Source organism: Amblyomma maculatum, chromosome 5 (assembly GCF_055883805.1).
Source record: "Amblyomma maculatum isolate TAMU_Amacu chromosome 5, ASM5588380v1, whole genome shotgun sequence".
Classification (NCBI taxonomy): Eukaryota; Metazoa; Arthropoda; class Arachnida; order Ixodida; family Ixodidae; genus Amblyomma; species Amblyomma maculatum.
This window is the reverse complement of record NC_139348.1, coordinates 131,183,139-131,326,821: the sequence shown is the minus strand read 5'-3', so window position 1 is coordinate 131,326,821 and position 143,683 is coordinate 131,183,139. Positions and strand designations below refer to the sequence as shown.

Here is a 143,683-nt window from a genome sequence, read left to right as displayed (position 1 = left end):
CGATCACTTGGCGGCCGTCGGTTTCGTGATCCGTGATGTAGCGCGTTCCTGCAAGAGCAGATATCTTTAGGTTAGGTGCCCTAGGTGCACTGCCGCCGAACTGCTGCCACTGCCCGTCCGATCACGGCTTATAAAGCCAGCAGCTGCTGTGGTTGACACACTAGCACACTAGCACTCTACACTAGCACTGGGCGGTTCTAGTCCATCAGAGGACAGCCCTTTGATTCAGCAGATCAAAGCCTTCTTTTGAGAAAAGGTCGCCCGCTAGCTATCCCTGGTCTCTCAATTACAAGATGCTGGCCGCCTTGTTCCTGACATGGCTCCGTCTTTGGCCCCTACCGTACGGCGTGTCGTGCAAGACCACATCGCTGACGTCCTTCCACCAGCCCCGTGCTCCCGCACAGCCCTGTGCTGCCGCCCTGCTCTGTACAGATGCATGTAATGGCGCCACTAACGTACTCCCAAGTTGCGGCCAAGCCGCTAATGCCACCCGCATTTGTTTCCTACCAGACCGCCCCTTCCAACTATCCTCCGCATTTGGTTGGGTCTGCATTCCATGTCCCTTGTGCCACGAGTACGCAACACCCTACGGACTCTTGGCGTACCGCGAACAGCCAGCCAATCTGCTACTCTTGCGGGCTGCCGGGCCATGTTGCACGCCTTTGCCGCCAACGCCTTCCACATTCTCGCCCTGACCTCTAGAACTACTCGTACGATACCGACCAGCCGTAGCCGCTAACTCCGCCCGGTTATGACTTTGTATCTCGCGACAATGAAACTTATACAATTCGCCGATCAACTTCCCCTCGTCGCTGTTCACCATCCCCGCTTCTTCGACGTTCTACCGACGCGGTTGAGGTAAACTAACAGTCGCAGTTCCAGAGGCAAGAACTGCGCTTGGTTCGAACTCTTCAAGTCCTCCGCGTACTCCCGCTAATGTAATACAGGTGTTTGTCGACGGCGTCGCAATACTCGCTCTTGTCGATACGGGCGCTGCCGTATCCGTTATCAGTGAAGCTCTTTACCGTCGTCTTCGCAAGGTTACCACCGCGCTGCAGGGCCCGTGTTCTCATCGAAGACCTCTTATACAGTATCGAGTTTATGGTAGTATCTCATTGCTCACACGACATCATCCTGGGCTACGATTTCATTTCCACTCATCATGCCGTTATTGACTGCGCCCGCGCGGAAGTTGCCTTCTTATTGCGAAAGCAATACTGCTTGCAGTTTGAGCCTTCAGCGTGGAACGACGGTGACCACCATTGGCCTTTCACCTTTAGACGACTCCCGTAGACGACCCCCGTAGACGACCCCAAGCTGGCAGGAGCTGCCAACTTAGGTCTCTCGCTTCACATGGGACGGCTATTTCAGAATCAGCCTGCCAGGACCCTGGCATTCACGTTCTCCTAGAGCCAAATAAGGCACGTTCATACGGCTTGGTTAAAGAGGGGCTTTATATGTGGGCTAGCAGGAGCTGCCAACTTGGGTCTCTCGTTTTACATCATGGGACGCTTATGTTAGAATCAGCCTGCCAGGACCTTGGCATTTCGTTACCCCTCTAGGCCACTAAGACACATTCATATGGCTTAGTTAAAGCGGGGCTTTGTGTGGGCTGGGCAAGAATAAGAAGAATTTTTTGTGTGTGATAGCGTTTTGTGTGACGTTCCTAGCCAATCTGCACAACTCCTTGACGCCAATGACACCGACATTCCTCCATTTTTTGCTGCCCTCGTTCTACTCTCCTGTGAAAGCGTTGCTACTTCGACTGTCTTCATCACACCTTCCGATGCCGCTTCACGATTATTTTACGCTTAGCTTTTTGTGTCCTAAACGTACAAAAAGCAGTTTCGTATCACGTTCTCTGTACTTTTCATTAACCTTAACAGCGAGCCATTTCAGGTGTTAATTCTAGCGATTATTAGTCGAAAGGACACAAGTTAAAAGCTCTTAGCGCACACCAGCCCATGCGTTCGATCATGCAATACTGTCTTAAACACCCCAATCACCATCATAATTGCGCTGCACTCCAACCTAAAAAGGCGAACATCGTGTTTCTCGGATACGTTAATGATGAAACTGGTGCCGATACGCAGAAGTTGACATCACAAGGTCTCATTATCAGCGATATGTTCCTGGGCAAAAACAAAGGATTCCAGGCGACTATGCGCCGAGACATATGCACGACATCCGTAGGCATCGCGTGTAATACTCTAATCATAGCGAGATATAATTAGGCAGTTCAAGGCAGACATTAACGTGGTTTATTTTGTTTGCAGCATCCACCATAGTCGTCGTTGAGGTATACCATAGGGCGCCTCATATTTTATTGTATTATTGTCTAAAAGTATGACTGCTTGCGGGTAACCATTGCATTGAGTACGGGAGAGGCAACCTTTTGACCTCATCACTAACCAGAATAATGAATGCAGGAGAAGCTCTTTCCTTAGTTCTCTATTGCGCTCTAAAAAACTAGCATGTGCGCTTCAGAAAGAAAGAAGACCAAAAGACTTCAGTTTTTCAACATGAAAGGTTGTCGGAACAGTGTTAATTTAGTGCGCGTACTGTTCGCGTTTCCAAACCGTCTCAGTGAGAGGGGCAAGCATTTCTTTGTTGCGAATGATCATGTCATGATTCTTGTATTGTTCAGGTGCAAAACGTTCCAAGATGTGTCGACTTCGACTGCCCTTGACAACTAGCGCAGCCTTCTGAATAATCGGATGACAAAGCTAATTGTCTTTAATTGCCACCACCTTTATATTTTAACTCTAGCTTACTTCCAGAGTGCTCTTGTCCAAACATTATTTCATAGTTAGATTCCATCCTTTATTGAAAATGAACCACCGATACCAACAATGTCTTCTTTCAGGTCGTAGTCTGGCTATGGGCCCCGTTAATGGTTAGGAATATCTCAAGATCAATTAAAAATGGGCTTTACATCTGATCTATTTTAATAGTGCTATCGTCAACGCTGTGTCATAGGTGGTTGATATCACTGCAAATAATTTATATCAGCAATGCTTTCTTCCAGGTAGAAGTCCCGCTCTCGATTCCGTCAAAGGTGAGGAATAGTGCATGGGCAGTTCAAAAGTTGGTTTACCTCTGAATTGCGTTTGCAGTACTTCCCTAACACTGGCGCAGCTGGACGGCCTTTCCCGCCATGAATATACACAAATAACACTTTATTGTTTTCTTTCTAGGTCGCGGTTATTTGGGACTTGATTCATTCAAAGGTGAGGAATAGCGCATGTCCAGTGCAAAACTTGGTTCACCTCTGAATAGCGTTTGCAGTACTTCCCTAATGCTGGCGCAACTGGATGGCATTCTCCGCCTTGAAAATACGCAAATAATACTATTAATGCTCTCTTTCTAGGTCGTGGAGATCTGACACTTGATTCCGTTAAAGGTGAGTTATAGTGCATGTCCAGTGCAAGACTTAGTTTACCTCGGAATCGCGTTTGCAGTACATCCCTAACGCTGCATGGCGCAGTTGAGATGGCATTCCCAGCTTTAAAAATACACGACTTTTTACTATTAATGCTTTTTTTCTAGGTAATGGTGATTTCGCACTTTATTCCGTTAAAGGTAAGGAATAGTACATGTCCATGCAAAACGTGGTTTACCTCCGAATGGCCTTTTGCGTGGCTTCCCGGCCTCAATGTTGTGTCATATAGTTGATGTCGTCTCTTGAAGATAAGCATTTTATGCCGTCAATATCGTCTTTCGAAGTAAGGGTTCAGAATATTGGCCCGTTAAAGGAGATGAATAATGCATTCGGGGCGAATTTATCTCCCCTTGACGTCAACAGGCAGTCCGAAAAATGACTCAATATCCCGATGTCGTAACCTGTCTGGAGCATCAACGTTTAATACAGTAAATATCTTTCTTCTTGTCGTGTGCTATCTGATTATCAAGTTCCAGGTGAGAATGCCGTCACCAGCGCAAAACATTTGTCTTGTGCATATAAAGGGTGTATTCACTGCTACCTCGCTGCTTGACCGGAAACATTTTCCATCAGAAGAGCACTTAAGCATGTCATTTCTCTCTTATAAGCATAGTCTATAAGCATCGTTATCCATAGCAGTCCAGCCATTTCCACTGATGCAAAAGGCTTCTACTATTACCCTCAAATTGACCTTTTCGGTTGTGCTTGTTACATTTTTCATTATCTTAAACTCCACTCTATTATTTTTAGAGGCCATCGACTAATTATCGTCCACATTACGGCCTTTGCTCATGGACATGCACTTGTCTTGATTCCAGCTCTGTTTCCTTAATCGTCATTCTGTATTGCTATCTCCTCATTTTCCCCATGCCAGTTTTCTTTCTACAGCATATCCCTATATTTAGAGTTCGAATAACTGAATTTCACTCGAGCTGTGACTTCTTCTTTAATATTAGGTAAATTTACCATGTCTCATTTGACGTCACTGAAACGTTGCAACTGAGAACCAGTTCTTCAGAAATAAGACGCCTTTTATGCTCCATATCATGGATAAAGGGCGTGATTGAGGAAAGGAAAATGAATCTCACTTTCCAGATCATACACCATCTCAATCAAATGTTTTTTTTTGTTTATTTATTTACTTATTTATTTACTTATTTATTTATTTATTTATTTATTTAAGTACCTACATATCGCCCTGGTGGGCATTACAGTAGGGGGACCGAGGCAAAAAACTGGAACACTTGTCAGCGCCGAAATTCTAAAGTGAAAACAGTACAGGCCTCAAATACATCGTCCTGATGGGCATTTCACAAGTGTGGAACGATAAAAACCCATTTCAAAGCATCAGAGCAATAACAAATACAAGAAACAAACGCGGGCAATCAATAATTGCTCCAAAGTAATAAATAAACACACTGAAATGGAAGATTACCGACTGCAATCTGATGATTTTCGTGCTGGTACTTAGTGTTCACTTTTTGTTTTTTGAATCCAACGATCACAATCACAAGTGACATCGACTTAATCGATTTAACTTTATGATTTCTATCGGTTTGACAATGCAAGCCCCAGTTCTAAAGCTGTATTTCCCTAAACTCCCAGAGGTCCGCTGTTATAAACACTAGTATCGGTCCAAAAATACTCAAAATAATATGCGCAGTGAATGTTGCCTCGGGTTATGCGAGGTCATGAATCATGCTGGCTTCACAAAATATTCTTTTTGGCAGCTGGCCAACGTTGTCTCGGCCAACGCAGGTACTAATATGCCATTAGGGGATCGTTCGTGGGCTGTGTATTTTGCAGGTGTGTGGCGAAGCAAACAGCTAAACGTGTGAAAATAAGGCAACGTATTCAAAGCTGCTTTGCCAATTGAAAACATGCAACCTGTAAATGGAGGCCAATCACCTCGATGAACGCCCTTATATAAACAGCTCTCTATAGAACTGCTCACATAAAGGTCTCACAGCGTAATCACTTTCCCCGAAAAAGATCTGAATATCCGATCAGCATTTTGGTGAATTCAGTTCTTCTCTATCGCGTCTTTTTACGCGAGCTTTCGAAAGCCGTGTCAACATCTTTCCTGGTGGGTGAAGGTACCGCTGTTGAACTTGAACTCACTCGATCAATGTCTGCAAAGTCAAGCGCTGTAAGCGATTGCTGTGCGCGAGAATGCAAGGCCTTGCAAAACTGGAACCGCTGCTCCGCCGCAGCACCGTTTTGTAACTTTAGGAACCAAAACAACTGAAGGTCTCCGTTGTCTCCTCTTGCATCCCTTATGCGCTGGCTCCTTCCCATCTCTTACTAAACGACATCCTTATGAGCCACAGCCACGCGATTCTAAAAATTAGGCATCGTTAACCACTCCAGGTAGCGTCCGTAAACGTTTTTCCAGAAAGGTGTGTCGAAGATGAACTCCATGACCAAACCGTAGTGGCCCTTCGAACAGTCTTCGAATGAGCCCCGATGACCCCATGAACCATACATTCGTACTTATTTATTTAGATTTCAATAGCGATAGACCATAAAGAGCAGAATTGTGAGCCTAAAATAAAGATTTCGATATTTTCGCATGGCATACGGTTTTAAAGGATGCCTTTGAAAGAGTTGCTTTTATAAAAATGCCGTTTATGGCATTTTCAATGTTTAAATAAGCAAGATGTTCATTATACAGGTATACATTTATGTATTTTTGCTTTGGTGTTAAATATTCTTCTTTTTTCCCATCTTGTAACCTTTTCACAGAAATCTGCAGCCTTACATGACTGGTGCAACAATGAAGAAGGTCTGCGCTGTCATTTTGTTCGTCGGGCTCTTTGTCACATGTGAGTCAAACGTGCCGCGTAACTCGTAGATCCGAAGTGCTTTCTATGCCTCATGAGAGTTGCATGTCCGATGATGAAATAAATATTACTACAAAATATAGGACTCCAAGGATTAGTACTTAATCTAAATGTATCGTGTTGCCGCCTGTTAACGTAGTACTAAGAATTTGCGGCGGGGTTGCCTGATTCTATGAAGTCACATTTACAGGGACACAGTGCAAAGGTGCTAGATTGCAAATCTATAAAAAGCAGCGCACTGGAGCCGCTATCGGCACTCTTCTGATTCTCTACCAGTTCCACCATTACGTACATCATCTCGTTTGTTCAACACCATGAGCATCGCGTGCTTACATGGATCCACAAACGCTTTCAAGAAATCTTTTCTAACAGTCGCAATTCAAGAATGGAACTATCTTCCCGAACATATTGCAATCGAACATGATCATGCAAGGTTCAAAGCACGCCTGACATGTCCTTTCGCATCATAACCGCTGTTTGTATTTGAGCCTTTTACTTTTTTGTGCCTCTGTTTAGGCCATCAACAATTGTTATTTTTGTGTGTTGCCTCCCACCTTATGCAATAACCCCACCCGGAGTTCATAAAGGTATAATAAATGATAATGATAATTATGATGATGATGATGATATAGATGTCGAAAGCGGTCTAACCAAGGATACCGTTTTTTATATGTAATGTGGGAGAGATAGGCCCTGCGAAAATGCTGCTTTTAAAAAATATTGAGTCCTATATACTTAGGGTTCGTCCGTCCTTTTATTCGCGGTTCGCACTCGTCAAGGGAATCGATTTGGACTTTATTGCCCAGTATAAGATATTCGATGCCACTTTGCGCCTTTCACGAGATTAAGATGGTTAAGATGACCATCATGAAACCTCAAATTGTTGTTACCATTTTAATGTTGAAAACGTGAACTCGAGTTTATCTGAAGGCTATTCCAAAATTCGCGAAAGGAGACAACACGGCTGCCTACAATCATGACGCATCAAATAAGGTTCAGATAAACAAAACACATAGCACAGGTAGAAAGTAGGCTTAATTTATATTTTTTTCCATTTTCCAGGTAGTGGATGGGATAAAGACAACAGAGGTAAGTGCGCGAACCATTTTGCAAAGTAATATTTTACATGTCATCACAAATTTATTTAACTGATCACTCACTTCTTGCATGCACAATAAGCCAGAACATTCACAGTCAAAGCCTGAGCTACCTTCATGCTGCCTGAGCAACGAAGTTTGGGGGCATGCTTATGCGCTCGCAACTATTGCACCTGCCACGCTAGCACTACACAGAGGAGTGCAAGTTACCGAGTCTGATACAGAAGTTGCTTTGTTCGCGCGCTGAACACTACCAAACATTTAGCTTATGCCCCCCAATGCTATAATGTAGTCATAGGGAAGTATATTTTGCAGATTTTGCAGACCTCGGTCGTGCGCTAAAAAAACTGACGTGTTACTTCAGAAATAATGAAGACGAACAAAGTTGCAGTTTTTCAACATGAAAGGCTGTCGAGATAGTGTTCATTTCGCATTTCCTCACCATCTAAATGCGGTGGGCAAATGTTGTTTTCATATTTATTGTCAATTATAACGTCCTCATTTCTGTACCGCTCAGCTCCAATTAGCTTCCAAGATGACTGAACCTCGACAGCCCTTAAACACAAGTACAGCCTCCTGGATAATCGTATGACAAAGTTATGGCCTTCAATTGTCACCACATTCACAATTTACCTCAGGCTTAATTCCGCAGTGCTCTATTCCCAACAATGTTTCATGGTTAGGTGACCTGTTCTCTTGAATATAAACAACATTTACCAACAATATCTTCCTTCCAGGTCGTGCTGCGGACCTCGTTAATGGTGAGGAATATTTCAAGCTGAATTAATAATGGGATTTACCTGTCACTAAGTTTAATAGTATTTTCCTCAAAGTAGTGTCATAGCTGGATGCGACCACTATCTTTACAAAAAAAAATTTATATCATCAATACTTTTCTGCAGGTCGCACTCTGACCGTTGAGAGGAACAATTATTGTCCAGTGCAAAACGTGCTTTACCTCCGAATGGCGTTTGAACTTCTTCCATGAACACTTTCTTTTTAGGTCGCGTAGGTTTGACCATTGACTCTGTTAAAGGTGAGCTATTGGGCATGTCCAGTGCAAAACAACTTTATCTGTGAATAGCATTTGCAGTACTTCCCGAACGCTCATCACAAATTTATTTAACTGATCACTCACGTTTTGCATGCACAATAAGCCAGAACATTCTCAGTCACAGCCTGAGTTACCTTCATACTGCTTGAGCAACGAAGTTAAGGGGCATGCTTATGCTCTCGCAACTATTGCACCTGCCATGCTAGCACTACACAGAGGAGTGCAAGTTACCGAGTGTGATACAGAAGTTGCTTTGTTCGCGCGCTGAACACTACCAAACATTTGCTTATGCCCCCCAATGCTATAATGTAGTCATAGGGAAGTATATTTTGCAGATTTTGCAGAACTCGGTCGTGCGCTAAAAAAACTGACGTGTTACTTCAGGAATAATGAAGACGAACAAAGTTGCAGTTTTTCAACATGAAAGGCTGTCGAGATACTGTTCAATTCGCATTTCCTCACCATCTAAATGCGGTGAGCAAATGTTGTTCTCATATTTCTTGTCAATTATCACGTCCTCATTTCTGTACCACTCAGATCCAATTAGCTTCCAAGATGAGTGAACCTCGACAGCCCTTAAACACAAGTACAGCCTCCTGAATAATTGTATGACAAAATTATGGCCTTCAATTGTCACCACATTCACAATTTACCTGAGGCTTAAATCTGCAGTGCTCTATTCCCAACAATGTTTCATGGTGCTCTCTTGAATATAAACATCATTTACCAACAATATCTTCCTTCCAGGTCGTGCTGCGGACCTCGTTAATGGTGAGGAATATTTCAAGCTGAATTAATAATGGCATTTACCTGTCACTAAGTTTAATAGTGTTTTCCTCAAAGTAGTGTCATAGCTGGATGCGACCACTATATTTACAAAAAAACAATTTATATCATCAATACTTTTCTGCAGGTCGCACTCTGACCGTTGATTCCGTCAAAGGTAAGGAACAATTATTGTCCAGTGCAAAACGTGCTTTACCTCCAAATGGCATTTGAACTCCTTCCATGAACACTTTCTTTCTAGGTCGCCTTGGTTTGACCATTGACTCTGTTAAAGGTGAGCTATTGTGCATGTCCAGTGCAGAACAACTTTATCTGTGAATAGCATTTGCAGTACTTCCCGAACGCTGGCGCAGCAGAGTGGAACTGCTCGCTTTGAAAATACGCAAATTATACCATTAATGCTTTCTTTCTAAGTCGCGGTGGTTTCACACTTGACACCATTAAAGCTGAGGAATCAGTTCAGTTCAGTCGTTCAGACGTGTCCGACTCTTCGTGACCCTATGGACCATATCACGCCACGCTTTCCGGTCTCTCACTATCTTCCTAACATCATATAACTTCATCTGCAGCGCCTCGAAGATGCCATCTAACCATCGCGTTCGCTGCCTACCCCTTCTCCGGTGACCCTCAACCTTTCCCAACATCAAATCTTTCTCCAGCGACTCCTCTCTTCTCATCAGATGACCAAAGTAGCTGAGCTTTAACTTTAGAATTTGACCCTCCAATGAGCAGTCAGGGTTTATGGTCAACAATATTGACTGATTTGATCTTCTGGCCGTCCAAGGAACTCTCAAGATTCTCCGCCAGCACCACAATTCAAACGCGTCAATTCTTCGGCGGTCAGCCTTCTTCACAGTCCAACTCTCGCATCCATACATCACAACTGGAAATACCATAGCACGAGTTATACGGATCTTGGTTGGCAGACTAATGTCTCTGCTCTTTACTAGGCGGTCAAGGCTAGCCATGGCTTTCTTTCCCAGAAATAGGCGTCTCCTAATTTCATGGCTGCAGTCTCCTTCCGGGGTGACTGAGGAATAGTGGATTCAAATGAAAAACATGGTTTGCCTCTCAATGGCATTTGTAGTGCTACCAGGCCTCAATGCTGTGCCATAAAGCTGGTGTCGTCTTCATTCTTGATAAACATTTTATGACGTCAATATCTTCTTTCCAGGCCGTGGTCAGGAAGACGGCCCCGTTAAAGGCGAGGAATAAAGGATTCGAGGTGAACGTATCTGAGCTTGATGTGAACAGGCGGTCAGAAAAATGATTCATAGCCCGATGTCATCCATGTTTGGAATATCAACGTTTAATACGGTAAATATCTTTTTTCAGGTCGCATTCTATCTGACGACCAAGTTCAAGGTGAGACTGCCGTCAGCAGCTTTAAGCCCAAAACATTTGTCTTCCAAACAGACACGGTGTATTCACTTCTGCTTGACCTGAAAAACGTTTCATGAAAGCTCCAGAAAAGACATGCAAACTTATCATTTTTCTCTTGTCCATTAAAAGCATTGTCATCCATAGCAGCCTAGCCATGTCCGCTGATGCAAAAGGCTTTTCCTACTGGCCTCAAATTAACAATTTCGGCTCTGCCTGTTACATTTTTCTTTATCTTAGAATCCACTCTATTATGTTAAAAGACCATCGGCTATCTATCGTCCGCATTACGATGTTTGCTCATCGACATGCGCTCCTCTTAATTCCATCTCTGTTTCTATAATCGTTCAGCTCTATTGCAGCCTCCTGATTTTCCTTATGCCAATTTCCTTTCTACAGTATATCCCTATGTAGTGTTCGATTAACTGAATTTCACTCGAGCTGTGAGATTTTCTTTATAATATGCAAAAATTGCCAAGCCTCATGATTTCACTGCCACGTTGCAACTGAGAACCACCTTTGTAGAATAACGTGTCTTTTCTGCTCTCTACCATTGATAAAGGGCCTGTGTAGGAAAGGAAGAGGTATGTATATCATATTCCATACTCATGCAGAGTCTCAGTGAAGTGTTATATTATCCAAGAATCGACGAAAGTGGCAAGAAGATAAATGCTGCGCTATCGCCATGTTCGCCCTCTGGTCATATCGGTCGTGGCATCTCGATCGTAGAAGTTAAGCCCAAGAAATAGTTCCATCGGATTCAATTCTTACGTGTATCCGGCGCCAGTGATTACCTTCCGGCACACAAATGGGCTCCCGACATCAAACTGGGTTGTGATTCTGCTGGTGACTACAGGTTTGCCTCCGGCTTATGTTGTCGTGAGCATATCTGTGTAGCTACGAGGTGATCTGAGAGAAGCACAGTGCTTCGTAGTATAATGCCGGCTTCTAGTTTCCTCTATGTTCTCATTTTATCCCTTCTTGTAGTGTTTTGTTATGTCACAGTCTTGCCGACGAAACCGCTCACTATTAGGAGAGCGATATCATCGTGCTCACTGCATACAGGACTTTATTTCTTTGCGATCTTGCAGTGCTGTGAACATGGGAAGGTTGGGTTAGCCCCAGTTCACCTATAACTTATTATTTCATATTGTTTGAGGCTGCTTAAGTTTTTTGAAGATTAACGTGATCGCTGCAATATATGACGCATATGAAATACCAGCCAGGCGAAAATGGCCTAGTATAAAATTCAGCAAGGGCGCAGGTTACAATGTTTAGGTATTTTCCCTAGATTTCGCACGCACAAGGTAATGTGGTTGGTCGATTAGAAGGTAGACTTAATGAACAAACCAGTAAGAAGAACAGAAATTGGTTTATATTAAGGAGAGGTGGAGAAGTCGGCCGGCAGTGAGACCAAGGCCTGGTACTCCACACCAGGGAAGAGGAGATAAGGAAGTAAAGAAGATTTAGGGGGCGAATGGAAGGTGATGATGTCACAGTACAATAAATATATGATTCCGCGAGAAAGCTCTGCATGCAACATGATATTGCATAAGAAAAGAGCTTCCGAGAGCACTGCAGAATCTGCACTGGAGAAATGCGAAAGCCTGACCGTTGCTGCTGCTCACGGTACACCGCGTGCCTCTTGTATAGATTTTGCTAGTAAGCCCAGGGCTCATGCCGCACAGTGAAAGTTTCCTTTCCTTGTCATGCGTTCGTTGCAGTGCTCCTGCAAGTGTGGGATTGGCCGGTACACCCTCAATCCTGTCGCATGGCGTCCTTTGGCACGCGTTTGTTGCAGTATTCCTGCAAATGTGGGATTGCTGGTACGGCGTCGCTAGTCTCGCGACTCCTGCGTTGTCATGGAAACGGCAGGAACGCTGGACCAGGGGAACACACTTCGCGGAATTTCGCGGACAGATCTCGAGCATGCAAGATTTTCACCATGAGCCAAGATAGGCTTTCACCTTAATATTATACTCTAACATTTGTTTGCATCCATGTTTTTTTTACAGGCTGATACGGAAATCGACTGTACATCACAGAAGGTACAAGGAGAGTGTCATCACGACTGACGCACGGCGTAGGAAGCACGAAGCACTGGAAACGTCGGATATCGGCAAGAATCGCACAGTATCAGTAAATCACAACACCGCTTTCTGTACACCACTGAATGGGCTTATGTAGAAAGAGCATTTTTCTTGTCTCACGAGCTAATGTTTTCTACTCAACGTCTTTTTTGCTGAAGCGAGCCGCCTACCGACATCTAGGCATGCGCTGTGAGGATGGTTTTTTTGTTTGCGGATTAGATAAATGCTAGCACAATCTCACGACCATGCACATTTGCCTGAAAGAGTTGGATAACAGAATCAGATATTATTTTTATTCTCGATGAAAATTTCACAGGTCGTAATATACTGAAAGGCTATACTCAACCCTTGGAGGTTTCAACTCTTTGCGCCGAAGAACACTTAGTGCGTACCATGCAAATATTTTAACAAGAGAGATGGTGACTCTTTCGATAACAACGCAAACTCCGACTACATAGCCTGGATAACCTGTGCATGCTAGTAGAAAGAGCTAGGCTTACGGCAGCCACTGCAGTTGGCTTGGACTGCCGCCCTCGGACGAGGCGAGCTATTTGTTGATCGCTATAAATGATTTACGTTAGCAACAACCTCGCTTTTTGGTTAAAAGAAGAAAGTACGTGGGGCAGAGAAGAGTTAGCCGGTGTATCGAACGTTGTGCTTGAACAAAAATACGCAATTAAAAATATATTGCAAACGGTTAAAACAAATTTATTTCGCTTGTCCAAAGGGGTTTTTTTTTTTTTTATCCTGCAGCATGCAATAGCCAAAGCTATCGGCTCTTAATGTTCCTTTAGTTGGACGCCAGGCTTTGACTAGTGTCTCCTACATGCCGGGAGGTCGCTTCGGTTTCTCTGCAAAAACAAAACACAAAAGAAACAGTGCAGTACAACTGCTGTGCTCTATACTTCTTTTTCACTATGTGTACCTTCCGCCTAAAAGCACTTTTCGACCAACATAGCCTGACAGCAAAGCGCTCTTCTTAGAAAACCTGAATTATACACCACATGAGCGCTTTTTGACAAGACTGCACAGCGCTTGCAGGATACACAAAATACTTCCATCAGTTTCACTATCTTTTTTTTTTTTTTTCGCTTAGAAAAGCAATTCATATAAGATTTCGCGAGACTGCGAATCGACCCATGCCTACAATTTTCATGGCTCTTGTTCGAGAGATTTTTCTCTGCTGTCTGGCGGCTGTGCTCGACCACGTACCTTCAGCTTTCGCGATGCGTTCTTGTTCGCTCGCAGCTGCAAAAGAATTGAGATGTTAGTTTTCATAAACCTGCGCAAATTACTGATGCTCCACAGCAAGTTGCAGCACTCACTGAGTAAATCTGCTCCTACATGTGTGCGACCTGGAATAAAAGCAGATTCAACGTGAGTAAACAATGCTAACCGGCTAGAATTAAACTCTAAGCTCACCTATAGTCGTAAGGACGCTGGTGTTCCACTTCCTATCCAAAAGTCTCGAAAGCGTTATTGGCTCCCGCCTATACACGTCACCCATGGTGAATACTCGTACGCGTGCAGGCACTTTCGTATTCTGCTGATCATTAATACCTTTTCCTGTGCTCCTGTTATTTCAAATATACTTATACCATGCTATAGTAAGCTGACACATTATGTAAACGCTAATCGAAGATAAGTACAAAGCCCGCTTTAATCAAGCCGAGCCAAAGTGCCTGTAAGACCAAATGGTAGTTTGTGTGACTCGTTGTCCAGGGGTCCCAGAATGGTTTGGCACTCAATTCACCCACCCCCATCTAAAAAGAGGTGTCCGACTTGGCAGCTTTTACCAACTCGGCCATGTCGTTGGGTGCCGTGACGTCATACAACTCGACAATAATTGCTCGGCCGTTTCACCTACCAATTACAATCTGCCAGAGACATACCCGTAATTTTGTTGACAACAGCAACGCCAGCTCATAAAACCGATGCCGGAGTTTCTGGAGAGCAGCGCCTTTAAGTCTGTCCCGTTAAAGAGTGTAACAAGGCAACCGTGCCCACTATCCACACTCTGTGATGTAGGTACATATTCCTTGCCAATACTGACTTTCCAACGTAAAGGTTCTGCCACACGGCGACTCAACCTAATTATGAGTGAAATATATTCTTACTTTTTTCGCTGCAGGGGCCAGATGGGCGGAGCCCGGGGTGGCGCTTGTGGGGGCCTAAAAATCAAATTCAGCGTGTGAACATCAAGAGTTTCGTATTTGCTAGCCCAGAAAGTTAACACATTTTAGCTGCGACTTCACTGAACTACTCCAACTGAACTACTCCAAGCTGACAACTGTGCAGCAACAGCATGTAATTAGCACTACCGAATGTCCCACATCTTATGTCGTTAATAGCACTCTTGCAACAGACGGTAATGTTGTCACAACCGTTGAAACTTTACTAAATCCCAAACAATCGTAAAGAACAATACGGCCCTATATTCCACACTAACACAGGCGTTCAGGAATCAGTTGCCTCAAACATGGACGCAAAGGCCTGCTGCGTAAGACTAGAGCGCATCGCTGTTCTTTCCGCCGTTCTCTCTGTTCACAACTGGTTCTTTCCAGAGCCGAAAAGGAAGTCATGGTTCCGCATGAGACCAGTTCCCCTCCGGCACGCGGATTGTTCCACGCTTGCGGCTCTCGCTTTAATCACATGTCACGAGGACTGCGCACGAATAAAAGGTGCTGGCTTCCTTAGCCACGACACTAAGAAAGATTGTTGTTGACGCATGCGCTCATCTTGTGGTAGCGCAACAAGTAGGCATCGGGAAGCAGGCGGAAAGTTTCGTCAAAGTTAGATCAGGTTCTCTCTTCGGTTATTATGGCTTTCAATAACCCACGGCGCGCCGACAGCAGGTGCTAAAACCATTTCATGCTTCAAAATATAGCTGCTAATCTGCCAAAATCTATCGGTGAGGTGGCGTTCCCGCTGTAGTTTTGATGAGCACGGTACTGATCCGTTAATACGCGTCTAGCCAGCAGCCCTATAGACCATTTTATGACCCTCGGAGAAACCGGTTTGACTGGGCTGTTAAGGGGGGGGGGGGGGGGGGGGGTCGTCAACTATTTCTTGTGCTACGGGAGCAGCCCAGCGCCCCAACATGGCAGCGCCCTTCACCTTTCTGTAAAATCGTCTATAGGACAGCGATCCTGGTGCGCTTAAAGGAGTATCTAGTCCCTAGTCTGATGGCTTCCTTCTTACGAACGTGATACCCCCCAAACGTATGCAGACTTTCCTTTGAAGTCATCCTTTTAAAGCGAAAACTTTACTAGCCTCTTCGAGCTAAGGTCATCGACGCGGTAAATGTGAGGTCAGGTGTGGCGCGTGGAGCCAGAGCCGTCCTCTTCCTCGCACGTGCGGCGTGCGGTGCCGACGGCGCTCACTTTTTCTGCTGCTTCTTTTTCTTCCCACTCATGGCAGACTTTATACGTGCCGATACACATCTCCACAAATATACAGCATCCCCTTACACCGTGCCACGCAGTCTTCCTGCACCCTGCCTACCCTCTACCTCCACTCCTCCGCTGCCCACCGGGCGTGCATCCTGGGACTTCCCCTTTCAAAGTTCCCTCGGCACTTTCGTCTCGTCTATAACCAGCTGTGCTGCCCTTGAGGTTCGCAGACAGTCATGGAGGAGTTAAACCACCGAAAACCGTCTCTGATCACGCTTAATCGCTATTTCACTCTGTAAACTAGGTTCAGGTCTATATGGATCTAACCTGATTTAACAACAGAGCGTAACTAAGCCTAAAAAATTTTCCACCCACATGTTCTACAAGACTGTAAATAAAGAGGTTTTCATTAAATCAATCAATCAATCTTGCATAGCCGGGCTTAGCCGAGCTAAGCCGCGGTCATTTTTAAGCACTGCGCTAATCTGAATTCGTCGATTTTTCTCCTGCTTAGTACGAGCCCTCTCTTGACTGCTGATTGGAGCGGATCCGATGATGCGGCGTTTATCTACGGCAAAAGAACCGCACCCCACGCGCAACCACAGCTTTGAGTAGCAATGAATTCAGAACAGCCGAGGCCATGTGAGAGACTCTTGTTCAGGTTAAAATAGGGTGGGGATTCTTGGGTCTTACCCGATTCGCCCTTGCGATGGCAAGGTGGTCTGTGGTGCCTGTGGTGCCTGTGATGCCTGTGGCAGGGTCGACCTACCGTGTAAGAGGAAAGAAAACATGACTGATAAATTGGACATGAAAGCCTTGATGAAGGCGCCATTCACTCTGAGCACATCTGATTACAGCCCCTGGACTACTTAATTACTCGAGTTCAGCATCTTTCTCAGACAGACCAGGTACTCCATCTACCTTAAAGATCCCTGAAAAGTAGGGCCGTGCTGGCGGCCATGCTGAGTTAGAGTCCTTGTGCATTCTGGGCACATTTCTTGTTCCTGCTGACGAAATGGTGAGATAAATCTTGACACACGCTTCGTAGCTGGTCTCTAAACAGCTGTGATAATTTAGGATTCTGCATTTTTGCTTCCTTGTCTTGCAATTCACTACATAGACGCACTCAGAGCCACCAGCGGGGATGATGTGCTCTGTTCAAAACTTATTCACCTAGGCCCGTATTCTGTCTTTGCGTCGCTGTCGAGGTGTCGCTATCTCACGTGACCTCGAGTCATCTGATTGGTGGAAACGCCAAACCATGATAATGCCACCTCTTCCGGTTCTGTAGTGGCAACACCCGGTTCCGCCATTTCGACCAATCAGATGACTCGAGGTCACGTGAGATAGCGACACCTCCATAACGACGCAAACTCAGAATACGGGCCCTATTTCACGATTTTTACAGCGCACAGGCCTCAAAACATCACAAGCGAGCCGCTTTCTGCTAGGGCGGTTAACGCTCGTAAATGCGTTCGCAAACACTTTTATTTATATTCACTATTATTATTCACTATTATTCTGCCATTTTGTCTCTTATAAGCACGAATAAAAAAGGGTTCCCGTCATTATTTCCTTCCCTTTAACAGTTGCCTTCCTTGTACCATCTTCTTAGTTCCAAGTTAACAGTAAATTGAGGCAGCGACCACACTTCTTTTTAGAAGACTACCTACAGGAACTAAAACAGTATTTAAAAAAGCATTGAAGGTCTTTTGTGAATATTAGCGGTTCTCTGTACAATACAACAAGCAGAAATCTCTATGCAGAAATAGTGCTTACCTTTTTCACCTAAAGCGAAGCTGTAGGCTGAAAAACAAGATCAGTTCGTGGTTGAAAGACTGCCCAAACATTTATAACATATTGTTACGTGGAAGATTTACAGTCCCAAAGCTGTCCGCACAACTAACGTTGATGAGGGCACCGATTTCACAACACTCAGCGTCGTCGTCTTCTCGGAGTCTGTTTCACTTCTTCATCCTCATCACGAACAGCGAATACAGCTAAGTAACACTACCCCCTCGCGGGAAAAGCACAGTCCCGGTGCGGTCTATGTTAGCGAAATAGAACGTTGATGATAGGGCTTCAGACGGGACACATGCACTATTTGGGAGGTTGGAGCTGTGGACGTGGACTTCGGAACCACAGATTCAACTTCGTAGGTGACGTCGGTCACGGGGCGCAAAACACGGTAAGGGCCAGTGTAACGGGGCAAAAGTTTTTCACACAAGCCCACTCGACGGCACGGGAGCCACAGCGAAACGAGAGATCCAGGAGTGTAGTGGACATCACGGTGGCGGCTGTCGTACCGGATCTTTTGAGAGTCTTGGGATGCAGAGAGCCTGGCATGAGCTAACCGGCGGGCATCATGAGCACGGGTGACGGCATCACTGGTGTAAGTACTGGTGGCGTCTGCCGCGGGTAGAGAGGTGTCGAAGGGTAGTAACGGGTGTCGGCCAAATAATAAATAAAATGGGGAGTATCCAGCGGTAGAATGGACAGATGAATTGTAGGCGAATGTGACAAAGGGGAGATGAACGTCCCAATCTCGATGGTCGTCAGACACATACATGGTCAGCATGTCTGTGAGGGTACGGTTTAGACGTTCCGTGAGGCCGTTGGTCTGGGGGTGACATGCGGTTGTGAATTTGTGGCGGACGGAGCACGAACGGAGAATTTCGTCAACCACTCGCGACAGGAAACAGCGGCCACGGTCAGTTAGTAGTTCGCGAGGAGCACCATGATGAAGAATTACGTTTTCTAGAAGGAAGTCAGCGACGTCTGTGGCGCAGCTGGTCGGGATGGCTCGGGTAATAGCGTACCGAGTAGCGTAATTGGTGGCGGGAAATGTGGCCAACGCGAGAACAAGTAAAACAGATGGGGCGATTGTCGTGGGTACGCCATTCATTTGGGTTGCGGTAACGATATCGGGGCGAGAAACCGGCGTTGGTTGAGGTGGCAGCAATTACTGGAGGGGCAGGTCCTGAATCCGTGGTGTCGGTGGTGCTGGTAGAAGGGAGGCCCATATTCGCAACCTCTTGGCGAACAACAGCCTTAATAAGTGATATGGTAGCCAGGGTGTTGTCGGGTGTATGCGACAGCGAGGCCGCGGGAGCCATTGCCTCAAGCTCTTGGCGGACAATGCGTGTCAAAGTGCTGTCGTTCGCAGGCGGTCGAGGAGCCGGGATATCGATACAGGAGGAGCTAGCAGCCGTGTTCGGCAGCCGGTCGAAACGGTGATATATGCGCCTCTGTTTCGCCTGCTCGAAACGTCGGCACACCTGCAGCACAGAGTCCACGGTTGAGCAATCCCTGCACAACAGGAGGTTGAAGGCATCGTCGGCAATGCCTTTTACTATATGGCCGACTTTATCCTCCTCAGGCATGCCTTGGTCGACTTTGCGGCATAGAGACAGGACGTCTTGGATGTAAGTGAGATATGACTCCGTAGACGTTTGAGCCCGAGAGGCGAGCGCTTTTTTGGAGGCAATGTGGCGGCCAATAGGCTTTCCGAATAGGTCGTGCAGCTTTTGTTTGCAAATATCCCAAGATGTTAGCTCGTCTTCGTGGGTTTCAAACCACACCCGCGCGGTTCCAGCCAAGTAAAATATTACATTCGCGAGCATGAGTGTGGCATCCCACCTGTTGTGCTTGCTCACGCGCTCGTATAGGGCTAGCCAGTCGTCCACGTCGACGTCGTCGGTCCCGCAGAAGGTTCCGGGGTCACGGGGGTGGGCCATTACAACAGCAGGGGCGGCGGCTGTAGAGGTAGAGGCGTCGGTATAGTAATCGTGGTGGTTCCGATGTGGCGGCCGCTGCGGAGATCCAGCTTGTGACAGGGGATCGAATAGATTAACCTCCACCAAGAGATGTTACGTGGAAGATTTACAGTCCCAAAGCTGTCCGCACAACTAACGTTGATGAGGGCACCGATTTCACAACACTCAGCGTCGTCGTCTTCTCGGAGTCTGTTTCACTTCTTCATCCTCATCACGAACAGCGAATACAGCTAAGTAACAATATTATAGCTATGTTAAGAGGTGCATGAATTTTCACAAACAAAAACTCAGGGAGAAAAGAAGTGAGGCCTTCTATTCTATTGCTTCCGTCCTTTGCTCCTGCGCTGTTTTAGTAAATATTTACCTACTTTCACAGACGCCATCCTAATATCTTCAACAGCATTAATGAGCACGTTCATGAGCAGGAATAAAATAACGTAAATGTGCTTATATGAAAGTAAAGGCGGAGTATCGGCAGTATCCGTCGACAGCTGAACCGCGCTATAGCTAAGGAGGAAGGTGGGATTGAAAGAAAAGAGAGGTGCCGTAGTTGAGGTCTCCGCAGTAATTTCGACCAGCTGCACTTTAACTGCACTAATATCGCACATGTACACGAACAGCCGTCATTAACGTAAATGGTACGTGCGTGCGTGTGTGTGTGTGTGTGTGTGTGTGTGTGTGTGTGCGCGTGCGTGCGTGCGTGTGTGTGTGTGTGCGTGCGTGCGTGCGTGTGTGTGTGTGTGCGTGTGTGCGTGCGTGTGTGTGTGTGTGTGTGTGTGTGCGTGCGTGCGTGCGTGCGTGTGTGTGTGTGTGTGTGTGTGTGTGTGTGTGTGTGTGTGTGTGTGTGTGTGTGTGTGTGTGTGTGTGTGTGTGTGTGTGTGTGTGTGTGTGTGTGTGTGTGTGTGTGTGTGTGTGTGTGTGTGTGTGTGTGTGTGTGTGTGTGTGTGTGTGTGTGTGTGTGTGTGTGTGTGTGTGTGTGTGTGTGTGTGTGTGTGTGTGTGTGTGTGTGTGTGTGTGTGTGTGTGTGTGTGTGTGTGTGTGTGTGTGTGTGTGTGTGTGTGTGTGTGTGTGTTCTGCCTAAGTAAGCACCAAATCATTTCTATGTCGTGTTATTATCCCCAAAGTCTCTCAACGACTATAACTTTCAATCGAGCTCTATAAGCAAATGTATTACGCCTGCTGCATGCTATAACCGCCCTGACCGCCCTGAAACGTTGGCCACTTTGGTCAATTGCCTCTTAAAATACCCCACGGTTATTTAGCCTTACTATGACTTCTCTCCTCTCTCCTTTAGGGAGTGAATGACTCCTCAAACGAACACGTAAATAGCAAGAACAACACCCCCTACTCCAAGATTCTATTTAACCCCTCAGAAAGGTTGGCATAATCCTACGGAATTTCATATGATCTGCATTAAAATTACGAAGGAAGCAACATGGAATCGTCAGAGGAAAGTAACTTACCTATGCCGATAAGCGCTGCCAGGAAAAGGAAGATGAGCAGCCTCATCTTCCTTTTCCTGGCAGCGCTTATCGTCATAGGCAACCTCATCTTAGGAGCACTTAGTTGCCTTGATATCTGTGAAACAAATGCGAGGTTCTCACATAAAAACAATATGACTGAAGAAAAGCTGGTTTATCGGGACTTTTTGAGGATAACCACGGAAGTCACACTATATGTTCTGTACTCTATGTTTAATTTTGGACATTCCTGATGCAATTCGCAGCAACTTTTTCGTAGCCGCTACAAGCAAATAAAATGCCGTGGATTAATAATAGTAATAATAACAGTAATTGTTTCACAGGAAAGGAAAGCCGCAATATCTGACAAACCTGTTCTGTGGACACCTTAACCGCGCCGTAAATAAATAGGCATTTCTTTAGAAACGTTATTTTCTATCAGATCATTGCTAAATATTAATCACAGTAAGACTGTTTATTTATTTATTTATTTATTTATTTATTTATTTATTTATTTATTTATTTATTTATTTATTTATTTATTTATTTATTTATTTATTTATTTATTTATTTATTTATTTATTTATTTATTTATTTATTTATTTATTTATCCAGTCTTCGGTTTTCGTTAAATGGCACAGTTAAGAGATGAACATATATACATATTCCTCATGGGCAGGAAAACTGTACTTAAAAATAGGCGCATGCTAAAAGATCAAAATTGGTTACAATTAAAATTTTGAGATCAAAGCACGCGACCAGCATAGGCAAGCCCAACTTTCCAATGCAGTCAACATCGCGTAAATGACAAAGTTGTAGAGCTGACAGTTATTCTATTAATAGGTATCAGGGAAGGCTCTTGCATCGCTATCAAGCATCCATTATGTCCTCTACTTCTTAAAAGCATGAAGGTGCGGATTCTGTGCTATGAATGCGATGATCTAAGCGATTCCATTCACTGGCAGCGAGAGGATAGGAACATTAATTTAACGCATCACCATGACAGATGTACTGGGCTAGCGTGTACAAGTGTTTCTATTGTGATGGTCGCGACTTTTGGAAGGTTATGCATGTTTTGCATAGCTATTTTACAGTGGTTATGCAGTAATCAGAACAAAGCCTTGAGATACGCTTATTTTGCTCTCGATGGTAACGTAGCAAGGCTACATGAAGCTGCAAGAAAAAACCGGAAATCAATACGTTTTTATCTGTTGTAAATTACTGGTAACGTCTTACCCTGAATATTACGAATGAGTAATAAATAATTAGTAATTAATTAGTAATTAAATTTATAATTAATAAATAAATAATCATTAATTTAATTGTGAATTGGAATGAATTGTAACAGTCTGCTGGCCTTGTCAATCGGGTGGGAGCCTCGTCAAGCAACTGCGTTTGTAGCTTTTTACTCCTACCCTAGCATTTCTTTTTTGTTCCTCAGGACAAAAATGCTGAATAAAGTTGATTTGAAGTTGCTGATTACTAAGTTACGTAATTAGTCATCAATTAGTAATTCATTATTCATTATTTAATCATAATTAGTAACTGATCATTGACTGGCATATGGGCATATAAGGCAGGTATTCGCGCATACTGTGGTGGTGCTCTGTGATTGGTCGAGACCTCTATGACGTTATCCCGCCTCGGCCAATCAGAGCCGCCGCAAAAGCGGAACACATTTTGTCCCCGACAGCATGAGCCATTAAAGGCTTTCGCCTTAAAACGATACCATTAAAGCCCCGTTCAGCAGAAAATCCGTAGTCTGCTTTTTGAGCGAGAAATCAAGGGCTCGCCTGTGAAAAACATGTTGACATAGCCGCGGGCACTAATTGAACAGCGGCTTGAGTGACATCACACGACCACGTGACATGGCCGAAGTGAAAGGGGCTGCCAGCACGGGTTTCTTCTTTTGATATAGGACAGCGGGGTGGAAACGGTTCTCTCCGGGAGCCTCGAATCGATAGCCGGACACGCTAGCCACAGGCCACAAATAGGCGTTCAAATAGGCGTTTCCTGTAATGTGGTAGATTGTACGACCGTGTGCGAAAGGAGAATGTCTGGGGTAGCAAACGCACGTGTTAGCAAATCAGTGATTAAGTGAACAGCAAAGTGTCATTACGCGAACTAGGATACGTAAGGGGAGCCGAAGACGGAAGCCATTATCGAGTCGCATCGTACCCTCAAAAGCGGATCTTAAGTTTCCCTCAATTTTTTCTCGGAGTGAAATGTAACACTATTGTGGGACGGCTGAGAACAGCTCTTTCAGCTCACGGTGGAACGGCTACTTTGGCATTTACGCATTTTGAGTGGCGGTCAGTGCCGCTTTATCTATTCGCCAAGAAGCCTTTATCTCGGTGATACAGTTACTTGTCAACGGTTCTAAAAAAACATACAAAAAAGTGCGTGGAGTGATTATCCTTGTCAGAAAGACCTGCACATCACTTAACGTTCACCCATGCGCAGTCGCAAAGTAGAAACCTGCCAGGCGATCTTACCAAGTCTTGGCTGTGTAGGGTTCAGAATGGTGGGCTCTTCGCTCTTCAAATCGCACCAGCGGTTGCTGTAAAATGGTGGTGGGAGCGATTATTTTTATACACCTCTGGCACTCAATCGAGGCCGTCAAACTTTAGGGTCAGGTCGTGAATCGAACCAGGAAGGCAACTTTTGGTGTTAATGTTCGCGATTCGTGTTAGTTTCAGTGACACAATTGCGCAACGCTAGAGCTTGTTGGACATTGCTTTTCAGCAGCAGTGATTTGACATCGTTTGAGCGTTCGATGAGCAGGGTGAACGAACTCGTTGATTCCTACCGGCACGGGAGGTAGAATCAAACTGTGCGACTCGCTCTGGTACGCACATGCCAGGCACACGTGGCTATATAGGACATCACCTCCAAATTTCCTCATCTGTCAAACCGGAAAACCACAGCGGTTGATTTAGATGACAAATTGTGGGAATTCTTGAGACACAGTTCGGAGTGACTTCAAGCGTCAAGCTCGGAGGAGGATTCTGACGCTAACTTGGGAAGAATTTTGTGGCATGTAACGATAAACACACTTCAATCCTATGAATTTGACTTGAGGGGAAACTAATATTATTTTGTCTTGGCTATACACGCATAAGAGGCGAAGACACAGCGGCCAACAAAGCGCCATGAAAATATATTGAACACAGCATAGCGAGCTTCGAAAAGAAAAATAAGGCGTTTAAAATTCACAGAAAAAAACAAAGCAAAGTGTTTTGAGGAACAGTCTCAAGTTCATCATCATCATCATCATCATCAGTCTGACCATACCCAAGGCAGGTACAAGGCCTCTCCCATATTTCTCCACTTAACCCGGTTCTGTGCTAGCTGCATCCTCTTGACCTCTGCGGACTCGTTAACCTCATCCGCCCACCTAACTTTCTGCCGCCCCCTCCTACGCTTTCCTTCCCTTGGAGTCCAGTTTGTTACCCTAAGCGACCATCGGTTATCCTCTCTTCGCACTACAGTCTCAAGTTATACACTTTTTGATATCATGAGATAAAAAAACTAGGCGTGAGCCGCAGGAGAAGCAATGCAAATAGCAAATGAAAGCAATTGGACTACAAAAACGAGCAAATGAAACCAGGGCAGTGGAGAAATAAGATGGGGGGACGACGTTATAAACTTCCCTAACGCTGTCCAGTGGTGTGGCAGCGTTCACAATTCTTACGCGAGGCCACCGAGAGTGGGTAGGATTAGAGAACGCTGCAGTGATGCCGAAACTTGGAATCACTGAATAAAAAGCAGTCTTCGGCTCTCGTCGACTGAGAGTTTGTACTAATCTATACTCTATTACCCGCTGCAGCAAAAGGCAATTTCTGCGTGCGTACGATATGAAAATCATACAATTAATATACTCCCACCATCATGCGTGTCGTAAGAAAAGATCGATATGTTGCATCTTTTGACAGGTGCACCTATAAATAACAGCACATACCGCAGCGACGTCACTAGCAATTTGCGGTGTCTCTCGAGCCTGCTCATTGCGCGAGTACCCGCGCAGGTGCCTAACATTCGCAAAACTAATATTCGCATTTGATAAATATTTAATTCGACTGCCAGCTACACTAGTCAATTATTTCGATAGAGGCGAAAAGCAAGGCGTCCGTGTGCAGTGCGATATCAGTGCACGTTAAAGAACCCCAGGAGGTCGAAATTACCGGTGTCCTCCCCAACGGCGTCTCTCATAGCCTGAGTCGCTTTGGGACGTTAAACCCCATAAACCACAACCACTATCCAATTCGATTTTGGAAAAGTGCTATTCGCACACCCCTACTCACTACAGTTTCGCGCGCTGATTGCGGGTTCTGAAATCAGTCTTTTGTCGGCATTAATTGCGGCAATCGACAAATATTGTGAGATACTGTCATCAGTATAATAAGGGGATTGGTTGCATCCACCTATACGCGGCAAAGTCTTGCTTTTAAAGAAAGCTTTACACTGCGCCTCAACCGCGACTGGTTAAGTATCACCTAGAAAACCAATAGGGCGCGTTTTTGATAATAAGTGCGAGCCGACTAAAAAATGTTATAAGGCAGTGCTTTGAACATAATGACACGGTGCAAACGTTGTCTTCGCTCTACGCTGGTCGCGGGCGCGTGTTTCCGCTAGGAAGTAAATCAAAGTTCTGACGTTGAGGCCCGGGCCTCAGTTCGCAGCCGCTCTATAGTCGTCGGTGATTTTCTTCAAGACTTTACTCCGTGAAAATGTTTATGCGAATGATCCAGCATTGCTATCCTTAGCAAAACTTTCCTTAAAATTTTGCCCTACGCTCCCACCGGTTAGTCAAGGATGCCACTGAAAATCAATGGGGTGCATTCTTGACAATAGGTATAGTAGAAATCTGTATACACGTTTCGAGGAGGGAACTGCGGATATAGAAATAGTTATGCTGCAATCTTACGGTACTTGAAAAAAAAAACACGTAAATAAAGAACTTACCGCTGAAAATATTCCCCTGTGCAGAATTTGTGGACACGTGCATCGTGGAATTGTGACACGTATGGCTGCAGCGATTAAGAACCTGAGATAACTGCCGCCTTTATGCCACTGTATTCGAATCAGTACCGTTATAAAATATGAGCTCTAGAGAATGGATTCCACTAAAACTGCGGAGTGGGTGTGTGGAGTGCCGATTTATCAGATTACAAGTTTCAGTATCAGGTTCGATCCCTAGCGCGACCGGGTATCCACCGGTTTTCAGTGGGTATAATATTTTCCCCGGTCTGGTGCTCGGCCCTTCTGGAGGTAAATGCTTGGGAAAAGTGTCATCGACCAGAAATTTGCGTTGATAGGTCAGTGATTCATTCCGCTATCAAACCATAAGTCCGCCTCATGCGGCAGAAGACCATATGTGGACCGAAGTGATGGCATTGTGGTAGCGCATCCGCCTCGCCTTCGAGAAGTACAAGGGCCTATATTCAAAGTTCACGCGGTTATCGAAAGTGTCGCTATCTCTCCAAACTCGAGTCATCCTATTGGTGGAAACATCGGAACCGGATGTCACTACCACTTCCTGTTCCCGCGTTTCCACCAATCAGATGACTAGAGGTCTGGGAGATGGTACATTTTCAATAACAACGCAAACTCGGAATACAGACTGCACGTTCGAACTCTGGTGCCGCCGGGTACCCCCCGCTTTTTCAATTGGTGCAACATTTCTCCCGCCCTAGTGCTCGGCTCTTCTGGGGTGAAATCCTTGGGAAAGGGGTCATAGAGAAAACATATTTGTAGAGTATACGTTCGTCACGTCCACGGAGGAACGAAAACAACTGCCCTTAGTTAATTCAGCTGGCATTGCAGAGAGCATGACAGATGTCAGATGCATTTTTCGCAAAGGAGCACTGGCGGCTTTCCCTGCGCTAATCAAGCTTTTTCGGTGGACATTGTAAGCCTCTATCATTCTGTGCTTTATGACAAACTTTTTGGTGTAGTGCGTGATTAACTGAAACAGCAGGGACAATTCTGTTTCAGGATAAGTGCCACATCACTGTGGAGTCTTTCCTTGAACTTCTGAAGGCGTATTTGAATTCAACAATTGTACTACATGATGATGAATTTGTGGTACGAAAACGCAGTATTTAAATCAGCTCCTGTGTGGCCCGTGTTCTGTGTAACAAATCTCAATTTGATTGATTGATTGATTGATTGATTGATTGATTGATTGATTGATTGATTGATTGATTGATTGATTGATTGATTGATTGATTGATTGATTGATTGATTGATCGATCGATCGATCGATCGATCAATTGATTGATTGATTGATTGATTGATTGATTGATTGATTGATTGATTGATTGATTGATTGATTGATTGATTGATTGATTGATTGATTGATTGATTGATTGATTGATATAAAAGCACTTGGTGGTGGTGAAAACATTTATTATACTACAGAGAGGTATATACACTAGGTGGAATGTCTAGACAGGCATTCCATTGGCGTTTGCCGCAGCCCGGGCGCGCTGCGTTAAGACCTTTTGGGCCTCTAGGGTGCAGCAGCCGGACAGGGTCGCCTCCCAGTTGTCTCGGGTGGGGTTGGGGATAGGGGGCAAAGATGGGTTTTTCTGGCAGGCCCACACCATGTGGTAGGTGTCAGACACCTCCCCACAGTGCGAGCACAGCCCGTCGAATTGTGGATCAAAATGTTCCGCTCGATGGAAGCGCACTAGGTGCGGCCTGCTACGTCGCCCGAAACCGGCGGGAGGCGCCTACTTCCCGTCGCCACCGCCGCGGCGCCACCGTTCGGGGACAGCCGCGCGCGGTGAGCTGCGCCTGGCTGCGCTTTCAGGGAGGCGTCGGCGCGGTAGAAGCCTTTTATTTTAAGGATATAAGAGCTCCGCTTCACACAATTTGGCAACACGAATTAGTATATACTGTCATGTCTAGTGTGACCATGTCGGCACTTAGCGCTTGCTCGGCAACGATGTATACGGTGGGTCAAGGCCACTGGATTGGAGAGCTCGCATTACCGTGATGTTGCATTCGGATCAAGTTGTTTTTCACATGAAAATCTCACCCTACTGTGAACAACTCCAAGCTGTTCAGCTGCCATGGTAGCCTAATGCATAACCACTTAACTATGTCGCGAATTCCGTGTGTCATTTTCATACCATTTACTCATTCCTGCATACAACTTTTATACACAAATTGATGTCAACCTGTTCTAAGCTGACAGCGCTATCCAATAAAAATATATTGTCCTACTGTGAACAACCTTTGTGAAAATGCGACATGTAACCAACCTATCTCATTCTGACAAATGTTACGTTGGAAATAAGATGTTTATTAGGTTAAATCTACATGATAACATGGCATCTTCGACTCAGTTGGAGACCTTAAACTTTTTACGCCAGAAGGCTATCCGTCATGGCTTCCCGCATTTTGCATGACCGAACTAAGCGCGCTTCATAGAGCCGGTCTGTCTCAAGCTTGCTACGTATATGCGCCGAAAGTTTTTATTACTATTTTTATTGGCTTCTCGCAAACCCGTACAATTTTTGCTGGTTTGTAATTTTCAATGGAAGAACGCGCATCGAGTGTTCCTGTTGTAAAACTCTTAGCAGCGATCTCAACAATGTTCACGCTTCAGAGCGCAACTGCAGCCGAGACTCAGCGAGCAGCCGAGTACGCTTATTAAGTGGCCACACAAAAAAAGAAGAAAATTACAAATCGCAGATGGAAAAACCTTTCATGAGAGCGGTTTATGCCATAGCCATAAATGTCGCTCTTCTGTTGAGTTGACATTTCCAGCTCAGCTCGCTATCAGTGGGTGCCGCAACTTAACAATATCTTGTATAGCGCCTCAGCATGGGCATGATCATTGTTTTCATAGATTAGCTGCGGGTACTGTGCACAGTGAGAAAACAATGATGAAATCAAAAGTTTACACAGCTTCCTACTTCACCGGACCTCTTAAGACTTCATCATCCTGTTAATGAAGGTGCTCGTAAGCTGACAAAGCTTGATTACTTCCTTTGCGGGGTACATCAAGCCTCCATTGTCCTTGGTTTTCATCAACCTGTAACTGGTCCAGTTGACTCATATTTCCTGCAACAGACGTGTAGCCTCAAAACATTTACCTAATATCGCATAAATTAAGCAACAACCTGGTAGTGATAAACAAAACTTGGGGTTCCTAAATCTCTTTGCAGAGCCTCGTTAGAGTACCCGCTCTTTGCTACCAGCTTATTCACCGTATCCCGTAATTGCTGCCTCTGTCGCATATCATTAGAATGCAGCCTTAAGCCACCGCATTATATGAAATAGCACCCTACACATATTTATATAAAACCCCTCTTTACTGAAGCCGTACGAACGTGCCCTAAAGGAGTATAGTGTGCCTGACTTGGGATCTAAGGATACCATTTTCAATAATTCCCATTTCACCCTTACATCTTATTGACTCTCTCTGATTTGGCAGCTCCTGCTACATTGAACATGTCGTGTTCTCATTGCGCCAAAGGTGTCTGGCCATATCACCAACGAACGTGCCTCTTACCAGAGAGGTATTTTTCCGACTTTCCGCCGACAGAGCGGGCGCCGGATTTTCTGTGGAACGTGGCTTTTCAGTTTATCGCGTCGACTCAAACAGTCTCAAGAGCACAAACAAATGTTGTATGCACAGGCTCCTTTGCTTGCAAGGCCTCTCAGACTAGCGCGCAGCAAAATTTAGAACAAATTGTATGCTTATATTAAAAAAAAAAAACGCTTCGTACAGTTTTCTGATATGTCCTCGCAACATAATCTGCGAGAAAAGCGTCTGGTGCTAGTTCATCGTGTTCATCTGCTTCACAACACATCGTTAAAAATACTAGTTCACTGGCCAGCTCCCTGGTAACCAAATAGTTTAAACAACGTGACGGGAACACAGGAAAAGAGGACGACACAACTAGCGCGGTTGTGCCGTCCTCTTCTCCTGTGTTCCCGTCACGTTGTTTGCACTGTTAACCTATAATTAATCACCAACAAGTCCAATCTGCTGTCTCTTCTAGGAAATTCAATGGCGGCTGATAGGGTATTATGCTTCAGCATCTGGACTTTTTAACCTCAACGCCACTTTCATTTCAGAGGAAGCGAGTGCATTTCCACTCCTCGCTACTGCCTTTGTCTGATGCGAGCTCAGCAGATAAAATTTGAGGGTCTCTTAGATGTCTCTTAAGCGGAGGACGGCGAAAGCCTACCCTTGTCCTATCATTTGCCTCTCATCGTTTGTCACAGTTCGTCATTTCAAGTCGTCTTTTGATATATTGGTCGTTTCCCAGTCATGATGAGTCCGCCTGCGTAGTCATTGTAGCCCTTACCACTCATAACTAAGCAGGTTACTCATTTAGAATCAGCAGTGGCCATTACATGTCATCCTTTTACATATTGGTCATTTCGCAGTCATTAGCAGTAATGATGAGTCATGCCTAGTTATTATAGTCATTACCACAAATCGCTAAGCACTTGTACTCATAATGATGAGTCATGCCTAGTTATTATAGTCATTACCACAAATCGCTAAGCACTTGTACTCATTTCTAATCAATTGCGGTCATTACAAATCATTTTAGTCATTATTAACCATTATTAGTCATTAGCATTAGTCATTACCTCTATCAATGTCTATTTATAACTTTTATTGATTACCTATCACCATCAATCATTTTCATTCGTAGTCTCCCTCCTTGCACGTCCGCTTTTGCGACTGACACACCAGTTTACAGATGCGACGCACAGATTACAGCCACAGCTTCTGCGCACAGATTTTCGCTCCGTGAGCCTAGAGCGGCTTTCGCCTTAAAAAACAAACGCATCCCGTCTCAACGTTAACGTGCTTGCACACACGCACACTAAAAAGTTTGCGTTTACCACGCAGACACGAGGCGAACGCGTCCAGAAAGGAAGCAAACCGCGCGCTCAGAGCCGGCGACCCCGGCGGCGACGTGTCCCCGAACAGTGGCGCCCTCAGCAGAAATAGCGGGCGCAACTGTAAACTCCCCAAGGACGCGCTTGCCCATGACGGCGGCGCGACGCAGCAGGCCGCACCCAGTGCGCTTCAATCGAGCGGCCGTGGTATTGGTAAGCAGGCGCAGGAGCACCCGCTCGTTAGCCTTCCCCAGTCCTTTTTACGGGTTGGGAAGAGTTTGGTGCGTGGATTTGTAATATTCGCATATTTTTAAAAATTTATAAGCTGGGCTGAAATCACAATCCTGGTCCGAGTCGGGTCCCGTGGGAAATGCCCGGAGATAGAGCGCGCGGGCGGCGGCGTCGGCTGCCCCATTCCCTTGGAGACATTGGTGACCTGGAGCCCAAACGAGATATCGGTACGCGGGATCCAAATCTCGACTACAGTTTTGGTAGATGCGGTAAGCTTGGCGAGCAGTCCACCCTTGCTGGACGTTCCGACAAGCCCCTCGCGAGTCGGTTATTATGTATTTAGAGGAGGAGTCAGAGGCTGCGAGGGCGATGGCAACTTCTGAGGAAGCGCCGAACAACTTTGGGTTCAGGCGCGGGAAGCAACCTAGCCTTGCACGTCAAGTATTCTCATTGTCTCCATTGGTTTCACCATGCCAGTATTATCGGTACAAAAAAATCAAAACCTCAGCATGAGCGGCAGGAAGCGGTTTTAATTAAAAACAATAAACAAGCGCGCGTATGTAATCGATCAGTTGTTGTCACCAAAAAAAGTTCCAATTTTTTGTGTTTTTTTGTCATAAATGCCTTCTTTCGGTTTAGTCGGAGCACGTTCCTGCATATGACAATACGTCTTTGTTATTTCTTTTGTTTCTACTTTTTAATAGGTAAGCCTTGTCCTACGTCTGTCTTCGCTGGTTCCCTACTAAGTAAACTAAGTTCCCAATCTTGTTGGTAGGCCAGTAAATGCGACAATCGACGTACCACGCTGGCAAAGGACGTCATTAACCTCCGAGGAAAGTCGCTCATATAGCCACACCGACCTGTCTTGACTAGCTCGCAAAAATACAAACCGTTTGCTTTTTGCAACACTCGAAAAACTATGTGCAGCTAGCTCTGATGTTGTTTTTTTTAGGTCTATACTTGCACGAACTCACCGCGGGGAGTCGGGCTGAGAACCGAGGCTGCCACGTATTGAAGCTCAAAATACGTTTTGTAGTAAAGTGATCGAAAGCAGCAGAGTGACAATGTAATTCGTAACTTCATTTCTATGAGGCGAGATGAGTAACTCAACGAGCGAACGATTGACGTGTAGGAAGCAGAAATATTTGAATTTGATCCGACCATGTGCCTAAGAATAAAGAATGCATGAAATCATTGCTGAGCTTTCATCTTCGTCCGTTCGCTGAACCGCATCCGTGGCGGTGAAGGGGAAAACGCTGTCAGTTCGTCGGCAGAAGAAGAAGACGAAATGGCGGAGACACCGGTCCAGGGCGGCACAGCTGACCAGAAGCTACTAACAGCCTCCGCGGTTAACCAAGGGCACACCAGTGAAGAAGGTGTCACCAGCGTCGTTGAGAGTTCCAGAGCACGCCACAGCAAGAAGCGCAAAGGCCGCAAACTGGGACCCGACAGAGTGCGCAAGGACCACAAGGAACGCCACAAGCGAGACATTGTAGCGCCCATGGAAGGCCATGAGTGAGTGCTCAACGTCGCGTAACTATATTAGAGTTAAGTTCAGTTCAGTCGTTCAGTCGTGTCCGACTCTTCGTGACCCTAAGGACCATAGCACGCCGCGCTTTCCGGTCTCTCACTATCTTCCTAACATCACATAACTTCATCTGCAGCGCCTCGAGGATGCCATCTAACCATCGCGTTCGCTGCCTACCCTTTCTCCGGTGACCCTCAACCTTTCCCAACATCAAATCTTTCTCCAGCGACTCCTCTCTTCTCATCAGATGACCAAAGTAGCTGAGCTTTAACTTTGGAATTTGACCCTCAATGAGCAATCAGGGTTTATGGTTGACAATATTAGAGCGTATAGGAATTATTCACATGACGTCATTGTGGCTCTGATGGCCGCCATGTCGCCGGGGGCGCCCAATGTCAAGGCGGCGAAAGATGCTCCAGACGGGCATCGGGCTATCAGGGGTGCACTGTGGGTGTGTGCGAAGATTTAACCGCTGTAGACCATTGGAAGCATCTTTCAATACGTGAGAGATGAGTGAGAGAGACTAAAACTAGACAACGCGCACGTGCCTTGGATATCCCCGTCAATCCTCTCCTCATCACAGATTTTTTAAGCTAACATCAATAGCCCCGAACTAATCGGTTGTTGTAAACGCTGCTTGACCTCTCCCCTCTCAGCTCAGCACACGCCGGCGCTAAGAAATAATGAAGAAAACAAGCAGTGACTTGGGAGCGTCCAATGAGTCGACGCACCTAGCAAGCCCAGATGACGTCATCGGGGAAGAAACGCACAGGGAGGTGTCGCCCTAGTCGGTTCCTAGCGGTCACCAGAAGCACTTCTCATTTTTTATTTAATTATAGACTCCATGCAAATCCTTTCAATTTCCAAAATAGTACCTTGGTGGTCTAGTTGGTGCATTGAAGTAGTATAACGAAAACAGCACAAAAACTATGACTCGACAACTCAAAACAAGCGCTGATGGACGCCTACCCTCTCTTGTCATGTACTTTTTCGCGCTTTTTTCGTTACATTCTTTTTACAACTGATTCGAATACTCACAAAGACCATCTCTATGGATTTCTTGCTTTAGGATATGACGCAAGTTCCGTGTCAGGTGGCATTTAATAAGCACTGATATCAACCAGGAAATGGGTTCTTTCCATTTCGTTTAAATCGAAACTCGATCGCCAGAGCCAACGTTGAATCTGGGTTATTCCGGGATTGAGAATTCCCTTTTGCGGAAAACTTCTCTTTTCTGTCAATTTCGTTGTATTGTCATGTTTTCAAGGGAGGAGCTGTCTCCACCTGTGTCGCCAGCGTCACCCAAAGCCAGCACAGGGCGGTCCACATCAACGGTAACTGCGGCTGCTCCTCATCAAAGCGAAACTCGGCGGAGGGCATTCAAGTCACACGTCAAAGAAGATCCCAAAGATTCGTCGGGTCCGGTCAATAATAGTGATGCCAAAAGTACAGGCAGTGCGTCGCCACCAACTCAGAAGAGAGCCGAAAACCATGGTTCGCGCCAACAAACCGAAAACGAGACACAAGAGGCCGGGGAAAAAGAGACGGAGCTACGCAAAGAGCAAAGCGGGGAGCAGCAGCGGACAGAAGGTCTGCCAGATGCACTCGTTGTGGAGGCGCCTTCTACTAAACAAGAAGCAGAATCATGGGAACCACACCCAACCGCAGTCAAGGATGGTAAGAAACATATTGACCGCTGCCATTTCTCGGCTTTAAGCACTGCTGGTATCATTTCAGGCAAATTTGCTGTCCTGTCATTTTGCTTGGGATGCAGACACGTAATAAAGGCAATTATTCTTAGCACGACAGTTTAGTGTAAAAATTTGCTTTGAAAGTAAGCAGTTTTTTAGCCCGGGATGGAACGCCTAAGCTGGCACAGGACCCAGTTAAAAGTAGAGGCATGGGAGAGCTAGGCTTTTGCTCTTCAGTGGTGTAGTCAGGCTGGTAATGATGATCAAAATGGCGAGACACCTAATAAATGCAATGATTTACTCAACGTGAAAGTAAGAAGGACATTTTAAGCGTCCGATGCGTTAATGATTTCTCTAATTTCCAAAGAAACTTGTGCCTGTCTTCCAGGGCAACATCTAATGAAGCAGGGATGGGAGCCCAGGAGATTTGTCTGGGTGAAATCTGAACGTTGGCTAGCCGCTTTGATGCTCCCCTCCCGTTCCTTGCTCATTTGACCTGGTCAAGGTTCCTATATTCTTGTTTTTGTTTTTCATCATGGTTATCTTGCAGGAGACGCAAGCACTGATTTGACGATAAAGAGTCCTCAACTGTCCGAATCAGGCAAGTGCCATGAATGCCTGCAATCGAAACCTAAGCTCTGTTGGAAAACGCTATAGTGAGGGCGCTATCGGTTAGAGATTATTCAGGGTTGAATATTTCCGTAATTATTTCAGTCGCCTCTTGTTCTTATCGATGATGGAACAACGTAATTTTTCCCGTTTCCTCCCCCTAACCAACTTACTAGCTTCTCGTACTCTTATTAGAGATATATTTTTATCGATTTCTTCGTTTCGCCTCATTCCGCAGCAAAGTATCCCGCTAAATTTCATGGGGATTATTTACAGCTAAGCAAGCAGACAGCGAAGTGGCACGGTCTGCATCGACGAAAGAAAGCCCAGGGACAATGGAAGCGTAAGTGAGCTACCGGCCTGTCCTCCAGAACTGATGCTTATTAGTATTTCCTATTTAACAGTATATTTATGGGTTCCTCTTAAAACACACTGCTCCTGCAAGAAAAGCTCCACAAAGTCTCCATGAATTTCTTGCCACATATATGCTTCGTTAAATCGGGAACCTCTTCTGAGACAGAAAAAGGTACTAATACCATGAGCTCTTGTGGAAGGTAACGCAGTCTGTCCAAACGGCAACCGAATACGACTGCAATGTATATTAAATTTTACTGAAGAAATGAGGGAGATGTGGCGCGTTATGCGTGACTCTATTCAGAGGGGGTGAAAAATTTCGAGAGCACTGTGCAATCTCACTGCAGAAATGCGAAAGCCTAAGCGTTGCTGGTGCGCACGGTGCATGACGATTGCTCTCATTATCGTTATCGACTGAATGCACCGTCATTATAATTGCTAATGCCATCATTGTCATTATCACTAACTGCAGCTTCATTGTCATCGCTACTATCATCCTCAAGGTATACCAGGAGAATTATGACTTGCGTTTCACGATCCCAGGCGTGGCGCAGTTGGTTAAAGCGCTCGGCAGGGGATCCGAAGGATGGAGGTTTGATTCCCGGTGGAGGCAGGATTCATTTTTAAGTGTACTCATGGTAGGCAAGGAGAATTATGATGTGCGTTTCGGTTGATGACTTCATTTGATTGACAGCTATAGTGGGACAGGACGCAGGACGCTAAACCCCACAAACCAAAACAAACCACGAAACGAAACCTATTTATCATCTCGGCTTGGTTTTCACTCTGCGATATACTTTAAAAATAATAAAACTGACTTACAACTGTGGCCAGGATACACTTGACGTACGTTGACGCAAAGCCACTTTTCTCCTTAGTTGAGATTAAATGGCTACCTGTTAATGACAGAAACTGTCACCTTAGGCGAATTGCGACTCCACAGCAAGCATGTATGCATTTTACTTAAATTGATTTAACGTGGTTATATCCATAATGGCTAAAAACAGCGTGCAGGTGTAAATGTGTAATAACATATTGAAGGTGTCTACAGCTCTGTCGACACTTTACGGAGGGAAGTTACGGGCGCTGCCTCTTTGCTTATAGCTCCTTATCGCGCTACCCTTGAATGTCCCTGGGTCACAAAATGTCTGCTGCTTTTATTTTCAAAACAGAGGTTTAGTTTCAACAAATATATGTGAAACACCCACACTTGGTCGCAGTTTTTTCTTATGGCCAAAACAAAAAAAATCAGAAATTGGAGTGTTTGGAACAGCATAGTAAAATGGATTTATTTCCTAGAGTCGCTAATAAAGAGGCAGCAAGACGAGGTATAAGCATATGTGCACAGTTTTTCTAAACGTTGTCACTGTTAAACACTAAACTAAATTTCGATTTGACCTGTACGCGTACTCTATGACCCGACTTACTGCTCATGGGTTACTACCCACGCCGCTACGTAAGAAGTGTACAGCTGCTGACGAAAGTCGATGGAGCATATTATTGACTTCATATATTTTTCGCGGGCTGTCTTGTTGAGATTACCAGCAATGGTTATGTCCATTGTAACATTGGACCCAAATTAAGTTTTTCATTTTTTTCGCGGACTTATCATTTATGTCCACTATCGGCAAGACTTACAGAACGGAAGAGAACGGAAAGTTTACTTATGTGCATCTGTACGAACGCTGATCAAAGGTCGCGCTCTGAAGTGTGCGACAATTATATGCCCTGAAGGAAAGTATGACTGAATATTTTCAAGTAATGATAGGCGGAACATGATATAAAGACGCGTGTCACACAGTGCAGCAACATTTTTCGACGCATTTACACCGTTCCTAAGGCATCGATTGTTCGACGTACTTGCACTAGTGACCTCACCAAACACTCGTAAATCTTTCGGATGACACTGCGCCACAAACTGGAATATATTACTGTTCTGGAGGTTACCAGCTCATTACATCGCTTAGTCACCACCGTGTTTTTCCCTCCGCACAAACGTTGCAGGCGGCTGCCCACGAGGCGGAAAATGGTGGCGCTTCTAGTGGCGCCACCCGGTGGGCACAATGTGAACTGCCATCTGTAAAATTCCTATATAAACAGAACATATGTGTAAGATAAGCAACTCTCCAAGCAGCACATAATCGCTCCAATCCTTTTTTTTTTCAGTTTCAAGCACCAAAAATCAATGTCCGTAGCTCACAGCGTGGTCATCAGCTCTGCTGTGATTTTCCTGTGCTGTGCAGGTGTGGCCATTCTCGTCTGGCTACAGGTACTGTCTTCATTAAGCACACGCATATATACTCAGGTCACTCGATGTAAAGTGTGCAGCAGTAGTTATTATCGCGATGTGTGATCATAGACTCACTTCTGCATAAAAGTGGCCAGCTTAGATTTTATGAATATTGACTAAATTCAAGAATTTTTCTTGCTGCTTTCCTTCACTTCTGATCGTTTAGTACGCCTACTTTTAAATTTGTCTTTGAGTAACAATTTGTTGTCTGGCTGCGGCCTGGGTCCGTATTCCGAGTTTACGTCGTTTCCAGAAGTGTTGTTTTCGCCCTGACCTCGAGCCATCCGATTGGCGGAAACACCGAATCTGGATATCAGTTCCGTCGCCACCACTTCCAGCTCCGGCGTTTCCACCAATCAGGTAAGGCGAAAATGCCGAAAACGACACTTGTGAAATCGACGCAATGTCAGAATTCGGGACCCGGCTTTCATTTGGCCCCCAATGCTGAGCCTCGTACTTTCGGCTTATAATGGAAAACACGATGCTTTTCTCTCCATGAGCCGTATACAATTTTAATGCGCCTTATGTATTTCCCTGAACCAGGTGGACTATGTGGAGGTGCGTCTCAAAAGCGGACGCTCCGTGCGTGGATACCGGGCTGTAGTCAATGGCCGCTGGGTGTACACCTTCCTCGGAATTCAGTACGCTCAGCCACCTGTCCACGACCTGCGCTTCAGGTAACATTCCCCAAGTGGCACTAGTCGCACGCCTGCTAGCGTATTTTATATCCGTGTATACGCAAGAGCAGCGTTCTTTGGGACTAGTCCTTCGGCTGTGGTCTTTGAAAAGAGGTGACCACGTTCTTCAACCTTACAACTCGTGTTCACAATTTTTCTCCCCCAATATGTTTTCACTGACGGCGCTTCCGTATGGATTTTCACGGATCATATACACGTGTACTGGAACGACCTGTTTCTTGCATTGGTATTGGTGAGTGGCGAATGGCCGACTTTCCCGCTACATGAAATTGGTTCCAGTTCAACTTGCGCGCCGCGGGCTTTTCGCTGAAAACTCAGCCGCAGAGGCAACTGTCGCCTGTTCTTAGCGCCGAATAATGTAGTGTTAACGTAGTACCTCGCATGACTGACTGTAGCTGACCATCTTCCATGATACCCCGCCGGGGTGGTGCAGTGGTTATGGCGCTCGACTACTGTTCCCAAGGATGCGGGATCGAATCCCGGCCTCGGCCGGCTGCTTTTCTATGGAGGTGAAAAGGAAGGCGCTCGTGTGCTGTGCGATGTCAGTGCACGTTAAAGAACCCCAGGTGGTCGAAATTTCCGGAGCCCTCCTCTACGGCGTCTCTCATAGCCTGAGTCGCTTTGGGATGTTAAACCCCACAAACCAACCATCTTCCATGATGCATCCCTTCTCTTGCCGAAAGCGTTGACACCACTCTTTTCATCCAGTGTGCAGGCCTCAAAACCGACATCGTTTCTGTTCACATATGATGACATAAAATTTGGAGGACGCTTAAGCTTCGCCTTCAAGAGTGGAACGCGATAGCGTTATTGCACCTCGTCGAGAAAACTTACTAAACGCAAGGGTATTGGGGCATCCTCGCACCGGTACCCGCGCGGCCCGAAGGGGAGAAGCGGGTGAGCGAAGATATAGTGATCTAAAGAAAGGAAAGACGCTTGATTCTACAACCTGTGAGGGTGCACGGCGAAACGTCAGGGGCGAGTGGCGCGCCACGTGTCGGGGCAGCGCCGCACATTGCGAGGAGGGGTTCTTCTGTGTTTGCCGCAAGATGGCTCTGCATGTGCGCAGAGCGCAGAAGAAATGTAGCGGAAACGTACTTCGCTACTCGTGTAACTGCGACTTCTGTAACATGCTCATAATTACCGATATACACTGCAGTATAACGTTCTACGGCATGTTTCTAAGGCAACACCGCATTCACTAGAAGCGCTTTTGTACCGCTTTCAAGCATCGAACTCGTGGCTGAGTGAGTGAAAAAAAAAATACTCGTGGCTGAGTGGTAGCGCCTCCGTCTCACACTCCGGAGACCCTGGTTCGATTCCCACCTAGCCCATCTTGGAACTTGCTTTTTATTTATGAAGTGCATGCCGGGATTTATCGCTCACTGGACGCCGACGACACCGGCTTTTCTGCGACACGAGCTCCTTAACGCTACCGCGTTAAAAGCGCATGTAAGGTGTGCAATCCAGTTGACTAACCTTCAGCAGATTTCAGGCCGCCGCCACTTAGGACAAATATTTTCTTTTAGCAGGCAATTGAAATGAGGAAGACGTTCCAATATGGAAGACAAATTCAAGTTTTTTTTCTGCACGTGTGTGAGAACCTGTACTGTTTGATGGGGGCTGGACAGTCTACCTTGTCCTCTTGTCTTAATTCTGTCATCAGGATCAGAATACGTACAATTCACTTAACCACAGACATTATTGAGAACGCCGACTACACATTCAGGATATGGATTGTGACTCCAGCTCCACCAGAGAGAAGTTTTCGTTACCAGGGCGACGCACTAATCATAGGTTATCGCATAGTACGGCGGCGACGTCTTTTACTTCGGTCAAAAAAAAAAAAACGTCGCTTATTATCGCAAAACATTTCCATGGACATAAGAGCCTATTATGGTCTTATCGCCATTTTCGCAATGCAGTATACATCTACATGTGATAGCAAATGCTTTAGCGAACCATTTAAGTAAACAAAGCAACCGATGGACTGACATATATTCCAGGGCTGCCAGATTCAAACAGCTGTTACCGTATACCTCTCACAGCTTTAGACTATATCTGCAGCCACTACCTGTCTACTTAGGACAGGTAGTGTCCGCAGGGCCGGACCACGAAAGGGAAATAACTAGGAGGATAAGACTGGGATGGAGCGCATTTGGAAGGTACTTAAACATTACGACTAGCAGCTTAAGAGGAAAGTGTATAACAGTTGCATCCTACCGGTAGTGACATATGGGGCTGAAACATGGAGGTTAACGAAAAGGGTTCTAATTAAGTTGAGGAAGGACCATGGAGCGAAAAATGGTAGTTATAACGTTAAGAGATAGGAAGCGTGCACAGTGGGTCAGAGAAATAACACAAGTTACCGATATTATAGTGGAAATTAAGAAGAAGAAATGGGCATGGGCAGGACATGTAGTGCGAAGAGAGGATATCCGATGGTCGCTTAGGGTAAAAAACTGAATTCCAAGGAAGGTAAGCGTAGCAGGGGGCAGCTGAAAGTTAGGCGGGTGGATTAAATTAAGAAATTCTCAGGGGTCAAGCGGATGCACCTAGCACAGGACCGGGTTGAAAGTTAGGCGGGTGGATTAAATTAAGAAATTCTCAGGGGTCAAGCGGATGCACCTAGCACAGGACCGGGTTAATTGAAAAAAATGGAAGAGTTCTTCCTTCGCCCCGAGTTGGCATAGCCCGGCTGATGATAATGATGATGATGACACTCAAGGTGCATCCTCATTTCTACTACTCGATGAACTCATTTGTAGTCATCTTGCTCTGGACTGGTTTCTTTGGAATTCGTGACAACCTCGCCTTGAATTTGCTTTTCCTCGCACTACTTAATTTTTCGTATTTTGTGTTAACGCGCAATACTTTGCGAAAGTCATCGTCTACGAATACATAAATAACTATAAAAGGTATTCATGCATTAAAGACACAGAACCACTTAATTACGGTCAGCACACATCCACGAATCATAATATTAAACGAAAGTTTGATATAGGTATACGAACAGCAATCAATAAATTTTGTTCTCAACTAGACGTTTAGGTACAAACTCGGTCCGTTCCTCAGGAGTGACTCTGCCACCACTGAGGGACCAAACGTTTGTACCGACACGTCAGGTTGAGCATAAAGTTTTTGGTTTACTTTAGTGTTTCTCAAACTTTATTTCAAAAAAGCCAACCAAGCGTATTTCTCGTTCAGATGACAAACCCCACAACATTGACACCACACCGATCAGTGACATCCACCAAATCCTCTTCCTCTTTTCGTTCCCAGGCAATCAGTGCCGGTGGCTGAGAACTATTCGCTGGTAACTGCGACTACCGAGGGCCCGCTTTGCCCGCAGCGAAACTGGTTACCGGCCAGAGAAAGCAAAGAGAAGGGCTGGCAGGGTGCCGAGGATTGTTTGCACCTCAACCTGTGGACACCCTGCATGCCTGACAAGGAGCTGACCGATTCGTGCAGTAAGCCGGTGCTGATATTTTTGTTCGCCGAGGGCTTCTACACGGGCAGCAACACGCGCTTCGATGGCAGCCTCCTGGCAGCCACGGGCGACGTAGTCGTGGTGGCGCCAAACTTCCGCCTGGGAGTCCTGAGTTTCTTCCACAAAGGTGAGCCTCCGTACCAGGGACATCGAGACCATCCCTCCACGCGTGGCGCATTGGTAAAGCTTTTATGCCAAGCATGTATGGTCGATTGGTCGAAAAGCGTTATACTCTAGTTTCGGCTCGGGTGTTGTCGGTAGTTGTGGTAAGTGTTCGGAACGTGGTAGGAAAAATGTATGCCTGAAGTGGATCGAAAAGTGCTAGGTAATTGATGAGAAGTGTAACACCAGGTAGGCATGTTTAGTTTCATCTGGCCGGATGGCGATGCCATCCAAAGCTGCACGCGTCCCGAGACATCGCGTTAGAGACTGTTGCTCTCTAAAAAACCCTGTTCCTGCAAGCAAACATACCTTTTAGTTTAACCATTTGCAAACACTTTCATCACCACGCGCAACATCTGGGCCCTATACACTTCGTATGTTTATGCGATACCAATGTCATCATAAATCGTTTCAATGTGCTTTACATTTAATGCATATCTTCACCAGTGATAAAGAAGGCGGCAGCGAATTGCAGGCTAGCTGTGGAACCTTTTCTAAGCTAAAGGTAATTATGTTAATACTGCTTTACACGTTGCGTTAATTCAAGCGATCAAGTGCAGGCAAACATTTTATAAGCAACAAGTGTAATTTTGGCCGAAGTGATGCCTACTTCCTTGAACCTATATATTTGTTTATGTAAAACGTGACACAGAGAAATGAATCAAGGAAGCGGGTCCACCTTCGTAACAGTGGCCAAATAACAGGAGCATATTCGGTGAAACAGATTGAAGGCGTTGGATTTGAAATGCCTTCTGATGTCACTATGTTAGTGACATTGGGTTCCAAAAAAAAAAACCTGATTTAAAAATTCTTAGCGTTGAATTATTTACGGCATGTTGTTTTATTAGTTACAGCCTCGCCGGGTTTGGTAATAATTTTGCTAAGAATGTCTTAAATAGAGCTAACAGAGTCAGGCAGTACTCACAGAAATCAAAGGAGCAGCGTTAACCGCTGTTTTTTAGAACAAAGATTGCATTTCTTACAAAATGAAAGCAGCAGCCCTTTTGTTCTGGTTTGCAAGTAGCCAAAGCTTTTCAAGGTTAGTTGAAATTTTTATGCTCGGGTTATAGCTTACTGTTACGGTTACTGTTACGGTTATAGCTTAGGAGGTCCCCCGGACAGTTTATGCTTCGGGACCTCCTTCTGTAATACTGATAATCCATGCACATGTACCTCACAGTGAAAATAAAGATGAAAGATGTATTGACGAATTATTCACCAAAAGCTGTAACAGGACAATTCTCGTTGAGAAAAAAAAACATGGGTCGGTATGGGCAGTAATCTGAGTTATTCTGCTGCGATGAAATTATTTTAGCAATCCATTTTTCCGTTCGATGATTGACACTCTTCAGTAAAGAAAAAAAAAAACTAAATTTCGACCAGTTATAAGGAAATCAGACTCCCCTTTGGGGAAGCTTTGTTTGAAAAGATTCTCGCGGGAAAAAAACGGAACTTAATTTATTCTCAAAGCTAAGAGCACTAATTCTGTAATTATCAGGAATTATAAATTCGGGCTAAAATTTTATCACTTTTAGTAGTAACGGCTACTGTAACAAATATTTTTCAAACATTGTGAGATTCTAAAGCAGTATGCAAATCTTCGCCTATCTGTCTCAAACACGCGGTCCCCGGATTACATGCCATGGCCATGCCTAGTGCGCTATCTCTTACCTTTTTACAGTACCGGTCGCTCCCAGTGCCTTACTTGCTGTTCGACGACTAGGCAGTTTCTGAGCAGAATGGAAGTTAGCCCCTTCCAACCAATCCTGCTTTAAGTCGCCTTTGACCTTCTCGGTTCAAGGCCGAAGAAAAAATTGGGTGTGATTTAGCTCTGGTTAAACCTGGTAGAGTAACGAGAGCTAGATACCCCTGGCTACGCTTAGGTTTCGCTTGAAAGTAAAACACGTGGGTAACGGCTTGAACTTTATTGTTTATACCAATGAAGGCGCTCCAGGGATCAGCAAAATAGTAAGACAGTTCGCACTTTGTCGATATCATGGTTAAAAACAGCAGAGTTTTGCTGAAGCGTTAAGTCTAGACTACTTCCCCATTTCGTGATGGTAGTCGGTTGTAGCTTGCTCAAATTCTTCGGCGCTGCGTGCTCTGACGTCACTCCGCGCATGCGCACAACTGACGAGGAGGGCGGCGTCTGCTCCGCCATCAGCGCAGCGGCGAGGCGCGCACACCAGCTGCGAGCTCTGACGTCACTCCGCGCATGCGTGCTACTGACTAGGCGGGCGGCGTCTGCTCTGCTGTCTGCGCAGCGGCGAGGCGCGCGGCACGCACACAAGCTGCGGGCTATGACGTCACTCTGCGCATGCGCACAGCTGGCGGAGCAGTGCTCCCACGGCTCAGCGCGCAAGCACGCTGACCTCGCGAAGCAGCTGGCGTAGTGAAGCTCTCGCTACAAAATAACAGGGACATATAAATGGCATGAGTGATGGCCTGCCCTCATCCTTTTCCCATTTCATCCTTTCCAGATGTCGGGGTTTGTTTGCCGACACTACCCGCATGGCGATTAGTTAGGGAGACCCTGACCTTTCTATCGGACGAGGTATAGATGTCGAACCTTCTCCTCTTTGGACTGCTTCAAAACCGTTTTCGTTGCGGTTACACAAAGCAGCCAATTACACAAAGCCTCCCAAAGAAAATCATGGTGACGACCAGCGCTCATTGAAACGACGCATACAGTCTAAATCCGGTTTAGTATTTCTGATTTCAGCCGTATTAGAACATTGCGCTTGACTTTCGCAAAGACATATTATGGTGAGGCAGCTCTAAAGTAATAGAAAATATGCATCTGTGTGTAAGCGACACGTTGTGGCGCCCCGCGTGTGCAGACGGCTTAGAGATGCCGGGCAACCTTCTGCTGTACGACCAGCAAGTGGCGCTGAAGTGGGTGCAACGTCATGTGGAACATTTTGGCGGCGACTGGCACAACACGGTGCTGATGGGCGCAGCCACGGGCGCCTGGGCGCTGGGCGCCCACCTGCTTTCTTACAACCCCTACTGGCGCTCTCGGCCCCTCCGCATGCTGCTGCACAGCGAGTCGCCGTTCCGCAGGTACCTCCACCGGGAAACATAATAAACTACCCATCTTTCGTATCTGCTGCATAGCGGAGAGAACACCGCTTCTTCGTTTACGCGAATTGTTTCTTTCCCTTTAAAGAATTTTAAAAGTAAATTTTGTTGGAATGCGATTTTTGGGAATATAAAGAAAAATTTACAAATATAATCCTCTTTTTTTTTTTCCAAGGTGTCGTACACCCTGAGGAATGCGCGGAAAACCTTCTACTACCCACGTAACTGCTTGAAAACAAATTCACCTACAGGTGACGCGGGCGCGATCCGGTTTAACGAAACGCCAGCTGCGACGCTGCATATAATGTGTCAATTGTGCAGGTTTGACAGCTGCTTTGCCACGTGTTGCTTAATGCGTCCGTCTCTAACTTGAAATGCGCACGTACAGTAGAGGCTGGTGAGTTGTGACGCAGCGTTTACGCTGCTACAGGGAAAACGCACTGATATGGGCCCCAAATTCAAAAGTCGTATTATGCGACCACTGCCATTTTTGTGAGAATGCTGTCGGACGAATATACGAACTTGACTAAAGGTGCGTGCGGCAGGAACTACGAGCTATGAATGAATGAACTTTTATTTGTAGAGGAAGGACTTGGACCGTTGTTGGAAAACGAGGAAGAAGAACAGGTCGGTGAAAGAAAATAATGGCAAGGGCTATGTCTGCTAAACTAATTATAGTCTTAAAGCAAGGCTTTTGCTTCATCTTACTTGTCTTAACTCGATGTGATTGCTTTTGCAAAAACTTTCTGTGGCTATGGGCTTAATGCGCTACATTTTCAGGTCGCATTCTGTGACCTGCCGCGTTAAATGGCGGAGGTTTAGCTACAGCATATCAGCTACGGTGCAGCAGGGCGCTTGATCGCGGAGGCCACCAGTGCAACCCTGCGTGTGGCGCCATCTGGGAGCTGCCGCGTCGAATGGCGGATGTCTAATCCTACTTAATCCTGCTTATAACCAGCGAAACCAACCGTCCTGATGGATCAGTAGCCGTGTTTACATGAATGCGACAGTTAGCGCATCGCATCGCAACCAGTTCCTAGCGCATCGCATTCATGTAAACAGGGGTAATGCGCTAGAAAGCGCATCGCATTAATGCGCCAAGCAGGGCTGGATTTAGAGGGGCAAGTCGACTTACCCCTCTCAATCTCAATAGGCGACATCGCGTTCTGCCACCGCCACGTTAGAGATGATGCGCTACATGTAAACGCTGTCGCATCCATTACCGTGAGGCGCTACTAAATGAGATGCGATACGATGCGCTACTGTCGCCTTCATGTAAACACGGCTAGTCAAGGCACAAAGCTACTGAACGCGAGTACCCAGGTGCGAACGCGACCGGTTTGAATCCGCTCCAATGGTTTTTCGTTTAGTGCAAAGCCCCACAACAGCCCACGGCCAATCAGCTGTCAGAATATATAGTCTCCATCACTTTCTCTGTTGGCCGAAAAACTTGAAAGACCCGTTTGGAAGACTCGTACATTGAAGCCGCTGTACCAGACTTGGTCTAAATTACCTGCGCGAGGCCACGTGTTGTAACCTAGCGAAAAAGCTTAGCCAATCAGAGCGACGACAGAAAGAGATAAATATGATTGGACAAAATTTTTTGTCGGTGATGGTGAGTGTGTATTGCTTACGGACTGGTAGTTAAAATTTGGAGGTGATAAGTCGAAGACAACGTCGAAGTAACCAACCAAGTATGATGTTAAGCCCACCTAACACTGCCAGTACAAGACCACTTCGTGCACCACAGTCAGCAAGGTTTTAAGTGATGTGGAGGCCGAAAAGAAGTTGATTGTGGGTGTGCGACGTTTGCTAGCCAAGTCGGTTCTACCTCGATCGAAAAAGGAATAGTGCCATATTATATCAAATATGTCTGTGAAGTTCATGAGACCATCCAATCACGGAACATTAAAAAAAATTACAAGGGTTCAACGCTGCTGAACCAAATATTGACCGAAAGCATTAGCTGCGGGTGGCCGAGCGTTCTTCTTTTTTTCTTCTTCCTCAGCCCACATATAAAGCCCCGCTTTAACCAAGCGGGCTAACCAACTCGCCCGTTTGACTATAGTGTTTAACCAAGCCGTATGAACGTGCCTTAGTGGCCTACAGGAGTACCGTGAATGCCAGGGTCCTAGCAGGCTGATTCTGACATAACCGTCCCATGTGAAGCGAGAGACCCAAATCGGCAGCTCCTGCCGACCGCTTGAGTTGGTAGCCCAACTCTCACCCTAGTGTAACGTAGGGTGTGACGTCACAGCGTCACATGGGTAAGATGTGGCTACCGGAAGCACTACGCTGAAGTCTCGAAACCTAGAGCAGTATTGCTTTCGCAATAAAACAGTGACGCAGATGAGTTGCAGCTCCACCCAACAGAATTCTATATTCTTCAACATGATACACGCACCCTTCATCATAATACCTCACATCTAAAAAATATCAACGAAGGTTATTCTATCCATTTTCCGAGCAGATTGCGAATACTCACAATAATATAAATAGCAAATATAGCTTTAGTGTCTAAAGGCGTAGATAAGAGCACCTTATCGAACTAATCGACAAGAATCAATATACCCAATCCTTTTTCTTTAAACCTAGAAAAAATAGTCCTCGAGGCCATAGTAAATTTAACCAAACAACAGAGCATAATAATAGATTACGGATAACGTTTAATGAAAGCCAAATAAACAAAGTTCCCTTTACTAACTCAGACAAAACATTTTGTAGTCTATTCAAAATAAATGGTTTACATTTGGCATCTCTGCTGACTTGCAGAAAGCCTCCGATTGTTATAATTATAATATTATGCACTGAAAAGTAGAACGTTCAAGCCTCCATAGTAGTATCCTAAACCATTGAAAATATACTGAAATTGCCGCCAGCAAAAACTACTAATTCACTTTTCCTTTTGTCTAATAGCATCCATATATTCGACTGTACCGCACGGAAACCTCGAACCTATTCTTCATTGCCTACATCGGCGATATCGTTAGCATAGGTGACGGCTCTAAATACATAACTTGCGCAGATGACGTAACTTTATTGTTCATGGCTCTAACACTCACGGTGCTAACCATAATCAGAACTATCAGCAAATTCTGTGCAAGAAGCTAACTAAATCACTAAATATGAAGACCATGAAAATTAAAGGAGCTTTATTTAAACTAAACAACAAGCACCCTGAATTTCTGTCTACACTCGTGCTTGGTAGCCCTAATACAGGAATACTTCAAAAAAATGTATTTGTACTGTATTAAATTTGAATAGCGTTTAAATTAAAACCACTTGTGCACTGGCTTCGTCATGCTTTAGTAGCTTGTAGGTTTCCTCTTGCCTGCGAAGGTTAAGGATGTAACATGTAACTCCAATTCAGTAACTCCCTTTCAGACTTCGAACTGATGGTTTGCCAATCTATTCAGAGAATCGCAACCTTTAAAAATATATCAAAACTATAAAATGGCAGAAAACGGCCTTCCGCATAATCGCAAGTACTTTTTTTTTTTTTTTTGAAAGTCACACATCCCCGGATTCAATCAACTGGGTGCAGTACTAGCAACTGATCTATATAATGCTACACTAAAACGCCGCAAAGAAAATAGCTCTTCTGTGCTGAAAGCGCAAAAGGCCACGCATCAGGCCCTGTTGTACGCTTAGGCAAACTCTGGCACCCCTTCCGAACTAATCTTGCAATCAGTTGCGTGACTTTAGGATTTCCCCCCTGCTAATAACTTGCGGATGTAGTTGGACTAATCGGCACTTGTAAATCCAAACCGACTTAGGTTATGAGGGACGCCGTAGAGGACATCGAAAATGTCGACCACATGGTCGACCGTGCACTGACATCGCACTGCACACGGGCGCCTTGCTTTTCTCTTCTATTGAAAAGCGGCCGCCGTGGCCGGGATTCGACCCCGCGCTCTTGGGTTCGCAGCCTAGCCCCTTACATATTATTACACATTATATTACATATTATTTTACATAGTCCTTTATATTTTGCATAAACAAAGTTATTAAAAAGTTTAGGTTTGGTTTGGTTTACGGGGTTTAACGTCCCAAAACGACTCAGGCTATGCGAAACGCTGCACGTTCTTTAACGTGCACTGGCATCGCACATCACACAGGCGCCTTGCTTTTCGCTTCCATCGAAAAGCGGTCGCCGTGGCTGGGATTCGGCCCCGCACCCTTGGGTTCCGCAGTCGACCGTCTTAACCGCTGAGCCACCACAGCAGGGCGAAAGAGAAAGGAATAAACCAGCACTGTTTTTGGGGCCTATTTCAATGATTTTGTATAACAGCATGAAACATTTCTGCGGGGAATGTGTGGCAGTGTAGTATATATGCACCAACGAGCCCGTGTCTTAGAGAACATCCTGCGTCACTGAGTCCGAGCATGCAGAGTCATCCCGACCGCGGTATCAACAGGCGTTGGAAATTAATTTCAAGTTGTTTACAGTGGTGCTTTTCTTGCTGTTTTCCCTTTTTTCACTCTCGGCTTCATACCTTTCATAGTGCAGTCGAGGTGTCCGCGCAGTCAGACAGCTGAATTGTGCCCTTCTTTTACTCACAACCAGTTATTGCTATCATATCTACCGCACAATATGTCTTCCTTCGAGAACAGGATTGTCAGTAATTGTCAATGGCAGGACAACGCACAGTCCCCTGGCTCGCCATCATATCAGATGGCACAAGAGCGAGCGCATCTTATCGAAACGCAACTCAGCTTGCATGACGAATTTCGCTCAGTGCACCTTTCGACATATCACTATGTAAAGTACACTATGAAGCCAAGGCCACCTGCATCAATCTCAAATTAACCCACAGTACTAGAGCAGCCACGGGTATCTTGTTCCAGGAAACTTGTAGAATCTAATTTGCCTACTTGCACGACGTTTTTTCTTCCTTGTGATTATGATCAGTGTAACCATGCAAGTCCAGTGCAGGAGAAAGAACTCTTTCTGTGAGCTCCGAGTAAACATAGCCTCTTGTTACGGCTTCTCTCCTGACACAAGCCACCAGTTATTTCAAAGCTTCATGTGATCCCAAAACGCCGACACAGCGCGATTGCCTACCTCGGCGGCATGTCCATCTTATCTGCTCGAGCCTCTCTCTTGGCCCGATTGCCTCCGGACATGTGCAGGGTCTTCTCGGCCAATCCGTACACATTCTCTGAAGCTGTGGGCTGCCGCAAAAACCAGAGCAGTGCGAAGTGCCTCACCGAGGTGCCCCTAGAGAGGCTGCTTGAGGCGGGGCGGACTTTCACCTTCGGCCCAAACTACGAGTCGCGGGAGCTGCCCCAGCCGCCCTGGCAGATGGCGCGCCGCATTCAAAACATCGACAACAAAGAGGCGAGTGCATCCACTCCTGACATTTTTTTTTTCCTTTTTACAGCTATACCTGCTACGTGGCGTACTCCCACTGGGACAAACGGTGTCATATCTCGTAAGCGAAAACCTGATGTCCTGATTTGAGGGATTAGAACGCTAGAGCGGTAGACTCGATGATGGTTCCGAGCCCCATTGTTCCGGACTATCTTCTTCGATTTCATTTGGGTTGAATAATGGGAATAGGTGACGCAGGGACGTGTAGAAGGTAGATTATATTTTAGTGGGCTAGCTTGTACAATGGGCAGCAGGCTGAGCAGCGAAGCTAACGAGATCGATTCCATTCTGATAAACAAGCTTTAAACATGGTACACAGGAGGGGTGGAGAATCTGGGAAGATCTATATCATTTGGCCGGTCTACCTGAGAGTATTTGCCTGACTATGCCAGTTCTACGCACCTTTGTAATCGGCGCCGGTGTCAGCAAAACTCTTACTCCGTGGACCGATATGGCATGCATGCATGTGTGCCGCAGTGAAGCACCAATGGAACAATTGATCACACTGTCAATTATCATGTGTTACAGTATGCTATTAACAAAATCGGTTAGCCTGGTAGAAAAAATTGGTAAGACACTTAAACTTAGTTTTTAATAGAATGGGGTGGCAGCGTTGAGGGCTTCCGTCTCGGGCTTTTGCTGCAGACCATCGTTCGCATACATGCACTTTGCGGCTCGCCTACTCAATATATTTCTTAATGTGCGCATCCATTATCTCAAACGTGCATTGCCACACAGTTGTAAGCAACGACAATGTGTCAAAGATAACCTGATATAACTATAAACTTCCCGTTAACCAAGCCATGCGAACGTGCCTTTGTGGCCTATAGGAAAAGCTTGTCCGACTCCTAGTTCAAGCGTCTAGGTGTCCCCTTCTCACCTCACGCTTCCATTCTAAGGGGTAGCCCTACTAGGCACTGTCGTCTTGGATCGTGACGTCACACAACCCGACGACCAATCGTGGCAATATGTCACCTGCCAGACAAATATCCGTGATTTTTCGCTCGCTAAGCCTACACCTACGCCAAAGTTTCTGGGGAACGTGGTCTTTAACGTCGTCGCGCTGAAACACTATAGAAGGCCGGAGCGGAAAAATAAGCAAGTCCGAGACAAGGAGCAAATCCCTCAAATGCTCACTGCACTTTAGAGTCGAGGATTACAAAAAGCAGAGAAAGCTAGATATCCTACTTCAGCGCTTCCTCCTGTGTTTGTGAACTATCCGCATTACATGCGACATGACAGCGAACAAAGAAAGCAGGGTCTACGAACTGACCGCTCTGCTGACTGCACGGCTCGAAAAACGCCAACTAAATTTGAAGTACGGCTCTTCAGAGAGCCCAAATGTCCGTTATGGACACCTGAGGTGTATAAAAATGAAAGTAGTTGCATGTCCTACGCAAACAATTGCAAACACGTTTGTTAAGCACAAATTGTCTACGGGTCAGATGAAGCAGCAATTAAGGTATATAGGACGTTAATTTTATCACTTCTAGCTTAATTCATCCAATGTTCAAAGATGATTTGTGAAAGACTAGACCGCGATGGCCCCGTTTCGACAGAGGCATGCAAGACGACACCCGTGGACTGCACGGTGTTAGTGCGCGGTAACAACCTCATGTGGTCGAGATGATCCGCAGCCCTTCCCTACTACATCCTTCGTAGCCTGAGTCACCTTGAGCCATATGCAAGCCCAGTCGCTTTCGGTCTCTATGTAGAAAGGCAACAAGTTCGGCCATGTATTCAACCCATGAAATTGTGTTCAGTCAAACATTTCATTCTACTATACCTACGAGGACGCTTTAATGTTATGACATCGGCAGCCATAAGAAATGTCGAGGGAAGGCGAAGTAGTTTATTACATGTGGATGCAGTCCTATTCATTCGCCTCCTGGAACTTCCGAGCTCTTCTATATCGGGGTTCACGAACTTTGTCTCAAGGGACCCCAAAAACCACCAATATGGGCCAAGGAACCGCATCCCCTCCACTATCAGGTGGTTTTGCTTGTGCTTGAACCTGTCCTGATTTTTATCCAGTTTAGTACTTTTATAAAAAAATTTTTCCACGCTCACGGCGCAAAACGGAGGAACGAGCTGCTACTCGAAAATCTAAAAGTCCTACGTTTCGACGAGCCAGGCACTGTACTGTCTGCACGGGTAGCAGGTGGGGTGTGAATCGTGGAATCCAGTGGGACCTCGCGGAACCCAAGAGAGCAGCCCGCGGAACCTAGCTTCAAAACCCTCGATCTGTTTTCTCTTCGCACATGTATGATCTGAGCTGTCTGCATGCGTAGCAGGTGAGGTGTGGAGCGTGGAGTCCAGTGAGACCTCGCGGAACCCAAGAGAGCAGCCCGCGGAACCTAGCTTTAAAACCCTCGATCTGTATTTTTCTTCGCACCTGTATGATCGCAATCCAGAATGTCGACCGGGCGTAATCGCCTCATCACTTCCTTTTGCGCTAAAAAGTCAAATTTCTTCAGACGTTACAGCGATTTCAGTTTCTGTGTCGGCCAGTTCTTTCTATGTGTGGTAGGAGTCCACTTGATAACAGCCAACAATTTACCTCATGCATTACTTAAGCATGGGCCCGGGCCAGGACCGGGCTTCACCGCGAGCTTTGCTGGCCTGCCCGGCTCAGTAGGGCGATAAATAAACGGGCCCAGGCCGGGCTTGAAACCATGGGGTTGGGCGGGCCTCAGGCATAGGGTCTCGGGCCCGGGCCGGGCCTCGTATTCCGGCCCATGCAGTGCTACAAGTTGAATTACATACCCGCACTTATACCTCTGTCACACGGTCACTCTCGATCCTCGTTGAACCCGATCTGCATTGAGGTTTTCAAGAAGGATTAAAGCACCCCATGCTAAACGGGCGTTTTCAATGAGCATTGAGAAATTTTCCTCATGTGCGCTACGAGGGTGTCGACGACCGCTTTCGAGTGTGCTTGAAATATCGAGATCGATGGAGGTAGCACTTGAAGTCAAGCAGGCTCGAGCTCGATTGCACTTTAAAGTTGCCGTGTGACAACCTCGTTCTGCATTGAGTTGAATGCAGATCGAGTTCAATGAGGATCGAAACTGTCCGTGTGACAGGGGTATAACAATACTTAATCCACAAGACCAAAAGCACCGTCTCGCGACGACTGCGAATCCGCTATTTCCAACGCCATGCATCGTACACAAAATATTGATCCAACCCTCTACCAACCACACTGTATCGGATGTCAATCATACCACACTTATTTATTTCCCTATCTACGGTCGTGTCCACATCCCATGGAAGTGCTAACCGTCCTCTCACCCGCATCTCCTGGGAAGACGCTCTGCGGCTAACTCGACCGGATGACCGGCTAACTATTGATGTCGGCTTGACTCGAGGCGACAACCAGGGGACTCCTGGACCGAGGAGCTCTCCCAAGAACTCGCGGTCAACTTCTGCTTTATATTACAATACAGTTTACTCCTCGTCCTCCAAACCGCATACTTCTGTTAAGAGCCGACGGCTACAACAATGCGGTTGAAGGGGTTGGATTCACATGGTCACGGTTGATAGCGAAACAGGACAATATTTGGCAGACGTGTTAGCCAGATCGCCGTTCGCGCGTCCTGAGAACTAAAGAGTACCTAATACAATAGTACCGTTGCTTGTAATGTCATTACCACCATTCCCGAGAAGAAGGGGCTCGTCTCTTACGTACGTTACCATTATTATAAAGATTTAGCTTACCGTGATCCGCTACATTGATCCGCCACCGCGCGTTCCACTGCGCATGCCCAGATCCCCTTGACGCCGATAGATGGCGCCATATACTTGATGTCGGCACATAGACCTGCCGCGTCGGGACGAATCAGCTGGTGCGCCCCGCCCACGCGCGGTAGAGGGTCACGGTGGCGGATCGCGGATCACGGTAAGCTAAATCTCTCTATTGTTACAGACCGCGTCACCTGCTATGCGTGCTTTCTTGATACTGGTGACGTATCAAAAGATATCCACCTATTTTTTAGCGGCACCCGTGACCATCACATATGCATGTGAAAGAAGCCAACCGCCATGTGACTGCTGCTGTATTTTTCAATCGTCCTTAATTTCCGTTTAAATCGTTGCCCCTATCTCTGCAGGTACTGCTGGGAACGGTGTTCAACGAAGGCTCGCCTCTCTTCGAGATCCTGGCGCAGGAGGGCGATGATAGCGACTCGTACATGCGGATCGCTCTGCGGGAGCTGCTCACTGCGTACGGCGTCAACAATGCGACAAACCTAGTGGACTTGTACGCGAACGGGTCACTGGGCCACGGCTCAGACCTGTCCTGGGCGCATCAGCTGCTTGGCGACGTCCTGTTCGAATGTCCGCTGCTCAGCTTGGCTGACTACCTCAGCTCCCGGAAGAACCGCGTCTACGTCTACCGTTTTGACCACAAGGTGGCAGTAATTTTATGAAGTTGTTCGTTCTCGTGATGGCCGCAATGACCATGCGAAAGGCTCCGATGATTCGACGTAGAAGGAATGATGACAATGCCAGAGAATCTTGAGGAGTTCGATAAAAGATGTATTTACAAATTACATACAGGAAGAAACTGAAGTTACAAGTGTGGAGTCACAAAGAGCATCCGCCACCCCAGCAACAGCACATGCATCTCACACAGTCAAAGAAACCTCATACAGACAACCGCTTAACGTGCGCAGGTTAAAGCTTACATGCTGCACACAGAGTCGTAGTTGTGATCGACAGGACTGAGCTGCCTATATCATGGTTTGAAGGGCGCTTTTAAAGCAAGAGATAAACAAAGACCGTAAGGCGTTCATTCCCTTGATACACTCCAAAAATTACAGCAGTCAGCACCTTTCGTTAAGAAACCACAACCCAGAGGGCTGGGAATAACCTCGGACCCATGGTCTTTTAACCGTTCAAAATGGGAATGCAAATTCGCGCATGTTCTTCCCGTTAGCGGGTTTTAAACTATCTCTCTCGGCGTCAGTCCTCCTTTCTTCTCCACAGCTGCCTTGTACGCTTGTAACGGAAAAGAGCAGCGGGGAGGGAGGCGGGGACACTCGCTTGCTTGTTAACCATGGGCACCTTTCGGAGCATGGTGTTTCGGAGCGATCCCGGTGCAAACCTTGTTCGGCTTCCGTAAACAACTTGATATGTTGGCTACGCCCCTGCACTCGTTTGTCTGCAGCGCAGCAGGAGCGGGGCGGCCACATTTCCTGTTTACAGACCCGAGGAAAGAGCAGCGGCCGCCAAGTCTTCCAGACGCTAGGAGAGCGGAAAAAAATATCGTAACGCCACATTTTGAAGACCACGGCCGGCGCACCGCGGGTTGTGCGTTCAAGAGAAATGAACAGCGAAGAAAAAAAAAACAGGACGCTCTTGATCTAGTCTTTACTGTGGCATCGCACGGACTGTCGCTTTCGTGCCGATAATAGGGATAATTTCACATCATTTCTCGTATTCAAACCTCAAGTAGAAAATGCTATTTAAAATCATACGCATCCTCCAAAGTTAGATACAGCGTAGGCTATACATATATGTATGATGTATATTTACAAGAGAACCTGCTCTGGTAATGAGTAATCTTCAAAACAGAAAACTGTTATTCATAAAGCACGCAAAAGACAGAAACAAAACAAGCACAACGCTAGCTTTTTGTCGACAACACCAGCGCTTACATGTCGCGCTGGTTCTCCCCATCTTCTCCGCGCTGTATAAATATCAGCAACCTATGTCTGTGCCCGCGGCTATGGAGGAAATCAACTCTTAGGAGAGCTTACTACGCACTCAGGAGACGGGCCTCTGGCTGCACATCCCGTTCGAAGCGACTCTCTTACAACAAATTCCGCCTCGCCCGTGAGGGCCGCTACACGCCACGTGCTGCCACCAGAGGCCACCTTTCTTGCCTTTCTGTGATTAGACTTCAAAGCTGTCATGACAACCAATTTTCCCATCTCCATCGTTTTTTCTTGTTCATGTCCGTAACTTTTCTAGCATGATTTTGATTTGTGGTTACGTCATTTCATGGTTACGCCGATCGCGATATGTTTGCGATGTGTCAGGCGAGAGTAGCTGCAAAAAACTTCGTAAAAGCTCTCAGATGTCCAGCCCTCTCTTGAAACAAAGCAGTAACAGCTGTATACACAATTATTGTGACATTCGTGTGAAACAATATACCAGGCTGGTTTGTGCTATACGAGTATGGTAAAGATAGGTGCTGTTTCTGGTGTGTGTGTGTGTGTGTGTGTGTGTGTGTGTGTGTGTGTGTGTGTGTGTGTGTGTGTGTGTGTGTGTGTGTGTGTGTGTGTGTGTGTGTGTGTGTGTGTGTGTGTGTGTGTGTGTGTGTGTGTGTGTGTGTGTGTGTGTGTGTGTGTGTGTGTGTGTGTGTGTGTGTGTGTGTGTGTGTGTCCAACGGATTGTAGAGATTTAGTATAGCGTGATTCGCAATCAGTCACCATGGCCCTCTACCGCGATAGATCCCGACATGGCGCGTGTATGTGCCGACTTCCAGCATATAGCACCATCTATCGGCGTGAAGAGGATCTGGGCATGCGCAGTGAAACGCACGGCGACGGATTACGGTACACTAAACCTCTCTAATATCTGGCCACGGCGTTCACTGAAGCGCATTTTAGATGATGTCCAAAAAGCTCGTAGCTTTTAATGTTCTCAAGTCTTAGAGCGCAGCTCTTCGGCGCCCATTCCTGTGTTTTACGTCGGCGTCGGCCTCGTAACCAGCTCCGCCCCATTTCAGCCCCCCAGCTCAGCCTCCCTCTTCCTGCGTGGCGCCGACCGCACGTGTTATCTGATTGCTGAGCGCACTCCCCCGTTCGCCGCTGGACACGAGACCACCACCTGTGCGACCCTGGACTTGAAGCTCCACCAAAGGGTTCAGCTAACTGTATTTACGCGGAAAAAATTAATGCATCTACAGCAATCATAATTTGCGGAAATCCACCCGACACCAAATAAAGCCGGATGTTGTTAACCATTTTTTCAGCTGAAAAGGGAAACGGTTGTATGTTTTACACGACGGAATTTAATAACAATATTATGACACTTATTTGTCGTTTCAGTGAGAAGAGCTTGATACAAATCACTGAGTAAACCGTTCGTACAATGTCTTATGTCTCAATTCGGAAAAAAAAATTGAATGCTAAAAGGCCCCCAAAATGCTACTTTTACGGTAATATATTCTAATGGAAGGAATCCATAGAGGTGGTCCTCATATGAGTATTCGAGTCAAAAGTAAAAGCTTTGTCTGGAGCGTATAATTTACAAATTATTTTACAAGTGCTCCTGAAGACCGCTCGCGACCGATTGGGGCGACACATCCCGCGCGCAAATCTCTCATGTGACGTCACATGGACTTCCGGCGCGCCCGCCCATGGACGCTCCAAAGTCACGTGGGGTGCCATGCCGACTTGTTTATGTCTGTTTCCTTGCCCGCCGACGTTAGCCGAGCTGAGGAGCGGGGAAGGGGGGCATAGAAGGAGGGGGGGGGGGGAGAAGAAGCATCATTTTCGATCGCCCACATCTTTAGTGCTAATAAAGGTAGCTTAAGAACTTTTACATTGTGGTGACGACTAATAGGGTATCTATTGCTCGTGCGCGTTTTCTAGCTTTCGGAAATAGTTTATGGGCCCTTTAACAGTAATTACAGTGATATGCCAGCTTATTTAGCAGTTTATTCAGCAGCTAGCTTGAGGTTGTTTTCAATGTGACTGGGAGCTAAATTCTTTATTCAGTGGTCAGAATTTAAGTAAACCATGCAGTCGGCGTACGCAAACACATCAAATAACAAATAAAGAAATTTCAGGTAACTCAATTTTGTTTGCATAGGGAAATAGCAATGGAAGCATGTTACAGTCGATACAACTGGCACTGGTAACCAATTTTTGTCGTCTTTCAGCCGACGTTTTCCAGGTTCTCCAAACAACCCGGAGCCAGTCGCCTCGAGGACATCGATTTTATCTTTGGAACTCCAGTCACGCAAGGCCGAGGTTACCCGCGGGAGAAGGCGCTGAGCCAGCGCACAATGGAAATGGTGTCGATGTTCATCAAGAGCGGGTAATTTTTTCCCTTATTCATCAATTGAATGCTAACTACAGGATAGGAATCAACAGTTGTCCATTCAAATCGGCACATATTGAGTAGGATGAACATAGTGTCATGGAACGAATTTTTTACCAGATAGAAAATAGTCACCTAAAGCAAACAAGGTTTTCAGCCAGAAGGTATAGTGAACTGCGATCGCAACTCTGCAGTCTTAATAAATTCATCTACGTCATTTTTACAGTTTCCAGAACACTGCTTTCCCTTTCCTTCCTGTTTTGAGCTTATAATAGAGCGTAAAGGGACGGAAAAAGAAAAGGCGGTGACGCCACACGTCGCCACCCACGATCCATCTCGCACTCCGCTGACACCCTCCACCTGCCAAAACTGCCACACCACTAACCTGCCACCCCTTCCATACGTCCTCCACGCACTATGGTAGGATACAGCTTATAAAAACAGCAGTTGCAAACTATGGGCTGTGGTCTGCGGCATGTGTATTACTCCGCTGAACAGTAAGCGGGATCAGTTTTTAATATTTGACTGAAGGAAGCATGCAGCCCGGAGGCAAAACATTCTTGAGCTTTTAATTTGGTCTGAACGTTGGCTTTTATTTAGGTAACCAAAAAAACCTTAACAGTAGACTACTTTCTGCCACGGAGGAATTGTGTGTGGCGGTTAATGCAGACTTAGGTTATATCCGACTGTTGATGCATACGCGGAAGAGGAGAGAACACGTATATAATCATCAGTGGGGGCTGACAGGTTCAGATTGGGTGAGCGGATGACGTGATCCAGTCGCTATATGAAAGGCCGCCACCCGCTGCACTCTCCCGATCCAGTCCAACAATCGTAGTGGGACATGACATAGCCCTTCACTCAAAAATGAATTCAGATTTGCAGTATGAAAGTCGGCTGCCCTCAATTAGACCACCGCAGCTACTTCCCCGCATCCTTAGCCCCGAGCTTGCCAATCCATGCCATCACACTCGTTCCGCCTCACCCTCCAGCAGGGTCACCTGCCCACCCATATTCACCAACTAGAATTCTTGCAGGTGAAAATCCTCAGTTTTGAGTCAAAATGGGAAATTAATCATCGAGGGTAAACTGCACATATCACTTCTCTTGATCAGATTCCATATCATGCGGTCAAATTTTTCTACGTGATTTGCAAAGCTCCCGATGTGCCCAGTTATCGAAGTCCGGCACTTGATTGGTCCATGGCTCCCGAGTGAGTGCTGCTAGAAAATTTCAGCCATCGTCTACCGCTTCGAACGAAATTTGCAGCCTCTATGGTACAGTGTACGCTATACAAAAGCATACACTCGCCTACACTATACACCCGCCTACAAAAGCATGTGCTTGCGTGGCACTATCTTTTGTAGGCGAGGCATTGCGCAGGAGCATCGTGCAGCAAGGACTGAAGGCGGTTAAGTCAGAAGAACCGTACCTTTTTCTCACGGAGAAAGAAAATATGTCCCTATATTAGACTTTAGAACTATATTTGTCGTGGTGTCTCAGTGCAAACAGCAGTGCCGATCGAGTCTCGCCTGAGGCGAAACGAAAAATACATCTCTGTGCTGTGCAGTGTCAGTAATGAACTTCGAGGTTGAGACTAATCCATACCCGGATCCTGGCCCTATTGGGGCTGGGACAGATAGGTCACCGCTGCTTGCGGCGGGGGCTAGCCTGCCACCGAATTTTATCTGTTGTAGGCCGTCATTGCACCCGTCACTGCTTCGGTGGTGGACGACGGCTGTTGTTGCGGCGCGCGTCTTTCTATCCCTCTTCTTTTTCTTTCTTCTCTATTTTCTCTTCTGTCCGCATGAGGCAGCGGAGGTGGCTCAGATAGAGAGCCAGTAGCAGGCTCGTGCATTTTCTTTTCCTTCTTCCCGCACCCACCACAACAACAATCCACCGCGCTATTGGCTTTCGCCTCATCGCACTTCTGAGTTCAGATGATTTGTGTGTTGAAATGAGTGAGTCCATGATGAGTTCAGTTCAGATGAGTCGTGAGTCGAAGTGAGCGAGTACAGATGAGTCACGAGTCAAAAATGAGTGAGTTCAAACGAGTCATGAGTTGAAATGAGTGAGTGAGCCCAGATTAATTATGAGTTTGAGTGAGCCCGAGTCAGTCACCAGCTTGCGTGAGTTTGAGTTCATGAGTCTGAGTGAGTCCGGGCCTTGTGAGTCTGAGAGTGAGCCCACGGATGGACCAAATTTTTCTGAGTGAGCCTGAGTGAGCACAAGTGGTTTTGCCGACCTGTCTAAACTGGGTTTGGGTATGCATGTCTGTAGCCTACTCCATGCTATTGTTTTGCCTAACGTGGGATGGCGGTAGGACCCTCGTAGTTATAGTGTGTGTAAGAATGGGGGGTTTATTCAGTAGATCAACAGGACTTGATCAGCAGGACTGAGCAGATCAGCGGCGAACACAGCGGCAGCGAACACAGTCAGATCCAGCACGCGCAGCGATCACGATGCCACTGACTGGCATGTTCTTTGTGCACTTCTTCCTCTTCACATGCGTTATTTCGCTATAGTTAGTCAGGTGCTCTTGTATGTCTTTCTTCGGTGGCACTCCTGCCCGGTGTGCGAGATCTCGGGCTAGTTTTTGTAGTCTCCTTTCGAGCACGTCTGCATGGGCTGGCGTCCAAACAAGTGTGACGTGTTTCTATTGGCTTTTGAATGAAGATTCTACCCACGGTCGTCGCTATGACTTCAGCGATGTAGCTCCTGATTGTGCTTTTGCTGTCACTATGTATATTGCCTCGGTTTGAGCAAGAACCAGTGTTATTGCAGCCTCTTCCGCTGTCTGTATCTATCTTGTTCTTATGGAGATTGCTGTTACAAATTTCTCGCTTGCCACTGAATGCGACTGCATTCATATTTCCTTTGCCGCAGTATGCCGCAGTCTTCACTTATCATATTCTGGGTGCATGTTCTTTGGTATTGGGAGATATGGATCCGTTTCTGGTCCTCCCCTCATTTCCTCTGTCTTGCCCCAGTATTCCTTCGGTTGCATACCTATTTCTCTGAGTATGTTCCTTCCACCATTAGTTTTCTCTAGCCTTCTTTGTTGTGTAGATAGTGTTGCCTCAATTATTTCATCCAATGTGTTGTGTATTTCCAGCATCGTTAGCCTCTCCGTGGAGGTATTTGCCGGGAAGTGTAGTGCTCTTTTAATACTGATCGTGCTATCGATTCTATCTTTGTCTGCCTCCTTCAGGTCTAAGTATGGCCTGAAATAGCCGACCCTACTTATTATGAAAGCTTGTACGAGCCTTAATAGGTTACTTAAGGCCTCCTTTTTTATTGGCTATTCTCCTTATAAGGTTTGTCATTTGTATGACCTGTACTTCCAGTTTCTTTATCGTTTCTCCGTTGTATGTTTGTTAGGAGGACCATTCCTAGCATCCTGTTTTGCTAGACTTTTGGGATCGTTTGTCCCTCCACTTCTATATTTACATCCACTTGTTCTGTTTCGGATTGTACATAAACTCCGATTTTTCTGGAGAGCATTTCATATCCCAGTCTTTTGCATATTATAATGTTGTTTGCCGAATCTTGCAGTTTTTGCTCAATTTCAGCATCGCAACCTTTGTTCAAATGGTTACGTCATCCGCATGTAGACCGAATTTTATGTCTTCTATTATCTTTACCTGAAAGTATTCCATTTTTGAGAAGGCACGAATTGTACAAAAAATTGACCTCAATTTAAGTTCCCTTCTTGGAGCCCCCAGCTTCCTCTAGCTTTCTTAAAGAACTCTACATACAAACCATCTTCTAATGCTAGCATCTTCCTATGCGACACCAAGCTTCAACTTAACAATGGCAAGAGGGTGCCCAAGCCGGTGCCCTCGGACCAGTCGGTGTATGCGCACATATCTCCTCGCGTCCAACGATTGCTAGCGTTACCAACTGCCATCTTTCAAAAGTTCTAGCTTCGTAAGTGAAGTTGTTAGACAGGTTCAATTTAAAGCATCAACTATTTCTGCAGGAAACCACCTCAAGTGGATGGCAAAGAATGGCCACTCTACAATGTGAGCTCAAGACAACGAGTCGCCATCAAGCTAGATGGAGAGCGTATCCTTTCCGAAGACTCGGTCAGAAAATGTCACCAACTCGGCGAGTTGTTCTTGCCAGAACTGACGATGAATTGAATTAGATGTCTACGCATACTGCACATGCATGCACCGATGTATCGCAGAGAAGCTGGCAGAAATGCTGTCGCTGCTTGTTATGATTTTTATATTCGCAATAGTTGCTCTTCTCCAGTTATTTCCAGCGTTTCAGTTAAGAGATTGAAACTGCCCAACATGTAAATAGTAAAGAAATAATTGCACGCTTTCAGTTTCAACGAAATATTTGTTTCACAGTGTTCACAGTGCCATTTGACCCTGTCACAAAGTTACAGAAGGCCCTTCCGAGTGGGTACACTTATTTCGGGTGCTGCATTTTTAGTAGAACAAGTTTTAGTGCAGATCAAATTACCGTTTTAATACTTTTTCCTATAGAAAAATGGGCAACGCCCTTCTCGGTGTAGCAATATTCCATGCTATATTAGCCGATATAATCAGCGGTGCCTGCAAGACAAGAAATTGCACAAGGCACGTCATCTGTTCTTACGCAGTGGAATATAGTCACGATTTGTAGTTATTAGCTTTCTCTTAGAACACAAGGTATACATATTATCAACAACTATAACAAAAGACCAAACACAGAATTATGGGCGTCCATTTTTTTTTTTTTTTTCATCTCAATGTTCCCATTGTCGTTTAAAGTGATCGATCTTACACCGAATTTTGGTCAACCCACTGTGATATGTGGCACCCCAATCCCGCTATAGCTGCCCAATGGTTATGGTGGTGCCACTGAAGACAGGAACAGGTTCCCAAGAGCTGCGCTCTGAACATCGAAAAAAGGCCTGATTATCAAAATGAAGTGAACATAAATTCAGAATATGCGAAATGCCTAACCAATGCTGTCCTCTTAGCAGTTGCTTTTTTGTTTGCGTGTGCATGTGTTATTCAGCGCCAGTGAACCAATCCTGTTCCCACTACGGTGTTGCGACCCCAGCATATTCATCCTCCTACCTACACCACAAAATTTCAGTAGAACTGAAATAGCAGAGACCTAATAGGTTATTTGATGACATGCAGACATCAGTTGTATCCGACCTACAACTATGCTGATGCTGTTATCAGTGCAAAAGTTGTTTTCAACTCATTGTTATAGCCAAAGCACATGCACAACTGCCAGGGTGGTGCCCTATGAAAATACTTTTCTAGCCTGTAGGCCGCAAGAAAACTAAGCTTGCAAAAACAAAGCCTAAGCACTGGTCTGGACATCAAACAGCACCAGCAGAGGGAGTAGACGTTGCCACTAGGCTTCATGACCAACTCACTATTACTTTATTAACCCTTTCTCTACCAGTGATGAGTGTAGTCGTCATACGATTTTGTAACCATGTTACCAATGACAACTATATCCGTCACGAGTGAAAGCTGCTCGTGCAGTGAACCGATGATGGCTATATTTGTCCTATTGCTTCTAGTTGCAATTTCCGACACCAGATGACGATATCTGTTTATGTGCCATTTTTCTCTCCGATTGCTTTCGCACCTCTGCGACCCGTGTGGGAAACATGTCTGCCTCAGTCACAAGAATGACAGTGGGCGTAAAAGAGTATTCTGAGGACTCTTGATCAGACTACAGTTCTCTAGTTTTGCTCGGAAATGGAAATTGAGGTGTTCTCATCTGAGCACTCTGACGACGATTCTACGGATGAAACGGGGGACCTTGCAGCTGTCCGTGAGTGGTGCCCTATTGATAAGTCAAATCCACCTGCTGCCCCACCATGCTTCCCGTTTACTCAGAACGCATAAAATAACCGATACACCACCTGACACTGATGATGTAGCAATCTGGCTTGAGCTTTTTTTTTTTATGAGGAAATCTTCAACACAACTGTCACTGAAACAAATTGGAATACAAGGAAGTTACTTTGTTCCAGTTAAACTTCGTGAGAAGAAAGTAGCACCCCCGCACAGATGCATTGTTTGCTACCACACTGGAACCAAAGGTGCATCAAACAGAAGAAAGCAAACACAGTACTAGTGTGAACAGTGTCGCGAGGACCCCTATGCCGCGCCATATTTAGAGCCTTAGGACATGAAAGTGTCCTGTGCTTGACAACCTCTGGAATGTAGGCGCTGCTCAAGAGTATGTTTTTCTACTTCACATCATTTTTCTCTCTCTTTACTGTTTTTTTTTTTTCATTGTGCACCATACTCTGTCAAGATACTTGTGCCATCAATGAAGCCATCTTTACACAATTTTTTCATGCAATTTCTGAAGTAAAGGAGCCCTATGCAGTTAAAAGAATAGCCTCGTTTTATTCAGAGAGTTTTAGGAACTGTATGAAAAAAACTTTCCGGTATATTTGGTACAATTTCTGTTCATTTTTGCAAACCGAATGCCTTACCCAATATGTAACCGAATATGTTCAGACATCATAATAACCACTGAATATGTACCAAGCTGTTTTGAATTTATATATGACCATCTCTCTTCAGCAGTGTTTAGCCCTCAAGGTAACCTGATTCTTTGTTAATAAAGCAGCTTTAAAAAAGGAACCATCTCTTTGTTGGTCGGTCCTGAGCACTAAACATCAATCATTAATCATCTTCCTCTGCACCTCATCATGAGCTTGTCATATGCTCGCGGCATATACAAATATGGCTGGAAAATATCGACACTGCCTACACACCGTACACTGAAACAATATCAGTTTTAAAATAGCACTTCACGCGATGTTAAGCTCTCCGTCACATTCACCCTTTTAATTCTGCACGCACAAACAGGCTCGGTGATAATTTCAGCATAGTGCCACCACCTGTATTTGAGAATGGGAGCCATTATTTAAGCAATTCTACACCGTTTAGGAGTCAGACAATCACTCAAAATATAAAAAAAAAGATCAAATTTACTGCTCATTCTGTCTGTAGACAAGATTCGGCAAAATGAAAGCCAATGCTCCGCGGCTCCGCTTGTGAGTGAACATGCTGAACAAACCCAAAGGGTCCTGCTCCGAAGTGAATCACTATGTTGGAAGTTACTAGCATTAAACTCTGGAAATAGTGTATGAACGCGATAAGTACTCCGTCAGCCTTCTTTACAGCGTTATACAATTCTCCAAGATATGTGGAAACTCGTATTTTTGATAGAGATTTGGCAATTAACTCTAACTCTTTCCCCAGTAGATTGCTCATGGCTTAAAATAAAGAGAACTTTTACACCATTATAAGAAAAAAATGCCTTCGACAGCATGATCCCAAGAGTATTCAGAAGGAAGCATAGAACCTCAATAGACAATATACACATTCAAACTATTAGAATGTCTCCCAAATAATCCATTCAATAAGAGAGACTTGGAGGACTTTGCGGGCATTAGGGTCGAAATGGGTTGACCTTTGGCTTTGCAATGTGGCCAGACACTCAGCCGAAGCTACTAAGCATAGCCAAGCGAAAAAATTCAAGGCCTTCGTATTTTTCAAGGGCTTTCAAGGCCTTGAATATGGGGCTTCAAAAGGATTTTCCAGGGTTTCAAGGATCACTACGAACCCTGCTGATGGCAACTGTATACGACAAACTTTGCAAGATGGTCTGATGCGAAATTGCCAAGAGCCACTGCTTGCAGTCCGAGTAAATGCGGCCCCTTAAAAGTTGTTTGGGCGTGAGCTCACTGGCAGCAGATTTTTCAAGCAATAGTCATTGATTGTGCATAAGCAAAGCAGATTAAAGAGACTGGAAATAATACACAAACAGTTCGGTACAAAGTGGTAGCTCACATTGCAAAAACAAATTACAGTATTACACTTAGTTTGCCTAGGAGCTTAACGATGAAAGCCTTTCCTCCTTCTCTTCTACCATTACCTTGCATACTTGTGTACTTGTTATAATTTCATCATTATCGGCATCTCGGGACTACTTTCCTCGACATGCGACAATGAAGGCCTAACTACTCAAAAGAAATTTTGTCAGAGCCTATTGGGACATCTCGCAGACACATCTCTCGGAATTTTGAGAATGCGAGATTTTCACCGTAAGCTTATAGAGGCTTTTGCCCTCAAATGTTTGAAAAAAAAATACACACCATTCATGCACGATTGAAACAATCTTTTTTGCAAAGTATTTACCACCTACTGGTTTTACACGAGGTCAAGCAAATATTCAAAGTGGGCCCAGTAGTGTTCACTTCCCTTCTCGGTTAATATAAACTAAAAAAAGCACCAATACATCATGGACGAACATGCTGACATCTAGAACACTTGCAGTTTTAACGAGCTGCCTCCAAGAATGCCAAAGGCATCCATCGGCTTCTTGTTTCTGGCAATCCGGCGGGTATTCACACGGTACACTTCAAGTGTCATCGTGGGCTGTGCTCTGCATTGCCAGGCATGGCTGGCCCTGGGCACAATGTAGAACAAACCAAATTTTATTTGTCTCTACTGTACAGAAAAAAAAGAAAAAGGTGCGCACTATCCTCCGACGACAGTTCAAGCCAACAGGCCCATCCCTGGGTGGACGAGACCCGTACAAAACTTTCAGCAACCTGCGACACAAGGAGCCAAGTGTACATCACTCCACTAATCCATACACAATACTCTGCGCAATATCAGAGTAATATACGTCTCACAAATAGAGCGTCCTATACTTTAAAGTGGTCCTGCAGCAGCACGAAACTCACACAGTAGATGCCAAATAGTTGTAAATGCATCAAGAGAAATGGCAATTTTCATGAAAGCATGAACAGCACCTTCAAAAAGGCAAAATTTTGACAGTAGCACACAGGCTTCTGAAATGCTAATTTTTCAGACTATGTAAAGTCAAAAGACCAAATTGTTGCGACTAATATAAACGCCAGCACGACTTTGGAATTGAAAACTTCAATTTTTCATTTAGTAGAGATGTGAGCAAGCATAGCTGCCACAACCAGCCATCTCTTTGTCACCAGGCGATCTTGGATTCAAAACAGATTCAATTGGATGGATAGGCTTAGATAAGTTACAGCTATTCCTGCTCCTTGTTGCTACTGGATTGAATGACACTCAAGAAAGACTACAAAAATTGTTTGCGGTCACACTGATCCTGAACACCAGTAGCATCCACTGCAGTTTAGCTGACACAGCCCATAGTGTACTTGTAAATGTGTGTGTGAACATATATATCATGGTGAGGCTACCCAAAAGTAATAGAAAATAATATGCCTCTGCCCATGCCAAATGTGTGTATGAATAGTCTAAGGTGCTTTTTCCCCTGCAAGTTGTTTCCCTTTGTCATCATCATCAACTTTTTTCGCGTCCCACAAGTCCAAGAAATCAGTAGGCAACTGTGTTGCTAAACACACACACATGCAACTTATCATAAACCGTATTACAAACAATGGCGCAAGGCTAGGTTTAAAATTTCATTTGAATCTTATTAACCCTCTACTGGAAGACCTATAACAATGAGGGCCACAGCATTTAGCACTGAAACATTACAGCGGCAGCTGTGTGGGCCTACACTCAGAGCGAGTGCACAAGGCTCACATCACAGAGATCGTGCAGCAGAATCTTGGCCGTTCTTAAGAGTAACAGCACGTAGCGATGCAGTGCTTTCAAACTTTTATATTCAGAAAGCCTTAAATGAGAGTAAAAGCCCTACTACCACAGTTACAAGCTGTTAACGGCAACTTGCCATTGCAATGTTACAATGGCAAGCTACGGACTGTGGAATAATCTGGCAGGTAATCTGCATGCAAGACCGGTTAGAATAGAGCATAACCTCTCCATTTCTGAAACGGTGCCCAGTTTTGTGTTAAAGTGGCATTCAGTTGACTGCTGCGTGTTTTGAAAATGACATTATTATTTTCATATGCTTACCGCAAATGATCACTTATCAGAGACCAAAGCAAATATGACTGTCATGCACACTACATGACAAACTAAGTGGCTCAATCCTTCTTCCTTCTAGCCAACCCACTACAGAGGCTCATTGCTTAGGGCACTTGGCTACCGAGTTGAAATACCCAGGTTCGAGCCTGGTCATAGTAGACGAATTTCGAGGGAGGCGCAATGCAAAATGCACCTCCATGCTGTGTGATGCCAGTGGACGTTAAACATCCCCAGTTGGACGAAATTATTCCAGAGCCTGAATCGTTTAGGCACTTTAAACCGAACATACATGCTTGCTTGCTTCTAGCCTACCTACAACAGCTCAGCTTTTGTAAGGAGCTACAGAGAGGCACTATACAATCTCTTTCTTGGCATTCCCCACATAAGACTGTGCCACATAGAATTCTGCAATTCTATGGAAAAATTAGCAGCAGTGACCAGTAATCAACAATTTTTTCTTCAATTGCAAAGCTTCTGAAAAAAAAAAAAACTTAAACTGTGTAGCTTTTCTTTGTAACCACATAACAGAGGAAAGCACTGTGAAACTTCTTAGACCGTAACCGGGGGCAACTAGGCACGTACACAGGTAACGAGACTAGGCACGTCCAGGGCACGCAATTTATCAACAAACATTTTGCTCAACAAGCCTGCCTTCACACTGAAAATGTTGGGGTATACATTGGTAACAAAGGTGCCTCTGTTCAGCTTGTGAATGGGCCTGAAGCCCTTCAGCTATGTAGCTGTGCATTTGCAACAAACAAAAGCAAGCAGAAACCAAATGTGCGACTTAAACAAGAAATAAGGCCATTCAAACAGACTGGTTCAATTTTTCATTCCACTTTATTCAGTTTCCCAGCTCAAACAGTGTCCCACCCCTACATCGATGCAATTTGACTAAGCTCTTGCATAGGACATGACAAAACAAGCAATATGATACACGCGAAGCAACACTGACCTCTTATAGTAATGGCCGCCACTATTTGTAAACATCCTCTTTGTCTGCCACATACTGGATGATGTCTGCAGGTTTCACCAATTTCTCTGCATCCGTGTCTGGAATCTCAAAACCTGTTCCAGAATGCGCAAAACAAGAAGCCATGCCACTCAATCAATAATCTGTCAATATTCTTATTATCTGAAAAAAGAACAACCGAATCAAATTATACCGCAAAAACCAGCATATAATACGGACTTATATATAATATGAGGGAGCAATTATTTTCATATAATGCCAGCGAGGTAAGATGAGTTAATGTATTTATTTGCACTAAATTTCGCGGTTGCTCCACGAATCGTACTCGTTCCATTTCTTTGCACACGACACAACCCGTCACCAGGCATCGCATAGTGCCACGAACATTCAAGTGTCGGTGCTGGTTCCCTCCCCTTCTCGCACCGGCACGACTGATCGGAGAATTTCACCCACCGCGAGGAGAAAAGTAGCTCATATTTGCCCCAGCAATCCTTGAAGCCACATAGTCCTTCGACTGTTCTAGAGCCAGTAGGCCGCTTCCAGCTTGGATGCGGGACAGCAGCGCACGAGCTGCCAGCAATCATGTGCCGTGCTCACGCCTGCCCACGACTAGCACTGTCTGTAGGTGCATGGCGTGTGCACGTCTGCGATTCAGCTGGAGAGGCCCTAGAGAGACCCATGCGAGGTGTGCTCAGCATGCTCCTGATCGCGTGTGCATCACGGGCATTGTGGTCGCGAGTTCAGCGTGGTGAAACTGAAACTATCATAACAGTCGGCCGATGCCACCGTTAGCGCCTCCTCTTGTTGGAAGCCTGATGACGATAGCGTTGATTAATACTAAACGAGGCCAGAACTGGAAACTTACGCTGAAATTTGTTCGGATTCGCATGTATCACGAGACAGAAATCTCACATAATAGAATCGAGAAAAAACCTAAAAAACCTCGTATTATACGCAGGTTTTTAGGTAACTCTTAAGAGCACTGTGCCATATGGCCCACAGGATATTGTTCTTGTTGTGTGCTAGCCCTTTTCAGTGGGAATGAACACTCATTGCACCCCATGAAAGCTGCAATCACCTCTCAATGACAAACATTTGTTCTTGAAAGCTACACGCACAAAATTTTCTCATCAATACAATACTTTGTCCGCTACGCATTCTCTCTCGAAAAAAAAATTGTTAATAAGTGTCTCGTGTGCCAGCGAAAAGTTGCAATAGTTGCGGTCCCCACAGTTAAATTTCACGTATAAATGCGTATTTGTTGACGCATATGAGTGAAGCCTCTCTATGCAATCATATTCTTTTAAAAGGTTTTCAGCGCACTCACTTCAGAGCATTCATTGCAATGTTGCCTTGCATCAGTGGAATCACAAGACACAGTCAATCTCAAACATATTGAACCCGGATATATCAAATATTGCTTGTATCAAGCCCTCAGAACATCCCCTCGAAAATCCTATGTGAAAGCAAAGGACTGGTGTTTGCTTTTATCTAACTCCCGTTCAGTGGACATTCAATATATCAAATTGTGTGCAGTGCCCCTGAAAGGGGACCTTCTAACAGCTCTCCAATGGTCACATTTTACACTTAGAGCTGTAACAACGCCGAAAAACTGCATGACAAGCCGAATGTGACATCCTCTTGAAAGTGACCTTCAGTCTAGCGCATTTTTTTTTTTAGCGTATATCAAATTACCAACATATCGAATTATTTAGTAATCCTTTTCGAGTTCGATACATTCAGGATCAACTGTATAGACCATAATGCCTCAACCACGAGATATAGGACAGGCTAAAACATGAGTACACCACAGAACGTAACTTTTACGACAACCAACCACTTCGTTCACTATAATTCTTGCTGCACAGTCCACTTGGCTCGCAAAAATGGATAAGCCAATAGTACGGAACACTGACCAAACTCATCCTCGATGGCCATGATGACTTCGACACAGTCCAGGCTGTCCAGCCCCAGGTCATAGATGAAATGAGACTCCACTGTGAGCTGCACGAAATAGAATCGAATAAACACATGAAACGCACATGACACTTTGTGCGCCCAGCAGTGACCCATGCAGCACAAAATTACAGTACAGAAGTGACAATATTTAATGGAACACAGAACGAGTGACTCTCTGTCTCATACTGCGATAAGCAAAGATTCACGGAGCCAACCATCAGCTAATCAAGCATCCAGCAAGCGACTATGTAGGGCATCAGATCTTAAATGAGATACAACAGGCCGTTCGGTGTCCTGGAAACGTTCCTAGGATTGCAAAAAATATTTCCCGTGTGACGAGGCCTCTTAACCGCATGCAGAAGTGTGAGCTTATTCAAGTATACAAATTGTATATTGTTCCGACTTAACATCCTATGAGGAATTAACAGCGCAGCGCTGTAAGGTAACATCGTACGATACTATATGTCTTTAAAACAAATAGAACTGACAGTCACTAGCTACACAACCTGTCCTTTTACAGCTTTACCTTCCTCAATTGCGAGGCAGAAGTCATGAAGCTCATTCTCAAATCAGTTTCTCTAACCTTCCTATGATTAAAGCTCTCTATTCTCATCCACAACACATCTTAGTCCACTCCCTGTGCTCCTAAATTATTCCAGACTTATTAACATTTTAAAGGGATTTAATATTTACTGCCCTGAACTACAGCCGCACTGTATCAAAACTGTTTTTGCACAACAAGAGCATTCTCAGGACCAACATGATGACATTCATGGTTTCCATTACTTTCCATTAGTCTGTCGGAGTGCTTTCCTCCCGTCTTAACCCCGTTTTTGACTTGACAATGACACAGCGAAAAGGCATGCTCATACTAGCAGGAAAATTTCGACATGCCACTTTTCGCAGGAACTAGTTTTTCTCCCAGTAACCATCTGGTTTGCCATTCCACGGAATGATAGGGTCAGGAGCTATTTTTCTCATTCTGCAAAACAGAAAACTCAGAGGTGATTGTGGACCGGGAAATCAGGTTCAAGGTCAGACGATGACGTGGGAAAGCACGCATTCTTGTATGCGCTGGTGTCATACGGCTAGCACACAGGTGAAATGCGCATAGTGTGGACCTCATCCCACAGAGATGCCCCTTAATGCTGCGTCGTCCCAGAAACCTTCCCAAAGTGCGGGCGAGAACAAGAACGTTGACAAGAACTGTTGTTTTCGTGCCCTTTTTCAGCAGCTGATGGGTACTTGAGCACTTACATGGGTCACTGAGAATTCACTCTTCTAGAACGCAGCTCTGCAAGTTGCAGTTTTACAAATCGGCAACAAATCACAAGAAGCACAGAGACAGTGCACACAACTGACCTTCTCGGGGTCGATCTTGTCGTAGAGCTTCAGCACAAGCATGGTGCGGTCACGGATGGAGTCAAATGTTAATGGTGGCTTCTCGCTGTATGACCGCGTAGGGAGGAGGAACTGTGTTGGTGCCTGCACCTGCACCAAGAGGTTGAAAAAAAAAAATTTTGCTCAGGTTAGAGTCGTGAAACCCCACCGACAGTCTAATTTACAAACATGTACACTCTTTGTCAAAAGTTTAGAGCCTAGAGGCTCTACTTCTGAGCCATACTATGAGGCTCGTAATGCATTCCCAGGTTTCCAAACTTGCTCAAGGGAAGATTTTTCGTCCTATCCTGAATGGCTAGGACTTCCATGATTGTTAAAGTCATAATATACGGTTAAAAATCAAACCCTCTGGGCTCTAAACTTTAGACAAAGGCTGTAGAAATTTAAGAATTTCCTTGCTCCATGTTCAAAGTGAAACGAAGCCTTTTTTTTTTTTTTTTTGCAAGAAAAATTCATACAAGCATTTGGTTTTTCTACATGGCTAGCATCCGGTCCTACACATGAGGGCAACCAGATGAGTAATAAGGAAACCAACAATTCAAAAAAAAAATGAAGGCCCTAAAATCAAGCAAAATATACAACAGCCAAGTCGAACATTGAATACAAAATGGCAAGGCATTTGGCACTGAAAACGCAAACTATGAAATTAAATAAAATCCAGAACGTCCAGTGAAGGATGGTGCAAGGCTTTGGTAAACTAATATACTTATTTCACTGGATTTTTAAAACAGACTGTCACTAGGATGTTTTAATAAAAAATTTATCCGCAGCGCTCATTCTATTAAACACTGTAGATGTTATAAGTTGAGTCCAGTATGCCTCCACAATTTCACGGCAAATGTTTGAGCTAAGTATTGCCTAGTCTTAATAACAATGTAGTAGCCAAATGCAGCTTTCCTGATAACACTGTCAACCAGCTCTCTCCTGGTTGGGTTATCAAAGATAGCTCGAAGATATTAGAATGAAGCCATAGATTCAATCACATTACTGCTTAAAGAAACTTTAATTTGATTCCAAATCAATGTTCCTTTTTCCGGAATGAAATTTCAACGTCACAGTCAAAATTTATTGTTCACGGATTATCAAAGAACCAGAAAGAAATGGCTAATAAGTAATTTCCTCTTACTTTTCACTACAGAAACCGAATTGCCAATGAATATGAGCACAGTGCCATCTGCATACGTGAGAATCTCGGGAAAGAAATACTGCACATGGAAAGTTACTTAATGGAAAATATCACAAGTCCCAAGGCAGACTGTTTCAGTACTCTTGAATATTGCTATATGTAACGATTACCAATTACCACATTATAAACATCGTTAGCAGCTAATTTGTTAAGCAGTTGGGAATGAGACATTTTGAAATATTTTTTTCAGGTGTAAACAAACGGCATCTGAGAATGTGTTCAAAAGACTGGAGTGGTTGACCTATTTGAGATAAAACCATGCCCCTGATGGCTATTATATATTTAAGAAATACTTCTAAATGGATGGCAATTAGTGTCAAAAACTGTATTAGGAATATTTAGTACCAATACTGGTTGATAATTACTCGGCTACCCAGATTTGTAGATAGAAACAACTTGAACTACTTTTAAAATTTCTGGGCAGCAAATAACTTCAATTGCATGGTTAAATATACAGATCAGTGAGTTGGACATAATGAAAATGTCATACTTCCATAGTCTGAATGCTATCATGCTCAACTGCTTTATTAACTGGTAATATGCTGACCAGAGGTCTAATCTCAAACTTGTGGACAGTGTCTAAAAAAAATTGAGGGCCTCCTTAAGCATTTCCTTTAAAAAAAATATGACAGTATATGGGTGTACTGTAGATACGTCACCTCTTTCTGAAATGTTCTAGAACCTTCTATTCAAGTAATGATGAACCGTCTATTTACCCCTTAGATCACCTTAATTTATCTGCTAATCTGCCTTAATCCTCAAATTTTTGAGTAGTCCAACCCATTTCGTGGATCAACCTTGAAATTTTTATGGGATGGGCAAACTAAGTGTGTATATCTGGGGGGAGGGGCCAACTATCAAATTTTGGGGGTCCAACCACCTTTTTAGATGTCCGTTGCCCATTGTGGGCAAACTCAAATTTCTGAACTAGGCAAACTTCTGTGGGGGAAAGGAGAGGGGGTGGGGGGGGGGTAGGCAACAGTCAAATTTCAGGGGTCCACCCACTTTTTGGGCGGTCCTTGACCACTTTTCAAATTTGGCATGATCATATTTTCATTTTCGATTCCTTGGGGTAAAGTGAAGATGGAGTGAAAACAGTTTCTACTAACCACAGCATTTCCCAACAGAGAATGTAAGGTTCCCTCTACAATCGCTTAAATGCTATCAAATTAAAATACGCCTGTTTTCTAATAGTGAGAAAGTGGTGATACTAAGTGTTGGCTGCCCTGTGTCGCTATGAGTGAATATTCTTCAATGGTGCAGAGGTAGCATGTCCAGCTCATGACTAAAAGCACAGTGGTTCGATTCTCCCGCTTGACCACCTTTTCTTTCCGGGAAAACTGCTTTTCTTTTTCAGGATGACGGTGGTGGAAGGGCATCAAGACCTGTAGACCAATGAGCACACATGTGGTAACATCATACTGTTTTACTCTGCAATCATTACGGGGCACTTCAAACAACCAGGCAAAGTCATCTGGTTGTGATATCAAGACCTTCTTGATCAATTGGAGAAGGGTTTTCCCTCGATGACAGCTTAAATGCATCACATCAAAAGACCCTTAGATAAGAAATGATTAACAGGGGATTCACCAGCATCCATAAAATAGCTATTATGGCCGTGTATGCAAATCAAAGGCAATGCGTTTCTTCTACCCAAGTCCTATGATGGCATTAAAATCTTTTCTCACAGTTCTCTCAAATTAATGCGGGGTTTCATGATTAAGTTGCTATAATGTATTTTTGTAGGTCTCCCAGTAAAAATCTGTGCAGAAAATTTTATGCATATTCGCAATTTCACCCGCACAAGCTAAAAGACTATACAGTGACATTGCGTATACTGTAAGCTGTCATTTTTAGCATCTTGTTTTTGTTCTCGAGCTTGCTTGTCTACAGGAACATTTAAAGTCAGTGTAGCTGCATAACCATTCATGAATATGAAATGTCATGACATGACGGTGCTTTCGTTTTGAAAACACAGAAGACATGACAACTGCTGAATTTCAACAACAACTTAAAATACCAAGCAACCCTAAGAGCTTTCAGAATTTTTCCTGCTGTTCTCTCGAAAGCCTTTGTCATTACATGCCTTGCGCTTTACACTACTCCCATTGCCTGGTATCACCACAAACTACAACAATTTAGTTACCTATGATGTCTTGCACAACTCAAGATATAAAAAAATATATGCATTTATATATTTTAGTCCAAACGAAGTGCAACAATCAAATTAAGGCTCAAAGAATACAATCGACATCACAAAGAAAATTACTTAAAAGTACCAGTCACAATAATTTGGTATATTAATGAAAACAGAGCTGCTTATTGATTGTTCAGCTTATGTGCGCACACTAGATTGAAATATGGCTCAGATGAGTCATCCTATTAGCTGCACAGAATTAATAGTTTAGCTCTAGCGACCAGCAGAGCAACTGTTACGCGATGCTCAATCCTACAAGCGGTCGTGTTATGCAGCCAGTGCAGGTAGCAGGCAAATAAATATAATAAAAGAGCTAACAACATACAAACATTGTTCACTTTGTAGCAACATAGCATTGTTTTCCTGACATGTTAATGCAAGGTCCATTTCCATACAAGCCAAACCACAGACCCATGACACAAACCACTCCGTAATGTGAAAGTGAAATGTATAAAAAGTTAGGCTACAAAAGAAAAAAAAAAAGCGCCCAACAACAATAAAATATAATAAACAGCGAAAGTACACCAGAAATATTAAGACGCGACCATTAATTTTCAATCAAGCGATACCCGCGTTAAGAACCAAATGCACGTTTCGTAATGGGGCGTTATCAAGAGGCAACCCCTCGACCTGCAGTAACGTAGCTTTGGCGCGGACGGCGATAAAACACGCGTGCTCCTTGTATTTGCTCTCCAAGCTCTCCCGTATCCCCGCCACAGGCATTTACACACAATGCCGACTGCACCGCAAAGAAAGACGAGTAACGGGTCATGCAGTGGAAGTTAGTTTGCCCACGATAACTCTTCGTCGGCAAAGCTTAGCCATGCGGTCAGAACTGCTATCCAAAAGTGCAATGACCTTAACGCATTCATTCAGAGCGAGTTCTGAATTCAAGAACGTCGGCAAACAGTCGGCGTCGGAGAGGACATTGCGCTTCATCGCGCTCAAGCGACGGCGCCAAAATTAATATCTTTTTTCCTCGGAGGTGGTCAGAAAGTTGCGCAAACACGCGCCAGCTGCGATAATCCCCTGAAAGCGAGGCACGGGTGCCGGCGATCGCCGTGGTCACGTTTGCAGGATCAGCGGCGCAAGGTCAAGCGAGATCTTGCGGCGTGCGTGGAAGTAGGCGTCGAAAGTTGAGAAAGTTCGCCGGTATGAAGAAAACAGACCGCAGAGAGCGTTTTTGCAATTTCCAAATGCATTGCTCACAGCCTACGCCTTTTCAGCATGCACAACAACAGTGTGTCCTTTCGAACAACTTCGCATTATATTTTACTTGCCGGAAAAACGGACGCATTGCCTTTCTTAGGCCTCCAGGGCGGCGGATATTTACCTGAAATAGTTGCGCGTGCAGCCTGAGCAGCGGTGCCGTCGACGGGGGTTGACATGCAGCATGTTGCTTGGCCGCCACGGACAGGAAGCGGGCTTGCAAAGGACCCACGGCCCATAATTTCTCGAGTTTCAGGCTCAACCTGCCTAGCCGTGTGATCGCCGCCATGTTGAACGAGCACGGAGACCCCACAAAGGCACCGCTAGGTGGACGGCACAGTTTATATTGGTTTATATATCGCGGAATATCAGACACAATTACTGTGTTACAATACTTCAGCGTTAAAGAACTGCGTATGCAATGACGATGAAGATCAGGGCACGAAGTACAATGTCACGCCGAAACAAACGATATTTCCCGCGTCGAGCGCTGGCTAACACACCCATATAGTTTTATTTTGCTATTTTATTTAAACAATAACACAATTAATATAACATTTTAATCAATAAAAATCATTAAAATTGATATTGACGAAGTACATTTAAACTTAAGTTCTTCGGGTTGTCACACATGCATCAACCGCGTTGTTAAGGCAACGGCGGCGAAGCGTTGAAAGATGGCGGATGACTTTCGGGACGTGCTGCTCGAGCTCGAGCGGCTCGAAGCGGACGACAAACACATACGCAAGCGGGCGTTAGAGAATATCTGCTCCGCCGTGAATGCGATGCACGGCGACCTTCCCGAGAACAAGCGCAAAGTTCTCGTCTCCGTCGTTATCCGTCCCGTGCTTGGCGCGCTGACCGACCCTACAGAGCGGTGCCGTGAGCTTGCCGCGCAGCTGCTCCTCGACATCACCTCGGTACTGCCTCTCTCGGATGATGTGGTTGCTCTGATCGTGCCTGCTCTGCGTCGACGCCTTCTCGGTTCCGGAAGTGGAGAACCGCTCGTCACCAGTGCGATTGGCGAGGTTGCCGAGGAAGTGCGTCTTCTCGAAGCGCAGGCGCTTACAAGAACTGTAATGGGAGCCGGATCGCGGTGCGCGGCGCATCTGAACGACATCGTCGTAGCGTTGGGCTCCTGCCTCACCGATCCCTTTGTGGAGGTGAAGAAGGAAGGCTGCCGGTGCGTCGTGCAATTAGAGAAGGCCGTCCCCAACCATTTCCACCTGCAGTGCGACTCGCTGCTTCCCGCGCTGGTTCAAGCACTGCGGCATCAGCACTCGGCGCTTCGGACTCTTGCCGTGCAAGCCCTGGGTGAGGAAAGGAACCACTGCCTGAACATCTCAAACGTGGTGCCGCGGATTTCGCGTGACGTGAAGTCGCTGACAGCGCAGAGCAGGCAGAAAGCAGAAAGGGCGTTTTATAAATGCACAAATATTCGAGACTGTGACCACATTGTAAACAAAGCACTCGATCAGAACTCTTGTGCAGCATCCTGTTACTATGACTGCGTTGAGAATACTGATCGTAGTGCTTGCGGTAACGCCGTGCACGTTACATGATCGTAACGACGTTGATTTTACTCAGTGCTCACTATGTGTAGATAGAAACTTTCGATTTCGACATGAGGCGCGATGCGAGCACGTGACATAAAAAAAAAAATTGCTGGGGTTTAGTTTTGGTTAAACCCGGTAGGTTGCGTAAGCAAAGCCGACGTAGCTTCTTTTTCTGTTCCTCCTCCTCCTCCTCCTCCTCCTTCTTCTTCTTCTTCTTGTTGTCCTCCTCCTCCCTCTTTCTCTTCTTCATCTTCTCTAAAGGTCAAAGGTCAAACGTGGCTACCGGCCAGGTTTATGGGACGGGCTGAAACCTCGCGTAGTATTGCCTACGCAATAAAAAAAAAAAGCTTGTCATATACATTGTGCCTAGGACTAAGCCAGATGGAATAAGCCGTGACCACGAGGTTGGGCGGTAGTTGAGGAAAAAAAAATGAACGTCACTGAGGGCACTTTTAGACAATCTTATCATTAGAGTGGTAACGTTCTTGTCCCTTTAAACGTGCCTTGAAATGCCTTCACTGAAAATTTTGTTTGAATGAAATTCTACTTCCACATAAGTAAATATTTCTATATTTTTGCCTACTACTGAATTTGTCGATCATAAACCCTGACTGCTCATTGGAGGGTCAAATTCTAAAGTTTAAGCTAAGCTACTTCGGTCATCTGATGAGAAGAGAGGAGTCGCTGGAGAAAGATTTGACGTTGGGAAAGGTTGAGGGTCGCCGGAGAAGGGGTAGGCAGCGAACACGATGGTTAAATAGCATCCTCGAGGCGCTGCAGATGAAGATATGTGATGTTAGGAAGACAGTGAGAGACCGGAAAGCGTGGCGTGACATGGTCCATAGGGTCACGAAGAGTCGGACACGACTGAACGACTGAACTGAACTGAACTGAATTTTATCTTTGTGTGGAAGTGCACTGGGGGATGGATAGCAATGTCTGTTGAGAGTTGCAAGGATTTTAGTTATGTGTGCTGGGATGAGTGTGCAAAATTTACTCCACCTGGGGACATAGTCTTATAAGCACAATATTCTAAACAGAAAGATAGTAGAAATATTTATGAATCATTGCAGGTCCTATCCTTGAGCAGAAAGACTGCAACTCGCTCACACCTACAGTTATTGCATCAGTGGCCGAACTTCTGGATGACCGCTCTCCAGCTGTCCGTATGGCCCTGGCGACAGCAGCTGCAAGATGGGTGGCAAAGACCTTTGGCCCTGTTGCTCTACCTATTGTGCTTATAGCACTTACAGATCCCGTCGAAAGGTTGGTGTGTGTGTGTGTGCAATGCACCGAGGTATTGAGTAGCGTGGAGACATTTCTGAAATGCATGTCACGTGATTCCTGACTTTTGTGCTTATAGAAGCTCCAGTATAAATAACCTGGTTGATTGTGAAAGTGCAGAAACGAAATACAAAGACAACAGCAAAAGACACACACAAGCGCTTACTTCCAACTCTCAGAATTGGAAGTAAGCGCTCCTGTGTCTGTGTTTTGCTGTTGTCTCTTTGTTTTTATGCACTTTCACAATCAACATGGCTAGCCAACTCGCCCAAACACAGCCATTATTGGAACAAAGATCCTAAACAGCACATTTCCTCTTTTACGCATTGCTAACCAACAATACTACCTTGAAGTTCAAATTTCTGCAGAAAGAATTATTGTTGATCTGAGTTTAATGTGAGTTTTTAAATGGAACACAGGAGCAATACTTCAATGTCATAGTTTAAGTGTTGCAAAAAGTGAATACAAGCTCACTACAGTATATCGTTCACTTGGTCAATTAAGCAATATTTTTTGCTACACAAGAAAGGTGCAACTTATGACTTACTTTGAATAATGCACCCAAAAGTCAAAGTGGCATTACCGTGTATCTATACGTCCTTATTATTTTCTTTTTTTCAGCGTCAGTACTAAGGCAAATGACCTGTGGAATGCAGTGGGAAAGCTTTACGCTACTGACCAATCAATGCGGCCTGGTGAGTTGTCCTCTGGAACAATAATTCTGCACACTTCACTATTCTGCCCTATTCTGAAAGACAAAATGCATCCTGGTTGAGTCTCAGCTCTTGAGATAACTTGAGGCTTTAGAACTGTGATGGCACAAGCCAGACACCTAGGGCTCATAAGTTGTTCTCATATGGCAAGCATTCTAAGGCATTTTATTATGGCTAGTCACACTTGCCGCGGTAGACATTCTTTTATGACCAGTTATATCTTCTTAAATGTCATAGAGAATGCACAGTGAGATCCATAGAGCAACGTAGGATAGTTCCTGCTTGGGGGCCTAGAAGGAAGAAGGTGATGGTTTATACTCTCTAAGTAAAGTTCTAATGCAGTGTCTTAAGATATATTGGAATGGTTCATATCTTTAGAACTAAATAAATAGCAAATGAAAAAGATAAGCTATAAGGCTAGATATGGCTTGTGCTTGCTCTGCCTTTCATGCGTGCCTTTTCCTTTTTTCTTTATTAGGACCTCTCAATTCTGCCTTTTTTAACTGTTATTTATTGTTATTACAATTGCTTGTTTAATTGCATTCATGATAATTGACTCTCGCGCTGAAATGCAATAGTGTACCGTAAGCAGGATAAGCACATTTCTCTCTCACCCCTGTCCCTGGTATCGTGCAGCGGTCGAGAGTGAGGGTTGCCGACTGCTGGTCCAAAAGCACCTGGCGTACCTCGTCGGCGTAGCACATGACTCGCTGCAGGGCTGGCGGCTGGAAGAGCAGCTGCGAGCAGCCAAGTTGCTGTGCGAGGCCTTCCGGCATGCCGGAGCACACACTGCCTCCCACCTGTGCGCCCTGCTGCCCACGCTCACCACTGTGCTTTGCCGGGACGAGCCAGACCTGAGGCACTGGGTAGGCTAGAAATGAGACTTATTTAATAAGATGCTGCCGTCGTGTTAACCATCGTGCTGAAATCTCTCATGCCGTGAGTTGTCGTACCATGAGCCGCTGTGCTAACAATATGTCACGTCCTGAACCATCATGCTGGATGCTATGCTAGGAACCATCGTGCCCTGAGGAACCGTCCCACAACCTTTCGTTACTGTGTGTTGTTCACTCAACCACCTTGCAGCATGACATGGCGCTGTGCCGTGAACTACCATGTCAGAAAAGGTCTTCGGTGAACAGTTATGCTGCATATGATACCGCCAACTGTTGTGCTACTTGCAGTCTCTCCACAAGCATTTATGCTTCTGTTTTAATTTGTAATGAAGCTGGGTAGCCACAGGTACTGTGCGTGTGACTTTTGATGTCTGCATTAATAAACGTAGACTCGCAAATCTAGAAATATAGGCTCAGTTTTGCCTTTCCAATCACCTGACAATTTCGTCACACCCTCTACTGCGGCAGATACAAGGCCTGGAGTTATGTACAGTCTTGTCAAAAGTCTAGAGCCCAGGGGGTTTGCTTCTGAGCCACACCCTGCGGTTTGTAATGCATTCTCAGAGTTACAACTTTACTGAAGGCAAGAAGTTTTGTCCCAACCTCTCCCATGTGAACAACTTCCATGAATGCCAAAGAGGCGCCACTAGATGGATTAGGAATAGACCCCTTGGGCTCTAAACATTTGACAAAGGGTGTACCCAACTGATGACCTAGGTACTTGACTTTGTACGAGATGTTATCCTCTCGTTAGTGGGTGCATAAAATTAGTACAAACAAGCACAATATCCACACCCCCACTAAAATTAGGCACACAGGGCCAACCTTACAGCCTCAATCATGTACTATCATGAGCAATATGAGCAAGAACACACGAGCGCGTGGCAGATAGCCTCGAAACCCACTTGGGGCGATACGGTGCGGCCGCTTTGGGAAACAAAGTGGAAAGGGAGCCGTGGTTCCGTTAACTGCGCCCTTTCCCTTTTGTTTCCCACAGCGGCCGCACCGTATCGCCCCAAGTGGGTTTCGAGGCTATCTGCCTCGCGCTCGTGTGTTCTTGCTCATATTGCTCATGATAGTACAGTGACTGCACTACTGCTTTTATATTACCAGCTTTTCGTGCAGGCTATTGTGTGTAGACTGGCTTTGTCGTAGATATCCCTTTTCTTTTTTTCCAGCTGACGCAGAGCCTGGAAACATGTGCTCGATGGGTAGACCCTGAAAGCTGGCTGGAGGCTGTGTCGGTTCCGTTCTCGGCAGGAGCCCTGCACGCCTTGGCTGCACTCGTGCGGCCCTGCCCACCCGATCGTCTTCGACCGTACGCGCAGCAGCTGTTCCCCATCCTCTTTGAATACTCGGGGGCTGCTGCTGACACGGTGAGCGACTGGAACAGGGGTGGTTTCAGTTTCTGGCTACCTGCTTAGGGATGTTGTGGGGTTGCCAAAAGGGGGTATGCGCCATGTTGCGGGCGTTGCATTGGTGCAGAGGAGCCAGCTTGAAGTGCTGGGAATCATGGATGCCTTGCTCTCGTCCGTGTGTGACCCCATGGACCTGTCAGTGAAGGAGCTGCTCTCCTGCTGCCTAGGCATCCAGGCATGCTCTTCGCAGGATGAGTGTGTTGCCGAAAAGGTTTGTGTTTCCAGTTTGTGTTGCTTCACGTTTGGTAGACGTCCTTTAAAATTTGGTCCGGGCACACCTTGGTTCTCACCAGCAGTCAGAACTCACATACAGCGTTTATACGATTATAAGAGAAGAAATTATTACTGTGCCTTAGCATTCCTGATATCTCAGTGATCTTGCCTTCATTGCTGGTGCCGTGCTCTGGTCTTCGATTGTAAGTCAACACCCTCCCTCTGCGGATATTTAAATTTAAAAGCCGGGTAGATTTATAGTCATGCAAATATTAATATCAGTGTCTTCCAAGTCGTGATGTCTTAGCGTAAGGAAAAGCGAGGCATACAACAGTGATCTATTGCTTGGCTTTGTTCAGAGTAGTAGTAGTTGTTTTGTGATGTTTGTGCCCCTTTTATTGTTATTTGCTTACAGATCACATATTTACCACGTCAGTCCCACTTTGTTTAATTCGAGCTTTGAACTAGTGATGCACAAAAGCTCATAAAGCACAGCAAGCTTTCATCCAAACGAAATGCTTAAGCTTCGTGCAGTTGTTTCAGATCAACCAGCAGTATGAGGTGGCTTCTGAGCTAATATTGATATGTTGATTGTAATATTGATATGTTGATTGTAAACTGCTGTGACCATTGTCACTGATACTGCATCGTGAAGTAAGGTTTCAAAAACATGGCTCTCCAGTTTCTGTTACTTCTCTCGAAGATGCTTTAAGTGCAAAAGTTCTGAGTGCAAAGCCATTTGAATAGGTAGCACTTAGTTTGAGCGCAAAGCCATTTGAATAGGTAGCACATAGTTGTTTCATTGTTGTGACATCTCCAGATTGGCGTCGCAGTCTCTAGATGAGGCATTTAAGATGAGGCATTTGAGGCATTTAAGCGATTTAGGGGACTGCGCAGCAGCTCCCCTAAATCGAAACATTTGCTCTGGTGGCATTCACTAGTCTATCTTCCTGTATTTGAAGTCGACAGTTGGCAGGCATGCAGTACTAGTTATGGGCACTTTTTTCATTTTGTTTTCGTGCATGCGCATTTAGGTCTCGATGCTGCTGAGGCAGCTTGCAGACATGCTGAACCTCCCCTGTGTGGAAGACATGTGTGTTGGCTACGGAAAGGACATGATCCAGGATTTGTCTGAGAACCGGCCGCACACCAAGACAACCCAGTGGGACGCTGTGCGGGAACTCGTCTCGCTCGCCGGTATGTCAAAAGCTTCGCTGGCGCTCTCGTACGGGCCCTCAACATTACTTATTTTTTGCCTAGCCTTCGCTAGAGAGTGTGAAACTTTCTTTTGCCCCCTTTTTTCTTGTGTGAACTCAATATTGAATGAGTTCAAAGAATTTCTTTGTGAAACATGGGCTGAAAAACTTGCCGGAGACTGCCTCGTCTCCTCATTTTTTTTTTTGTTCACATGCGTGCTGAGTAATTTGAATACTAATATATGTAGGTTGTGCTATGCATGCTCTAAGCTAATAATGACAGCAATGTTTGTTTATTTTTAGTGCCAACTACCATTATCGTAGTTCCCAAGCCATCGTGGTTATGCTGTCTGTTATGTCTGTTAAGTGGTTATGCTGTGGTTATGCTCTTCACATTAAATGCTGCCTGGCATATTACTGCTGTACCATTTACCAGGAAAATACTACCATATCGCATATTCTGCGGTGGTCTGAGGTATAATATTCTGAGGTATAATAGATACCGATGTTGTGTGAACCTGCCATTGGCAGATGTAGGCTTAGATTGTTTGGAGAGGGCAGTTATATGACTTTTCGTGTCATCCAGGAGACTTGGCTCTACACATTTACTCATATTGTGGGACTTTGACATTTGTGCAACTGTATACATATTATTCTTTTAATTTCTCTGCCAGATTTGCTAGGATGTTCATTTAAATTAGGTTTTCCGACCGTTTAGACCGATTTCTTCGAGCGTTTTTTATCCGAGTAGTACAGCAGAACTTGAGAGTCATTGTAGCAAAGACCCAGGCCACTGAAGGATGTTAAAAAATGATGTCGTATGACCTGTTGTACAGAGAAAGGAAAACAGCAAATGCGGGCAATGTTTGCAATGCCATTGCTGATCAGTTAGCTTTAGCCTGCTGCTTTTATTTGAAATGTTTTATGACTCAAGATGAAACCTTGCGAACATCAACACTATTTGGGTAGTTGTCACGATGAGCGTCTTCTGCAGTTACGTTTTGTTTGGCGTGGCACTTGGCTATACTCACTTCTCTCGACCTCGTGTGACGTTGACCCTAAGCTTTTGGTACTGAATGTCCCAAACAGGTCCACAGAGTGGGGACTTGGTTCCTTCGCTGGTGGCGCTCCTCAATGCGGTGCAGCGGCGGCCCGAATGGCAGCCTCAGGCAGCCGCGGTGCTGCAGCAGGCGCTGTCCGTCGGCCGAATGCCTCCGCAGTGCACCAACGCTGCACTGCAAGCGCTGATCCCGCTCCTGACGGCCGCGGGGCGCCCCAGCGTGCCCGCGCGGACTGCTGGACTGCGCTGCCTTCTCCAGCTGCTGGAGTGCATTCCGTCCCTGCAGGTTGGTGCCCTTGGACTAGGCTCGAGGTGTTATTATGCCTGTTGCATGAGGCCCAAGACTAGGAGCATCTGAATGTGACCGAACATGATAAAAATCACGGAGCGAGAACGGGAAAGGACACTTTTTCACTGTTTTCCTCAAGCTTTAAACTTGGTGTTCACATTATCTGCCCATATATTGTACTAGTACTGTCATAGTTGGGTGTATTCCGAATTGGTGGTATTTCGTCGTGACTGAATATTGGGAAATTTTCCAGTGCACATACGTTTTTCTAATCAGATATAGACACTATGAATAATAATAGCATGAGCAAATGTATTTACATCATATTCAAAATTTTGTGAATTCAAATACTTCTACCTAGTTTCGAAGATGGAAGGAATGATGACTGTAAGCTTTCACCTCGAAACATACGGTTTTCTTCCCCATCGCAGACAGCTCAGACTACCTGTAATGCGTACATGATCAGGTGCAAATTGCTTCAAATAAAAATGGTCGAGTTGCAGGCATTCGGCCTGTTATAGGCGTTTTCACTGGCTGGCTGCACTGAATACTGCCCCTTTGATCTTACTGCAACACGGGGAGGAGACCTGGCATTGAAAACAAGCTCACTCTCACCACGTAGGTGTCTGGTGAGATCGTGTCTGCCGTGCTGGGTCTTCTGGAAGACAGCCAGCCACAGGTCCGCATTCTGGCCTGCCAAGCGGCTGCCGCATGCGTTCCCGAGCAGCTGGCCGTACGCGGCCTTGCTGCGCGTCTCGAGGACGACTCGCGGCAGGTGCGTGTGGCCGCAGCCCGCGCCCTCGAGAACCTCGCCCTGGACGGGCTAGAAGAAGCCTTGGATGCTCTGGCCCTTCATGCCAGCACAAATGAGGCGGGAGGGGGAGGAGGCCGGGACAGTGCTGCTTCGTATCCTGGTGAGCAAGCCATTCGTTGCTCTTAAGCACCTGTCCTGCATTTCTCGTTTTTGTCCACCGTACCTACTCTTCATTTCATATACGGCATGCAATCTTGATCGTAGATAGCATGTCCCTTTGCTCCTGACTACATTAATGACCAAAAAGTACTTTGTCATAGTATCTCCGAACTGTAAACAAGCATCTTTTATTGTAGTGAAACTCAGGTTACACAACTAGCATAGGATGCTCCACCACTTTGCTTCACTTCTTACTTCCCTTTGATCATGCCCATAATCAAGACCCCAATAAGCAAGAGTGACATGTGATTGGGTAAAATGCAGCCGACACTCCTGTTACCTCCAACCTCATCCACAGCCGAAAGAGAGTTCGCCGTCAGCGAAAATTGTACTCGGAACGTTCAGTAACTGAATAGCTCACTGCTGTTCATGATTTGCATTGTCAGGCACGCGATTTTATACTGCCCCGTTTTTGCCAAAACCCTCATTAAGGACTTGGGAGGTACATGTGATATGCTTTTGTGAGCACATTACCGCTTCGTCAATGTTACGCACTAAGCGTGAAAGTTAGAGTCACATTTCTTGTTCTGTATCGGCATAATGTGAAAGGGCAAGGAGGGATGCGGAGGGAAGCAACGGTGCAAACATCTTACGCTGTTTGCCCTTCCAAGGACTAGTCATGCCCTCTGTGTGCAGCATCGGAAACTAGCGTTTGCAACAGTCGCACTTGTGTACATAAAATGCATCACTCTATGGTGCAGCATTTAGCAGCATAAATAGCTGCCACTGAATCTCGCATTACCCAGGCATAGGAGTTGGCGGTCAGTTTATTCCTTTTTCATTCTCTTCTCCTCTTGCAGAGGCTATGAGCCGCTTTTCAGACACCAGTTCTCAGCTGGAAATGGAAGATGTCCTGCCTGGCTGAAGAGGAGTTATTTCCGATCAATGTTGAAAATATTCTCATCATGTTGTATCCAAGGCTGTTCTCATCCAAACCATGTTATACACCCATTTTAGTCACCTGTTTCCTGTGCATACAAGAAAGAAAAAAAAAGCCTCCACAGACCCCCACAGGCCAGTTAGAGCTGCTGTCACATAGACTGAAACCTACCCTTTTTATTTTTCTATTTCACAATTGCAGCAGATGTACATAGTCCACTGTCCTGTGTGAAGTGTTGTAATGGGACCTTTTGTTCTGTTTGTATATTGCGGCCTCATACTGTGAACTTCAGGCTTCCACAAGTCCCTTGCTACATTTTTAGGCACAGTGTGACATAACTAGGATATATAATGCCACTTTCTTGACAGAGATGTGATTGATAATTGTCAATGTATGTATGCATAGCACAGATCTGTGGTACCGGAACTGGGTTGATATTGCTGGATGGAGTGCTGCAATGATCCACAAGAACTTAAAAATATTATCGCTGATTAGCACAGCATAAACTTGTTGGCATTCAGATCATTTGCCATGGCTTGTTCTATGTAGTGTAAGTGCATGCCGAGAGCTTTCAGACTGGCTTCCGCAGAACATAGTGGTTTTCAGGGTTCTTTTGAGTGCCTAAATTCTTACATGACTCACTCCTCCTCCTTTCTTTTTTTTACTCTCTTTATTTGGAACTACTGCTCGTAGCATATTGGTTTACAGCATACACACTGTATAATAGCCACTCATTGTTAAAGAGCACATGGGGGAACTCCATATGCCATATTTATCTTGTAAAAATGTATGCTTTTTTTTTATCATGTTTATGTTTACTGCAAGGAATAACACATTTTGATCTCTTTGGTTGCTAATCAGAAATGGAAAACAGCACAAAACAACAACAGACAAAGGGAAGACAAGGCACAGAAAGAAAGGAATACGAAATTGCCAAGAAAATTGCATTTAAATATATTCCCACCACTCGATTTAAGCCACCATAACAGACTCGGTGGTCACTGTTTTGCAGTGAATGGCAGTACAGCGTAACCTCCAGGGACTATTCCAAAAGAAGAAAAGAAGAATGTGTCCATGTACCTCAGCCTACTTGTGAATCCACGCGGTAGTGGCAACACCCAAGTTCTCTGTTTTTAATTAAAGTAGCTTTTTTTTTTTTTCATTAGAATTGTTCGTTTATCAATGAAAGCCAACATTTTATTTGTCCGCAGTCTTCGTCGAAATTTATACACATCTTTTGAGAAGTTGTGCATTTGCTTGTATGTGTGTTAGGCAGGAAAGGATGCAAGCCAAGGTATGTGTGGTTTCTGAGCTTCTTTCGAAGGTCATTGAGGTTCTCCAAGGCTGTAGAGGATTGTGAAACCACTTCCTATAGCAGTAGTGTTTGTGGTGCCAGTCGTGTACTTCTTCCTTTGCAGTGACGTGCAGTAAATTAGAAAAGTTTTGAAAATCACTGCACCCTTTTAGAGGGAACAAAGACAGTGGCAGGAATCACGTACAGGATAGCTTCATGACTGCAGCGCTTTCTTGTGGTGTTGATCAAAAGTGTATGCTGATGTTTGAAGTGAATGGCAGTTAAACCTAGCATCTGAGACTCGCAGACAAAAAATGGTATCAGCACACAGCAATGAACTTGCAAATCTGGCCAGTGATGATGGCACCTATTTTTTCATTTACTCTTCTTTTCTGGCTTTAAAGGCTTCCTTTTGTGAAAGTGACATCTTTGTCATTGGAATGCAATAATTTGTAGATCAACTTCATTCAGTCTGTCCTCGGTGTTTCCTAAAGTAATAAATTGTCCTTGGTCTTTATTCCGAGTTTACATCGTTTTCAAGAGTGTCATTTTCGCCCTAATCTCGAGTCATTCTCACTTTCCACTTTCACTCCCACCTTCCTCCCTTGCCTTACAGTGTGGTACAGGTGTCCACAGAAACAAGTGTGACAGATACAGTACCTTTCCCTTCCTGTGAACCAATTATTTGATTGGTGGAAATGCTGGAAATGCCACCGCTTCTGGTTCAGGTGTTTCCACCAATCAATCAGATGACAAAAACGGCGAAAATGATGCATACTTGGAATACGGGCCAATATGCATACGGGTAATACGGGGAATACGTGTCTGAGAATGCCATCGCATTTTGCCCTGCATGGTCCAATTCAGTTTTCAGTAATTTGTAAATGAAAAAACAAATCTGCCTTTCCTTATTGCCAACATTGCATTGTGAAATTTTTAATGCACCAGTGTTTCTCTTTGCATGAAGAATCTAGAGATGTCACCAGGCATGTGTGCACGAAAACTGCAAGGTAGTTCAAATGTATTTACACTATAAATGTATTCGTCCAGTCAGCTTCCCTATTCGCATTAAATTTGAACTTGTGTTATTAATTCAGCTACACACTGCTATGCGCCAGCTGTCCTGGTTACCGCCCTAGTAATAGAATGGTCGTGACTGCTGAAACAAGGCAAACTCAGAGTCGTTAGGGCATACCGTAAAAACCCGCGTATAATACGAACCCGAATATAATACGAGGTGAAATTCTGGAGACGCGAAATGGAAAAAAAAAGTTTTTACCGCATATAATACGAGAGAGAAAAAACAAGACATTTATTGAAATCGGACCTCACACTTCAATCACTTTCATCTTCAGCAGCGCTTTCCTCGGAAATTTCTTTGTCGGACAAATCATCCCACAGGTACTCATCTTCTGTGCCATCGAGGGCGTTTGAGATGCCGCACTTCTTAAACGAACGGCGCACAAGCTCCTCTGGGATGCTTGCCCACGCGTCCACAATCCATTTGCACAGCGTGGCTGGCGATGCTCGCTTCAGCCGCCCGGCCGGCGTCACTGCAGGCTCACCTGACCGCATCCATTCCGCGTAGCATCGCTTGACTGCGTCCTTGAAGGGTTTGTTGACACAAACGTCGAGAGGCTGAAGTTGTGAGGTCATCCCACCCGGAATCACAACAAGTTCTGTGCGGCAGTCGCTTAGCAGCCTTTTCACCGAGTCGGCCAAATGGCAACGAAACGCGTCCAGCACGAGGATGGATGGAAAGGACAACAGTGCACCGGGCCGTTTGCACCACACTGACTTCACCCAGTCGAGGACAAGATCCTCGTTCATCCAACCTTTTTCGTGGCATCTCACGATGACATTCTTCGGCAGCTCCTCACCTTTCGGCATTGTCTTGCGCTTGAAGATGACATAGGGCGGGAGCTTGCGGCCGTCTGCCGTGCACGATAGCATGACTGTAACCCGCGTCTTCTCGTTTCCAGTAGACCGGATACAAACTTGTTTAGAGCCTTTCTCATGGACGGTGAGGGGCGATGGCATGTCCAGGTAAACCGGCGTCTGGTCAGCATTGCCTATTTGCCCCAGCTGAAAGTTTTTGGTCTTTCGCAAAGAAATCACGTGGCGCTGAAAAGCCACCAGCAGCTCTTCGAAGGATTCGGGCAGCTTTTGTGAAATCGAGGTTCGCCGGCGTAGCGAGAATCCAGCACGGCACATATAGCGATGTATCCAGTGCTTGCTTGCTTTGAAGGCGGAGCTCGGAATTCCCTTTTCCCTTGCAAGCTCCCTAGCTTTTGCTTGCATAAGCTCTACGCTCACAGCTAGATGCGATGCTCGCTGTTCTCGTACGAACTCCGTCAGAGCGAGTTCAATTTCCGGGAATGCGCCATTCTTTGGCCCGCGAAAGCTTCTTCGCATTCCCTTGCACGCGAAAAGGGCTTCTTTCTGTCGTCGCCATCCGCGAATGCTTCCCTCGGTGACGCCAAACTGCCTCCCGGCCGCACTGTTGCCGATGTTTTCAGCAACTAAAATCACCTTTCTCTTAAAAGCAGCCGAGTACTGTTTCCGAGACCCTGGCATCCTGCTCGTTCACTTAAAGAAAAAAGCGTGCACTTTTTCGCGAACCGTGGTTTGCACGAGAGCACATGCGCTGATGCTGTGCGCACTCGACGACTCAACAACAAAGAGACGACACCTCGACGTCGTGGCCACTGCGGGGTGCGGCCAGCAACGAAGCCAAGCCGTAGCCGCACATCGATAACAAAGCCAAGCCGTAGCCACGCGGCAACAACGAAACCAAAACTTCTCGCAAAACTTTGACATTTTGGTTGGGATCCGCAAATAATACGAGGCGGAAATTTGGAACGCTGAAAGTTGGAAAAAAAACTCGTATTATACGCGGGTTTTTACGGTAATTATAGTTAAAGATCCAGATGACGCTTAAGATTCTTGTTTGCCACAAAAACATGAGAAAACTGTGTAGCCTTTGTTTTGCCTGCATGTCCATGCTCAAGCAGTAGGAATTGTTTAAAAATACCATTGCAATTGTAATCTATTACACTTGTAAAATATTGTCATTTGTAAAATCATTGATTTCAAGAAGCATGAACGTTAAGGCGAGTTAGTCAGACATGAAAGGCGGGGCAAAAAAAAAAGAGGAAGGTGCTTGTTCTTGTTCTCTGTCCTCGTCTCTTTCTGCCGTACCATTCATGTTAAGCATTTATTTCAGTTGCACTTAATGCTGCTTGTACATGTACTTAATGGTGCTGTGAAGAGATAGACCAAATACATTCATTGCATTCATGACACTCGTCGTAGGTAGCACAGGAGTTAGTGGAGACTTACCCAGCTCTAGCGATCGTGGGCACCCTCTGGTGGACTGCTTTCAGCTGTGCATTTTGTCTGCCACAGTGTTTGCATTAGATTTATTTGTGGAAAGCTTTGAGAACTGAATGTAAAAATTAGCTCTCTTGTATTGTATGTATTGCTGATGCTGCAACTGCCATCTGCATTGTTCACTTCAGTGCATGTTCCCAGTTATGGTCAGCCGGGCAACACAAAATGTTACATTGCCAACAAGGTCTCAGAGTCATTAGTACTCAAAATCTGATGCAGAGTCAATGGAGCCCTGGAATAAAGACCCCACCCATAATGCAGCTCAAGCAGCTCTTTTTCGTTTACTAAAGTTTCTGCTCATTCTGCATACCAAAAAGCGTTTTTTTTTTAAGTGGCAGCACCTCTGTATTTGAGTCTGCTGATCACTCCATATTTGATGCAGTTTCACTTTAAAACACTGTGTACTAAGGAGTTCTAGCAATTAACAAACTTCTGAAAATATGAACGACAATGTACTTTCCTGGCCATCAGTGAGCATGAATGCTACCACTACCATATTTACTCAAATCTAGGCCGACCACGATTCTAAGTCGACACCCTAAAGTTGAAGGCCCCTTCCTTAAATAAAAATTTTCTCGCATGCAAGCTGGCCAAAAAAAAAACAATTGAATATGGTGGCAGTGACAGCTTTATGATAATATAATTGGTTCACAAGAAAGGAAAGGCGCAGTAAAGTGGAAAGAGAGAAAGAGAAGCCGCAGTGGAGGGCTACAGAGTAATTTCAACCACCTGGGGATCCTTAAATTGCTCCAATATCATACAGCACACGCCTCTTCATTTCACCTCTATCGAAACGCAGCCGCAGGTGGTCGGGATTGAATCTGGGAACTCCGGCACAGTAGTGGACATCTTAACCACTGCACCATCGCGGCGGGGCCAGCGACAGCCTTCAAACGACATTTATTTGCACAAACCTGCTCCCACTCATTTGTCATTGTCATTGCTGACCTTCTTGTCACTATCCTTCTTGTACAGTGCAAAATCTTCAGTGCATCAAGTGCATTGGAGATGCTGCACTTTGTGAACAAGCATGCAACTAAACCTTCCGGGATGTCCTTCCAGGCTGCAGCTATCTATCTATCTACAACTCCTGACGATGTGCACTTGATGTGGCCTGTTAGAGTTAGCCAGCGTCTTTTATGATTTTATGCTCTGTTTTATGACACGACAAAATCCTCAAATCTAAGCCGATCTAACAGCTTCATGTCTCGTGTATTTAAAGAACTATCGACCTAGATTCAACTAAATATGGTAACTGTTGCTTCTTTGAATCAGTTCACATTTATTTGTAACATGTTATGATACTACTCAGCTTGTAGTTTTCACATTTACACAGCGATAATGTGTGCCAAGCCATGCATTTCTCATAAAAGGTCACCGAGCGCAGTAGCTGTTCATCAAATTTGTGACCTTAGAGGGCATGTGTCATTTGTTCAGTCATATATGACTTCAGAGATGATCTAGTCATGATATATAACAATGACGTGCAGTGAAGTTTTGGCAATAAAGAACAGGTGTTGAAAATTCTTGGCTGTACATTTCCTGCAAACCATGAAAAGTGCTCTGGTCCGACACTAACCGAATTATACTGCACTTGTGTCTCATACTGTCGGGTGGCCACATAAAAAGACAGACAGTGGCTAATGTGATCTGATTAAAATTAATCATAAACACTTTCATATTAAAAAGATTACACACAAAGCTTGACATCTTTATTTGACAAGATATCAAACATGATACACTGCACGTAGTTATGTTTTCTTAGTCTACTTACGTCTCACTCAAAAAAAAAGCATCATGTTTAGAAGCAAACATCACTCTAGCCTCAGTAACATATGTACATGCATATTATGCAGCCACCTTGTAAGTTATGGGCTGTCAAACAATCATTCCCACAGCAGCACATGATGAGCTAAACTAAAGTATTTATGCCAAATAACCGATAGTGCAAGACGCTCTCACTATTGGCAGATTGGTCACACCACACCGGCAAATCACTTGCATCCCAGCAATCTAAGACTGCATGACTGAACACAATAAACTACACCATGCAACAGCAAAGAAATTGGAGGGTAGGTTACCAAACACAATTTGTACAAACAGCCAGTGCAGTGCTTCAAGACTGTGTACATCTGAAGTAATTCTTCAGTAACTGCACTCAGTTAAGCTTTGCTAAGCATATTTCATTTTTTTCACATGGTTAGTACACCTTTGTCTGACACAAAGGCATCTTGAAAAGACACAAGTCATGTATAGTGGTGCAGCGACTATCTCTGCAGATAATTTATCAAAACATTACAGCGCAAGGCTATGTTATATACACTACTGTGCCAATAGAGACATTTAGTTTAGCGCTACCGCTGACCACCATCATCTACGACTACCGCGCGAGTGTCAGTACACATTTGCAGATCACCCTGATTACAGTTGGCGCTTTGTTCCCGTCAAATGCCAACGGATTTGGCACGCTGAGGCCAATCGGTGCGTGCGCGGTTGACGGCATGCGGTACGAAGTAACAGTGAGTGAAAATGCTAAATTAAATGTCTCTAATATTTGGTTAGTACACCATATGCTAACATGCCACACAAACTTTCATGCAGAAAATGTAACCTGCATAATGTAAACATGTCTTGTACTCTTTTATAGACAGGTTACTTTACAGAAGGCATTCCATGAGAGACAAGCATCGTTCAGTCGAGCAGTATACCAAGTAAAAAATTTGCAAACATTCATAAACGGTTCAATTATTAGCGACTTCTGCTGCAAAATAATCACATTTTTTATTTAATTCAAGGTTGCTGGACCATACCAAGCATCTTGCAGGACCACAATATTCAAACAAGAATGGTACAAAGATGCAAAGAAATGATAGTTCATATATTAAATTATGCACATTTGCAGTGTGGTCGGTAACCTTAGCCTTGGCATGCTTTGAGAGCAATTAACTATGGCTCCAAACAAAGCCCCTTCTGGCAAAAATTATGATAGCAAGCAGCGAGACTGCGCCAAGCATCTTGCAAAGTTTCGACACAAACTAGAGCGAAAAGCAGGCAAGATATATTAAAAACCGTGTGCAAATTTCTGTTAGGAACGTTTACAAGCCCAGGCAGTACTAATATCAACATATATCAACAGAGGCCCTACAAGCCTCGCATGAACACAACGTTGCCAGTTTACGACAGCAAGACCAGCGCTTACACAGAGTATTTCGCCTCGTCTTGGCGCTTTTGATGCCTTATGCTGTCCCACAACCAGTCTATAGACACGGATTTCGCTGACTGTGACTTACTGCCCAACCTGGATGACAACAGCGTGTGTGTCACATCCTCGCTATGAGCTTTGACAAGAATACCATCGTAAGCAACAAAGTATCTCCGCAACAACCTATTCTCAGGAAGGCACATTCGGACTCCCGTGAACACGTCCGGAAAGTCACAGAGTTTCTTTTTTGTAGACTCCACAACTTCAGATTTGGGAACACTTTTCGTCACAGCATCTGCCTGCCGCTTGCGTCCAGGTGAAGGCTGCTGCTTTGAATCTGACATGACGGATTTCTTGGGCAAACCATATCTCCCAGTTGGTGTCAATGAAATGTCCATGTCACCACCAACTTTAGCCTTGCTGGATCCTGGTTCTGAAGGTGGTGATAGTTTGGACTTCTTCGGTGAAATGGACTCTTCAGAGATTGCAAACGAGACTTCCGTATCATCGTCGTCATCACCTTTCAACTTATCCACGTCAAACGGCTGCGACCTGGAGTTCTGGAACATTTTACGCAGTTCCGGAAGTGTCGTCGCCTCCTTTGGTGTCTTGTCTGTCCGGATCCGCGTGACACGCGGAAAACGGATCGAGATGCCATCTGCGGTGTGGACCTCGGCCCTAGTGAATTCGGCGCCAGCTATCTCCCACACCTGCGTCTTGTCCGGATCCTTAGCGACAAAGTCTGGCACCAGAACCTTCTCCACATCAAGCCAAGCCGGAACGCGATCCATTTGCCGCGATATCTTCTTCATCTCCAGCTCTGTCTGCAGTCGCTCCAAAGTCTTGTCATCATGGCCGCCATGGACTTTGGTGACTGTGCACCAGCGGCCTGTAGCTGGATTCCAGCATCCCATCAAAAATATGGACATAATGCCACCATTGCTTCCAGTGCCGAAATATGCTCCGAGCACGGCAAGGTCAGCCGAGTCTGCCATACTTCCACCCTGCATATTCGGTATAAGAGCACATCACCAGCCCGTGCAGCTATATCAGACACTCTGAAGTACCCAGTTGACACAACCAGTAATATATAGTATTCAAATCAGGCACATAGACAGGAATATTTTTTGGAATGGGCCCAGGACAGTTTACAGTGCAAAGTGGCAAGGGGGGGGGGGGTGTCGCTGGAAGAACATTCCCAACATGAGCACTGCTAAGACCAACAGAGTCACGGGGTCACGGGAGGGTGCTGGATTGGCTCTGTGTGCCAGGAAAGTGAATATGAAGTGAAAGCCCTTAACCAGCAATGAAAGGAGAAACATTTTAAGCATTACAAGTTTAAAAGCAGCTTTCTCGTATTTGAAACAGGAAATCTAATAAAATGAATTGTAAATTGTGGGGTGACACATTGACTATTAGGTACACCGTAGAGAAGAGCCCTCCATTGTAATTAAGACCACTTGTGGTTCTTCAACTTGCGCTGACACTACACAGCACACGGGCACTTTGTATTTCACCTGCATCAAAATATAGCTGCTGCTGTCGAAATTGAACCTGCAACCTTGTAATCAGCAGCCGAATAGAAAATCTACTGAGCCATCATAACAAGTGAATCTGGTAAGGCTCAAAGTTAGTGGTCAGCTGAGCTCAAAATCTGTCTGCCTCAGTGCAGTCAAAGTCAGTATACAGAAAGTCTGACTGGTGGAGCCAAACCACTGGTCGGTCAGGGCAGCAATTCAGAACATCACATAGCTGGCTCAGAGGGCAATGCGGGCACATGCTTTAAGGGCAGTACAGAAACAGTGCATAATATTTTTCGTGGCACAGCATACCAGATGGTGCTAGTCAAACAACGTAATTTACCCCATGTATATTTGTTTTATTTTTCCCCTACCTTCTACCCTGGCCCATGCACTGCACATGGTGCCAACACACTTCTAAGGGTATGACCCTGAGCATCCTCATCATAATAATAATAACTGGTTCACAGGAAAAGAAAGGCACAGTATATCTGTAAAAATTTTTTTTACATTGTGCCGTAGGGGAAAGAAGAAGGTGGGAGTCAAAGTGGAAAGAGATGCCGTAGTGGAGGGCTATGAAGTGATTTTTACCACCAGAGGATCTTTAACGTGCACTAATACGGCACAGCACATGGACACCTTTCTGTTCTGTCTTCATCGAAACGCAGCCACCGGCGGTCAAGTTCAAACCCGAGTACTCCGGTACAGCAGTCTGGCATCTGCGCCACCGCAGTGGGGCATCATCATCATCACGACTGGTTATCTTGGGTTTACACCTCCTTATAACGTGACATGCACTTCTGAGAAGACCGGAGATGGTGAATTGCTTACCTGAAGATAGTCCTTCTTGACTTTGAGCCAATGGCGCTTCCCTGGCTCGTAAACGCCATCAGGGTTTTTGAGAACCAGCCCTTCCAGGCCCTGGGACAGCACATCACTGATGAGGTCCCGCAACTTTTCGCGCGTTGTGATCACATGCTGCTCACTAAACATGACGTGGTTCTGGATCGGTGTCATGTTGGCCTTAAGTACCTCCCTCCGCTCACGCAAAGTCCGATCTAGCAGGCTTTTGCCGTTGTAGTGAAGACAGTCGAACACAAAGAGGCAGACAGAGGCGTCCTTGAAGGCCGCCCTCTTGTGGATGCCCAGCGTACCAAATGGCAGTGGCTTTTGCGTATGTGTATCCACCATCAGGATCTCACTGTCGAGGACCAGGTCATGACCATGTTTAAAAGCCTGCAGGCAAATATAGAGTACCAGCTTATACCAAACAGTTTTGGAATGTAGTATAAGATAAAGAACTGAAGCCAGAAGAAAACAAACAAGGACCTAGATTCCTTCCACAGTCATTGCAAAAAGTACCAGTTTTAAAGCTCAAAAATCCTTTAAAAAAATTAGTTGTGGTTTAGCTCTGGTTAGCCCTAGTTGAATTGCGAAAGCAACGGCGGAAGCTTCTTTTGCCTGCTACATTATTCCCCTATCATGCCCTATCAGTATAAGGTGCTACATTATTGGGGACACTTAAGCTCATCCTTTAAGGGTGTGACGCGAGAGCATAAGCTACCGGCCCACATATAAAGTCACGCTTCAACCAAACCTTATGGATGTGCCTGCGTGTCGTAGGGGTAACGGGAATGCAAACAGTTCTGGCAGGCTGATTCTGATATCACCCTCCCATATAAAAGGAGCGACCCGAGGTGGCAGCTCCTGCCTGTGGCATAGGGGGTAACGTGAATTCAAATGTCATGGCAGGCTTTTTTTTATGAGGAGACCGTAGCTGTACCTCTTCATGACGCAGCTGCGGCCTTCCGAGGTCTCGCTTTGGCTGTCGGAGTGTTGAAGAAAAACAAACTTCTGCAGTGGACGCCTATGGTTGACGTGTACAGATTACTAATACCATCGACGCTAGATAGATGGTATCAGACTCTCTTGCATGAATGCATGCATCTACATCTAGAACAAAGAGAGACTGCACGTAGACATTAAACATTTCCATCGTGTAGATCTATTCTTCCTGCTCCTTACATTATATCATCACATTCTCATTGTTGCAGCACTAAGTAAGGATTAATGAAGACACATAATGATGTTTGTAGAAGAAAATAAGGCTAGGCTTTAAAAACCAATGTTTTTTAGTAATAGTTTCAAACGTAAAAGTGAGAACAGTTTACAAAAAGAAGCTTGCAGACTGCATCCATGCAGACTGCATGCAAAGTTCTACACTGAGCGACAAAAGCACATAGTAATTTAAGAGAACTGCAGAGCTAAGGCTTAGCGGTTTATAAAGTGAAAGCTTACTGGCATTGGCTGATTGGCCTTTCATCTTTCATGGTAACTTTCTGCCAGGTTGTTCCCATGGCAGATACCTTCCTGCCTTGCACCTATCAGTGGAGTGGGGATTTGTCTCGCTCCACTTTCCCACCTGCCAACTGTGCCAAGTGGTTTGCAATTTGTGCATTTTAAAACAACAGACAGACATTAATTTTAACTTAGTACGTAACTATGGTCATAGCGCCAATGCTGTAAATTTCAGGGTAAAACGGCTACAGCACTAAGATGGTATTTAGTATTCTCTTTTCTTTTTTCTTTCAAGCAGGCAGAGCATCTGTGGTCTGCACCTGTGGAATAAAGTTCTTGAGATGCTGGACTTTATGAGATGACACTGGCTTCAGGCTTCTGCTGAAGAAGAGGAACTCCGAGCCCTTCTTGTGCAGCTGCACCCGCTCTCCGTCGTATTTGATCTCCGCATACATGCCGTTGGGGCACTTCGAGAATGCATCGTCTACGGATCCGCACGGTTCGGCAAGCATAGGGATCATGGGTGTCATGAGGCTCGCCGAGACGCTGACATTCCCTTCCTTGGACGACCTCACTACGTCCTCCAGGTTGCGGGAGGCCTGAAAAGCTTGGTAGGCGTCCGGGTGAAGCGCTTCCAAAATGTGCTTCGGACCGGAGAAGATCTTGATGTCATGCTTGATGAGCCTGACGACCATGACGAGGTCGTTGGCGGTGCAGCGAGCGCTGAGATGCCTCAGGAGTTGCGTCTGGTCGTCTTCCCGCGTGAGGCGAGAGAGCCGTTCGAGGTATGCGTCCACATCCTGCAATGTCAACGTGCTCTTCGCAGCCGGAGAGCCGTACTTTTCGAAAAAGATCCCCACTGTGCGAGCTACGTCACCTTGCTCGAGGTCCTCGATTATCTCCTCGAGGCAGCCGTTGCCAAAGATTCGACTAAAAACTTTAACCAGCTGCTTACTCTGCAGGTTGTACACTCGCTTGTTAACCATGGGAAGGAGGAACTTCACCCAGAGGTAGAGGTCACCTGTGAAACCTTTCTTTGTGCAGCCCTCTTTGAAAAACTTGGCCACGATCGCAGTCTTGCCCGTGTAGGTACTTTCGGCGGCGATGGCTGCACAGAGCTTTCGGAATTCCTTGAAAACGTCGTCTTTGCTCGCCTTGCTGCTGGTCGAAGATGCTTCGAGCTCTTCTAGATCGAGTTTTTCGGAGGAATCGTCCACACCCCCCGATCCCGGCGGAGTCAGCGTAGTCTGAAGCTTCTGCTTTTTAGGGGTGATCGCTTCATCTGCCTTGGCCTTCCTTTTACCAGGGCTAGCGGTGCTAGCCCCGGTCTTGTCGGAAAGCTCATTAATGTGCTTCAGTACGACCTTTCTATCGTCCTGACCGATCTCGCTCCAACCCTCGAGGTCTCCGGCATCTTCGATCTTCTTGGTGGTGGCGCGAGCTCGCGAGAGCTGCTCGAAGATGCAGTCCACATGAAACCACTGCTTCATTTCACCGCCACTGTCACTGAACGGGTTGGGCACAATTTTTCCGATGCGCAGCACTTGCTTTTCGATCTTCTGCTTGCATTTCTTACAGCCTGCGGTGCCCCGCTTGGCGTACTCGATGCAAAAGCGAGTCTCCGACATGTTGAAAAGGCAGCTCAGAAAAATATATTATATGTAGATCACGCTTCGTGCGGTGCGAGAGCGAAGTGCCTTGGTCGTGTCTCTGTTCTCACGGCTTTATAAGACATAATGCGAGAGACTGATAATTGTTGCTTCATAGCTGAAATGCAATCCAAACGATTTTTTCGCTGCCCTGTAGTCTGTACAGTCAGGTACAGCATCAAAACAAACGCAACCACATCTGGCGCGACGCGTTAGTGCTTGTACTGGCTTGTATAACGGATCCTATTGTCTAGTTGCCTGCTTCTTTAAGACAATACAGTCCATAAAACGTCAAGCATGTTTTATTTATTATAAAGTAATTGTTAATAATATAATTACGTATTGTATTAGTTTTTTATATATATGTTTTATGTTTTCAGTGATATGTGTAACTTTGGTGCTGATGCTGGCGCTCTTCTGCGGTATATTTAGTAACTACGCTGTCATCTGCTGGTAGAAGCGTGCTCGACCTGGATTTACCGTGTATGTTTGCAAATTCTTTTCGCTGTTTTCATTGTCCTTCCAGTGTTTCGGACGTTCGGATGAAATCTTTTATATTTGTCGGGCATCGCACATTTACAAACTGTCTCAGTCTGTTTGTTGCTAATGTTATCGAACTGCCTTACTGCGATGCAACGTGCGAGCGGCGTTGCGGCAGGCCATAGTTGTTTCGTTTTAGAGCTAAAGCGCTTACCCCGAGTAGAATCACATATTGCTGTTACGTTACGTTCTTCGATCCTGTGATATTTTGATGGTTGTTTATGTGAAGGGTAGCGACTCTAGCTTTTTAGCCGAGCTAAGCAGAAAAGTATCCTTACTACCTTGGGTTGCAGTTCCTAGAGGTGAACCTGAAAGACTTCAGAAGAAACGGACTGATTGCTCAAGACCTACTGTCGTGGTCCGATCTCGGTCAAGCTGTGCCGTGAGCGTAATGTTAACGCGCTTCACGTGTGATATCGCATTGCTACGTGACGTATTACTAACGAAATCGAAGAGGCTTCCCCTTAATAGCCGGGATCGTGTATACGAAAAAAGAAGTGGAGTTTAACAAATGATATAATCTGCAGACGATGATTCGAGACATCGCAAGGTGCATGCTTGCATGTGTTAATTGTTAAGGGCGGAATCGTTCGTTTCAATTTCAGCCATCGGGACCATGGAAGACTTCCACTGGCTGTGGAAGTTCGGCCCCGGGTTCACCATTTCGGGCGACAGTGTCACCGTGTTGCACGAACCTAGCGATTTCTACGAGAGACTGAAGGTATCTGACTCTGTGTGGAGGGCTGTTGTCTTTTATTTTCTAGGAAACAAAAGGAAGCAGAAGGAAAGCAGTTGACATAAAGTTATCATACAAATTAAAACAACATTAAAACAAACTACCATATCTTACATTAAAAGATGCTTCAGTTGATAGCATGCATGCATGTTGCTGGTGCCTTACCTGAGCATCCCTTTTTTGGTGATGTCAAATAAAGACCTCATGGTTTTATGAATCATTATTTATACTTACATTATGACCACCAAAAATGTTAGTGTTCCCTTGGAAACTTGAAAACATTACGAATTGTTTTATAAACGTTGCACATTTCATTTAAGGAACATGCAGGTCTAAAATCACAGTTTTTACCAATAAAAGGTGATTTTAAAATTTTGTTGTTTTGGATTGTGCATGTATTAAAGAAACTTTTCACCAAGTTTGGTTGCCACCTGCACAGTAGAAAATTTTAAATTAATTTTTGTTTAGATGGCGTTCATTACTCACTGCAAGACGCAGCCTCACAGCTGCCAAGAAACTGAACGCGGAGTGAATCTCAAATTAGAATGCTTGTTTTTCACGCTTTATAGCCAAAATGACCTGCTGTAGAGAGTACAGCAAACAACTAAAAAGAAAAACCGATAGAAAAGGCAAATATTGAGCGGCAGCAACAGCGGGTTGGCTGGTAAACCAAAATAGAAGCTTGGATTGATAAAACGCAGCACCAAAATTTGAACTCTGTTTCCACACCACTTGGAGCTTGGATAACCAAAGTGCTTGACAAGCTGGGGATAGAATATGGAGTCCAGACGGAGAGGCACGCCCAGCAAGCAACCAAGGAAAACATTTCACCAGTGCAGACAAGGTCACTGAATAGCTGTAAAGCTTAAAAAAAAAAAAGGCACCTGGAAGCAATTGCCACAGAACAGTATCGTGTTGAAAAGGACGGCCTAGCTTATGCACCAGACCACTTTTATTTATTAATTTAGGCCCTGAATTTGAATAGCGTATTCCGAAATTTTTAATTCAGTTTTCACTTTTTGCAAGAGCACAGCCATTATAGGATAATTACGATTTCCAAATTTTCACCAAGGGCTGCTTTCAAGGTGGTCTCTGGACTAAAATTTTGTTGGGAACAAAATATGGTACTTTTTGGATTTCTAACTGTTCTCTAAGAAAAAAAAAGTATCAAATACTATGTGACATATAATGATAACAGAAAAAAAATGAAGTTAGTTTGGCTCAGATTTTTGCAAACATGTCATAAAGAACCCACGGTTGGCCTTATCCTGCACAACGAATTACCTAGCAGTCATCAAAGCACAAAGGATTAGTACATCTTCATGATTTGTAAAACTATAGTTTTCCTAAGCTAACACAATTACTCATTATGACAACTGCCACTTTTTTTTCTATTTGTCCTAAGGGGATGAAACTTTGTATACTGTATATTCTAAAAAGAGGAAGATAGGCCATGCCTGAACATGTTATTGAAATTGGTGCAACAGTTCAAAAGTTAACCATTTAAACCCGCATCTCTCTTTAATATGTTCTGTGAGTTTATTCACATTGATAGCAAGTGGTTCTTTTACATAACTGCTTTTATGTATGGTCTGTGTTGCTTCGGTGTGCAATAAGGATCTAGCTTTTCACTTTAGTTTCCGTTTTGTTAATTCGCTTTTCACTTTTTCTGTCTTTTCAGAAGCTGACAGCATCTGCAAACAAGCGCATTGTGCTGGCTTCTCTCTACCTCGGCAATGGTGAACTTGAGAAGGACTTGGTAAACATTCTGCTGTGGTGGATGCCATTGAAACTTCTTTTAATGTGCAAGATTGGTGCACTGAGTTGTGCACTTTGTGTGCAACAAGTATGCGAAGGATTTTTGTAGGTTTATTTTGGCCGAGTCTTCTCCCACATGTAATGCTTATTCAGAATATTATATTGTTCTTCATAAATTGCACGTCAAAACAAGCATGCACAAAAACATCATTGTATAACTTAGTGTAGAAATTTAGGGTGGTGCTTCCTTACTGAAGCAGTCATGATTCATTCACTGCTTGACTTCACAAAAAATATTGCCAGCTGGAGCTGCCGGTAAAAACATTGCTTTTTCAGATGCAAAATTTAAACACTCACAAGTACTACAGTTTATAAAAGCATGTACCATAAGTTAATAATTGTTTAATATAGACCACTTACTTTATGCCATTTTTGCTACCTCTTAAAAGCACAGCATTTGATTGTAAAATAATGCCTTTAGTGTTTTATCATTATGGAATTGTTTATAATGGCTGCAGTCACTTGATTCACTCACTTTTAACTGAAAAGCTTGGCATGGAGGCAGGACTGCTTAAATACAGTATAGAACCTCATTGATATGTTCCCGGTTAATGTTCCTAGATAACAGAATTTCCTGATTTCTATACTCGAAAGTACAAAAAATTGTGGTTGTATAACATGTTTTGCGATCAATCGGACATGTGCTAACTAGCGCTTGTGACATGAAAAACTGATCAGCAGTGCTCACCTGCTGCAGTTGCTTTCCTGCAGTGCCTAGGTGCAAAAGGGCGAAGCATCAAAGAATGTTAGCGAGCCAATATACAAGGCGCCCATTCTCGTAGAAACATAACTTCATGAGGAGAAACATGGTGACTTCTTTGTGGTGCCTTAGAGGCATAGGGGTGAACCATATGATAACTACAACTATTCACCTGAATACGAGCGGGCCAGATCTGGGGGACGCAGCATAAGCAAAAATGCAATGACTGTAAGCCATCACAATGGCTTCTCCACATGCCACCGGTGTAAGAGGAGAAAGCATCTCGTCATTACCTTCTACGAACCGGCTAGATCTTTTCCACACTTAGGACAGTGCAAATATGGACTGAGTACTATGAGAACTAAAAAAAGGAAAAGGAGCTATGCATACTGGATGCATGATTCTGTTCTGTCAACGATAAGGTCCTCTGAGCAGCGTCACCTGGCGACCGATAACGGAAATATTGTAAAAATGAATAAGAGTGCAAGCCTGCCATACTCGTTGCTTCAGTGGCGCAATGGATTGACAGTACTTACATGAGCACTGAGCGAATAAAACATCTGTTCGAATCCTGTAGTGCAATTTTTTTTTCTGAACTTTTTTTTAAATTGCGACGTTAAAGTAAGCTACCAAGGTCTTTCCTGGGGTGTGTTCTCTTTTAGGTTGCAATTCGTGATGTTTTAATTCTTAATAGCCGCAAAACCAGCCGTGAACAGAGCCACAAGGTGATGGCGTGACAATGGTAACACTATTCAGTTACCTTCACCGTAATCATTTCCTGCCTTCAGTGAGTGTATGTTACCTTTAGGTTGCGTTCAGAGATACCTCTCGGTAACAATCACCATTTAACCCGCTGAAAGGCAACCAGTGAGGAGAAAGAAGTTGCAGGACCCTACCATTGAGGAAACTGAATTACGCATACTGGATCTCTGTAAATGCTAATCTACACTTTTACATGGTGAAAGTCTCAATTCTAGATGCCTCTGCACTTCATTCAGCAGTTAATTTTTTTTCAAAGCCAAGCAGTTCGAATCATAAATTTTTTTCCCTGACTTTTTAAGAACATATCAACGAGTTTTTACATATTTGCAGTTTTCCATGAGACTGAAAGTAGTAAGGTAGACTGAGGTGCCAGTCAGACTTAATGCTTCAAACACAAATGAAACGGTATGATGGGGATGGGGATGGCTAGAACAGAACAGGAAGCTGCATCCCAGCAATGAACAAAACATATGCTTGTGCTATCCATGAGAGAATACCGAAAACACACAAAGATAACAAAATCTAATGGTCAAGCAAATAACAACAAAAAATTTACAACCAGGAAGGCTGTTGCTTTCGCTTATTCATAGTTAAAAACGTTTCTTGTCCAGTAGGTACTGATGCATGTAATGCTGCCGATTTTCTCTATTTCATGGGGTTCTAAGATTCCTCTAGCCAGCAGATCTTCACCTTGCCCCAGAATCTTAGCATAATTCAAGAAACAGCCTTTACAATTCCTACAATGCTTTGGTACATGTCTGCTGAGTTCCATGGGAAAAAACAATTAAAGCAGGTTCCCCAAGCCTTATGTTCAGATGCCTGCCCATCTGTCTTATATATACACTACTGTAATGGACAGGGAACTGGCACACAGGGCCAGATGGCCAAGGAACAAGTGATTTGCTTTGTTTCATCTGTCATCATAGATTCTTAACCCTCTCTTGTTCTGTTAAAGTGCATTGAAAGGTTAAGGGGAGCCAAAAACATGATTCTAGTTCTGAATTTCTCCTCCATTCTCATCGAGTTGTGGGAATGTTTGTGCACAAAATCTGTACATCGAACTTTGCTGCCCGGTGCTACTTCATAAACATACTGACATTTGGACAAGTTAGTATGTATGCATACTAGTACTTCAATAGTGCATCAAGACAGGAGAAAACAGAGACATAAGCAGGAGGTGACCATCAGTCAAATATATTTAAAAAAAAAAACGCAAACAATATGGGCATATATACTGGGAAACAGAAAAGTTAAACACAGTCAGAATGATTACTTAGGTGACGTATAGGAGGTGAGATACTTCACCACCTTGTCAGACTAGGTTGCAGAAGAATGTCTGATGCATGTTGCACCCTTACTATGAATATCGGAAGCCTCCACAGTTTTTCATTTGAAGCTGTCCTTATTCTGGAAGGGAATGTGTATGTTCTTGTAAACTGGTGCATGTTTTTTACAATCCCTGAAAATACTTCTTTCATTTCTTTCACAAATTATTCCCCTTTCATGCACAACTGTCCACTGTAGAAAGCAAAAATATGAGCATGGAAAGGAGCGCAAATGGTAGAGAGATCCCCTTTCCCATAACCTTTGGTTGGAAGAAGCATAGAATGTGAGCTGATTTAGAAGGATATGTAGATCTTAAGATGTAATGATAGGCTGACATGCAAAGTCATGGAGGCTTCCTATATCCATAACAAGGGTGTGACATGCATCAGCAACCTTTCCCTGGGACCTTATTTGGCAAGGAATCCAGCATAGATGTGCGCAGGGTCCTGCTTTAGGGAGAGCCAAGTTTCACCGTAGTGCTCGCTCCCTATTCCCACAAGGCCCCTACAGCCAAAACACAGTGCAAAGATGAGAAATGGTTATAAAATATTTATTTTGATGTGATGGAGTAGCAACACATACAAAAACATTCTATGCTTAAGCAAAACAAGCTTCGCCATGGATTACTTTTAAAAATGATGCACAGGTGATGCAGTGTGAAGGTATTGGGGCGAACTTGGCGCCCCCCTTAGAGGATAAGGGGTGGTCCACCCCCCACCTCTCCCCTTCCCCGTGCCCCCCTCTGCGTACGTCTACGGAATTAAGTATGCCGCTCGGCTAAATTGAAAGATGTTTCTGTCATTGTTATTTTGACTAAGCGCATCTCCTACTTCCTTGATGTCACTGTGGTGCATTGGAGAAAAAAGAACCTGTTGAAACGCAGGTGTCAGAGCTTCATGCAGCAGCCAGGCGTAGCGTGGAGGTTCGTGTGCTGCTCGACTACACCAGGGGGTCAAGAGGCGAGATCAACTCTCGCACCATGCTCATGCCCATGCTTCAAGAGTTTGGTGGGAAACCTAGCGATGACACGGGTGGCGGAGAGGCAGTTGAACCTTCAGGCCAAGTGCAGGTTTGTTGATGATGCTGCCTGTACGGAGTGTGGCATTGTCAGTGGACGCAGGTGCATGCCTTTACAGTTCGCAAGTTTGTTCGTAGTCATGTTTCACTCAGAACAAGAATTTTGCAGTTCGGTATTACAGGTGCCTGGTTTTCTGGCAGTATTTGCCCACTCTATCTTAAATATTGCAACATACTTTATTTTCACGATTCTAAGCACCCCACTAACTTCGCAGAAAAATTTGGAAAAAAAAATTTGCAAACGAATCTAAGTACTGCATTTTTTTTTGCAAGGAAGAGAGCGTAGACAAGGCTGCAAGCGCACTTGCTCACTCAGTCAAGCCACAGCCATTGGAGACCCAAGGTGCAGCGTGATCTCCAGCTTGTGTTGCTGCGTTCCGACACTACACTACAGGTGGCAGCACAGGACGGCAAAAGCTGACTGAAAGCGATTCCGAACACTATATCAGTGTGTTCTCAGGTGAACCTAGAGTCAACGGCCATTCAACCGATCTTGGCAAGTTGCAGGTATTGCAGACCCGCGTTGCTTTTTTTTGTGTCGGCTGTTTGGTATCCAGTTTGAAAAGGGCTGTTATGGCTTAAGCTTCAACCGAACTTCAATCGCATTTATGGAAGATGTTTGCCAAATAAACTTATTTCTCACACCCTTCTCTTCAAGATACCGACACGGAAACAAGGGAGGCGGGAGTGGGTAGATTTTTTTCATTCCTGTACCCCCCTCACTTTGGGTATCGCAGTCATGGAAAAAAGGCGGTGCTTAGAATCGAGTAAATGCAGTATGTTAACTGCTTTCTCACTGTGAATTCCTTCAACTCCCATTTCTTTGCACTTTTCTCCGAGAGGTGTATCTGCCCCCCCTCTGAACTTTTCTTCTTTCACGAAAAAAGATTTCTATCATGTGAATAAATATGGTACCGGAAATTAAGTTTCATTTTTTTATGAAAGATATCATTAGAACAGTTTGGCTTGTTTTTGACTGTTTAACACAAGCCTCCAAGTTACCTTGCAGTCTAGGTGTGCAGTTTGTGGCGCAGGGATTCACTAATTCTCTTTGTCACTGCTGCCCTTCCTTTTAGAGCCCAATTAGAGCATGAGTATACCCGTTCACCAGGCATTGCACATTTCCTTGCTCAAGCGCCGCTTTATCTTAATATTTACCCCAATTTATTTATTTACCCAATTTTACCCCAACACTGATGTCCTACTGGGCTCAAAGCAACTTTTGAGAATAAAAGCTACAGTACCTGTAAGAGGCATAACACGCTATGAGTAGAATACAGCCTACAAATACAAAAAGCAGCAGTTGGTAACAGTGCACCATGCTCTTCAGTGTCCTGTTAAAGTCTGCTGACCAGTCACAGTACTAAAAAAAGTTGGCCTTGTAATGTTCAACTATAGCAAACAGACTAGAGTTGCCAAATTCTTGAGCTTATAGTTTCCTCTCATGCTTAGCTTCTTTTTCGAGGGTTATGGGACAATGGAAAAAAAAAAACTTTAAAAATAGACATTTTTATCACAGAGGGGTTCTGTTTGGTAGTCCTGAATATGGATGAAGCTTCATCTAGCAGCTACTAGCCTTAAAAGTACTAATTAGTAATAATGATAAGTAGTTTACAGGAAAGGAAAGCCCCAGTATCTCACACTTTTTCTGCGGACACCTGAACCACCTCGATCAGCCTGTTCTTGTTTTCATTCGCCAGTGAGATTAAAGAGGATAATGCTTGCGTGCTTTACTGCATATAGCTTCAAATACTGGTTATCAACCAGTGGAGGGGGCAGTATGTAGTTGACTATGTTAAGGGATTAAGCATTGGGCTGACAGGTTCACACTGGCAACAGTTTCCACAGTCATATTTCATGCTCACAGGTGGCACTCTATCACAGTCCACGGCTCCGTGGCCTTATCCGCTGGTTGCTTCCAACACGTTGGAACGAGACACTTGGGCTGACTCACCTGAAGGTCTACCTTTTCGACGACACCCTCATACTGAGTGGGTGAGTGTGAGTGCCCTCTACATCATCACTTATGACTGAGCACTACCACCTTGTCTATCCATCAGCAGGCTTATACTGTATGTTGTGAATGCACTATTTTCTATCAGATAAAGTCATTAGTGGCTGAGTATCTCGGATAGAGCTTTTAAAATGTGAGAAAAATTTATCTTTATAAACCATATTGTGTGCTTGGCCCAAATAGGCACACTGCAACAAACTTGTGTTAGTTTTCTGCATCTCGAAACTCCATGCAGCACATTTTGATAGCATATTTGCTACTGCTTCCACATTGTTCCAGATTATAGTTGCATTTGGCAGCTCTACCTCAACATTTTTCATGCCAGCTTTAAACTGAACACAACTAAAAGCCGCAAGCATTCTCTTTCTGTGATTACCATTGATCGTGCAAGTTGCTGCTGTCACTGCCAAGCTGTACAGTTCTTTGTGGGCGCAAGTTAGTCCTATAAAGAATTTATTTTAGAAGCCGTTCAGTGCCCTTCCCAGCTACTGAACTATTGTCGCCACAATGTGACAGTGTATTGTGTCATTTGTCACGGGGCTTGCATGAATGCTCGTTACTAGGGCCCGTTACTTTGCTATGTTTTCCATTCTTGAACACTTGTAAGGTTTCAGTCTACACATTTGAAGCAATATTGTATTAACTAGGCTTTGTGTCCTGAAGAAAGTAATATTGTGGCAAGTTCTTGAAGTGAAGTGATGAAGTGGCGATGTTTTCTAATCATCTAATGATCTCTATAGGGATTATTTAATTTACTTTTCGTCCTGCTTATGCCATCTGTGTAGTCATATTTTTGTAGTAAGAGCAACATTGGTCGCAGTTTCGCCATTACGCCGTGCCTCTCAGTGCCTGTCCAAAGAGCGAAGAAAGGAAAAGAAATCGCGGGAGGCGGTAGCTGGCAGCTGACGTGGCTTTTAAAATGTGGAGCTGCCAACGCAGGTCTCTCCTTTCATATGGGAGGATGATATCACAGTCAGCCTGCCAAAACCCTTACATTCACGTTATCCCTAGGCAATGCAGGCACGTTCATACGGCTTGGTTAAAGCGAGGGTTTATGTTGGCTGGTAGCTTACGCTACCGCATCATCGCGAAGATGGGAGTGAAAACAGAGGAAACAAGGTGTCGTAGTGGAGGGCTTTAGACCATCGCGCTGTAGAGGCTTTTGCCTCATTGCACTTAATGGTCAAAAGGGCCCCCTGTGGCATAAATAAACCTGAAACGCTAAAATAAACTAGTACTATGTTCAAAACCCATGTCTTTACTTTCAAGCCGAACCTAAGCGAACCGATGCAGATAGCCCTCGCGTAACTCCAGGTTTAACAACAAGCTAAACCACAGCTAACTTTCTTTTTTTGTCACGTTTTTATTGTGACATTCTTGATTTCATTTACACCTTGTAGAAATACCACATTTGCACGAATACTACACGGCTGCAAATACAACATGAGCTTGATTCTTTTAGAAAACAAAGATTTGCATGAGCATGGCTTGTTCTGCTTCTTCGATGTCACTTAAAAGGCAGTACTACTATTCTTCCCTGTGAAGCAAAGCTTCATGTTGCAATGCAGGTTCTCTCACAGCTCATGAGTCTGGTGGCTAAGCCATATCAAAGAGTGCCAGTTTATCGTTTTTGGTATTCGTTTGTATCCGAACGTTGGCCTAGCAATTCTAGGCTGCGCTTGTGCCGCGATGTTATCATTCCATGGGAGATACATCATACAGTCAGACACACTTTACGATAACCTTTTCTTCAAAACAGATGTCTTTACTATAAATGAGATGAAATGTACAGTCACCTATGAAAAGCAAATTGGGACTGCAGTTTCACTTTACCAAGTCTGAGTTTACTAGAGCAAGCTTCTGCTGTGATAATACCCTGTACTATATCTTTATAACTCACATTCCTTACTTGCACCTCAAGAAAAATAGTTGTCCAGTTTGACTGGCTTGTTTTCCCTATTCCTGCTTTGTAGAAATGGTTGCTGCAGTTGCCCTACTGCTAATTGGATACTTCTAAGATTTGCACTTGACAGTTTCTGTTCCATGATGTCACAACCATTGCCAGTGAAAATTGAACTTATGATATAACCTAATGGATTTTTGCTTTCTTGAAACTGGGGCACATCCATCTTTATTGCAGTATCATACATTCCACAGGACATTGCACTAAATCTTCGCTTTTCTACAGGACCATCAAGCTTTTTGTGACTGCAGTTTGTATTGTTATTCTGTACTTGCTTCATGAATGAATAAGATGACGATGGCAAGTTTTCTCTTGTGATTTGCCTTTTGGTCCAGGGCCAACCTTAGCGACCAGTACTTCAGAAACCGGCAGGACCGCTACGTGGTCTTCCAAAACTGCCCTCCCCTGGCCGACTACTTTGCACGGGTTGTCCAGACTGTGTCCTCTTTCTCACTGCAGCTTCAAGCAGACGACTCGGTCACAGTTCACCCAGGCTTCAACATCCACCCTTTCAAAGGTGCTATATAAGTTCTATATAAGGTTTATATAAGGTGCGTATATAAGGCGTTCAAAAAACTGCAAAAACATCAACTCTAGGCTGCATGGTTACATTTTATAGCAAAAAAATGTGGCTGTGAAAAAGTGTCCTGTGTTAAGGCATGACATTCTAGCTCAAAAGATGATGAGCGCACTACATCAGTCGAACCCGGTTATATCGAACCCGGATATATCGAATTTTGGTTATATCGAACTCATGGAATATCCCCTTGAATATCCCATGTAAAAGTATAGGAAAGCCGCGTCGTATATCGAACTTAATTTCACCGGTCGTTCGATATATCTAACTCCGCACCACGCAGTGGAAAGCGTGCCTTCCCCAAATACGATCGCATCACCCTTGGCCGTTTGCCGCGTGACGTTTTCAAGTCATGCGCGGAAGGAATGAGAAGGAACAGTTCGGCGATGGCTGGTCTGGGCAGAGCCGCGCCCATCCCCCAAAGGCGCACGCATCTGCAGTTGCATCTGCAGTTATCGTTTCCCGCGCGCCAACACATGACGTTTGCAAGCCATGTGCGTGGGTGTGCCCATTCTTTTGCCGAGCTATCTCTCTCCTTCAGTACGCGCTACACATGCGCCAAGCCAGCTCAGCCCGTTTTCAGACAGACGTCGGACGCTTTCTCCAGCGTGTGTTGCGAACCCTCTGCGCGCTGACGTGGCTATGGCGCCTGCGGACGTTAAGAAGCGGCATCTCTCTCTTTGCTTTTTTTTTTTTTGAGAGTCATCCTTTCTTATCGTAGTGCTGTTCGGACGTTAAGTAGCGGCAGTTTTTTTTTTTTTTTTTTTTTTGTGGGATTCGTTTATTCTGCATGTATGAATCAACGAAAGCACGCGGTCAGCTGCTGCGATCATGACGCCCGCCCCAAGCGCGGCGTGGCTTGTGCTATCAAGCCATCACGAGCACTCTGCCAAGTTCGCTCCCCGCCACCGCAGGAGCTATCAAAAGATAAACGCGCTCGGACGTTATCGCTGCGCAGCATCTTGGCACGCTGCCAAGAAATGAGCTGTGGATGAGAATACTGAAACGGAGTGACGCGCGCCATCGATATGCAGGCGAAAACGCTCGCGATTTCTGCCGCGGCGACACAGAAACCTTGTTTTGAGCTGCCATGGTGGCTCGAGCGATAGGGACGCAGTTCCAACAAGTTTGAAATTTTTCGCTCTGTCGCTGCCGCTCGTCGCTGAGATTGCTCAATCGCTTGCATGTGAGCGAGCTGGCCTTTACGAATTTTTTTTTTTCAAATTCTCGGTGCAAAAATGGAGGGTGGGTTCATTATGCGAGTGGGTTGATTACGCGACAAATACGGTATCGTTTTTTCGCATCGTAAGTGCCGTCACACGCCGATTTCTGTATATCGAATTATCGATATATCGAACTATTTCGCGATCCCCTTCGAGTTCCATATATCCGGGTTTGGCTGTATACCTTTCTCAGTGCAGCACGTACAAAAAAATTAACCCTCTCATGTTCTCTCGGTTGCTACTGATATATGTTGTATTGGCTGTTAACAGGCTTAGCCTGTCCTAACAAATTTTTTTGAGGAATTGCCACGAGCTGACTGTTGTGGCAGAGTAAGGGGGCAAGCCAACTAGAGTAAGGACATTTCAGTACAGGCAAAACATGCTGTGAATATTGAATTAGATACTCAGCAACAGTAAAAACTGAGCCCTGAGCAAACTGTACATGTTCAATACTTGATAGACAGATACATTGAAGCTTGTCTTTGTGCTGTTCCAGATTAACACACCATCCTAAGATAAGCGTGCATGTGTTATCCCAAAGGCAGGAGCTCACATTCTCCATGCTAGACTTTTGTGGCCACAGGTGAAGCCCATGCTCACAAATCTGTTTCGGCATTAAAATGAGATGTGATGACCCACTGAGCACTTGGTCATTGTTTCAAATGATTTCTGGGATGAGCCAGCACCTGGGTTCTACCTGGTGGCAAACATCTCCACCTGTCGACAATGTTGTGCACTCAGTATTTTACCATCTGATGCTTACTCTCCGCTGGATAGTTAGAAGCGTAGAAATAATTAAAGTTTAGATGTTTGCTCTGGTGGGCTAAAACCTTTCAAGCTGCTGAGCATTTCTTGGAAAGCGAGGAACGTATTTTTGGCTTCGGAAGCAGGTAGTACCCATGTTGGTGCGTGAATTATATTACAGTGCATTTCTCACCCTCAGGTGACAGGAGCGCATTTGTGGCGGCTGCTAACAAGCGGCTATCGGAGCTCATCAAACCAAATAGGGACGCACCTCCGGTGGCAAGGCAAAGCGGCAGTCCGGCTGACACCTGGGTCTTCCCACTGCTCCAGATGGCTCCGCTAGGCATCACACAGGTGCATAGGCGGGCCAATTACCAGTCTTATTTCCTATTAATTTTGCCAAACCTTGTATATTGAACGCACACAGTCGGGAAGTAAAGTTGTCTGACTAAAATGTTTGAAACTCACCGGAGCTGAACAAGTTGAAATCCGCATTGTATAAAACATGTATAGAACAGTATATTAATATACTGTTACTTTATTTAGCAATATGAGGGAGACTTGTGAGGCTTGGGCTTTTGCCTCCATACTTGTTTTGCATGAAGAGATCTAATGGCACTTTCTGGCACGTAGCTGCTACCACCTGTACATCTATACCTGGTGTCCCAGCTAAATGTAACCAAGCTTTTAAAAAAGATGAAGTGCCTTAGCCCAGTGTAATCAGCTGTAAGGTGTATAAAGTTGCCTGGCCTATTCTACAGTGTTTCTTTTTTGTTTGCTATAGTTATTTAATATGTATTGACCGATTAGCTAAATTTGTAATTATTTCTTTCAGAAACCAGCTGTCACTGCAAAAGATGTAGAGTGCCTCAAAAAACAGCTAGCCGCATTGTTTCCATTAAGGTATGACTTTAGCCCTCAGAAAATGTTATAACGTGGCCACTCACTCATTCAAATATTTTGCATAAGGGTGTACTAATATTGAAATTTTTGAGTGTGAATCAAATACGAATACGGAAAACAAAATTTTACTATTAAAATCGAATATCTAGTAAGTGAAAAAGAAAGAAAAAAGAACTACAAAAGATTAAGAATAGCAAATATTGTTCATCTTGTTTATTTCAGAGTTCACATGGTATTTGCAAACAAAAATTAAACTTTAATTTCACAGACGTGTATACCCTACTGAATAATTCGGTATAAATAATATACAGAATACCGTAAACGGGTCGTTTGTAAAAGAAGGACCTGCATGAAACTAGGTGTAACTTTCATATATGCACTGAATTCATTAAACTCAATAATTCGGCCTTTAAACCAGAAAAAATGTCCGAATTAACCAAAAGCTCAAATTATTGAATGGGCCTGAAGAAACTGCCAAAAACCGTTTTAATCACAATACTAATTCTATCTGATGAACACGTGACCTGCGAGATGGACATCTACATTTGAGATGAAACCATAGTGAGAACGACGTTTCGTCTCAGTTTCTTTAAGTGCTTTGCTTTGTGCACACAGTCAAGAAGGTCCTCTTCACGAAAGGGAAAGGTCCCTCTTTCACAAAACATCCCCGTAGCATTTTGAGAATACTTCACTGCACAGTCAGCATGGTCAACTATTGCGTTGAAGCTCGGCGAATTAAAAAGTGTTTAGTATACTCGGTATTGTTCAAATAATTGGAAAACTTCTAACATCATTCTTTGGAATATGAATATGAATTGAATAAAAAACTTATTCTAATTGTATTCAAAATTTTGAATATTCGCACACCCCTAATCTTTCCTGGAAAGAACACTTCAGAAGAGAAAAGCGGATTTTGTTCTTTGTGACATGCCTCGAGACACTAAGTGCCACTGCTGTCATGGGGATTTTTTTTTTACTTTGTGGGTTATCGGTTTAGGCCAATAAAAAGGAACTGCTTTATATAAACAGTAGCTTGATACAAACATTTTTTTGCTGTTTTTTTATGATGATCTACAACTTTTGTTTTGACCCCTTGTTTCTGAAGCCAGTTATGAGAAACCTAGCTAATTGTTCATTACAATTTGACTTTGGCAAATAAAATAATATCCTTGATTAGGCCAGCTGACTCTTAACAGCTCAGAGTTTATTTCACTGGGGCTAGGATACTCCACATTTTCTAAAAGCTTGGTTACGTTTAGCTGGGACACCTGATATTGTATGAGAAAACAGCCTAAACAAGTAGCTACTCTACTGCTGAGCAAATAGCTCTGACTGCACCGAGCTTTATCTCAAGCAACATCAAGGTGAAGCTTCATCTTCACACTTGTTGCATTCTCACAGGACCAGGAAGTCACCGAGCACCTCCTTGCACATGCTCCTCTGCGGTCAACGCTGAGACTGGCGACGGGCTACTTCAACCTCACAGAGCGCTACTCCAATGTTATCCTCAATAATAAGAGTTCATGCTTTGACCTCCTCGTTGCTTCACCCAAGGTGCGAGATGTTTGCCATTGTGACAGTGCTCTTGGCTGTTTTCGTAAACTGCTATACTATGGCTTTTCTGGTCACCTTTAGTCATGAAGCTGCAAAAGTAAAAGCTGTAAAAGTAAAAAAAACTGCAAAACTCAGATATTTAGGACTTCCATAGTAAACTAGGCAAGACACAGAGTGTGAGCTAGTTGTAAGTTTTCGTTTTTATTTATTTTTTTTTCACTGTGTATCTCATCTTGTTCGTGCCGGCTTAGTACCTTATTGTGATGAGTTAGGAGCCAGCCTGGTTATCGTATTTTCTGTGTATAGGACGCACCATTATATAAGACACATCCCACATATTTAGAGGCTTTCAATGAAAAAGTTGCTATATGTATAAGATGCACCTCTATTTACTCAGTCTGTTGGACTTGACTACACATGCTTGCGCAAACATCTCAAAATTCTCCGTGCCTGTGAGAAACATTCTTTTGTGACATGATAGAAAAAGAGACAACAATCACAGCCAAAAATTCTCTCGTACAGGCAGAGCAGCGGCACTTTATTTTACTCAAAGCTTTGCAGAGATGTCATTTTTGGACGCACTGTCGAAAAGTTCACCAACTTCTGGTGGCAGTGCTGCTGAGACATCCTCTTTGCACTTGTAATGGCTGCTCTGATTGTCGCCATACTCGGGTGCAGTGCTTGGGTATCATTGTGCTCAGACGCCGAGAGCGTGCGGCGCAGTATACATAGGAAAGGGTAAACACGCATGCAATAGCCACCAAGTAATGCTGCAACTGCCAACTAGAAAAGTGAATCGTCTTGTCCTTGGTCTGCATTCCGAGTTTGCATCATTATCAAAAGCGTTGCTATATCTCAGACTTCAATACAACTGATTGCTGGACACACTGGAGATAGCGACACTTTATATAATGATGCAAACTCGGAATACATACCCTGGCTTGTCTAATCTTAAGAACCAAAAGTTAGATTAGTTTATACATACTATTCGTTTCTACAGAGCAGACAAGAAAAAAAGCAGAGGCTGTTACTGGTGCTTGCTTGGGCTTTCTCAAGGTTTTGCTTATGCCTTCTTGTCTGTTGTCTTTCAACCTGATATCATAAAATATGACTGTGTACCCCTCATTCGGTGTTTCATTGAAACTAGTGGAGCTTGTTTGCAGTTTCATAATTGTAGTGGTCATGGGCATCTTTCAATCATAACAGCCGCATTAGTGAACCATGTTGTTTCACTGTGGCACAGGTGAATGGCTTCTACGGTGCAGAGGGTATCAGCAGCGTGATCCCAACGGTGTACACGCTGCTTCTGCGGCAGTTCTTTACACGGGTATGGCCATCACACAACCATGTTCAGGTGGGCGAGTACGAGCGCCCTCACTGGACATTCCACGGCAAGGGCCTCTGGCTCTGGAAGGACGGCCAGCCTTGGCCATGCCTTTCACTCATTGGGTCACCAAACTTCGGTGAGTGCCACTGCTCGGACCTGCTGTTGAAAACCAAAGGTGAAGGAAGCAAAGGTCGCTCACTCTGCTCACCAGCTCACCAGACCAGTGACTATGGAGACATTAATTTAAAAAAAAAAAAAAGCATTTTTCTAGCAGCGGGTACAGTTGGACTAACTGAAAATGGCATTTTCCAACTGGAGAAGAACACGACAGTTTGTGCATCCATGTGCAGTGCACAAAGGATGCATATTATAAGTGGTGATGTCAAATTGGCAGCATGTTGAATAAAAACTTGAATTGTTAGATGGCCCAGCAACAATGCATTCATAACCACAAATGTGACAGAGAGAGAAACAGAAATAGGTATACAGGGAGGTAGGGAGTATATAGTTATGGCATCAGGTGTGAAAAGGCGGGCATTGGAGGGATACCACCAGACTGGAGCAAGCAGGTCATAATCATGCTTAGCATCATGCCACCTTTGCTTTTTAACCACAAATTCTGAATGTCTGTAGTTGGCGCTGTGTGTTTTAGTTTTACTTGCTTATTTATATCATTTTTATTTTATCCAGGGCAAAGAGTTCATTTTATTAGGCCTTTTCCAGTAAACCACTCATTCAATCATTCATACTTAAGTCCCTTTTTTTTTAATGTTTAATGTCGCTAATAAGATGTAAAGGTAATTCCTAATAGTATACTACTTCTAGTACAAGGCCCACTTTTCTTCATGATTTTGTTCTTTTATAACATTACCCAGAACATCACACAATAACAAATAAATTCCACTTGTGTTGTCTGCTCTGGGTCGTTCAACATCTCTTGTTGTGGTTATTTGCTCAATGCATCTGCAGGCTTCCGGTCAGTACACCAGGACCTCGAAGCACAGGTTGCCATCATCACAACAAATGAGAAATTGCAAAGGCAGTTGAACCATGTAAGTGCTGCTCTGTTGTTTTCTTTATGTAACTTTTTTTGTAAAATGAACTTTAATTACTGTCTCAGCTTGGCTAAGCTTGGAAGGTACTATAACTGATGTGGCAAATCAGAGAAAACAGAGCAACAATGAAATGGGATGAGTGTATCACTTATTACTTCCTAAAGAGCTACTCAGATTAGTCTAGGCTATATTAGTTCAAAATTGAGAACTCCTTTAGGTTTACATCATGCCACTTGAAATTTGAAGGCTGATATTGTTAGCTTGCTGTTTTTATGGCAGCTAGCCTGCACAAATGGCCTGGTTCCTCATGAATTACTTTCCATTTCACATTTTCTCCTTCACAGGAGCAGCAAAGGCTGTATGAACTGGCAGCGCCTGTCTCCCTCGCCACATTTCAAAACCCCAGTCGTCACGTGCCTTTCTGGGTCCGCCTCCTCATGCCACTGCTGAGACCACTCTTCTGACACGTGACCTGTGTGTCACACGCAAAGAAAGCAATAAACATGTACTATATGTTTTTTTTTTTTTTAGATTTACTGTTAAAAATAAGTAAGCGATATGGTCAAAGTTATACATCTGCATTCTGTTTTACTTCTCCAGCCATTTGGGTCCATCTGTTCAAAATCGCATAATATGTATTGCTTTCTAGTTTCTTATACCATATAGTAGTTGCAAATTGATGTCACGCCACAGAATGCCAATGACAGCAATAAAAGCGAGCTCTCATTTCGCTCCATACATTAGTAGAGTTAAATCCTGCGCCCTGACCCCATCACTTTAGACTGTCAGATCCAGGATTTTTATCGCCTCCTGCAAGTATAAATTTGTCTTTGGTACCCTGTTATGTACGCATAACCATTTGAAGAGTTTCAACGTTTGCAAATTATTTAGTAAAACCTGGAACGTAGCTGTAACTGTTATGCTAACCTCATAAGGAAAATTTCATAGCCGTTCTCAGCATTGATAAAAACGGTTTAGCGGTAATCGGAATCAAATAGCGAAGTTTGTGTGTGGAGGTAGCTAGAAGACGTTCAAATCGTTCAAATCGCCCGCGTCGACATAAAAGCAAAAGTGCTTTAACCTACTTCACCGCAAAAAAAAAAAAAAAAAAAAAAAAAACTTCTAAATATCAAGCCTTAATTCTGTTTAATGTTATTATTTGCGTTAATAACCTGAAACTAATGTTTTACTTAAATTATAGCAATTTTAATAGCCTAGCGGTCAGCTTGTGAACTAATCTACGGACCCTTTTTACATGTGTGTGGTCGTCATCTGAGAGTGCTGCAGAGTATTGTAGGCCGCTCCACTTCCTCCCGAGTGCGTGCAAAAATACGCGAAGTGTGTGTGCCGTCCTGTTAAAAGTTTTCTAAGCGCTGACAAAATGCCCGCTGAAGTCGAAAAAGCGCCGGGGGACCAACCCAGCGAAGTCAAGCCGGCCGAGGAGCCCCCGAAGACTGCTCTAACACTCGAGAGTATCCTTGACACGCCGGCGTATTTCTCTGACGTGACAAGTGTGCCCGTCGGGGAAACCTCTACGTGGCGATCTTCCCTCGACCCGGCTTGAAATTGAAGCTTTACGCGCTGCTCATTACGTTAAATTCGATCAGCTGATCGTTTTTTTTTTTCTATTTTGCTAAAACGCGCATTCGTCTGACGCGGAGCACGACACTCGGGGGTCGCGGATAGCCGGCATTCCGAAGACGCTGCAGCACAGGCCATATGTTGGCACCTAATGGATCATTCGGTCGACTGAGCAAAACCGAAACCTCAGTTGCACGAGGTCATCCAGTGGTCAGCCAATGTAGTCCGTCGCATTTGCATGTTTCCAAACTGGGGAGTGGTACGGCTTGCCGCATTTACAGTTTTCGCACCCTTATGAGAAGCGGTTGCTTTGCACTTTCGTTTTGAAGACACGCGTGTTACGACGAATGAATAAATTCTTGACAACATGTTCGAGGTGGTCTGAGGTGTACCCAATTTCCCATCAGAACTTAAAACGAAACTTATCTTGAGACCTTTGTAAATCTCCGTCTTTGCTGTTAATTTCACCCCCTACCCTTTCCTCTCCCTCGTCTGTTCCCACGTCGCTGTTCCAAGCTGAATAATCTGTCCATGAGCCGTACAAGAAAAGATTACAGACTGGCTGCTCACATAGAAAATTTCGGTACATATATGGTTGGTTATGTATACATTTCAGTCTCATTTCTGTTCACAAACACGTTGCAAGTGGCTTCCTTTACCCACTGGTTGCAGTCCTGCAGATGACAAAGGATGCTCAACAAAAGCATGGTCTCAGGCATGGAGACTATCAGCGCTACAGGTACAGAACTGTTTTTGTGGCAGTTGTCTTCTTTCTGTACAAATGCGTGTAGGCAATAGCTGTTGTGAGCTACGGGCCATCAGTTGAAAACCAATGATCTGTAGAACTGGAGTAATTTTTATCCAATAAATTAGACAGTTTTTCTAAATAAAAATTATTGAGAAATGCTTGGCAAAGCTAAAGATTTCTCTCTTTACTGCTTTATGAAATTGCTCACATATTCCATTATGGAAATGCTTGCACAGAAGGTTAGATTTTATTGTATAATCGTTCAAACTGGGGACCTTTATTCTGAGTTTGCATCATTTTGAGAAGTGTCATTTTCGCCCTCATCTGATTGGTGGAAATGCCAGAACCTGAGGTGATGGCAATCGGAACTGATGTCCAGTTCTGGCGTTTCCGCCAATCAGTCAGTTCAAAGTGAGGGCGAAAGTAACACTTGTGAAAACGACTTGACTCGGAATACAACAGTATCTCTTGCTGGGCTAGTTGGTGTGACATTGCGTTAAACCAAAGGAAATACAGCGCTAAGTTTTAGACGAACCCGTCCGTCTTTCTGTGTGGTTCATCTAAAACTTAGCGCTGTATTTCCTTTGGTTTAACGCAATCGGAATACAAGCCCTGCAGTACATGGAGTGTGCGTAGAGACAACCACTGGCTTATGAAAGTGACAGTACAACACAAGAGGAAGGATGGAATATTTATAGTGTCAGAGTTCGAGATTTCAAAGACATTGTTTGGAAATTCACAAAGTTGGGGTAGTTAGTGCTAGTAACTTATTGACGATCATTTTTAGAGGCCTGCTTTGCTGTGCAGCAAGCATGCATACTAGCAGTGGTAGCAGCTGATGATGGTGTGATGTCTGTAAATTTGTCTTCGCACAGGGGCTACTGCAGTCGCCGACTGCGCCGCCTGCGCAAGTCCCTGCACTTCCTTCAGGGCAACAAGCACCGGTACCAGGGTCGCGAGGTGACGGAGGAACTGCTGGCGAGCGGAGATCCCCGCTACCTGCTCATGATCGTGGTGCAGTGCGAGAGGGCCTGGGCTCATGCAATGCAGTTGCGCCAGGAGGCCAACACTGAACCACGCAAGCGCTTCCACCTTTTCGGCCGCCTGCGCAAGGCTGTCAAGCACTCCCAGGTGATGTGAGGCTGTTCGCTTTCTTAGGGCCTGCATGGATGAAACTAAAGATGTAAAGTTGAATGACTGAATTTATCAGAGCAGCATGCCATATTGTCCACCTTCCAGTCCTTTATTACGCTGGCCTTTTTTATAGCAATGGAAGAAAGTAGCTGGGCCAGCACAATGCCCCCTTGCTAGTCCTTCGTTTTAATCTGACAAGATTAGAGTCCACATTCTGAGAAAAACTAGTGTGTCACAAAATTATCTGATTGGTCGAGAGGGGTCACATGTTCTTGTGATGTCGCACACTGCCTCTTTGTGCAAAAAAAAGATGTGATGCAGAATCAGACTGCTGTCTTATGGATCAAAAGCCAGGTGTGATGTCTCTGCGTCACAGGGGAGCATTCGTCAGTGCAACAGTTGAGAGACCTTATGTGACCACCTCAGACAGCAGCCGCTCATTGGATGAAAGCAACACTTCATTAAAATTAAGACCATCGCTTAGCGCTACTAAGCAGCCCTAAGTAGTTTTGCCCTATTACTTAGTACTGTTAATTAATGCTACCAATTAGTACTAGTAATTATCAACTAATTAAGTCCACTACTTAGCAGCAGTACATAAGGCAGTGCTACTGCATCAACCGCTGAGGATACTTTAACATCCTATAAGTTTGTTTTCTTCCTCAGTGCATACCTTTTTGTTGACTTGGCAAGACTTTTCACACTTTCAGAGCAGTACTCGAGAATTTCACAAATCCAGAACATCCCTCCGTCAGAGTAACTTTAAAAGGGCGCTTGGAAGATTTGTTGAACATGATGAACTTTTGCATTTGATGAAAGGTGTGGCATTTAAAATTCATTCCAGGTATTTAGTACCTCACTTGCGGAAGTAAGCAGTGCTATCTTGACTGAAGTCTGAAAGAGTGTTGAGGCTTATCTGCTGTGGCTCAGATTATCACACTAGCAATGCAGTTTTTTTGGCTAACAGAAAGACTGATGTGGAGTGCTTTTTCTCATATGGTATGACTGCAGACTCTGGAGGCGCTGTGCACGGCATCCCCACGATGTGATGCCCGCTGCAAGCTTGAGGCCCAGGCCTACTGTGCTTACTTGGAGGGAACCCTCTCCACTGAGCTGCAGCAGTGGAAGGTGAGTTCCTACTACAGTTTTAGTGTAATGGTTAATACTCAAAGGAGTACAGATGCCAACTTTAGATTGCACGTTTTCTTCGCAATGGTTAGTCATTACTGTACATAGATCACTACATTGTATTTGCATGCAACTATAGGAAGTGTGCAGAGTGGGTCAGAGAAATAACTCGAGTTACTGACATTCTAACCAAAATCAAAAAGAAGAAATGGACATAGGCAGGGCATGTAATGCTATGAGAGGATAACCGACTGTCTCTAAGAGTAACCAACTGGATTTCAAGGGAAGGAAAACGTAGCAGGGGCGGCAGTAAGTTAGGTGGGTGGACGTGGCTAAGAATTACGCAAGGGTAAGGTGGATTTAGCTAGCACAGGACCGGGTTAATTGGATGAATATGGGAGAGGCCTTCACCTTGCAGTGGGTATAGTCCGGCTGATGAGGATGATGATGACTGGATAATTTACAGTCAGATTTTTCTGCCACGCACTCTTGGTATCTCGACAGTCAAGCGACAATTATGACATTAAATATCAGCGTATATAGTTCACGTGAGGCATGATGAAAACTGTAGTATGATCTCTTCTTCGTGATTCGTTCTGTTTCTGGTTCTTCAGGCAGACTGGCTTTATCGTTGTAGTGAGCTAAAACGATGTCCAGAGAGATTGTTTCGCAGCTTTTTCCTTTTTCATGCCTCACAGGACCTGTACACTAGCTTTTGACATCATACCACTGCTCGGCCGTTCAGTCTCGAACTAAAGACTGGTAAAAAATGTAATTTGTTTACAAATTATTGGTATGAATAGTATATAGTGATCTGTGTATGTTAATGTGTACATATAATTACAAAGAAGAAAGCACGCAAACAAAAACATAGTGCCTACATTCTTGCTCACATTTGCTGGTTCTGAGACATCAGTTGTCATAGTGAAACGAAGAATTGCAAGGTAAAGGTAAGCTGAGCAGAGCTACGCCACCAAGTTGTCCATGTTCGAAGTCCTGAGCCATTATGCCCTCTGTGGGCAGTCATACAAACCTGTGGTTGCCCGCTGACCGCAGCTGTTTTGATTTGTGGCAGTTTCTGCGCACAGTGGTGTACAAGAAAGCGTAGCAACACATAGAAATCAAAAAGAGCCAGCTTCCATGCCACCATAGCCAATGTGCAATAGAGTGGATCCACTACACTGCTGTCATGGATTGCCACGTTTCGCAGGATTGATAACCGTCAGCCAGATTTTCTTGCGTGTGGTCTGATTTTCAGGAATGGTCCGGTGATAGTGCAAGGAAGCATTTTTCTCTGGCACTTAGTAGGCCTCACATGCTGCGTCTTTTCCTTCCCTCCTCCTGTAACTGTGCAGGAGGCCATGGAGAGCTTCAGCAAGGCTCAGACCATCTATGAGAAACTGGCGCAAGCCCTTGGCGAGGGCCAGCGGGCTCTTTACCAACAGCGCGTGGACGAGCTCACCCCCAGCCTACGCTACTGCGCATACAACATTGGCGATGAGACGGCCATCTCGGACCTCAAGCGGATGCGCCTACAGGGAAACGTCACCATGGCGGGCACTGAACTGGACGTGAGAGTGACCTCGTTTCTTTCTGCTCGGATGCGTGTGAACCTTTTCATCTCTTTTTTTTTTAATCTCTTGCGAATGTTCCTGAGAGTCCTCAACATAGCAAGCAGGCATTGTGCTCTACATGGCAACATATAAAGGCTATCAGGCATCTGCATTTTGGGATTAAGTGGGCTGCATATTTTTGCGAGTCGCCCAGGTGCTGATGAGAGGCATGAGATAATTTAGCCACGATTTCCAGAGCAGAGGCTCTCGGATGAGCGTTCGTGACGCATTGAAGTTCTCGAAAACATTTTTGGGGTCCTTGGATACTTGCTTAACTAAAGGGATTATGAACAGAACTGATGAGCATTTGTAGGGCATGAAAAATGGCTTTTTTGACTGGCCAACTCATAGTTTCAATGAACAAGCTGACCTTTCGTAGCAAAGTGGCTGAATTAGCAATCTAAAGTGTTATATCACACTTTTGAGTAACATTGCTTTCTTTTTTCTCAATTTTACTCCTGCTATTCTATTTTCAGTCATGCTCCATGAATTTAGTTATAAAATGCTTGTTGGTCCTGTAGCCGGGGCCTAGTTGCTTCTGGCTGGGTTTTGCATTCTTTCATATGTGTAGCCCTCTAAAATCAGTCCCTCTAGGCAACAGGGGCCTTTTGTTTTTCTGTCACGTTATTATTTCGTGTGAGAAAATGGTGGCTGACGGAGGAGGTGGCTTTGCCTCTTCTCCCCCATGATGCCTTGCAGCACCTCATTGAGCAGGCCCGTGAGAAACAGGCGAGCAGCCTGTCGGAGGTGACTTGGCTGGGCCGCACAGTTCCCGTGCGCCATGAAAAGGTGCGCCTCTTCCTACTGGCCGCCCAGGAGGCACCACGGGAGCTGGCGCAGGCCCCAGACATCGAGGCCAAAATCGCCGTCCACGAGCGGCTCCTCTTTGATTGCAAGGATGCCCTACAGGTGTGTTGGGGTAGAAGGGCTAACATATTTAGAGACTTGGGAAAACTGATGTAGTGGGGATGTTTGCTTGGATTTATAGTGTTTGTGTACAAACATGAGGCGCCGCACAGTGCTCCCGGGGTGTACCTCATAACTGGTGATAGTGGCAGTGCCGACGTGCAATTAGCATTTAGTGCTCGAAGATGCGATCACGGTCTATGAATTGCTATCAGCTATAATAGCACAGAAGTGTTCAGAATAAAGGTGTGCGAATATCCCAAATTTTGAATAATACTAGAATGTGACTAATTAGTTGATTCATATTCGTAATCGAAAAACTGATATCGTGAATTTTTCGAGTATTCGAGAATTGCCGAAGACACCAAAAATTTTCAAATTCGCTGCATGTTTCTCTGCACTGCACGCTTCACCACAATGCTTCACCGCGTGCTGTGAAGCATCCTCAAAACGCAATGAGACCGTTACTTGTGAAGCGGGGCATTCCTTTTTGTGAGGGGGGCCTTCCCGACAGTGTGCTCAAAGTAAAGATTTTGGCAAAACTGAAAAAAAAAAAAAAAAAATCTTTCTCACTTTGGTTTTCATCTCAGGTACAGGAAACCATCATGCAGGTGTTCATCATTTCAGATTACTGTGATGCATGTGGGCTTTTGGTTAATTTGGTCGTTTCGTCCAGTTTCTTCAAGGCTGAATTTATGAGAGTTCAGTGCATTCCGCAGCGATATGATAGCTCCACCCAGTTTCGTACAGGTCCTTCCTGTACAAAAACCAACTTACAGAATCCTGTATAAAATTAATACTGGATTCTTCGGTAGCATATACACACCTGTGCAATCCTAGCTTAATGTATTTTCAAATACCATGTGATGTTGTTTGTATGTTCAGTTCGTTGATTTTTTTTTTTTTTTTCACTGATCAGGTAATTGGTACTTGCAGGCATTTTCCCCCATATTTGTATTCGATTCATATTCCAAAATTTCAATGTTTGCGCACTTCTAGTTCAGAATATCTGGAGTCATGCATACTTTATACAATGCTTTCTGGCCAGAGAATTTTACATAATCATTTCATCCCGAAATTCTTGTTAACCATGATAGTATCATTAAAATTCTACTGTATGAACTTGTGGCTTTTCAACGTTAGATGGCTTATTGGGAACAAACTGTAGTGTTTGAGCTTCGTTAGACCATTGTTGGGTTGACAAGTTCCAGCCAAAGATTGAGATAAGAAATTCAGTTTGCATTGCCTTTATGAGCACTGAATGCCCACTCCCAAAATGGCATTGCCCATTTTTACTATTAGGCTCTGCCCATTGCTAGGTCACCACAGTGTTGTACTGAGTTCCATTGTTAATGCTGCTGTTGCCACTTTGCTCACTACATCATTCTTTTCGTGTTGTCCATTGTCTCAACAGCTCCTCCGCGAAGACCTGCGTGTGGAAGGGGGTGGCGCTGCCTCTGGAAAGGGCCCGGTGTCGTCGTTGCAGTTGCTGCACTCGTACCTGGTGTACCTGCGCCAGCGCACCACGGTCGAGCGAAATCTGCTGCTCATCCGCCAGCTGGAACAGAACGAGTCAGGACCACGCAAGCCCCAGGACCTCGTGCGGCCTTACGAGATCATTGTCCAGGTCAGCATACTGATCAATCCAAAGCTGGATGCCTGCAGTGCCACTTGTCACAGCGAAAATGCTCATCAAAAACTTAATGCTTCGAGCCACTGCTAAACAGTGGCTCTAACTGTTTTTGTATCCTGTTTGTCATGAAAAGAAAAAAGTTACAAATGAACAATCCGGTTCGTGTGTTGGTGTGTGCATTAAGATCAGTCTCCTTGCTGTTTGCATCTTCTGTACAAATCATCAGATGCTAGACGACTGATCGGCATCTTTGGGTTTGCTATCTCCATGAGTGTCTGGTATCGGAAAACTTTTGAAGGTGTCGGGGTGGGTGCTTGATGGGGTCCTTTAGAGAGTGGAGATTGGTATGTGGGTATATATAGGGTGGATGCTCGTAGGTGGAAGATTCACTTTCTGGGCTTGGAGGTTGCTTGGAAGGTGGAGACCACACACATGAACACCGGATACATTTAGTGAGACAGCGTAAAAGCGCCATAAAGGAAACAGCTATCCTATGTTGGTGGCGTCTCTGGGAAAGCCTCCACCTAACAACTATGGCATATGATGCCTAGGGGGATTTTTCTATCTCCCTACCTGCAGTCCATTGCAGATGGTGCTTAGGGGGATATCCCCCCTCCCCCCTTCTGAACCCTAGTGCTAAAGCATACTGAGCTGTCGCACAAGTAATCTGGATTTTTAATGTGTATCAGAACACCTACTGTCGCGAAGTATTTGGGGGCAATCAATTGCTGTGGAGGAAATACAGTATTAGCAGTTCTTTTTCACTTACCATTCTGTCCCACTTCTGATCCTATTCCAGTCCAATCCACAATCACTTCTTTTATTCATTTTTGCTGTGTCATCCTTATTCTATCCTATCATTCCTCGCTCTGGGAAGGAGGGAGAGGCCAGGCTTGAATTATTGAGCAAAAATGAATAAAAGAAGCGATTATAGATCGGACTGGAATAAGAACAGTGTCAGAAGTGGCAGAAGAAGAGAAAAAAAAGATAGTTCTCTCCACTTGTAGGTAAGGTAAGGCTCCCATCACAGTGGCTCAATAGTACGGGCACTTGAATGCTGAACCGAAGGATGCGAGTCCATATCAAGGCCGCGACGGCTGCTTTTCAATGGAGGCGAAAAGCAATGCACCCATGTATACTATGCGATGTCGGTGCACATTGTCGAAATTTTCAGTGCCCTCTACTACAGCGTCCTATATATAATAATTAACTTTGGGACATTAGCTCTCCGCCGGCTGCAACGTTTCGATGGAGGCAAAATGGGGAGGCGTGTTCGTGTGCTGTACGATGTCCGTGTACGTTAAAAATGCCTAGGTGGGCACAACTGCTTCATAGCCCCCCCTCCCACTGCGGCACCCCTCTTTCTCTTTCACTCCCGGCTTGCGCCCTTACCTTACTGGATGGCTCAGGTGTCCATGGTGAAAGTGTCAGATACAGCGTCTTTGCTTTCTTATAAACCAATTTGCATTAACTCTTTTGGAACCGTCAAAAAGTAAGCGATCTGAGGGGTCTTGGAAAAAATTCTAGGAGGCACTTAGACTTCTTCGATGCTTTTTCTTCTTCAATTAGTAATTTCTCATTTCTTAATTTTGTTTCATTGTTATATTTTATTTTTGTTTTGTATGTTATTTTATTTCTGCATTACTTTTTGTTTTTATTTTCATTTTTATTTCTTTATGACCTTTGACTACTGATTACCCAGTGTTAGGTACTTTAGCCAATTTAGTCAATGTTGGCTTGTTGTGTGGTTACTGGATTGGATTTTGGATATGTTCAGCTAGCGGAGAGGGATGCTTCTCTCTGCACTTTGCATCATCTGCGCTGAAGCTTCTTGCACTAACAGGCATTGTAATGCTAACCTAGTAAACCGCCGCAAATACATGGTAGTACAGTTCATACCGACTTCTATTTAATCGTTTGGGGGGACAAGTTTTGTTGTGAAACCGGTGCGCTGATGTCCTGAAATTGCCCTCTGTCCTGCAGTGCCTGAGCGAGATGCTGCAGCTGCCAGGCGTGGAAGAGGGCTCGGACTTTGCGGAGCAGGTCCAGGCGGAGCTGCTCCTCTACAAGTCCCACCGGGTGCACCGCATTGCGCAGACACTGGCTGCGGCCGGCCGCTACCCTGAAGCCATGGCGCTGTACCGGCGCGGGCGCGAATATGTTCAACAGGCACTTGCTGCCTCCTCTCACCTCACCGATGTAAGTCCATGGTTGCATCAGCTGACGTGTTGCCTTTTCTGGTCAGTTGTATTCTGTGTCCTATGTTGGTACCTCTATGGCAAAGACTAAGTGCAGTACATTCTTTGTTTAGTGTTTGACTGTTTGAACATTGAGTGTTTGAACTTCTGTTACATAAGTGCCCCATGGTGGCCTAAGAAGACTAAGCAGCCTGCTCATTGATGACATATTTTTCGTCATTAGTCAGCTTCCACTCATGTAGTACTTGTCAGATCTTGGGTAAAGTTTCCCAGAGTCACTGTGCAGACCTCTGCTTCATTCGCCCCTGAAACTTATCGACACCGCTGTTCTGCATTGCGAGGTGAGAGAGCTCAGTTTCTGTTCAATTTGAGAAGTGGGGAGTTTAAGCCCGAACAATGCTTAAAAATGCAGAACACATGCTTGCATGGAGCTTGGCCAGTGGCTTGCTCTTCCTGCAATAATGTCTCAATGCAGGAAGCCGTGGCATCGCTGAAGGAGCTGGACGGTGTCCTGGAGGGCCAGGAGTACTCGGTGCATGCGCAGAGCATTCTAGGTTCAACAGCTGAGGCACCCTCAGCCGAGGACAAGGAAGTTCAGGTGAACTGTGTCGATGTTTCGGATTCTCTAGGGACCCTCGAAAACGTAAAAAAAGATTGAATTTTAGTTAAAAAAAATCACTTTACATAAACTTCAGATTGCAACCGTGGTGGAGGAAGTGGTCAACAGCTTTGTGCCCGTTCTGATTCTTGACGGTGTCACCATGCTATGTTAACAGAGACGACGGGTTGGCATTTAATGGCTGTACTGCGTCGGAATGTTATGGGCAAACGCGTGGGCTTGAAGTCCAGATGTGATAGCTGGTTCACTAACTGCCGCGCTTTGAAAATGTTTCACTGCATAACCCTCACCATCCACACAGTGAAACACCCTCAGAACATGGCAGGGCCAGCAGTGAAGGCCACGTCGCACTGCCAAAAGGTCCCCCGCTTCTAACTGACTCCTTTCTATTTTGATTTTCCTTTATTTGATCGTATTTTTGGCCCCCTTGAAGCCTGAATGAATGACATTCCACTGTTGTTATTATTATTGTTATTATTATACTTTGGCTATTGACAGTGGCTCCGCACCAAATGCAGATATGGTCTGAAAAATAGAGCAGTCAGTCGCGATGCGTTCAAAATTTTGGGTGCTCATATACATTAGTTCTGTGGAGCATGTTGCGGTGCCGTGAAATGTCCGGATAGTCAAGCACGTCCAAAAGGTTTCGGTTTCGGTTGGCAACTGTGTGCATCGCAAACTCTCCACAAGTTGAGCTCGTCATCAACTTGTCATTTTGCGAGTCTGTGCTAATTGCACTTTGCCATGCATTCATAGGTGGTAGTACTGGTATTTGTTTACACTGGAGCTGTGCGAATGCAGTCACTGACAGTTCGTTCGGACTCAACGGAACCCTGGAAATGGTGCGAATAACCAAACGAAAAATTCGTGAACTTGAAGAAACGGCTGCTTGCTATGAAAATTCAGCTAAGGATTTGCGAACCTCACCGCTCGCTCCCCACATTTTATTTATAAACCGATGCTAGAGAGTTATAGCATAGTACGGTCACGTTTTCATCATGTCTGCACTGCTTCACCTCATGAGACAGTGTGACACGGCTGCAAGTCATGTTGCAAAGGAATGCATGCACTGCGCGGAACAGTAACATTCTATTTTCAAAAGTTACGATGCTTGCGAAGACTGTGAGATGAAACTCGTGAGGAATGAGCAGCTCCGATTGCACACACTCTCCCTGCCCCACGGGAGGTGGTGTCGATGAAGTCATGGCCTTCAATTGGTTGTGACAACAGTGCCTGCCTGTATCTATACAACACCGAAAAAAAAACGAGCTTTCAGCCGGGAAAAACAATCTCCACGGTAGTCCAGGTGCCTATTTTGGCCCGAAAAAATAAACTTTTTGCAATCGCAGAGTCCGAAATATTGGACGTATCACGCAAGTCTGAAAAATTAGTCGGCTGCTGTAGCAAAATATTGGGTGCCTAGTGAATTCAAATGTTAAGGACTGAGTGAAAATTGATTCTAATATTTTTTTAATACTGCCAAGCTAGATTAGAGATAAAATCTTCCACAAACCACAGCCAGAAAAAAGGCAAATTTATTAGAGGTGTGCAAATAACAAATGTTTGGGTGCAAAGCAACTACAAAAAGTGAAAATGGTCTGCATATACAATATCTTGGAATCATCAAAAAAATTCAAACTTTTGTTGAAAATAAGAAGAAACATGGAAACATGTTTCTTCTTATTTTCAACTAAATGTTTCAAGTAAATGTGTCCACAAAACGCAGCTGTGAAAAGAGACGGAGGTAGAGCATAATTTTTTTATTTCTACACATCTTTAGCATAACTTGTTATACCTCTAAGGCCCAGCAGACATTAATAAGAAAGCAGGAATCTTACCTTGTTTACAGTTACATTGTAACGCTTGCAGTCAGCAAAAGGAAATCAAATATCACAGCTTGACTTTGAAATGGACACAAGAGCAGCAGTGCCAGCGGGAAGATGCCCAGCCTGAAAACAAAACATTGGTTGTGGAATGGCTCCCGAAACGCAGTGTTCATGACTGCGCTTAGCCCTTGCATATTTGTTTCGCTGGACTGTAAGGCCCGTGATGGGCCTCAACCAATCCGAATGATGTTGCCAACCACAAAGGCACAAAAACTGAATCACACCGTCAGGTGTCCCACCGCTTACACTTCAGAGTGTACGTGGTTTGGTTATGCATTCTGGCATTGAGCTCACTGCTTCTGTCGTACTTTTTTTTCTTGTGCACTGTGGCTTAATATGTGTAGATTTTAGGTTCTAACAAAATCTGATAATGATCAAAGTGGTTTATGTGAAACAGCTGCAGCAGCACGTGTAGACTACAGCTTTGTCCCTTTACGCTGCCCTCCACAAGCCGAGTTGCATCCATAACTGCGTCATTCCACCAACTAGTAGCTTGGCTGCGCTGCAGTGCACCTGGCTGATAGTCGCATTCCTGTCTGTGCTGTCTGCACGGTCACTTATAGCACCACCTGTGTAACTGATGCCATCTGTAGAAGCTTCTTGCAACTAGACCTACCAAGCACATTCATTTAAATTGGGGAAACTGTTTTATTATTATTATTGTTATTATTATTCCCTTTCAACATCAAATATTTTCAGTTGTGTTAGTTTATGTTATGTTTTAAGTAACAAATGTTAACAATGTACAGTGTTCTGAAGAGGAAACCAGTAATTGCGAGCGGGAAGTGTGTTCTGCTACCTAAGAGGAAAGATTACACTGTGGCCCTAGCTTGGGCTTAATTGCCAGAAAAAGGTGTCACAACATTTAACTAATGGTGCCTGCAAGTCCTTGTAGATGCGATAGCTCTGAAGAATTGCATGGAAAGTGACTATCGTCTCAGCGATCCTTGCAACAGGTCACTTCATTGCTAGCAAATATAGCTCAGCGGGTCATGACCGCATGGAATTCTTGAGGCTGCAGTAGCGGGCCCAACTGAATCACAATATGCCATGTTTGGAAACACAAAATCGTCCACTTTGTCCTGGCTTAGCAATTTGCATATACGTAGGTTCTTATAAGGCTCTCTTATTTTCAGTTGCTGGTGGATCGCCTGGACACCTACCTGGAAGACAAGAGCTTGACTACCTCAAAGCCTCGCATAGCCGCTTTCCCCCCACCATTCGAACCAATTCCATGCAAACCGCTCTTCTTTGACCTCGCCCTCAACCACATTGAGTTCCCATCACTCGACGACGTTGTTGACACCAAGAAGGGCCAGGGCCTGACGGGCTTCGTCAAGGGATGGCTTGGAGGCTGGAAGAAGTAGGCCTTTCCCATGTCTGTAGAATTCAGGCATTTCATTGTCGTTTTTTGTGCAAGCTACTTGTGTCTGAAAACACCGTGCCTGAATAAAATGTTGCCTGAAGCCAGTGCTTCTTTTCAAGTATTGCACTTTACAGGCCTGTTTGCGAGTTTAGAAGCTCCCGCTCTTGTTGTATATGTGCAAATAATGTAAAAGTGTCATTTTTACATCATGTTATGTTCATAGCTGATGTCCGTAACAATAGCATCAAAAAGAGAATGTGACTGCTAACATAATTCAGTGGAAAATGCCTAAGTCTGCTACTGTTAGCAGATTTGGCGGAAACTTGGAGCCTGAAACATGCCTGTGCTGTTCTCATTTAAAATACTTGGCTTAGAGAAAGCTAATAAAACCTGCAGGATGGTTACAAGTAATTAACTCAAAAGTCTGAGCAATAGCTGCAGTGTGAGTGCAAAGAACTTTTTGGGAACACGCTGTCAACTGTAGTCTGGTCTGGTGTGTGGTCAAGTTCGACAGGTAAGCTGTTGCAGCTCTCGCCATGGAATAAAAAAATTGCAGGGTGGTTGCGAAGCTGTGGCACGAATGATCCAACTTTAGCTAGCTTGTGATCATAGTGAAATGCAGACATAATTGATTTGATGTATTACAGTGTGGGGCTTCAGGTGGGAGGTACCGGTGCAGGCAAAAGTAAACGGAGCATGCTATTTTTATAAAATTTTTCACACATTGCATAACTGAAACTGGAAGTCATGGTATGTTCAGGCTGGTAGTAGATGCCAGTGCACATTCACTTGCACAAGTAATGTTTTCTTATCAACATGGAAGGCGTGACTGTAATTTGAACGGAAAAGCTTGCTCTGTTTACTTATGTCCGCACCTGTACATTTTTACTGCTAGGTGCTCGCCATTGCACCATCTAGAGGGAGCTCGAAGGAGACACCTGGGACTACAGGGCTGTGTGCAAAATGTATCAGTGCAAGAGCACTAATTTAGAGGGTTAACTATTACCCTGAACGAAACATATTACTTATGGAGCAGCTGTGATTGGTCAGTAGCTGCACAGCAGATGCACAGCAATGCGATGCCGGGGCAGTGGAAAGTCCTGCAGTATGACACTGCAATCGCGCAGCTAATCAATAAAGAAAGAGATTCAACTGGTAAAAAATGTGTGTCTCGTTCAAGTCTATCTGCACAAAGCTATTCTACAAATTAACAAAACATGTGCAACACCGATTTCACATGACATTACAGTTTTAGACAGAAATGTCTGCATTTTTTTCATATCGAGTTCAGTACGCATGCTACCTCTACAAGAGCTTCCTTGCATAGTCCTCGTGGAGCTTCAAAGTTTGTTACAAGTACAGAAGACTGTGACATTTCACATCATGTGCTCCAATCGTATTCATGTGTAATGTCAAAGTCGCAGTCCACTGCAATGGGCTTGTGCAGGAGTTTGTTAAGCATAGACATAGGTACATTTCACAGTTCAATCCAGCTCAGAAAAAAAATTGAGGGACACTTAAGCTCCACCTGTAACAGTATGATGCAATAATGTAAAGGCTGCCATCTGTAGCCTCTTTGATTCCTCGTTCACATACATCTAGTCCGTTAGCTTAATTTCCAATACCTTAATCTGTGTCTCTAATATTGCAATTTCTTATTAGCATACAGTTTTAAACCACTGCTTTATCCAGCTACCAATCGTAGGTGACCACTTAAAACAGATATGAAGCCCTGTTGTTGCGAAAGCAACAACAGGGCTTCATATCTGATATAGGAAACTACTCATATATGATATAGGAAACTACTTCCATCGGCCGTTGCGTAGTCTGTGGCCGCAGTCACGAATGAACTTGAACAGCCGCGGAGAAGAAGAACGCTTGGTCACCCGCAGCTAATGCCTTCGCTCCATATTCGATTCAGCAGTGTTGAACCCTTTTCATTTTCTTAAACAAGTCATACAGCCATCCAAGAGCCCTGGAGGTTGATTCCTATTCCACCCCCTCATTTGAAATGGGCGCCCCGCCCCGCCCGCGGTGGTGCTGTAGTAAGACGCCTGACTTTCTTGGGCATTCGAACTCGCGACCAGTTATTGCGAATTCCAGGTGGTGCTTACTGGATGTGGCATCTCACAGCTGTCACATCAGCTAACCGGCTCGTCCATCGTGGAATCAACATGTGCAGGTTGGGCAAGAAAGTGATGCTTTGGCGGCACAAATTAGAGCCGGCGCGCCGGCACAAGGTGAGAGCTAGGTGGTGCAGCGCGTCAGGTCTTTGCGTCGGGCCACGGCACGATCAACGAGGCGATGAACGGCGAAGACGAATGGATGCCAGTGCTGTGACCGTTTTTAATCACTGTACATATGATATAGGAAACTACTACCATACAGAAGCTGTTGCCTCTAATTTAAGACGCTGGCGCCAATTCCTTTCATACCCGCAGGCTTAATCATCGTGCGCGATTCGAACCACCAGCGAAAAAGGAGTATACTTCCCGATGTCGGCGCGCGCCTTTTACACAGCTTGGCTACCGCCTCATCGCTCGATTCGCATACGTGTACAGGGAGTCATTCCTTTACAAACATGCAGTTTCATTCAGCCACCAGATTCTCTGAAGTTGTTGAAACCGAAACTATAGTTAGTTTTCTACTCCTTGCGGGACACGTCTGGGAACATCGTGGAACTGACAAAGAACGTTCGCATGCGCTCCTGGTCGCTTTGCGGCGAGCGCTTTAATCGCACAAAAGTTTTGTAAAATCTTGTCAATTCGGCTCTCGTTAATTCGGACGTGGGCATGTTCGCACTGGTTATATTGAACGGGTTGGAAAGGGGTTGGGGGTATTAGCATCGAGGCACGACCCGCTCAGCCAGCGACCATCTCTGAAATCTGAATGTAATGGAACAGTAATGCACGTTAAGTCGTGCGTGTTATGGCATGACACGCGACGATTGGAGCCCCCGCTTCCAAAGTGCAGCTCAGGGCGTAGTTTCGCTTTTCGTAACTTCACGCCATTCCGGTTCTGCGATCATCCGCGTGCGCACATCGACCGGTTACGCTGTTTCGAACGCTGCTTGGCGCGTCACCGGTCTTTTATTTTCATTTGGGAATGGCTTGACATGTTCTAACTTGACATGTGCATCTTCCACCACGCTGAAGCTGCGCGCTAGTCACGCGCTGTTCACAGTCCGTCCAGTGAAGTATCGTCAAAGCGCGAGAGGGCCGTTTTGGGCAGAGCACAGCGGAGACCGTTACGGTTTTAATGAAGATTTGACCTCTAAACTTGCTCCAAAGTGCTGATATTGCTGCTACAAAATGATTGCATTTCTGCTCCATAGCATGCAGCTGCTAAGCGTGCATTTCCCTGCTCCAAGAGCTGTTCCAAAACCTGTTTTGGTAATATATCCTACCTCTGCTTGCAGAATTTCTTCGCAGTACTTTCCCCCAGTCGGTGACCATTCATAAAAATTGTACCGACGATTTGATCGTTGAGTATGCCGCAGCAAACGTACATCGTCCAGCTCTGTTGGTGTCCAGCTCACATATCAGCCCAATAATTGCCGTTGCAAGCGCAGACCCACAAACAAACTGCGACAGAACTGTGCTTCATCCGTCTAAATAACTTCTGTATATTTTAGGATCTGTCTTGCCTTGCTGCTGCCTTGCTTTAAAGGGCCACTGTCCAGGGAAGGCCCTTTTAAGAAAAGGAGCCCAGTGTTTCGATCAGGTACCGCAGATAGTCTGTGCAAAATTCTACAGCGACACGCGCGCCGCAAAGAATCGAAAATACAATTCAAAGCTCCCTCATGCTCTCCTTTGAGAAGCCAGCTTCACCGCTTCCTGCGCTGGCCCGACGGGCCCCGTACCGGGAACGACGTCCATTGGTCCGTCTCGCTGACTGACGGGAGAAGGATGGGTGTCTACCGCTTGCAGCGCGCTTTTCCCTCGCCACGGCCAGATTGAATCCAGAGGCGCGCGCTCCCTCGACCGTTTTTTTTTTTTTTTTTCGCGCTCGCGGAGAGCCACGCCCCACCTCCCGCCAAACGCGGAGGAGGAAGGGGAATTTGTATTGCGGAGGCTAGACGACCTCGGGCAGGAGAGTGAAAAACATTTGCGAGGGAACGGAAGGAGAGAGGCAGGATAGAATCGGGTGATTGCGGTGGCTGTAACTGCGTTATTAGTTACTCTTTTCAAAAACATTTTGCGGCCTTACGTTTCAGGGGCGAAGTCTCACAGTCACCGGGGAAGAAAATATTTTCGACCGGAGGGTGGACAGTGGGCCTTTAAAGTCTGTCACAGTAGGCTGCTGGCGATCGAAAACTCACGTGAAAAAGAATTCATGCAGTGCTTGACAAGAACTCAATATTGACTTCGTGCTTGTACCAACTAGCACCCTGGGCCCTTTGTAGAATGTTCCCTTCTACATGGCTTTGCTCTCACGGATGCAAGCACGCCGATTTCAATCTCGGAGACCAGAACATACGCTTTCTGACGTTACAGAACTCGTAGAAGCAAAATTTTTGAAAATCCTCACGAACGATATCTCCGGTGGAGCGCGGCCACTCCGGGATATATGCGACAATTCCGCGGGTCCATTTTCTTCTATGAATAATTCCTTCATTCCGCGACGCCACTCCAAGGTCAATGATGTTGCATGCCGCGAGCGGGAATGACGTGAGCCTTTTTGTTTTTTTGCCGCTTCCGCAAATGACAGAGGTTTTACTGTCGCTCTGAGTTCGGATCACGAGCACAACGACAGTGCGCATTCTGTACGGCTATCGGCGGGGCCATGGAGCGAAGCTTTAGCATCGTCAAGCGCTGGCTTTTAATTCTGATTATTTTGACACATTTAAACCCCATTTATCAATTTTTAATTTGTATAATGTATCAATTATTCTATAATTACAAAGAATTCATTAACTGGTCACCGCCTAGCATCAATCAATAATCGACCACTATAAGACCACAAAACCATGGTACAATTTTTTTACGCAGGCTCCGATTATATCCGACGCGCGGTGCACTGACTTCTACTATGCCGACGACTTTTCGACCGAACTAGGTGTATAATAAGCTATTGCTTAAAATAAACAGCCAACACTTCAAAATGAAGCTGCGCCACAACGAGGTACAGTTTTGCGAATATCAACAGTTACATCGAGGCCGCAAACAGATCTAGTCGGCAACTAATGACGTCATTTCCTGGCAGAAGGAGGTCATCCTCCTGAAAATGCTGCAGACGCAACGCTGTGATAGGCTTGGCAGTTCGTAGTTCTGCGCCTAGAGGCTGAATTCTCATTGGCCTGTCGGCAACGAGTATACGCAGCACCAGCAGCACTCGGAGCCTAATAGCGAAGCTGCTGCATTAATTGTGGCATCGACGGCGTGAAAATTGCGAATGTTTCAACCAGCAAATTTTGCCACCAACCTCTGCATGCACCGGTAAAGCACTCGCAAAGGAGACACCTAGCTTCTTCGTTTTGCCTATCCCTCCTTAGAAGGGCACATCAACACTATAGGGTTTGTCACACTTAGCGGGAACACGGTTCCGTATGGTCGCGCATCTTCGAAGAGCCAATTCTAACCCGGTTACGAATAGGTGCATATATAGTGGCGCACGAGAGGAGGATACCTGGAGGTTGTTCTTCGTGTCGTTTGCCACTGTGCATGCAATAATTTGCTACCGATTTCGGCGCAGCTCCACGTGTGTGGAGCCATGCGAAGCCGTGTTCCGTCTAGTGTACTGTACTGTACATTACATTAGACTAGTTAGCGGCAACACTTAAGCGCGGCGCCAGTTTTGTGAAAAATTCCAAAACCTTCAGGCTACTATTTTGTCGTGACCACATGCTCTCGTTTTCGCCACGCTCTAAACATGCGACCGGTCTGTCACATTTTGAGGAGAAAAGGCAAGGCAAAATTCGGGGGAATCTTTTTATGTGGCGATGATGCTGTGGCCCACGTCCACTGCAGGAATTCCTGAATAGTTCCTTTCGCTAAGACTATACGCTTCAAGGATACGTATACAGGTCAGCGAGTGCTAGTACTAATAGCAAACAAACGAGAAGGCGTGATTCTGAAAAACAGTGATCTTTTTCTCTCTGTCAACAAATCGCTCGATGCTTTGGAAACGCGCTGGATAGTGGTCACTTGCGCGTGGCGGTAGTAGTATTTAATAAAATAAGGCCAAAAAGGTACGAAAACCGACGTTCACCTTTTTTGTCAACTGCTGTCGGGTGCACCCGTTCTGCGCCCGACGGAAATGGAACGGGTAAAAAATTGCTAATAGAGAAGCGCGGAGGGGAGAGATAACAAGGAAGAACAGGGAGAGAGCTCTGTGGTACACCATTTACAAAATAAAAAAAAGGTAAACAAGTTAGCTCTGCTCGTGGTCGGGTGTTCAGACACTGTCCGAAAAATATTAAAGAACACTGCATAATCTGCTTTGGAGTAATGCGAAAGAACGGATGCTCCTGTTGGTTGCTTCTAGTTGCTTAATTCACTTCTTGTTTATCCATTTTAGTCTTTGGTACTCTCAAATTTTGCTCCAAACCATTCCTATGCCTTTTTTCGGCTCTACTACCAGTTGCGTGACGTCACATATCCATGGCACCAATTCAGTTTATCCATTTTAGTCTTGGCACCAATTAATTCAGTTTACCCATTTTAGTCTTCGGTACTCTCATATTGCGCGCCAATCCCTTCCTATGCCCTTTTTCGGCTCTACTTCCGGTTGCGTGACGTCACATCCTTACGTCACCCCAATTCACTGCTTTAATTAACTACTTTAGTTTTTGGTACTTCTAAATTCTGCGCCAATCCCTTCCTATGCCTTTTTGCTCGACTTCAGGTTGCGTGACGTCACATCCTTGACGTCACTTAATTGACGTATTTAATTAACTATTTTAGTATTTGATACATTCAAATGTGGCCCAAGCCAATGGCTGAGACCATTTTCGCCTTTACTTTTACATTTTTTTTGCCTTTATTTAATTACCTAACGAACTTATTGGCCTAATTTTTTAGGACACAATACATCACCCTCTATCGATTGACACCACTCACTAACCTCTACCACTTCTCAATTACAACTGTTACGAACACGATTTTGCTGACGCGGTCTGTGGACGCGGCTTGCGGACGCGGCCTGCGGACGAGGCCTGCGGACGAGGCTTCCGGACGAGGCTTGCGGGTGTGGCCTGCGGACACGGTCTGCGGACTGAAATCTGGGAGCATAGCGAAGTAATGCTTTCGCATTAAAAGAGATGATCTCGAGCGGCCACTGCAGTTATACAACATACAAATCCACTCAAAATATTACAAAATCGAGTGAATGCTCTCGCGCCAAGCTGCCCAAGTGGCGAGGGTTGGACGCCCAGCCCCATACACATAGCCTACGGTGCCCTTCTAGCCACTATACAAATGGCAGAGCCACTATCCTAGAATACACTGAGCAGTGCGCCGCTTGATTTAGGAACTTTGATTCTACAAGCTGATGAGGCCCACAATGGAGTGAACTTGCGGTGCGATATGCCACCGCTTTCGGAAATCGGGGATGGGTTTCACTTTGCTGCCGTTGAAGATATTTTTCATGCCGCTATATGTGTCTTCCTTAGCGCATATATAATCGCATTGTTGCTCAAGTTAATCGCATTTCCTCCTGGTTTCTTTGAACATTAGTCTGTATTTAGTCTAACCTTATAACAAATGTAACACAATTGCTTCACATGCTGCCATGCAAATAATAGTCGGAGACCTAGTGAGGCCCGTCCAAAAGGCTTTTTACCAACGACCATCAGCATCGCCGACGTTGGAACAGCGTGCACATTTCAGGGTCCTGAGCAATTCTCATCAGATGTATACGGACACTCCTGCCCCCCCCCCCCCCCCCCATATTTTCCTCTCTAATAAGAAAAACTGCGTCACCAAAGGGCCCAAGACACAAATAAAGAAATCCAGGGGTGCACTTAAGTGCGCTTAGGTTCAGTAATTCGAAAGCATCGCGAGTTGTCAAGCCGCTTGGTGGGTTCGCCCGACACTTTACTATAGAGAAACCCCGGCCGCACTCGGGCGGATTGTCTATGTGCATGACTTATTTACGTATAAGTTAAATAAAAGCGCGACGCAGATGGAACTCCACAAAGACGACGACGACGCTTACTGCACATCGCGAGCGTGTTGCAGTTATACACGAGGCGTGGCCGACTGCAGCGATAGCATAGAGTGACCAAGGATAGTGGCAATGTATATATTGTCAGAATTTGTCACCGCAGTCGGTCACGCCTGAGTGAGTGAGATGACCTGGGAAGCCTGAGAAATTTTTAATAATAACCATGTACCATTGTGTAACGCTGATGCATACTACATAGCGATCTGCATTTGTGTGGTGCTGGAAGCAAAAAGAAAAAAAAAAGCGGCAATAAAGTGCTCTCGAGCCTGGGCCAGGGAAGCCGATGTGTTCGTTCTGGCGGGGATTCGAAAACCAGTGGCGGCAATTCTTTTTTTTTTCTTCACAGGTCATGCGGACAGGCTCTGTCGACAAATCCTGTCCACAAATTCTGTCCGCGCCACTCATGAACCAAGAAATCCTTTCACATTAGAAAGTTCGGTTTAACCGCCGCAAAACAGAAGAGTCTCGTGAAAATTTAGATTTCTGAGGGAAACTGCATGTGCTTTGTCCCGTTGTCCCTGCTCACACTACACCATTGTCAATTTCCTTGCAACCATTGAATGATTAAACTAAAAATTTCTCATTGATCGACACCACAAATAAAAAAATTGCCGACGATTACGTTACTTCCTAATGCGAAATTTGAGCGCAGCTTATCAGCTGTTTCACCTTTTCGATAGATTGAGGCAAATATTTCGAACAGACACGTATGTACAATTACAGACAACTTTTTTTTAATTCTTCACACGTATTCCTTCAAGAAAATCTCCATTAACAGTTCTCGGCTGCCGTGAAAGAAGCTTTGTGGTCGGAGAAATAGTTAAGTTATCGGGAGGTTGCGGGAGGCAGCACGTGGGCCCATAGGAACGTTGCGCGACGAACAGGTAGCAGCGACTGACTGATGCCGCTGACGCCGCTAGCGAGTGAAGAGAACGTGACTCTGCG

The 143,683-nt window shown here is 44.9% G+C and overlaps 6 protein-coding genes across 6 annotated transcripts; 4 read left to right on the top strand and 2 right to left on the bottom strand.

Annotated features, from left to right (window-relative positions):
- Positions 1-32,715: 32,715 nt before the first annotated feature.
- LOC146189565 (acetylcholinesterase-1-like) lies at positions 32,716-63,460 on the top strand. Its single transcript, XM_084605297.1, has 11 exons — positions 32,716-32,942; positions 34,223-34,632; positions 35,197-35,247; positions 37,853-37,878; positions 38,443-38,576; positions 41,880-42,214; positions 45,090-45,312; positions 50,464-50,671; positions 54,817-55,116; positions 58,599-58,756; positions 62,742-63,460. The coding sequence occupies exons 1-11, from the start codon at positions 32,716-32,718 to the stop codon at positions 62,902-62,904; spliced, it is 2,235 nt and encodes a 744-aa protein (XP_084461423.1). The 3' UTR covers positions 62,905-63,460.
- A 3,710-nt stretch (positions 63,461-67,170) lies between these two features.
- ND-ACP (NADH dehydrogenase (ubiquinone) acyl carrier protein) lies at positions 67,171-78,082 on the bottom strand. Its single transcript, XM_084604337.1, has 5 exons — positions 77,732-78,082; positions 72,977-73,105; positions 71,572-71,659; positions 69,638-69,750; positions 67,171-67,358 (listed from the first exon to the last, which is right to left on the bottom strand). The coding sequence occupies exons 1-4, from the start codon at positions 77,894-77,896 to the stop codon at positions 69,659-69,661; spliced, it is 474 nt and encodes a 157-aa protein (XP_084460463.1). The 5' UTR covers positions 77,897-78,082; the 3' UTR covers positions 67,171-67,358; positions 69,638-69,658.
- Positions 78,083-78,265: 183 nt separating this feature from the next.
- Positions 78,266-90,567, top strand: LOC146189563 (dynein axonemal assembly factor 5-like). Its single transcript, XM_084604335.1, has 10 exons — positions 78,266-78,921; positions 80,237-80,429; positions 81,069-81,142; positions 81,797-82,026; positions 83,235-83,432; positions 83,542-83,685; positions 84,722-84,884; positions 85,973-86,229; positions 86,855-87,146; positions 88,006-90,567. Exons 1-10 carry the CDS (start codon positions 78,285-78,287, stop codon positions 88,068-88,070), a joined length of 2,253 nt encoding a protein of 750 aa, XP_084460461.1. The 5' UTR covers positions 78,266-78,284; the 3' UTR covers positions 88,071-90,567.
- Positions 90,568-93,878: 3,311 nt separating this feature from the next.
- On the bottom strand, positions 93,879-101,660 carry DNAlig3 (DNA ligase 3). Its single transcript, XM_084604334.1, has 3 exons — positions 100,113-101,660; positions 98,326-98,730; positions 93,879-96,978 (listed from the first exon to the last, which is right to left on the bottom strand). The coding sequence occupies exons 1-3, from the start codon at positions 101,418-101,420 to the stop codon at positions 95,968-95,970; spliced, it is 2,724 nt and encodes a 907-aa protein (XP_084460460.1). The 5' UTR covers positions 101,421-101,660; the 3' UTR covers positions 93,879-95,967.
- A 213-nt stretch (positions 101,661-101,873) lies between these two features.
- PGS1 (Phosphatidylglycerophosphate synthase 1) lies at positions 101,874-120,333 on the top strand. Its single transcript, XM_084604333.1, has 11 exons — positions 101,874-101,924; positions 102,587-102,702; positions 104,399-104,476; positions 108,207-108,392; positions 110,268-110,395; positions 112,713-112,894; positions 115,121-115,275; positions 117,226-117,378; positions 118,622-118,841; positions 119,675-119,757; positions 120,105-120,333. The coding sequence occupies exons 2-11, from the start codon at positions 102,598-102,600 to the stop codon at positions 120,222-120,224; spliced, it is 1,410 nt and encodes a 469-aa protein (XP_084460459.1). The 5' UTR covers positions 101,874-101,924; positions 102,587-102,597; the 3' UTR covers positions 120,225-120,333.
- Positions 120,334-120,999: 666 nt separating this feature from the next.
- Srp68 (signal recognition particle 68) lies at positions 121,000-134,683 on the top strand. Its single transcript, XM_084604332.1, has 10 exons — positions 121,000-121,232; positions 122,014-122,080; positions 122,965-123,220; positions 124,235-124,351; positions 125,707-125,922; positions 126,664-126,873; positions 128,285-128,497; positions 130,487-130,702; positions 131,177-131,299; positions 134,343-134,683. The coding sequence occupies exons 1-10, from the start codon at positions 121,142-121,144 to the stop codon at positions 134,571-134,573; spliced, it is 1,740 nt and encodes a 579-aa protein (XP_084460458.1). The 5' UTR covers positions 121,000-121,141; the 3' UTR covers positions 134,574-134,683.
- Positions 134,684-143,683: the final 9,000 nt, after the last annotated feature.

Excerpts from the sequence above, each read along its gene's own strand:
- LOC146189565 (XM_084605297.1), top strand. The coding sequence starts at position 32,716 with ATGGCGGAGACACCGGTCCAGGGCGGCACAGCTGACCAGAAGCTACTA. Across the intron at positions 35,248-37,852 it reads TCCTCAACTGTCCGAATCAG|GTGTGGCCATTCTCGTCTGG; the intron begins GCAAGTGCCATG and ends TGTGCTGTGCAG. Across the intron at positions 50,672-54,816 it reads AAAACATCGACAACAAAGAG|GTACTGCTGGGAACGGTGTT; the intron begins GCGAGTGCATCC and ends CTATCTCTGCAG.
- ND-ACP (XM_084604337.1), bottom strand. The coding sequence starts at position 77,896 with ATGGCGGCGATCACACGGCTAGGCAGGTTGAGCCTGAAACTCGAGAAA. Across the intron at positions 73,106-77,731 it reads TGCACGCGCAACTATTTCAG|GTGCAGGCACCAACACAGTT; the intron begins GTAAATATCCGC and ends CTCTTGGTGCAG. Across the intron at positions 71,660-72,976 it reads ACAAGATCGACCCCGAGAAG|CTCACAGTGGAGTCTCATTT; the intron begins GTCAGTTGTGTG and ends TATTTCGTGCAG.
- LOC146189563 (XM_084604335.1), top strand. The coding sequence starts at position 78,285 with ATGGCGGATGACTTTCGGGACGTGCTGCTCGAGCTCGAGCGGCTCGAA. Across the intron at positions 80,430-81,068 it reads CTTACAGATCCCGTCGAAAG|CGTCAGTACTAAGGCAAATG; the intron begins GTTGGTGTGTGT and ends TCTTTTTTTCAG. Across the intron at positions 87,147-88,005 it reads CAGTGCTGCTTCGTATCCTG|AGGCTATGAGCCGCTTTTCA; the intron begins GTGAGCAAGCCA and ends CTCCTCTTGCAG.
- DNAlig3 (XM_084604334.1), bottom strand. The coding sequence starts at position 101,420 with ATGTCGGAGACTCGCTTTTGCATCGAGTACGCCAAGCGGGGCACCGCA. Across the intron at positions 98,731-100,112 it reads TCAAGAACTTTATTCCACAG|GCTTTTAAACATGGTCATGA; the intron begins GTGCAGACCACA and ends ATTTGCCTGCAG. Across the intron at positions 96,979-98,325 it reads TCAAGAAGGACTATCTTCAG|GGTGGAAGTATGGCAGACTC; the intron begins GTAAGCAATTCA and ends CCGAATATGCAG.
- PGS1 (XM_084604333.1), top strand. The coding sequence starts at position 102,598 with ATGGAAGACTTCCACTGGCTGTGGAAGTTCGGCCCCGGGTTCACCATT. Across the intron at positions 104,477-108,206 it reads GTGAACTTGAGAAGGACTTG|GTGTCAGAGCTTCATGCAGC; the intron begins GTAAACATTCTG and ends GTTGAAACGCAG. Across the intron at positions 117,379-118,621 it reads TCCTCGTTGCTTCACCCAAG|GTGAATGGCTTCTACGGTGC; the intron begins GTGCGAGATGTT and ends ACTGTGGCACAG.
- Srp68 (XM_084604332.1), top strand. The coding sequence starts at position 121,142 with ATGCCCGCTGAAGTCGAAAAAGCGCCGGGGGACCAACCCAGCGAAGTC. Across the intron at positions 122,081-122,964 it reads GGAGACTATCAGCGCTACAG|GGGCTACTGCAGTCGCCGAC; the intron begins GTACAGAACTGT and ends GTCTTCGCACAG. Across the intron at positions 126,874-128,284 it reads ATTGCAAGGATGCCCTACAG|CTCCTCCGCGAAGACCTGCG; the intron begins GTGTGTTGGGGT and ends TTGTCTCAACAG.